The 121,896-nt window shown below is 39.7% G+C and overlaps 3 protein-coding genes and 1 pseudogene across 7 annotated transcripts; 1 reads left to right on the plus strand and 3 right to left on the minus strand.

Moving 5' to 3' along the window:
• Positions 1–4,251: 4,251 nt before the first annotated feature.
• Positions 4,252–7,152, minus strand: hoxa13b (homeobox A13b). The gene is made up of 2 exons (XM_052147253.1): positions 6,459–7,152; positions 4,252–6,138 (listed from the first exon to the last, which is right to left on the minus strand). Exons 1-2 carry the CDS (start codon positions 7,084–7,086, stop codon positions 5,897–5,899), a joined length of 870 nt encoding a protein of 289 aa, XP_052003213.1. The 5' UTR covers positions 7,087–7,152; the 3' UTR covers positions 4,252–5,896.
• A 6,827-nt stretch (positions 7,153–13,979) lies between these two features.
• LOC127657628 (3-hydroxyisobutyrate dehydrogenase, mitochondrial-like) lies at positions 13,980–26,171 on the minus strand (annotated as a pseudogene).
• Positions 26,172–40,704: 14,533 nt separating this feature from the next.
• Positions 40,705–93,375, plus strand: tax1bp1b (Tax1 (human T-cell leukemia virus type I) binding protein 1b). 5 transcript variants are annotated; one of them, XM_052146654.1, is made up of 20 exons: positions 40,705–40,817; positions 56,458–56,654; positions 76,995–77,097; positions 77,564–77,754; positions 77,887–78,045; positions 78,546–78,694; positions 80,053–80,143; positions 80,810–80,995; positions 81,332–81,541; positions 82,230–82,373; positions 82,629–82,880; positions 83,547–83,702; positions 83,830–83,899; positions 84,038–84,153; positions 84,230–84,355; positions 86,438–86,524; positions 87,208–87,391; positions 89,008–89,159; positions 91,816–91,895; positions 92,440–93,375. In XM_052146654.1, exons 2-20 carry the CDS (start codon positions 56,478–56,480, stop codon positions 92,639–92,641), a joined length of 2,835 nt encoding a protein of 944 aa, XP_052002614.1. In that variant the 5' UTR covers positions 40,705–40,817; positions 56,458–56,477; the 3' UTR covers positions 92,642–93,375. The 5 variants fall into 5 exon arrangements, with proteins under 5 accessions (XP_052002614.1, XP_052002612.1, XP_052002613.1 ...); XM_052146652.1 differs by having other exon boundaries at positions 82,227–82,373; positions 92,440–93,374; XM_052146653.1 differs by having other exon boundaries at positions 82,227–82,373; positions 92,443–93,374.
• A 1,211-nt stretch (positions 93,376–94,586) lies between these two features.
• On the minus strand, positions 94,587–121,669 carry LOC127657962 (juxtaposed with another zinc finger protein 1-like). Its single transcript, XM_052147002.1, has 5 exons — positions 121,462–121,669; positions 104,029–104,101; positions 102,066–102,262; positions 100,228–100,397; positions 94,587–96,763 (listed from the first exon to the last, which is right to left on the minus strand). Exons 1-5 carry the CDS (start codon positions 121,574–121,576, stop codon positions 96,587–96,589), a joined length of 732 nt encoding a protein of 243 aa, XP_052002962.1. The 5' UTR covers positions 121,577–121,669; the 3' UTR covers positions 94,587–96,586.
• Between the last annotated feature and the right edge of the window lie 227 nt (positions 121,670–121,896).

Consider the following 121,896-nt stretch of genomic DNA (forward strand, 5'->3'; position numbering starts at 1 on the left):
TTTAACTTGGACTATGGCCCCCTTCGAATGACTTGGTCCTGAACAATGGCCGACAATGTACAAAGGCATAAGTTGACTGTGAAGGGAAAAAAAGAACATGATAAGAGAATATTTGAAAGGTTTGAATGTTCAATGACGAACACGCTCCTTCGGATTGGGGATTGTTTAGATTTTCCTTTATCCATATTTCTCTGAAAGGTCGACGGTATTTATTCATTATTTATTTTTCAAATAGTCAAACTTGTTTCCTGGTGTTAGGGCTTCTTAACGAGAAATCTTGTACTGGGTGGCAACAAAAACAAAAAAACATGGACAGACGTGGTTTTATAGAGCTCCTGGTTTCTTGCACCAGCCATTGTCAGCTCAGACAAGCCATGGCCGTCGGAGAGTGATCATGAGACGCCACCTACTTGGAATTCGTGAACTTCAATGAGACCTAAAGTCACGGGTAACAGTAGATTAAAGAGAGACAACGACCCCATGCGTGTATCGGGTGAGAGACACGTTTTTAGCACACTTCTTACAGATTTGCAAACATACATGGAAGGTCCATTATGCATGTTTTAGTAACTAATATGTGATTGCAATTTGTCTATAAAACAGATTCCGTTTTGTTAACCTTACTAAACAGGCCCACGTTACTCTACATACAAACAATGTACATTTCAAAATGTTGTTTTGGCCTATTTAAGAGTGTCTGAGCAATACCTCAAGTTCGGGAGAGGGTTATGCACACATAGCCCAAATAACACCCCTGATGAGGTTTAAGGGTTTGCATAAGTAATTATAATTATTTCAAGAAACGTTTGGACTTATCTTCACAATTGTTTTTGACTCAAAACAAATGACCGATAACTTTTCGCGCTGGCTCAAGTTAACACTTCTTTCTTGAGAAGCACAGTAATTGGTACAGTCCAGGACAATTTGTCATCACTTCATACATACTACAGCAGATTAGATTTGTTCTGTGTTGAATGCTTATTTCTTCAATCCAAAGCAGGACGTGTCTTTTGATTTTATTTGTCCCAAACTTAACGCCCGAAGTCTCTTTAAAAATGTGTAATCGTTCAATTGTCGTGTAAAAGCTGGCGTATGAATTCCTCAACACTATTAATGTTACCTGATTTTTTAAAATAAATTTGATAAATCAAATGTGGGGAAAAAAATCTTTCAATCGTAATAATTCTATATAATATATACTTATTGCATATATATATAATTATAAATAATATGTACTTATTGCATATATATAATTATATATAATATATACTTATTGCATATATATATATATATATATATATATATATATATATATATATATATATATATATATATATATATATATATATATAATTATAAATAATATGTACTTATTGCATATATATATATATATATATATATATATATATATATATATATATATATATATATATATATATATATATATATATATATAATTATAAATAATATGTACTTATTGCATATATATAATTATATATAATATGTACTTATTGCATATATATATAATTATATATAATATAGAATTGCATATATATAATTATATATAACATATAATTATTGCATATATATATATATATATATATATATTGTATATATAATTATATATAATTTATACTTATTGCACATATATAAATACGTATAATATGTACTTATTGCATATATATATATATATATATATATATATATATATATATATATATATATATATATATATATATATATATATAATATATATAATATACTTATTGTATATATAATTATATATATAATATATACTTATTGCACATATATAATTACGTATAATATGTACTTATTGCATATATATAATTATATATAATATATACTTATTGCACATATATAATTACGTATAATATGTACTTATTGCATATATATAATTATATATTATATATGCTTAATGCAATGGAAATTATAGTGCCATCTAAAAAAATATTTAAAACCGACAATATATTTCACCGACAACACTTTCATTAAACTCAGCAGCCTGCAATAAGTTTGCTTTGAAAGGTGTTTTTTAAAGACGACATTTGTTTGTAATTAGGTTAACAAGAGAAACGAGACCTTGAAAATGTGACATTAAAATCAGGGATTGGGCTATTGTCTTTATTTTGTCGCAATGATGCGGTTGAAGTCCCACTTTTAGTTTTTTCTGTATTATGTTGTAGCTTACGATGCTGCTCAAGGGTCTTTGAAAATGTAGGTTTGGACATGGTCTGTGCCTTTTATATACATTATCGGTCTATAGCAGTCTTCTTGCCGAAACAATGGTAAATTATTAGAGGCACAAAAACAGAACACCTTTCTGTAAATGTCAAATAATCTGGGACAAAAAGAAAAGATTTCACTGCTTTTGCTTTCCGATCCCGTCGCTTTGGCTGTAGAGAAAGAGCGAGGGTGGTATGCGAACAAGTGAGCCCAAACCCAACCTTTGCCTTGCACTTGCTCTCTTAGGTTTGGTGGTGGATATTGAGGATATTGAGGCATGTAAGGGAAACAAACGGATGGATTACAATTCTATCAACTGTAATTAATCTGTAAAAGGCTATACAAATTGCAAAAAAGAATATGTAAACATCGCTAAATTTTGATAAGAAACAAAAGCGAGTTGTTCTAATGTTGTAGTGCTATATATGCTAGGCCTATATATAAAAGAAACATTTAGCTGACCGAACACATTTTGTTGAAATATTTTAGAAAATAAATTTAGACATGCTATAATGCATCTGTAAACGAAAGGGGAAAAATATGAAACTTTCAGCGCAATAAAACGAATGTAATAACTGTCTATTAAATTGTTTCCATATAAATCACAGTTTGCCTATATAGGAGAATTTATTTTAAAATAAAGTACTTAAGCAATTAATCCATTGTGCAGTGACTGCAATAGTAATTGGAAAGCACCTTTGTATTCGCTGAAATATCAATGCTTTGCGTATATGTTTGGCTTGCAAATGATGTCATTGTAGCTTGTTTTTATCCCTGTAAAGTATAGAAGCAATGACAGCATAATGTTAGTGTTTGTAATACTTCTTATTAGCCCCATAATGTGCATTCAGGCATTTGCTAACGCCATATTCCGATGAAGGCCGTATTCGCTTATCATCACAGTCTATCATCGCTTATCACCTTTGGCCGATAAGTTCATATAATATGGAGCACAAGTTTAACTTCCGTAGATCATCCTTAATTTGAGAACTGTGCCAACCTCATTAAAATGCAATTTCTCTTTGTGCCTGAAGGTGGCAGCACTGCCCATGTCGAAATGCCTTTCCACACCGCAGGAAGAAATGAGGATCCCATCCGTGTCCTTCTCTCCATACTTTCCGTCTGCTCAGATATTTCCTGAGACTGCAGCTCATTGGCTGCCTTCAGATTCCACTGAGGCTTTCTATGGATATTTAGTTGTGACGCAATTCGAAAGATTGCATAAAAGTTACAAATGTTATTATTCTTACCATGACAAGACCAGTTTTCTCTGAATCAAGTGGTATTTTAGAAATGAGAAAAGTCAGTGGGTTAAGTGCTCTTCATTGACATTGTGTACCTCTCTGTCTAAATTAAATAGACTACAAATAATCTTTATGTATTATGCAATTATGTCAATTTACTAACGATTAAAGTACATTTTATAAGCTTATGCCGATTTCATTGACGCAATCAGCTCTGTAAGCACAACCAGCTTTAATTAAATGTTTCAAATGTGGGCTTCATTAACAAAATGCAAGTTAGTTTTTTTATTTTATTTTAATCCTCTTCAAAATAACACAAAGAACAATAGCAACAAGAATTAATCTACAAGTGAGATGAAATTGTTTTCACATTGTAATCTTGTTATTACACGTTGTGACCTAATTGCAGAATTAGAAACTACTTCATAAGCCAAAAATAAATTGGATACTGCATTTATTTTAATGTAAGTAATGCTGTAATTCTTCCAGACAAAAAGGTTTCTTTGTCTGGCTTTTAATGTTTATTTTAAATTGAAGTTTTACCGAGACTATGTATTTGAGAATGCTTTTATTGCATAAGTAATCTTCTTCTTCGTATTATTATTATTCTGATTATTATTATTATATCATTATCATGCATGTATAATAGTGTACATCACATTTAAAAGTATACGAATAATATAACTTCATGTTTCTAAAGAATATAGACAATCATCAATTCATATGTAACAACACATGTTATTAGTAAAACATATATTTGTTTAATTGTATTGTATTTTTAATTGTTTTTTATTATTATTATTTTTACTTTTTGATTTGTTACATGTGGGTAAGACTAACCCAAGGCTTCTGTTGTATATACGTGACCTGTTGTTTTGTGTATGTTATAGCCTATTTAATTTCCAAGTTTCATTGTCACTTTATTCTCTTTAAATGTTCGCAGAATCAATACGTTAAAACACAGAAGATTATTTAACTGCAAACGTTTATTTATTGTTTATTTGTCTTATATCTATTATACGTTTTATATTTACAATAATATTTCTTATTTGTTTGTTTGTGTTAATGTTATAGACTTTATTTCAAGTCATTTTACATTTAAACTGTTAAAACCTTATTTCATTGTGTTGATCTGTTGAATAAATGCAAGATACATGAAACAAAGACCTGAGTGAGAGCAGTAGCTTCTCCAAAAGCTAAATGAACACCATTATTTTTGCTGCATTTAGGCCGTATAATATCGTGAGAAAATAAGTTACGGATAAATAATAATAATAATTAACAAAAAACGTTTATAAAGCTTGTGTGAGAGAAAGAAACAAGTGTATTTAATGTTGTGTAAAAGATCAAGATATACCGACACAAGTCACTCCTTCTAAAGTTATCTTCGTTTCAGATGATTTTAAACTGATTTGGTTTTCCTTAATTTGATACTGGTATTAATACAAACATCTCATGATGTTAGATATTAATGCAATCTCGCATTAGGATATAATTTTTTCTTTCTTTCTTTTGTATTACCTCTGAATGAACTGGGGTTGGAAGTTACTGCAAAGACTTACTTGTGCCACTAGATGGCAGCACCATAAAGCTCATGGAAAATGATTGTTGAAGGACATTTTATTCTGGATTTTAGGGATTTAATTTAGGTCTACTGTCTATGATTTTGTCAATTAGAATAAGACAAAATCCCCGGTTTAACACATGATATTATATTTTCTGTTGTACCTTATTTGCTCTTGGCTGGCAATAGAGTTTGAATTGGAGTGATTCTTATTATTTAGCCTAAACGAATAATTTGTTAGGAATATTTCGTTTAGGACAACGGGAACATTTTGAGTAATGGAAAAGAAATAAATCTGAATACACATATGGGGAGTTTTATTTGCATATTGTCTGCAGTAACACATGGACATTTTTATATTTCGCAAGGTGCCTGAAAGTGGCTTTTTATTTACAAATATGCGTAAAATCTATCATGGCGTGGTTCAGATGTAGTTTCTCGCCTCCTCGATCAACATGCAAATCCACAGTCTCAAAGGTACAGTTGTGTTTTCTACATGTGGAAACGTGGTCAATACAAAAATAAAATAAAATAAAATGAAACAAAAAAAATGTAATTGCCATGGTTTTTTCTGCTTACTTCAGTGACTTTCTTTCAATGTGGCGAAAATAGTTTAGTCTATATTCCTCTCACGTTTTTCTCTTAAAGAAGTAAAATGGGGGGACAAAATGAAGTGGTGAATATGTTGTTCTGAGCAGTTTCTTTCAGCGTTCCATCAATATATTTCACTGTCTCTTGAGGTGAAACAGATGACGGCATGTATTTCAGAATAAATAATGTTGAAGGTCCTTCCATTTGTACCCTTTGTTATATCAGTTAAAAAAAAAAATCTTTCAGATTCTTTTTAACTGATGCCCTTGTACTTGTTGACCACTTTCTTCTCTTTCACCCGCCTGTTTTGAAACCAGATGGTCACTTGTCGTTCGGTCAGGTTTGTGTGAGCAGATATCCTTCTTCGTTTGTCCTTTGTGATGAACTTATTTGTGGCATATTCTCGTTCTAATTCCTTTAATTGAACCTTGGTGTAGGGAACCCGCTTCTTCCTCCCTCTACGACCTGAGGCTCCATCGGTACCCGACACACTGTCTGGGATCAGATCAAATCCAAAGTACAGTCAGTTGAAATAGAAATAAGGTACAGATTTTAATATCGCATATCAGTAAAGTCTAAACCAGCAGATAAACCCTTAATGTCGCAATGAGGACAATGCATGCAAGGTTACACGTTAAAATAGTTACACAAAGTGATTTATATGTTGAAATAAAAAATCTTGCTATTCATAGGCCGCAAACTTTACGCAAACAGAAAATATCTCTCCGAAATGATTGAATCCCTTATCTGGTGCATGGGTTAATTTTCCTCATGATGGCGAAAAATGAAACGGGAATGAAATATGGCACTTTTACCTTGAATGGACGATTTCCACAGGGTGTTGGACTGTGTTTGGTCTTTTGAGCAGTACACTGGACTGCTCCATCCGTTCGTGATCGCCCAGGGTTGGTAAGTCTCAACAGGCAGAAGAGTCTCGTGTCTGGGTTCCGCAGGGGCGCTCAGCGCAGGTACGACCGGTACATCAAGATAACTCGGTACAGGCTGGTAGGGGCCAGATGAGTAACCCTGGTAGAAAGCAAATTCCTTAGCCCGAGAAGGGAACTCCTCTCCAGAAACAGACGCGTCCATGTATTTTTCCCCATAGGAGGAGGGCTGCGTGCAGGACTTGGGCATCCTACACTGGTAGTAGCTGCCTCCAAAATATCCATAGGGCAATGAGGCACCGGGAGAATTCTGCACGGCTGAACATGGACTACATTGTTTGACAGGTTCTCCCATGCCCGACCCTGGTACCTCACTCGATGTGTAGGTTGTGCTCGGGGCCAAAGAAGACGGGTGGGCAATAAGATTCCTGCACTGATTCGCTGCAAAATTGCCTCCCACAAACCCTTCCATATCTTTGTTCATATCATCCAAGCCGTTGTCATAGAGAAACATCACCGGGTCAATCCAGCGGGAATGGAGGAGTAAAGACGATGTCATAGCACGCCCTACATGGAGCCTGTCAGCTCTTTTAGAAGTCCCCAAGACTGAGAGAGAAGCGCTGGATCTGTGGAGTAACAGATACCCATGCGCCCTGTGCGCGTTTAGATCCAACTATTATTGGACGAGCTGAGGCACGTGACTTCCAAAGAGGCCGATAAACGTCTAAACTGGAGATAATGCCGATCAAGCAAGGCAAATATACCGCACTGGACTAAAACAAAGTGGAGGGATTTGATCAAAAATAGCTATAAAGATTCCGGTGATAAGATTTATCCAAGAGGGGAAACCAAGTGGCATACCATTGCGCACAGGCTGCAACCTCTCACTATATCTTCTATAACTAAACAGTAAGATTATTTGCACATTCTTAAATAATTGTATTTTGTTGAATAACTCAAGGTTAATTATTATCATCATGACTATGATATAATAACAATACAGAAACGGACAGCAACTGTAAAAGGCAAATGGTGGCGTTTCAAACCCATGATCGATATCCTAAAACATTCGTTGTTTTTTTGTTTTTTGTTTTTGTTTTTTTACAAAAATAAATATTTTATTTAGTCTTTAGCCTCAAATTTATTTAACATATATTTTTCTAAAACATATAAAAAAAATATATATTTTTAAAAAAGTACGGACATTTTTGAATGGTTCGCCGCAGTGAATCATCGACCATATACGAGCCCATGAAATGGTCAAACGGTCAAAATCACACGTTATGAAATTACCACCATTTTATTATGCTGTACAAATAGAGATCCTGCCCACAATTTGGCAAGGCTCTTTTGCATATGAGTTCCACACGGCTGGAGGCCAAGGTCAAGTTGAAATTTGCAGTCTAGTCAGGGCCCTTGTTGTCATTGAAGGCTAGACCGTCTGGCAGGAAACGACCACACATCTCCGGCTGCATTGTAAACGGGAGCACACATACTCTTCAGGTATTACACTGCTTTGATGCCTCAGATTCAGCATGATATTCTCTTGATCTTGTTTCATTACAGCTGTCCTTATATGGTGCGTTGGCAAGGAGCCGGAGGACGGCTGTAATTATGGAGAGAAGCTCAGACGAATCAAAGGCAACTGTCGGGCTTGTGTATATTTACCGACATTATTATTATTATTTGTATTATTATTTTAAAGGCCCTATCTTTGATATGAAATCCTTTCCAAATTACCAAATTTATTTCAAACTTGAAATCTGTATTAACCCTCTTAATTAAGCACACATAAAGCGTTAAAGATGATCAGCTTGAGAAATGTAGGCCTACATCCCTCACATGTAGTCTAAAATTTTTATTTTTTAATACAATAGATTCAAACAAAAAAAATTGTAAAAAGGTTTCTTGTTGCAATTATATGTAGTGATCCCTTCGTAAAATTAGTTTAATTTCAGAAGTCCAAAACAATATAGCTCACAATGTGTAACCATCAGTCTAAATAATATCAGCCTATATAATCACCTTTAATAATGTTTGTCCACTGGGTTTGAATTAAGTCACAGAGATATCATTTTTATCATTCAAGGGGTAATACTAGGTTAATACCCCTAACCTAAATAAATAAACTAGGTCTAATTATCACACAATTATTCTATAACCACAAGATAACATATAGAATTATGATATAATACAGTTATTTTTGATATTTCTAAAACACATGATTTAACACATACAGCACAGGGATCTCTGAGAATAATCAAGTCAAATCAATCTCAACAGAAGGCGTGATCCCTAACACTTTTGGGAGCAATGTGGCCTACTACATAAGATAGCTTCCATACAAGATGAAAAGCTGTTTACTGGAAGGACACACAATAGGAAAGGACAAACGACAGATTAAGGAATCAGTGAAGTTGTGGTTACCGAGGGGCACACACAGGAAATAATGTCGCTGGTTGCAGAAACACAGGCACGTTAGACGCCAAGTCCACATTTGATCTTTTTAAAGGTTTCTCGAGCTATTAAAGTTAAACGTGGAGATAGACGGATGTGAGAATTGCATGCATGATGCACAAGACGTAGAAGAGTCCATGTGCTTACCTCGAGGTCCGATTATAGAAGGGTCGACGATTTATCCATGCTCTTCTATCATCCTTCATCATCAGTTTGATTTTTGTAATTTTCAAGAAGTTGGGTACTAGGTGTAATTGTAATATGCTAGGAGTAATAACAGCTTTGTAAGCTATTGACATGCGTTTTATTTTAAATGAAGTCTATTCAGTTACAGAGCACATTGATGCCATTCAGCGATTGTCCTGAAAGAAAGAGGCTCTACTGTTACGACTGTTAGACGTCTAAAGGCGAGCATCCGAAATAGACTGTAACATTGATTCTCAATGTTAAAATTAGTCTGCACAATTCGGATGCTCCAAATGCAAATACTAGTTTTTTATAACATTTTGAAAAAGATATACCGAAGCTTAAAATTTCCTCCAAAGAAACAGAGCAAAGAACTGGAGCTGATAGATTTAGCCCATTTAAAAGAGTGCAAATTCACCCCTTTAGAATATCAAGTTCAGATTTTAAAAGAGATCTTTTCGCCCCTCTATTTACACCAATAAAGGCAAAGTCTGTGCTGCTGTGCCAAGTTATACACGAATTGAAGGTTTATTTGAAAGACACGTAGCCCATTAATTTCTATTCTGAACACTGTTTTTAAAGTAACAAGCACACATTACTCTTCACCTCTCATCTGTCCAGCTAAATATGTACAGCAGCCTAACTGAGATTTGTCAAAATATCCTACACTTACGGAATTATTCATAATAATGTTCGGATTGTGTGTGTGTGTGTGTGTGTGTGTGTGTGTGTGTGTGTGTGTGTGTGTGTGTGTGTGTGTGTGTGTGTGTGTGTGTGTGTGTGTGTGTGTAAATGTAATTGGAAATTGAAGTTACTATGGTCAAAATAAATTACTATATGTCTGAAAGAATGTTTTCAGTATAGAATATTTTTGACATTTTTCAGGTAATAGCAACATATAAAGTTGCCTTTTTACAGTTGTGACGTGTTAATGCAGTGAGATTCTTTTGAAATGCGTTTGAGGTTGTCAAAGAGGTTTTTGAAAAGCCTAATTTATACCTTAAAACAACGGCAGTTTTTTGGAATGCAGTTTTGAGAATTATTTTTGGCCAGGTCCATATAATGATACAAACACATTATTATTATTATTATTATTATTATTATTATTATTATTATTATTATTATAAAACCGTAACAAAATGAGAATAATTATTAACCCCACACCATGTGCTCCAATATAACTAAATCTTATATACGTAACTGACATAGTCATTATTCTCAATCTACTAGATTTGACGCTATAAAGGATTCGAGGGCAAAGAAAATCTTTAAACATAGTTGACGTTGTTTCGTGCAAGTTGCTTTGTTATAAAATCGTCTGCTATGAACTTACAAATAAGAATATTTGTAGCATACTTTAAGGGCAGAAATGTACAATTTATTGGAAGCGTTAATGAGGACTTATCACTCCCTATATACAGTACTTTCAATACGTCAAGCACATTTAATAGCATTACGAAGAATGTTAAAAAAGAAATAACAAATCTGATTTATTGTATTTTTTTAAGCAAGGATCACATAATCTTTCAATCAAATTTCAGATTGTTTATTATTATTATTATTGACAGATCATGATGCAAAGTCCAAACAATCGCCTCCCAAGCAGTTTGATTTTGTGAAATGCTAGTTTTCATTTCACACGATAAAAATTAAAATATATCTATGATATCGTCGTCATTAAATATATCTATGATATCGTCGTCATTATATATCGATATATAATATCGTGTGAAATGAAAACTAGCATTTCACAAAACCAAACTGCTTGGAATATATAGATATATTTACATTTTTAATTTTCATTATATATATAAAGGAGAAAAACAAATATATATATATATATATAGCAGCGAGAAACGCTATTTTTCTGCTCTAAAATTCATTATATCGACAAACTGTCAGTAGGCTATATTCAAATGTTTCTATCTAAAAGTCCATTAGATACTTAGGGCTTTTGCACAATTAAAGTTCAAATAAATTATTGAACAATAAAGCTCAATCAAAGGGGTTTTAATGGATTAAGTGTTTGTGTAAATTGGTTAGTGGTATAGCTTGCCTTTGGGTATATTTTCTCCAAAGAAATCTCTGCTGCCAAACATACTTCTGAGCTAAATGCCTCTTGCGATTCTATTTCCTCATTTATCAAACCTGTCTGCTCAGCTCTTGAGGTCTTAGTTGGCATGCTGTATCTCTTTAGGTATTTAAATCTAACAAGAGGATGAAAATATGTAATACACGAATATTTGGAGCTGGTGTCAAGATCCACACAATTAAATGTCTGCTATGATGGACTTACTGACATTAACCTAACCATTTCTACCACGTAAAAAATACAATTTAATCAAAAGATTCGTTAAACAGGGTTTGAGAGTTGCTTAACTCGTCGGCCATTCATCATGGAGCATGCAACAGAATACATCATTTGTAAATTATTCGATGATAATTTTGTCTGAAACTTCCTGCTGAAAACGAAAGCTTGAATGTAAAAAGACAGTATAGCCTATAGATATTTAAATGTTAAATAAGGCGCAGACTTAAACTATATTAAATTATTCAGGGATAACACATGGCCTCGTCTCTGTTGACATTTTCTTCCTTTTGTATACAGACATGTATATAGAGACATTTGTATTTAAGCCCCTGATAATTGCAAATGTAAGAGATTAATATTTAGACCTGCCAGCAAACGTTGCGTTTTATGTTTGAGCAGTAATATGTATCAAAATCAATCTTAAATGGCATGTTACTCCCAGACCACAACATAATGACAAATGGGAAAAAAACAAGAATGTCTCTCTGAGAAAAAGTTGATACAGAAATAATAATACAAAAAAATGCAGGTTCCCAAAGGGAACCAGAGAATCTCACGCACTAAATGGTCAAACCGGAAAGTGATACCGGGATTTGGGTCGTCTGTTGTCTAGCTCACCCCCACGGTCCTCTGTTTGGAAGACCTGCCAACTACATAACAACACAGCACTTAGGACTCCATGCTTAATGGACTTTTTATGGGTTTGTCCTGCGATCATGTGACCTAGCATTATGGCCTCATTTTGGCTCTTTGGTGGGTGGATCCAACCCAGATTGATGAGAACGGGTTGGTGGATCAGAAACATACCAGTTTACCCATACATTTACCCTCATTTAAGAAACCGAGAGAGCAAGAGGAGAAAGAACATGCAGAGTAGAAAGAAAGCGAGAGAGCCAAAAGAGAAGACAATTGTTTAAGTCACAAAGTGTATCGTCTTGATTATATGATGCACAGGGAACTGTGACAGAAGCAAGATGGGTCACACAAACAGATCTAATTATAATTTATGGATTTATATATAAACATTTTAATTTTCAATAGGTTCCCAACCTTCAAAAGAAATGCAAAAGTTCAACAGTGTGAATGTGGGACTACAATATTCCAGTTCCCTCTGTGAGGAAAAGATCCAATGAGTCATCTAACTATTGAATCTAAGGTGAGGCTTCATAAAGAAGTATTAAAGACATTCCACAGTGTGACACTGATGAGACTAAAGATTCAGGCTGTGTTGCATCACTCTCAACTGAGAGCCACATTCATCAGGCTGGCCTAGAACAATTACTGGTAGACTTGTGGGGTTTTAGAGCCATTAAAAATGTATGGACAACATAAACTATTGCATTAGTGTTACATGAATGTGTATGCACAAGGATGCAGACATTAACAAATCAAGGTTCTTTGAGTTAGATATTTTCTGCTTTAATTTTCAGGTGTTTAAATTTACACAAATATGGCATAGACAGTGTAACAAGATTTAAGTGAGGTACTTACAATAGAAGTGAATGGGGCCAATATTTTGAGATTTGAGGTTTTTTTGGTAGTTTTAAAGTTGTAAAATTGGCTATAACTTTACACAGAAAAGGTAGCAATTTTATCCCACTAAAATCATGTAGGCATGAATGTCATTTACGTCTTGAGGCTATACTTTTGAAACTGTGAGCATTTGAATGTTTATGGATTCACATTCAATTCCATTTTAAATTTCTTACTGTAACCCAGATTTTTACTTTAATAAAATAAAAAAAAGAACTGACAAATCAAAATAATTTTTTGTAAATGCTCTCAATTGTGCTTAACTTGTACTGAACCAAGAATATTCATAAAAAAAACCTTTGCAAATCTTTTAATAAAAAGAAAGCTTTAAGGAGTGTCATGGCTGAGCTGGTCAATGTTTATGGCTATTATGGTTGAAATGAGAAAGTGTATCTGTATGCCTTTCCTTAAAAACTATGACAAATGCTGCAGTATCATGATATCAATCTTTTGATAGCCAACAGTCACACACACACACACACACACACACACACACACACACACACACACACACACACACACACACACACACACACACACACACACACACGTTGTGTTTCCATGTTTTATGGGGACTTTCCATAGACGTAATGGTTTTTATACTGTACAAACTTTATATTCTATCCCCTAAACCTAACCCTACCCCTAAACCTAACCCTCACAGAAAACTTTCTGCATTTTTACATTTTCCAAAAACATAATTTAGTATGATTTATAAGCTGTTTTCCTCATGGGGACCGACAAAATGTCCCCACAAGGTCAAAAATTTCGGGTTTTACTATCCTTATGGGGACATTTGGTCCCCACAAAGTGATAAATACACGCTCACACACACACACACACACACACACACACACACACACACACAATCATCAAATAAACACATAAATCACTCAGTCACTGATTCATTTATCAGACATACCAGCTCCCAAGCACATACATGTCAATGTATCAGGCAGTTGGGTCTATGTTATGCAGGCCAGGTTGTGTACAAGGCAAGCAATGCTTGGTAAGGCTGTGGAAGGGGCAAAGAGTGTTTCTGTCAATTGGACCTCCTCCTTTCTGAGGAACTGGAAGACCGAGGAGAAGTCTTTGCTGGCATAGCCGTGTGCACACATCATACGGTAATTCTGATGGGCCAGAAAGCCCAAAGGCACTGAAGTCTTTGTGTTGGTCGCTGTATTCTGTGCAAATCCTAGATCCTGACAATAAATTAGAATTACATATAATGATGATTGTTTAATCTATATCACATGCTGTAAACTGGGGATATTCTACAAAGCTGCCAAAAAAACCCCAGTATGAAACCAAGTAAGAAACACAACATTATCGATGGCAAAGCAAATCTTGGACATTAATGTAATTCCGAAGCCACCCTGGTAGTTGTTTGCTGAGGGCACTCCCTCCATCAGTACCGGCACAGGGTTATATGTATCATTTGACCAGCAGCGACCAGAGCTCATGTTCAGTGCTCTGTCAGTGCACAAAAATATATAGTTTTTAAAAAAAAGTCTTGAGTATGCAAGGTAAACAGTAGAAAATAACTCATGAGACCTATAAGGTCAAGCCTTTCAAAAAGAGCAAAAAGACTAGTGTTGAAGAAAAACCTGTGATGTTAATTTTGTTATTCAAGCAACAGAATTTTATAGGCATTAAATAATTTACCACACATTGTGGCCCCAATAAGTACTTGGACACAAGAATATGCCTCATTGTTTCGCCCGCCATTATGTCTTGTTAGGCCAAAGGTTTTAACCTTTCAAAATTTACTCCATTGACCGTAAGCCCAATATGAATGTGTTTGAAGCATGCACACCTTGAATTCTTTGTTATACACTTTAGTGAATCAATTAAAAGAAAATGCACATCACATTCACTGGTCTGTGAAGTAAAAAAATTGGTTGTAAAATAGTCTGCATAGACCTTGACTGTGCACCATGAAGAAAATTGAAAAATGAAGCTTACTTTTGGCTATAAACCACACTTACAAATTATTGAATTTCACTGCAATAGATAGGTCATGTTAAGTGGATGCATGAAGTCTGTTCCCCTTAAATTCACACTCAATAGTTCGACACAAACTACGTACACGTTCCACAGATTTTCAAAATGAGAAAGTGTCCATCTAAAAACTTTTTTCCTCCCCAATTTGGAATTCCCAATGCGCTCCAAGTCCTCGTGGTGGTGTAGTGACTCGTCACAACCCGTGTGGCTGAGGATAAAGCTCAGTTGCCTCCATGTCAGACCGTCAATCCGTGTATCTTATCACGTGGGTTGAGCGCATTACCGCAGAGACATAGCGCGCGTAGAGGCTTCACACTATTCTCTGTGGCATCCACGCACAACTCACCACACGCTCCACGAGAGCGAGAACCACACATTATAGCGACCACGAGGAGGTTACCCCATGTGGCTCTACCCTCCCTAGCAACCGGGTCAATTTGGTTGCTTAGGAGATCTGGCTGGAGTCACTCAGCATGCCCTGGATTCAAACTCATGACTCCAGGGGTGGTAGTCAGTGTCTTTATTCACTGAGATTTTTAGAGGAATGTCACAGCTCTGTAGGTCCATACAATGCAAGTGAATGGGTGCCAACATTTTTAAGCTACAAAAAGTCAGCATAAAAATAATCCAGAAGACTCCAGAGGTTAAATCCAAATCTGTGATGATACTGTATGTGTGGGTGAGAAACAGATAAATATTTAAGCCATAAATTCTCCTTCCTGCCCAGTAGGTAGCGATATGCATGAAGAATTCAAATCGGCAAAAACAAAAGAAGAATGTGAAAGTGGAGAATGATAGTAAAAAAGGACTATTTATCTGTTTCTCACCCACACTTAACATATCGCTTCAGAAGACATGGATTTAACCCCTAGAGTCTTATGGATTACTTTAATTATGTGTTTATGTACATTTTGGAAGTTCAAAATTTTGGCACCCATTCACCTGCATTGTAAGAACCTACAGAGCTGAAATATTTGAAAAATCTTCATTAGTGTTCAGCAGAAGAAAGAAAGTCATACATATCTGGGATGGCATGAGGGTAAGTCAATTATGAGAATTTTCTTTTTTGGGTGAATTAATCTTTTAAGATGGTTATTTGATATCTTCTGCTTTAGTGTGTCAATAAAAAAAAAATAATTTAGATTTCTAAACATTTTTTTTACAAATAGAATAAAATAGAAGCAGAACAAGAAGTGCATCCATCCATCCATCCATCCATCCATCCATCCATCCATCCATCCATCCATCTATCTATCTATCTATCTATCTATCTATCTATCTATCTATCTATCTATCTATCTATCTATCTATCTATCTATCTACCTACCACAACATTAAAACCACCTGCCTAATATTGAGTAGGTTCTCTTCATGCCGCCAAAACAGCGCCAACCCGCATCTCAGAATACCATTCTGAGATTCTATTCTTCTCTCCACAATTGAACTCTCTTATCTGAGTTACCATAGACTTTGTCAGTTCGAACTGATCTGGTCTGGCCATTCCCTGTTGACCTCCCTCATCAAAAATGTGTTTCCATCCACAGAACTGCCACTCACTGGATTTTTTTTGTTGTTGCACCATTTGGAGTAAATTCTAGAGACTGTTGTGCGTGGAAACCCCAGGAGATCAGCATTTACAGAAATATTCAAACAGACCGTCTGGCACCAACAATCATCCGTGTGATAATCCAAACAGCCACTCATGTGGCAGCAGTGCATAAAATCATGCATATACAGGGAGCTTCAGGTAATGTTCACCTAGACACCATCAGAATAGGGAAAAATGTCAGTGATTTGGACCGTGGCATGATTGTTGGTGCCAGATGGGCTGGTCTGAGCATTTCTGTAACTGCTGAGCTGGGATTTTCACACACAACAGTAGAATTTATTCAGAATAGTGGCACAAACAAAAAACATCCAGTGAGTTGCAGTTCTATGGACAGCAACGGCTTGTTGATGAGAGAGGTCAATAGAGAATGGCCAGACTGGTTCGAACTGACAAAGTCTACGTGTGGAGTTGGGGGCGTGGTCGAGGGCCCATTTGTGAATGGAGACCGAGACTGGGAGATAAGAGCAGTAAGGAGTTACACCTGTGGGCAATTTACTAACAGCTGTTCTGTGTTGCAGTTAGAGTTGACAGAGAGCTAAAACAGAGCTGAGAGTCACAGAGTGGAGAAGTGACACTTATTGGATGTGTGTTTTTGGTGTATTACTGAAAAGTGCTTTAAAAATAAAAGACCAGAAAAGGTGGAAATTCATTGGCTCCCTCTTCCTCATTTCTGGAGAGTCGAGAACGTGTTACAGTGGTGCTGAAACCCAGAATTAGAACTGAGGAAGAAACACTGTCATGGAGTCCTTAGCTGAAATTATCCAGACTCTTGCCACCATCCACAAATCGCAGCATCAAGCCCTCCTGGACCTACATGCAGAGCAGGAGTAGCATTTCCAGGTCCTGCTCCAAGCCCTGGCGGAGGACAGACAGTTAATATGGAGCCTGATGGCCCAGGAGAGTACTATATATATATACACACACACACCTGAAGTCAGAAGTTTACATACACTTAGGTTGTAGTCATTAAACAAATTTTTTTAACCACTCCACAGATTTCATATTAGCAAACTATAGTTTTGGCAAGTCGTTCAGGACATCTACTTTGTGCATGACATGAGTAATTTTTCCAACAATTGTTTACAGACAGATTGTTTCACTTTTAATGGACTATAACACAATTACAGTGCATCAGAAGTTTACATACACCAAGTTAACTGTGCCATTAAGAAAACATTCCAGAAAAATATGTCAAGCCATTAGGCAATTAGCCAATTAGCTTCTGATAGGCTAATTGGAGTCAATTGGAAGTGTACCTGTGGATGTATTTTACATAAGACCTACCTTCTAACTCAGTGCCTATTTGCTTGACATCATGGGAAAAAAAATTAAATAAAATCAGCCAAGACCTCAGAAAAATAAAATAAAAAAAGTCTGGTTCATCCTTAGGAGAAATTGTCAAATGCCTGAAGGTACCATGTTCATCTGTACAAACAAAAGTACACAAGTATGAACTTCACAGGACCACGCAGCCATTAAATGCTCAGGAAGTAGACACATTCTGTCTCCTAGAGATGAACATAATTTGGTGCGAAAAGTGCAAATCAATTCCAGAACAACAGCAAAGGACCTTGTGAAGATGCTGGCGGAAACTGGTAGACAAGCATCTATATCTACAGTAAAACGAGTCCTATATCAACATAACCTGTAATGCTGCTCAGCAAGGAAGAAGCCACTGCTCCAAAGCTATCACAAAAAAGCCAGTGTACAGTTTTTGTCCCCAAAGATCTTAATTTTTAAAGAAACGTCCTCTTGTCTGATGAAACAAAAATTGTTTGGCCATATTTACCATCGTTATGTTTGGAGGAAAAAGGGTGAGGCTTGCAAGCCGAAGAACATCATCCCAACCGTGAAGCATGGTGTGGCAGCATCATGTTGTGGGGATGCTTTGCTGCAGGAGGGATTGGTGCACATTACAAAATAGATGACATCATGAGGAAAGAAAATTATGTAGATATATTGAAGCAACATCTCAAAACATCAACCAGGAAGTTAAAGACTGGTCGCAAATGGGTCTTCCAAATGAACAATGACCACAAGCATACCTCCAAATTTGTGGCAAAATGGCTTAAGGACAACAAAGTCAATGTATTGGAGTGGCCATCACAAAGCCCTGATCTCAATCTAATAGAACATCTTTGGGCAGAACTGAAAAAGCATGTGCGATATATATATATATATATATATATATATATATATATATATATATATATATATATATATATATATAATGTGATTTATATGAGTTTGAAACCGTAACTTTTTGAAAAAAGTATGTTTTTACTCTATTTCTTCCAAATAAATGCCATTTGCTGCAAAATAAATCATATTTATACACATTTAAGTGTGGCACAAGTGCCCAAATACATTTTAGTGCCAAAGTATATAAATCTATTATTCAAATATTATTCCTAAATTCATGGTCTCTGCTTTTCCAATCATTCCAAATGCTAGCAGCATATTGTTGCAGATGTTTGCTGCCTACAAACAAAGCAGACAGATGTGATATCCAGTGAAAAATTTGCATATTTTTAAAGAATGGCATTGCATTCTTAAATGTTCATTTAATTCATACCTGTCCGGTGCCAACCTTGCCGGAATACACTACATTAGCCCCCATACAGCTCAGAAGTTCCTTGGCTGCATTGAACTTCTCCTCTGGCCACACACCATAAAGGTGAGCTTAACTGAAGTGGCAGCACCAACACCTGAAAAAGGAGAAAAATAAATGCAGATCATTCTATTGTATCAGGAACGTAATGTACATAAAAGGTACTAGTTCAAATTTTGCAAAAGACCACAATAACAATAACAATGGAAGTTGAGTTTCGCAAATGGCAAAATAATGTGTCAGTAAATAAGTGTCCAAATAAGAATGAACAACTACATGCATGTCATAGTGACTGAATGACTTGATTACCTAAATCCTAAAATCATCACACTAGTAACTCATTCCAAGCCTAAGTAAAAACCTCCAAACAGTTCCTTTGCATGCCATGAACAAAAAATTGAGAGGATAAGAGCATGTGTCTTCAAAATGTAGCATCTGGGATGTACCACAATTACACTTGTAGGGGAAATTTCAAAAAATTACACAAGCACTTCACCATCTGCTGTGAACACGGATGAGCTGACGTCAGAGCAAGTTGTTGTGGCTCATGTTTCATTAAGCCTCCATCACAGGCGCTAACATGGAGCTGAGAATAATGTCTGGAAGGTGTAAGTAAAGAGAATGAGCAGGTCTGTGGGTTTCACAAACCAAGAGCGGGTCCAACGGTATGTTAGCCAAACCCCACTGACGCATATGCATTGGGAGAGGCAACAATTTAAGGACAGCAAACTAGTAGCACATTGCTTTTTTTATGTGCCCAAAGACCAGAGGGAACAACTTCCTGATTAAAAAGGAGTGCTAACTGGCTGCTGACTGAGTTAAATATTTCTAGTTACACTACAACAGTTTTCACTCAGCCAAGCCTCAAAGGCACACACATTAGAACTCTTTAAGAAAAGTATGTGTGTATATGTGTATAGTCAAAGTGTGAGAATAGGTATGTGAATGTTCTCATCCATCCAAATTAGAACCTTCAATTTTGAGAAACTGGTGGAGGTCCAGGCTTTGTTAAATTGATGGAAAGACAACCGTTTTTATACCATTGTGATCACCAGTAAAAGCCATATAGTCAAAATATCTCCATACATTTCATTGAATGAAACCAACTATTGCAATAACATCTATTTTTAGGAAATTAGTTTTAAACCCCCAATTTTGCAAATTGTAGCTGAACGATTTCAAACACACAAAAATCATTGGTACGACTCTCTCTAAATACCCTTGAGCTCTACACTGCCCTACCAATTCAATATCAAGAGCTGAGTAGATTTAATCCAGTGTAGTGGGAAGCAGGAATGGTACTAGTGTTGAGCTTACCGGGCTTAAGACCGGGATGTTTCAGGAAAAGCCACGGATGTTTTCAGAACATTGTACTAATCATTGATCTGCAGCAGTGCACATGTTAAACCTTCTCAGTGCAGTATGTTTGTTTGTAAATCTAACATCTTGGAATGTCTGGTATTCTTACTTCGTTGTCATTTTTTTTTTTTTTTTTTTGATCAATGTGAAATAATTTGTGGATGTTCTGTAGGCAGGATCCTAATAGGAATACAGCTTGGTGTCATGGTTCTGGATTTGTAGGTTTTAAACATATTTGTTCAATTAGTTTGATTACAAATTATAATAGCTCTGACCATTGCAGATGTTTGTCTATAGTGGTGGAATAAAGCAGTTGGTAGACCTGAAAATGTTCAATCCAATTCATTTTATGCTCAGGCGTAAATTGTGTTTTGAATTCTTTAACCAAAAATATTGAAAGAGTTACTTCATTTAAAAATAGACTTTTTTTCAATGCAACTTTTAAACACATATTTTAAAAGTGTATCCTGTGTATAATGATGCATACATGGATGTCTATGGGCTAAGCCCTGGATGTCCACTGACCCTAGAACCGCCCCTGGTGCAAAGGGAAGGCATAAATCTCTGTTAATCTACTGGACTAGGTCATAAAATTTCTCAAAAGCTAAAAGAAATAGGTCTTATTAGGTTGAAAGGGTGACAGCAAACAGAGAGAGTTAGGTAAGGGTGTGAGATTTTATGCATATTGTTTGTGACTGTGTTTAAGCCACAGGCCAAACTGTGAGTGGTTAATTGAAATTATAATATGAAATATTCTCACTTCTGTTCCTTTCCCTCACACCTAAAAGCAAACCCCACTACTGTACAGATAAGTCATGGCTTCTTCTCTTGAGGAGTCTCTGTCTACATGCTCAATAATGGCATAGGACGAAAGAAAGGCATTTCTCAATGTAAAGAACTCGGAAAATGGCCTTGCATTCTAATGAAGACTAGTCTTACCAAGCTACATTGGAAGAAAGAACTTGGAACGACAGAAGGACGTAGAAGGCATCTATTGCGCAATTGACCGTCCCAGCACAGCTGTAGGCAGTGAGAGAACTACTGGCTTCATAACAGACCAGTGAGAGAATTATTATCCATCACACCAGTGATGTTTTGCAGGACTAATGACATTTTGAAAGAATAAAGTCTATAAACACTGGTTTCTTCCAGGAGATTATCACTTTATTACAATGATGCCCAAAAAACAACAATGTTGATTAAGTATAAGAACTCACACAGGCCCTCAGATTTTCACGAGCTTACAGTCCAAAACTCCTGAGGGAAAATAAATGTCCTTCATCTGTCATAATAGTACTGGGTTCCTGCCCACAAGTCACCATCCGATGCATCCTCAATATTTGGACTGACACATACGGTTATTTTATGCCTTCTTACTACTTGTGTTCTTGAGTATTGGAATTGAACTTCGGCAGTGGATGGTGATGGCGAACGAGTCCACTAGAATTTACGAATGTAAAAGAACACATTGAGAGACAGCCAAATATGTGCACAAGAAAAGTAATGGAAGTGTGTCTGCAAATTTGAGATGATTGTAGAGAATGTAGCTCTCAAATTTCTCAAAGCTAGAACAGATATATATAGATTCTTTATCTTATATAGAGTTGTGGAGCGGAGGGGGGCGGGGCCGGGCTAGAATGTCGCACGCCCGGTCCCCAATCGGCCTGATGGGGCGTGCGAGGGATAAAGGCGGCCAGTGTCAACGGTTTGAGAGAGAGAGAATTACGGCATGTCCATCATGTGTGTTTATGTTTGTGCTTTTATTTTGAGATTAATTAAATTATTATTTATATTGACAAGCTGGTTCTCACCTCCTCCTTGCCCATCTTAACCCCCTTACAGAGTTTTCTAAAATAGTCAGATACATTACAGCCACTGAGTTTGAGCACTTGTCTCAATCTCCGCCCTAGTTGGCCAACAGATCAATTCCCAGATGCTGGCTTTTGATTTCATATATAACTCAGTGTCCATACCAATGGTTGGATAAAGAAAATGGAAAAGATGAGGCAGGTCATGAAACTCAACAACCTATTCCTATCAACAAACCTGCAAATCACCCACCGCCGACTGAAAGAGAGGAATAAGGGAGTATCTCGTAGTTATAACTGGTGTATACTGATCTTCAGCTTCGTCGACCAAGAGATACTTTTTGGCATACATTTTGCTTGTCCATGTAACCGGCAGAAACAGTGATTGCTGACAATTCATGGGTTTCTTTGACTATTGAAACTCTAAAATCTTTATCATGCCAAACTATAGTACTGCAATGCAAGTTGCATTTAGCACAGCAAGGACAAATAAAACCTAGAGGATGGTTACAATCATGCATGGATGTTAAAGTGAAACCTAAATTCCACTATTAACATCAAACACAGACCTGTGATTGCGAAAATCACATTGCTTGACCTGGGGCCAAGATTACTTTAAGAATTTTCGTAGCTACTTATTTCATAATCGAGACTATGGACATGATTTATGGGCATGATTTATGAAAATATGCACTATTAAACTGTCATATTGTCTATAATTACATATGTGGTTTGTGTACATCTAGTGCATTCAAAACAGTTTGATGTTTCTAACTTTTCAGGGTTCAAGTTCACACTTTCAGCACACTACGTCAATTATTTGCCAGCCCTTTCACACAGAGTTGTTTAAGCAGTGAGAAACCTTCACCTCACCTCCAGACACTCCATGAAATCAGCCCCCAGTGTCTCTGCAGCATCTGCCATCTCCTTTGAAACAGCTGGATCAATAGTGCAGGAATCAGAGCCCTTTTTTCACTTTCCTGCAAAGATATCAGTTTAAAAGACCTGTCCGGTACAGAGTATATGTGAGATACCTTTACATGTTGTCTTTTAAAGTTTAAAATAATTTTAAAACAATTTTCAACATACTGAAATCAGCTATTATTGTCATTATCTATCTGAATGTTTAAAAAATTTCTACATTTTCTAAACTGAAAGGGATAGTTAACAAAAATAATAATTCTGTAATCATTACCCTCATGTTTTTACAAACCCATAGGCCCATGTCACACTTTCCTTCATGAAACACAATAGATGTTAGGCTTAATGATGACCTAATTTTTATTTTTGGGTGAACTATCTCATCATTTACTCACCCAAATGCCATACCAGATGTGTATGACTTTCTTCTGCAGAACAGAAACTGAAACAGATTTTTAGAAGCTCTGAAGGTCCATACAATTCAAGTGAATAATGGCCAGAATTTGAAGGTCCAAAAAGCACATAAAGGCAGCATTAAATGAATCCATATGACCCCAGGGGTTCAATCCCTGTCTTCAGAAGCTATATAATAGGTGTGGCTAAGAAACAGATGAATATTTATGTCTTATTTTCCTAAAAAAATAAAACCACTTAAGTCATTTGGATAACATTTATGCTGCCTTTGTGTCCTTTTTGGAGCTTCAAATTACTGGCCACCATTCATTTGCATTGAATGGATCAATAAAGCTCAAATATTATTTTAAAAATATTTGTGTTCTGCAGAAGAAAGAAAGTCATATATATCTGGGATGGAATGAGTGAGTAAATTTGCGAATTTTCATTTTGGGGTGAACTGTCCCTTTAAGTGTGGCTGAATGTGCGCTATTCTTGACAATGAACTGGGAAATTAAGATAGTCTGGGATTAAGCTGATGTTGGAAGGTTTGGTTTAATCAAGACTATAAAGTGTAGAGGAAAGAGTTGCTTAATTTAAAATTCCATTTGGCCCTGTATACACATCTATAACATTGAGGCTAGAGGGGAGCATTGTGATGATGCGATCTGCACATCCGCAGGGTTGTCCAGGATCTGAGACCACAGACAACAAGAGACAAAGCATATGCAAACAAATATGTGCTTCTCATTCAAATAAGGCTTCTCTATCATGTCAATCTAAAAACAAGACTAAATCGATCATACAAAGCATGTACATTGTGATGTTCATTGCAGGTGAAAATGAAAAAATGAAAATTCTCTCATTTACTGACTCTCATGCCATCCCAGATGTCTATGACTTAATTTCTTCTGCAGAAAACAAAGATTTTTAGAAAAATATCCAGCTCTGTTGGTTCATACAATGCAAGTGAATGGTAACCAAAACTTTGAAGCTTCATAAACCACATAAATCAGCATAAAATAAACCCATTAGACTCCAGCAGTTTAATCCATGTCTTCAGAAGTGATCCAATTCTGATGCGATTTTGGGTGAGAACAGACCAAATTGTAACTCCTTTTTGATCATGACTTCAAGCTTGATTACAGTTCCTAGTGCTTGACACATACAAAGAGTGCTAGATGGCACTAGGAAGTTTAATAGAGCTTGAAAACATACTCGCCAAAGAGACTGATGAATGTTTGGTCAGTTCTCACCCAAAAATAATAGATCACTTCAGATGTCATGGATTAAACAACTGGGGTCTTATGGGTTAATTTAAAGCTGCATTTGTGCTTTTTGGAGCTTAAAAGTTTTGGTCACTATACAGTTGCATTGTACAAACCTTCAGAGCTGCGATATTCTTCTAAAAATCTTTGTGTTCTGCAGAAGAAAGTCATAGTCATCTGGGATGGCATGAGGGTGAGTAAACAATGGGACAATTTTCATTTTTGGGTGAACTATTACTTTAAGTTTTATGTCTGTTATCCTGACCTGAGCTCCAAGCTCCTGTAGCTCTTTGCAGGACTCTGGAAATACATCAGAGGCTATCACTGGATATACATGTTTTATGAGGTTCTTAGCCATTGGGTTTCCCATGTTCCCCAGACCTATGAAGCCCACCAGGGTTTTAGAGGCCATGGACCTGATGGAGACTAAAAAGAGAAAAATAATGAGCTAATCTATGTCAAATTTAGGATTTCACATCGGACATCTTAGCAAGACAACAAAATGATGTCCTTAAATAAGTATTAAATAATCTGAATATTTTGAACAAATGATGATGAAGTCTGTGCATGATGACCAAGAGATCGAGGTGTATCTCTGACATGTTTGGTTGTATCAATTTAAAAAAAATCCATGAAAGCAGATGTAGTGAAGCCCTACAACAATTTAGATTTAGCTGATTGAGGCGGCCAAATATGAACTAGATTCCGGTCAGAGAATCGAGAGTTGGAGAAGTGATTCTTAGTTCAGATGCATTTATTGAACAGTCTTGATTATTGATCCAGTGCTGTTATTATACACATATTTGATATGCTTCTGTGATATGGTAATTTTGCATAAACAAATTACACAGAGCAAAACAAACAGCTGCATAGACATAGATTGGACCTTCAAAGTCTGGCCATTATTCACTTGAATTGTATGGACCTTCAGAGCTTCTAAAAATCTGTTTCAGTTTCTGTTCAGCAGAAGAAAGTCATACACATCTGGTATGGCATTTGGGTGAGTAAATGATGAGAATAGTTCACCCAAAAATAAAAAATAGGTCATCATTAAGGAGTATGCTAACCGGTGTTCGTCTCAGCAATAGGGTAGCTTAGCGTTGAACACCATCCTCAATCACCCTGATGGTGGCATTTAGCAGCAGGGTGTAAGCCTCTTGATCCTGCTTGGACCTGGTGACCATTTTGTCATTGTAAGGGAGGGTATCAACTTGCCAGAGCCTTTCTACATGCTGGATAAGATCATCAAGGGGTGGAACTGTCATGATGTGAAGACACTGCTGATTACTCCGTGAGGGCTGCATTGAACTCATCGGGCCCTGGAGAGACCATTCCAAGCTGTGTGAAGACAGCAATGCCCCCACTGGGAATTTGCTTATAGGCTGAACTGCCGTTAACAGGTGAGGCATGTCTGACCCAATAAGGAGCAATGGCTTCACCCTGTCCACAGGAGGCAGTGGCAGATACTTTAGGTGTCGATAAGCTTTTTGGAGAGCAGCCACTGGGTAATTGTGCTCCGCAAGACATAGACCATTTTCAGTGAATGCATTGTGTATAACAAAGTTCTTCATAGGCTTGGGTACTGAAGACACTTCAAAAGAAACGGATGCCCCTTCAAGTTCAGGGTGACACAGCTGAAATGTCTGTAAGGGGGCAACTCCTTCTTTCACGTTGTCATTATGGGGTATTGTTTGTAGAATTTTTAGGAAAATAATGAATTTAATAAATTTTATAATAAGGCGGTAACATAACAAAATGTGGAAAAAGTGAAACGCTGTGAATACTTTCCGGATGCACTGTATCTGCTGCATGGGCCACATCTCCAGCAGCGCTTTCCCTCTTTAATCCAAGTGACAATCTGGTCCATGGTTTCTTTTTAAATTGGTCGCAAGAGTTAAGGTATGGTTCCTGTTGTCACAATGGGGACAATGCGGCTTTGGCTTGGAACTGGATTTAAGGGCTACGGATTCAAGGGCTAAGGATTCAAGGGGCTTTGCACTTTTGTCATTGGTCAAAAAAACTGGTGTTGACCGCTCCTTTGGATTGGTGAATGCCCTAGCCTTGTAATAAAACTTGGACGAGTCACTCTAAAACAAGGTAGCAGCTCGGCTGGCAATACATTTCGCTTGGGACTTGATCTCTAACCAGGCCGCCAGATCAGGAAGCATGTAGGTTTTGTCTGTACCTGTCTGGATAATACCCCTGCTTAGGCCGTATTCCTCAAAGCCATCACAATACTTGTACTGCTATCTCTGTGAGCAGTACAAGTATTGTACAATCTGTTGAGTAACCAAAGCTATCTCTGTGAGCAGTACAAGTATTGTACAATCTGTTGAGTAACCAAAGCTATCTCTGTGAGCAGTACAATACTTGTACTGCTCACAGAGATAGCTTTGGTTACTCAACAGATTGTACAGTGGCATTTTTAACAAACCAAAACTGGTAGCATGGGTTGTAGGGTGCCATAAGATGATGCAATCAGTATCTCACACCAGGGTGTGTTGGGTAGCCACCATAGGGCAGAAGCAAGTCTGAAAAGGGATGAGTTTAGCTAGGGACATTTGGTTTCATAGCTGATGCCTGATGGCTGGTGAACTGAGGCTGGACTGACCCGGGAGGTGCTACTGCATGGCCTAGTCGTGAAGTATCTGCATGTGAAGGTGGCACTGGATGATGGGAATGTAGTGTGCGGTAGACATGCATGTGTGGTCACAGGAGGAATCCCTATCTGCTGTACTGCATATGGATTTGCAGGTAAGTGGCTGTGCTGCCGTGGCACGCTGCTGTAGCAGATAACATACTTGTATTTATGGAGTGTGCAGCAATGGACACGACTGCAGTTCCTGAAGGTGTTTGAGGAGCCACAAGCCACAATCGATGTTGGTAACACAGAGGGAGCTGGTGCATTTATAGGGAGAGTTTGAGATATGTTAGAGTCTGGTGATGCGACTGCTTGTAGCGACATGTGGAGCACTGCTGTAGATGATGCAGTCACAGCATCAGTAATAGGTGAAGCAGTGGTCACTGATTCAATATTGGTTTGATGTTTTTTTTGTTAGGCCAGTGGTGGCTCAGTGGTTAAGGCTCTGTGTTACTGACCAAAAAGTTGGGGGTTCAAGCCCCAGCACTGCCGAGATACCACTGTTGGGCCCTTGAGCAAGGCCCTTGACCCTATCTGCTCCAGGGGTGCTGTTTCAGGGCTGACCCTGTGCTCTGACCCCAGCTTAGTTGGGATATGCTAAAATAACTGCATTTCATTGGCTCTGCACAATGACAATAAAATGTTAATCTTAATGTTGCTCTCAATCTGGCTCGAAGGACCATTTAATGTAGTTATGCCCCACAACAATTTTGATTCAGCTGATTGAGGTGGCCAAATATGGACAAGATTCCAGTCAGAGAATCGAGAGTTGGAGAAGAGATTCTTAGTTCAGATGCATTTATTGAATAGTCTCGCTTATTGGTCCAGTGCTGATATTATGCACATCTGTGATATGCTTCTGTGATATGGTAATTTTGCATAAACGCATTACACAGAGCAAAACAAACAGCTGCATAGACAAAGATCAGCACTCATCTCTCCCGTGTGCAACACTGGAAATGGAACGTCCAGGAAACAATGACTGAACTTTGGTTAGTAGGACATGCTTTCTGACAGCAGATCAAAAGCATAGTCAAATGTTTGGTTTACTATTTTCTCATAAATTTTTATTTTTTTCCAATTCGCAATCTGTTTAGATTAGCTTGATTTAATCATTTCACTCTGGCATCTATAAGGAAATACTTGTTAGCATTTGAAACACTGCCCAACTGCCCACCACGTAACTTGATGGCAGCTAGTGACAGTTAAGTGTCTATTTGTGTTTCAGAAACTGACCAGTGACACATGCCTGCTCAAGCTGCGTTCACACTGCCAGCTACTTTGTCGCTGCATGTCACCAGTGGCTGGCAGTTAGGTCGCTAGTGGTGTGTATGGAGAGTCTAAACAGCACTATTTCTTTACAATTAATATTATTATTAAAATATTAGGATCACGTGAGCTCTACCAACTTCTTTTGTATTTGATGTCGCTACTGAAAGTCGCTCTTCATTTGCATAAAGTAAAATATTTCTCAACTTTGTTGCGTCGCTGGCCATGCCCACATCCAGTTGCCAACGGTCGCTCCTGTTGCCGGAAGTCACCAGCTCTCATTGAATATGAATGAGATGAGGTTGTTCCCTGTCAAAAAGCTACACTTTGATGCTGCGCTGATTTAGCGCTTTGGGAACAACTTTAGGTGTGACCAGCTGTGAATATGTGTGCAACACATCAATGAAATTGACCAGAATTTATAGCCTCTGCTGGTGACATCATTGGATGCACCTCTAGCAGGGCTATAAAAAGATGCGTCACAGGTGCATCGTCAGATCTTTTGTCTTCAGATCATTCTGTGTGTGTTGTGCTTCTTGACTGTCAGACCTTTCAAATTTCCTCTGTTAGGAGTTAGAATTGTTAGGCAGTGTGCAGAAACCTTTCTCTTTCTCTTTTCTTTAAAAAAAAAGAAGAAAAAGAATGACTGATAAACAAAGCAAGCAGTGTGTGTTCCCATGTTTACGCTCTATGGCTCTATTGCAATCTGTTTACAGTCAAAATGCTTTGCACTCATCTCGCTTACTTCCAAGAGCCAGTGCCCACACTTTCATCGTGGGGCTCTCACATAGATCTGGCTGAGGAGTGAGAGACGGGTCCGTCCCTATCGCTCGCTCTCTCCCCAGATCCAGCTGATACTTCTCGTAAGCCTGAAGCGTGCTTCGGCGCCTCCTCGGTTCACGAGGGGGCCGCTGAACCTCTGAACATTCCACGCACAATAATAAAGATGCTGAGGAATTACTCGAGGTGGTTACTCGGGCTGTGGCCAGACTACAGTTAGACTGGCAACGCAAACAAGTGACCCCCAAATGCTCCAAACTAGAAGACAGATTTCTGTCTGGTGGCCAAGAAATAAATAAAAAGGAAGGGAACCCTATATCATATACCTTCCTTTCTTTGATGACCTCCATGACGAGGTCTCTCGTTCATGGAGGAAACCTAATACTTCCCGTATCTCCGTGCCCTCGACGTTGACATATTCGACTATCGTGGGTGCCGAGGCACGGGGGTATTCAGTGATGCCGCCGGTTGAAGAGACACTTGCAGGTTATCTCTTGCCTGGCTCGGTATCATCACTAAAGAGACCCACTCTCCCCACAAAGCCATGCAGGAGCACCTCCACGCTTGTGTGGAAGGCTTATCAGGCAGCAGGTCAGGCTGGTGCAGCCCTGAACACTATGGCAGTTTTACAGGCGTACCAGGCTGATCTGTTGAAGGACCTGACTGCGGGCACCACGGTCAAAAAAGAGGCTTTCTCTGAGCTTCGTCGAGCCACAGATCTGTCCCTCCGCACGACCAAGCAGACGGCTCACGCCATTGGCCGGTCTATGTCTGCTTTAGTCAGTGCGGAGCGACACTTATGGCTCAACCTGTCGGGCATCAGAGACAAGGACAAAGTTTTCATTCTCGATGACCCGGTTTCGCCTCTGGCTTATTTGGTGAAGCTATGAATGTAGTTATCACCAGGTTCCAGGAGGCAAAGAGTCACGAGGAAGCCTTCGGGCAATTCCTTCCTCGCCACACTCAGGGGGATGGGCCGTCAGGTGTTTCTATATGGGTTCTAAGAACAGTAGAAAAAGGCTACAGAATTAAATTAGATCGCCTCCGCATTTCAATGGAGTGGTCTCCACTACCGTGAAACCGGAACAAGCATGTCTACTGTGGAAAGAACTGCAAAATCTCTTGGTCAAAGGGAAAGAGTCAGGTTACTACAGCAGATACTTCCTGGTTCCCAAGAAGGGTGTGGGTTGCATCCGATCTTAGATCTTCAAGGCTTGAATTGCTCAGTCAGGGCATTCAAGTTCAAGATGCTAACTATCAAGACGGTCGTGTCCCAAATCCAACATGGACGCATACTTTCATATAGAAATTCTGCCACAACACAGGAAGTTCCTGAGGTTCGCTTTCGGGGGCGAAGCCTTCCAATATCGGGTTCTTCCTTTCTGCCTAGCCCTATCACCCCGCACATTCACGAAATGCATGGATGCATCACTGGCTCCTTTGCGACTCCGGGGCATCCACATTCTGAATTACATAGACAACTGGCTGATACTAGCACAGTCCCAAGAACTGGCAGTTCAGCACAGGGATATTGTCTTAGCTTATCTGGTTTCTCTGGGTCTGAGACTCAACGTCAAAAAGAGCGTTCTCTCTCCCACTCAGGAAATTACCTATTTGAGAGTTGCATGGAATTCAATCACGATGTGGGCACAATTGTCTCCCGCTCGAATCGTGTCCATTCAGAACACCCTGAGCAAAGTCAGTCTAGGCCAAGGTTGCACTGTTCATCAGTATCAATGAATACTAGGTCTCATGGCATGTGTCCTCTGTGATCCCTTGGGACCATTTCAGTTGTGGCTCAAAGCCAGGGATTTCATCCAAGGGCCAGTCCCCTAAGGCTAATAAGGGTTACGCGCTGCGCGCTTCGTACCCTTTCTATGTGGTTCAGACCCCGGTTCCTTACTTTGGGTCCCACTCTAGGTGCGTCTTGTCGTAACAAGTTGCTAATGACAGACGCCTCCCTGACGGGCTGGGGAGCAGTCTTAAGTTATCGTCCAGCTCAAGGGGAATGGGAGGGTCATCAGTTCGATTGGCACATCAACTGCCTTGAGTTGATGGCTGTATTTCTGGCCCTGAAATACTTCCTCCAGCATTTGAGAGGCTGCTATGTCCTGGTGCGGGTGGACAACACAGCAGCAGTCTCTTACATAAATCATCAAGGAGGTCTACGTTCACGCCAGCTGAACACTCTGGCATGTCAAGTCAAGTCAAGTGGTTTTTATTGTCGTTTCAACCATATACAGTTAGTACAGTACACAGCAAAACGAGACAACGTTCCTCCAGGACCATGGTGCTACATAAAAACAACAAAGGACCAACACAGGACCACATGAGACAACACAACGAAATAAAATACCTATATAAAAAACCTATATATACCTATATAAAGTGCACGTGCAAACATGTGCAAAAAGTACGGGACAGTACAACAAATTTCTGACAATGAACAGGACAATAGCCAGTGCAGCGCCGACCAGTACTCAGTAGTGCAAAAAGATGACAGTTTCTAAAAATGTAAACATAACATACTATGAGATAGTGTTCTATGCACATAGCAGTTATTGAGGTAGCAGACAGTTATAAAGTGACAGTAATTAAAGTGCAACTCAGGACACGTGTGTGTCAAACCAGTCTCTGGGTATTGAGGAGTCTGATGACTTGGGGGAAGAAGCTGTTACACAGTCTGGCCGTGAGGGCCCGAATGCTTCGGTACCTCTTGCCAGACGGGAGGAGGGTAAAGAGTTTGTGTGAGGGGTGTGTGGTGTCGTCCACAATGCTGGTTGCTTTGCGGATACAGTGTTTTTTTGTAAATGTCTTTGATGGAGGGAAGAGAGACCCCAATGATCTTCTCAGCTGTCCTCACTATCCTCTGCAGGGCTTTGCAGTCCGAAACGGTGCAAGTCCCAAACCAGGCAGTGATGCAGCTGCTCAGGATGCTCTCAATAGTCCCTCTATAGAATGTTGTGAGGATGGGGGTTGGGAGATGTGCTTTCCTCAGCCTTCGAAGAAAGTAGAGACGCTGCTGGGCTTTCTTGGTGATAGAGCTGGTGTTGAGGGACCAGGTGAGGTTCTCCGCCAAGTGAACACCAAGGAATCTGGTGCTTTTGACGATCTCCACAGAGGAGCCGTCGATGTTCAGCGGAGTGTGTTCACCTTGTGCTCTCCTAAAGTCAACAACCATCTGTTTTGTTTTGTCGACATTCAGGGACAGGTTGTTGGCTCTACACCAGTTCGTCAGCCGCTGCACCTCCTCTCTGTATGCTGACTCGTCATTCTTGCTGATGAGACCCACCACGGTCGTGTCATCGCCGAACTTGATGATGTGATTCGAGCTGTGCATTGCTGCACAGTCGTGAGTCAGCAGAGTGAACAGCAGTGGACTGAGCACACAGCCCTGGGGGGCCCCAGTGCTCAGTGTGGTGGTGGTGGAGATGCTGTTCCCGATCCGGACTGACTGAGGTCTCCCAGTCAGGAAGTCCAGGATCCAGTTGCAGAGGGAGGTGTCCAGGCCCAGCAGGTTCAGCTTTCCAATCAGGTGCTGGGGAATGATTGTGTTGAATGCTGAGCTGAAATCTATGAACAGCATTCGAACGTATGAGTCCTTATTGTCTAGGTGGGTGAGGGCCAGATGGAGGGTTGTGGTGATGGCATCGTCCATTGAGCGGTTTGAACGATCACGCAAACTGCAGTGGGTCTAGTGAGGGGGCAGCTGGGTCTTAATCTGCCTCATGACGAGCCTCTCGAAGCACTTCATGATGATGGGTGTAAGTGCGACGGGACGGTAGTCATTGAGGCAGGACACTGAAGACTTCTTTGGCATGGGGATGATGGTGGTGGCCTTGAAGCACGTTGGAACGACGGCGCTGCTCAGAGAGATGTTGAAGATGTCGGTAAGAACATCTGCTAGCTGGTCTACACATCCTCTGAGCACTCTGCCAGGAATGTTGTCTGGTCCAGCAGCCTTCCGTGGGTTGACTCTACGTAGAGTTTTCCTCACATCTGCCGTGGTAAGACAGAGCACCTGGTCGTTGGGAGGAGGGGTGGACTTCCTCGCCATCACGTCGTTCTGCACTTCAAACCGAGCGTAGAATTTGTTCAGCGCATCTGGAAGGGAGGCATCTTTGTCACAGGCAACTGATGTTTTCCTGTAGTTGGTGATGGCCTGGATGCGCTGCCACATGTGCCGCGTGTCACCGCTGTCCTGGAAGTGACTGTGGATTCTCTGGCCATGTGCGCGCTTTGCCTCTCATGTCAGATTCTCCTTTGGGCCCAGGGCAAGCTCCTGTCAGTCAGGGCAGTTTATATCCCTGGATGCCTGAATGTGGGAGCAGATTTACTGTCCAGACAGAAAATACAGACAGGGAATGGAAACTCCACCCGGAGGTAGTGGAACAAATCTGGGTGACATATTACAGGGCAGAAGTGGAAATCTTTGCCTCTCAACAGACAGCGCAATGTCCCCTCTACTTCTCTCTGAGTCACCCAGCACCCCTGGGCACATACATGGCCCAGAATGCGCCTGTATGCGTTTCTCTGCTCCCGGGAGTCTTGGCCAGAGTTTGCCAGAAAGGGTCCTGCCTCTTCCTGAGAGCGCCACGCTGGTCGAACAGGGTATGGTTCTCGGAGATAATGTCTCTCCTCGACGGCTCACCTTGGGCGATTACGGACAGGAGGGACCTTCTGTCTCAGGCGCAGGGGACATTATTTCATCCCCGGCAAGAGTTTGTGGAAACTTCATGTTTTGCCCCTGAAGGGTACCAACTGAGGGACACTGGGCTTTCACCTGAAATTGTTGAGACCATTCTAAGTGCTAGGGCTCCCTCTACTAGAAGAAGTTACGCCAGTAAATGGGGTGTCTTTGAAAGATGGTGCAGTGCACATAATGCAGATCCAGTTAACTGACAGATTTCTTCAGTTCTGGACTTTCTTCAAGAAAAATTATCAGCAGGCACATGCCCTGCCACTCTCAGGGTTTACATGGCCGCTCTTGATTGATGGGATGCTGTTGGGGAGACATCCTCTCATTCGTGGAGCCATGCAACTGAGACCTCCTGCTAGGACCAGGATACCTTCATGGGATTTAGCAATAGTCCTTGAGGGTCTGGTTGAGACTGGATGTATGTATGTGCCCTTCGAACCTCTAGAGTCAGCGTCTGATAAACTTCAGACTCTCAAGATGGTTTTTCTTATGACAATTACTTCTCTAAACATAATTGGGGATCTACAGGCTCTGTCTGTCTTGCCAGCCTGCTTAGATTTTGCCCCAGGAATGGCTAAAGCAATTTTACACCCTCATCCTGACTACCTGCCTAAGGTTCCTTCCTCGACTGTACATCCGGTCACTCTTGAAGCCTTGTGCCCCCCGCCGTTTACAATGCCGGAGCAGGAAGACTTCAAGGACTTTGTCCAGTCAGTGCCCTTCAGACTTATGTCCACCGCACTAGACAGTGGCGTAAGTCAGGGCAACTATTCATTTGCCAACAACATTGGGTGAGGGAAGCTATCGCCCTGGCCTACGAGGCGTGCGGTCAAGCTTTGCCAGTAGGTATCAGGGCTCACTTTACCAGAGGGGTCGCCTCCTCTAAAGCCTTGGCTAGAGGTGTCCCTCTGAAGCATGTTTGTGATGCGGCAGGCTGGTCCTCTCTGCACACATTCATTCGATTTTATAGTTTGGATGTTCATGCCACTCCGGGCTCTTATGTCCTTGAGTCAACATCTCAAGCTCATGTCTGAGACCTCTCGCGCTCTTGTGAGTACAACAACACAACCGTAAGGGATCTCGTTCCCAAAGTGCTAAATCAGCGCAGCATTTTTGACAGGGACAGCTTTTTGACAGGGAACATCTCGGGGTTATTTAACTGTAACCCCTGTTCCCTGATAAAAGTGTAACGAGATGCTGCACTTCATTGCCACACTGGGATGCCCCAGGACTGCTCTTCAGACAAAATACCTGACGATGCACCTGTGACACATCTATTCATAGCCCTGCTACAGGGGCATCCAATGATGTCACCAGCAGAGGCTATAAATTCTGGTCAATTTCATTGATGTGTTGCACACATATTCACAGCTGGTCACACCTAAAGTTGTTCCCAAAGCGCTAAATCAGAGCAGCATCTCGTTACACTTTTATCAGGGAACAGGGGTTACAGTTAAGTAACCCGAGACGTTTTGTTGCTGCGTGTCGCTGGCAGTGTGAACACAGCTTCACCGAGTGCTTATAATTCTACCAAAGACTTGCAGCATGGAAAATATGCACGTACAGTAACAAAGAGAAGCATCATATGTTAAGATAACGGTGGAAGCACATTACCCTGCCCGACGCTGACATGGTTATGCCACTTTCTGACTAACCACCGCAACCCCTTAACAAAATGGCCATGCTGTTTTTTATTTAATCCTTTATTTTAACATTCAGTTCACAGTGTGGTACAACAAAATGATGTATTAAGAATAACAGCAATATAAAGAATAGTAAAAGAAAATACTTAACCAACACCATAACTCGAAACAGAAACAAAAATTAAAAAGTAACTATAATAATAAACAAGAAAGAAAAAAAGAGAAAGAAAGAAGGCATTACTTAAATTAAAAGAAAATTACACATTAAAGTAAAAAGTTTGTAGCCCTTGCAAATTGTACATGTTCTGAGTGCTTTTTTGTTAAGAGAAGATGACATTGTGATCAAATACTGTTTTATCTCTTGTAAGAATACCAAAAAAATAGGTTTACAATTCAAAAACTTACATTTACGAATATAAAATCTACTTAGGAGAATAATAACATTTATTATAAAGCAGGCATTTGATCTGCTTCAACAAATCCAAAAATAACAGTTTTAGGATTAATTGAAAAACTCAATTAATGCAAGATATTGTTGGAGATAAACAAACTATCATCTTTCCAAAATTCCAAAGAATAACTGCACAACCAAAACAAATGAAGAGAGGTTTCAGTGTCATTCTGACAAAAAGAGCAATTAGTGTCTAAATCAGATCTAAATTTTTTCTTTAAAAACATTTTGACTGGATAAATTTTATAAATACACTTAAAAGATATTTCTTTTAATTTTTTTGTGAGGAAAAAGCTTTTTTTGCATGGACCATATATTTTTCCATTATTTAAATTATCTGTAGCAAACTCTTTAGGAGTTACAAGTATATTATATTCTGAAAGAAATTCAGTATACCTAAAAAGCAAACCTTCGTTATTAAAGAGCTGTCTAACAAGAAATATTCCATTACTGAACCAGTAATTATAGAACAAAGATTAATTCTTAACCCTGGAGAACCAAATTTGGCCGCTGTTAATTGCTGCTACCCAAAATGAACAAAAAAATAAAAATTGTCAAATTTAACTTCAAAAGCCCACAGTGCCACTTCCAGCCCCTGCATAGAGACACCTAGTGGATGAATATTGAACTCACAAGTGCCAGAGTGGTAGTAACAATATGGCTGACCACATGCTGTTTTGTTGAGCTGGAAACCTATCCGAACAAAATCGTCTTCTCAGCAAACCAGCGGTTGGTAAAATTGTGTATTTTTTGTTAATCTATTTAGTACTAGCTTGCAGAATGCCTAGAAGTACGTTTTATATTATTTTTGGATAAATTAGCGACTCTGAGCTAGTTCAAAAAATGATGGGCCAAAAATGACCCTCTGGGTGTATGGGTTAAACAAATGTCGGGTCAAAAATGACCCTTTGGTTCTTTGAGTGACTTTGATGGAGAATGGTGACAGTCCTGTATTTGGCTAAAGCCTTGAAATAATTTCATTTGTATAATATATTTTACTAAGTTACCTCAGTAGTACAGGGCCAGAGACTAATAAAGCAGTATATATTTTCAGGGAGTATGGCCGCTCCCTTTTCAGGACAGGGAAAGCAACAGAGAAAGATCACTGTCATACAAGTATTGGAGCAACTTGAAGCTGATGATAGTGACTTTGGCCCAGAATTGGACAGCCATAGCGATTCTGATGAATTGTTTCAACCGCATGAAAGTGATGGTAGTGAATCTTCTGCCCAAGACAGTGACTCGTCCAATGACTCGTCCAGTGATGAAGATGTGCCATTTGCCGAGACTGCTAGCCCACAGATGGAGCCAAATCGTGCGCAAAAAGCGTACAGTTGGCTGAAAGAAAGGCTTTGAGTTGCCTGATGTGAACTTTCAAGGTGAACAGGTTGAGTCGTACCAGGATGCCACGACAGACACGCCACTGGTTTACTTTCGACGCTTTGTTTCCCTTGATATGTTGGAAAATATTGTTGAGCATACCAATCAATACAGTGTTCAAAAGCATGGGAAATGTGTAGACACTTCAGTAAAGGAGATAGAACAAGTTCTAGGAATGTATTTTAGGATGGGATTAGTTCAAATGTCTGGAGTACGTCAGTACTGGGAAAGTGAAGTTCGTTATGGGCCTGTGGCAGACGTAATGAGTCGCAACCGATTCAACCTGCTACTCTCTTGTCATCCACTTTGTAGACAACGAAATGTCCAGTGAAGAAGTAAAAAAGGATCGACTTTGGAAACTGAGACCATTTTTGGATTCTTTTCGGAGACAATGTCTGACTATAACTCCTCGCCAAAAACAGTCCATCGATGAGATGATGGTGCCGTACAAAGGGAAATTTGGTTGCATAAGGCAGTACATCAAAGGGAAGCCACATCCGTGGGGATTCAAAGTGTGGGCGCGCTGCTGTGTCACTGGCCTCCTGCACGACTTGCCTCTCTTTTTTTTTTTTCACGACTTGGAAAAGGTGGTGGCAATGAACAAAAAGGGAAGAGTCAGTTGGGAGTTGATGGAGACATTGTGGTGAAGCTATGCGAATCGCTTGCAGAGAAAGTACATTTCCTGATTTTCGCTGACAATTTCTTCACTTCGATGCCCCTCATTGAGAAATTATTGGCAAAGGGAATCTACTACACAGGAACTGTGCGAAAAAACCGTATGTCGATGTGCAACCTGATAACGGACAAAGACCTGTCCAAGAAAGGCCGTGGATCCTATGGTTATCGAATCGAGTCCAACACCAACACTGTTTGTTTGAAATGGCAAGACACGAAAGCAGTCAGTTTGATGTCAACATATGCTGGACCAGAGCCTTTTGGAAAAGCTTGGCGCTGGGACAAGTCCAAAAAAGAGTACACCAACATTGATCAGCCGAATATCATCAAGGAGTACAACGCTTCCATGGGAGGAGTAGACATGCTGGATGCGCATCTTGCACGCTGTAAATTTCGCATCAGGACCCGCCGCTGGTATATGATACTTTTCTGGCATTTCTTGTCTGTTGCGGTGATCAACGCATGGCTTCTTTACCAGCATGACTGTGAGGCACAGGGAATCACTGGATCCAAAGTACTCAAACTTCGCAAGTTTCAGGGTTTGGTTGCTCAAGGCTTGGTTGAAGTTGGAACAGCAAGAAGGCGGGGTAGGCCACCAACTCCTGGCCGCTCCTCCCCGCCACCACCAAGATTTGTTCAAGTTTATCAGAGTGCAGATGTTCGTTTCGACCAAATCGCCCATTGGCCTGTCAAGGAGGAAAATCGCAGTCGATGTGCTGTGTGCAAGGACCTCAAAACTGAAATGCACTGTGAAAAATGTGCAGTTCCTCTCTGCATCAACAAAATAAGAAATTGTTTCAAAGACTACCACAATGTCTAGTGTGAGTTCCTCTCTCTAGCAGATAAGCAAAGACCCATGGTGTTAGTTCTTTTCAGGTAGTGATTTTGGCCTTGTGTTCTTGTTTCCATTGGCCAAAGTGTTTGTACATTTGAAATCCAGTTCTAACATGCAACAAATAAAGTAAAAAAAAAACAAAAAAACATTGTTAAATGTAGCTGTGTGGTTGACTGATTATTTTCCTAAATTTAAAATAGTTTGCATTGACAGTGTTTGTTATTATGATTCTTTGAAATGATATGCCTAAAGCCCAATGAGTCAAATTTGGCCCTAATCCTAAATTAGGGAATAAAGGGTTAAAATTAAAAAAGTGGATATTTTGGTGTTCAGTGAACTTACAGCAGTAATTTAATGCATAGTTCATAATTTTCCAAAGAAGAAAAAGGTTCTTGGGTTCTCCAGGGTTAAATAAAATGTTCCTATTGTTCCATATAACACCAGTGAGGAGAAAGGTTATGCTGGTAGGCCTAAATGAAAATCCATACCAAAAGAACTTGTTGGTGAAAGTTAGATAGCTTGTCAGGGAGTTTTTGAATTTCATTGTTACATAAAAGAACAAACTTTGCGCCAAGAAGTTGTGAGAAGTCAAGCTGAGGGAAAATATTCCAAATAGAGGTGGTATTTTTAAGGAATCGGTTGCGGCCATGCTGTTTCGGTGTTGACCGACGACTGACTGTGACGTCATTGAGTGATCGATGATTGACTCATTTTTCATCCATACGGCTTATTCATTCCGGAACTCTTTATCCAATGGAAGGCGGGTAATCCTTAAAGTCTCTTCTGAAAACATCTGATTAGATTAAAACAGTTTCTATATGTGAGTCCTTTATTTACATGATGTTTAGCCTTCCCCATGGCTGTATTGTTTTTCTCTTTATATATGTATTAATTTAAGTTTTGACTGTACATTGACTTTTGTTTGAATCTTAATACAAAAAATAAATTGAGAGTCCATAGCATTTCTTGTTGCCTTTATTTAATCTGCCTTTTATTCACCTTAATGGTGTTTTAGGTGGACTACACAAAACGTTTTTGTTGTTGTTGTTGCTTTTAACCATTATTATTCGAGATTGCTAAATGCAAGTAGATGCCACATTTTAAAAGCCAACCGTAGGTCATTTATTTCATATGGCTTTTAATTTATACAACAATTGGTGCACGCGCAACAAAAATGTGATATGTTCCCTTACACGGCATAAACACAAAGCGTTTGAAAATACCGTAAATATGTTACAAGGGACAATATACTACCGTCCAAAACACGAGAAATACATGAGTGTAAAATACATCCTCGTTGAGGGCACGAGTGAGTGTCGTGGCGGATGTGATGTGTGTTGTTGTTGTTACCGGAAACCACTCACACACGGACAGACAGGGGATGTACTTGTGCTGATACTGGAAAGTGCGTCAGTAACTGCGCTGGGGTTTTTGTGATACTTCAACATGAAAATGAGGTATTGTGCCGTCGTTTGTCTGTGTATATATGTGTAGACGTATGTCATATTGACTAAGATTTTATTTTCCTGAGCTCTGTTTTGTTGAAATACAGCTGGTTAGGGAGCATGATTAGACTTATTCCTCTTATCTCGCGGCCTCACAGTTTGACATGACTTAAGACATTATCGATGTGTTTTTCTGGAGAAATAAAGGCCAGATAAGTTGTCGACTTGGGACCACTGCACATCGATTAAATGGCCATAAGTCAAGAAGCTACATTTTGTCGTGTCAAAATGGTTTGTTATTGTTTAGCCAGATTGCTAAAATACGCTAAACCTGCTAGCAAGCCACATAAGTTACCACTAGCTTAGCTAAGATAGAAAACTTGATTTATATAGATAATGTACAGTGTAAATGTGTAACATATATATATATATATATATATATATATATATATATATTAGTATATAGTTTAAGACATACTTTACAAAACTATACTTACATTTTCTCGTTATATTGTGACATTGTTATGTTGTCAGAAGTGTCTACTAACTTAAGCCTGTTGGAAAACATTTGTTTATATAGGCTATATAGAGAAAAATCGAGTGTTAGTATTTTGACAATCATATGAACGTATAGCTTTTTAATCTGTTGCTAAATTATTAAATGCCATATATTGATTAATTTAGTAGTGAAGTGGATCATTTTATTTTTTGGAGTGGTGACCTTTGAATTGTCAGGCAAATTAGTCTGGCGGAAGTTTGAAATAAATATCTTAGATAATTTTTTTGTTTGTTAATAGGTTAACTATTTGCGTAAATATGAAACAGTTGTCTACATCAAATGTGACGTTAATAATAATACATAAAGTCAGAAGTTTACATACACTTGGGTTTAAGAAATTAAAACTCATTTTTTAACCACTCCACAGATTTCATATTAGCAAACAATTGTTTTGGCAAGTCGTTTAGGACATCTACTTTGGGCATGACATGAGTCATTTTTCCAAAAATGTTTACACACAGTTTGTTTCACTTTTAATTGATTATATCAATTCCAGTGGGTCAGAAGTTTACATATACAAAGTTAACTGTGCCTTTAAGCAGCTCCAGAAAATACTACCAAGACTTTAGGCAATTAGTTCTGAAAGGCTAATTGGAGTGAATTGGAGGTGTACCTGTGGATGTATTTTAAGACTTACCTTCAAACTCAGTGCCTCTGCTTGACATCATGGGAAAATCAAAAGAAATCAGCCAAGACCTCAGAAAAACAATTGTGGACCAAGTGTGGTTAATTCCAGGGAGCAATTTCCAAATGCCTTAAGGTACCACGTTCATCTGTACAAACAATAGTACGCACGAATAAAATAGGGTTGTAAATCAGACATTTCATAACAATACGATTTTATATCGATTCTCTCGGCCTACAATCCAATATTAGACTGTTGTGATACGATTTTGATATGATGTAATTCAGGGCCCTGCGATCGATATTCCGATATATGTGCCTTTTTTTTACACAATAAATTATTTTATTTGCCATCAAATGCAACCAAAATATAATTTGGATATTTTATTGAGCTCTTTGGAAAGTACAAATTAGACATCCACTACAAAATAAGGTACTTCAGAAAAATTATACAGATAATAAAAAAAAAAATAACATCACACACAAGTGATCATCAATTGTTTGAATACGTCTTATTTTTCAGTTTAATCCAATTCAAAGTATTTACATACCCATGACTTGTTTCCAACTATCCGTGCTATCCACGGTTTTCTTGGCCACAACCTCCACAGCTGTAAATGAAAAATTCTGTTACAGTTAACTGGGATTCATGTTTGTAAGGTGTTGATGCGTAGATGTTTAAAGCCTTATAACTGATGCTGGTGCTGAGCAGGTGATTTCTCTTTCCCTCATTAGTAGAGGTCGACCGATATTGTTTTTTTCAGGCCGATGCCGATCTTTTGAAATCCGGGTCGGCCGATGGCCGATTAATGCTGCCGATTTATTTTGGCCGATATTTGGCCGATATGTGCTTGTTTTTAACCTCTTATTTGAACCTTTTATTTGAAAGATATAATGTAACACAAATAATTACTTAAGATAGACAACATTTCTCAACAAATACATTTATTGAACACTTGACCAATCTGCACTTGTACACTTAAATTAAAAATGTATAATGTAAAAACATATTGTTTAAATAATGTATAACAAATATATTAAATAAACGAAGCAGGTGTTACGAGACACGAAGGTTGAGATCCAAATGCAGCTTTAATTAAGGGGCAATCCAGACACGTAATCCAATATTCAGAGCATCCAAGAGAAGCACAGGCATAACTAGGGATGGGTATCGTTAAGTTTTAATGGTACTACTATCTTATCGATCCTGCTTATCGATCCGGTACTTTAACGGTATTCTTAACGGTTCTTTTTTGTTTTATATATATATATATATATATATATATATATATATATATACAAATATAAACGTTATATAGGCACAGTGATTTAATTTCAGGAAGGTCTACTAACATTACTGTTCAGGTGTGGTCTAAAAAGAAATCTAATAAAGTAATCAATTGTAAAATAACACTGCACAGTTTATCATAGATAGATTAATGCTTATTAATGCAGAAGTTATTAATTCAAGTGATTTTCTCTTTGCCTTTTGTTGTTTGATTCGAAGTAATGGCTCAATCATCACATGTTCATTAGACTGCTTCCCCTTTAAGACCGAGTTCAGATCTAATAGACTCCTGATGCAGCATATTTTCTCCCCAACTATTTCCATAACTACGTCCATTTAAGACATAAACTGTGTTTAAGTGAATCTCCAAGCCGGTCGTTTAGACATATTTTTGTGTATAGTTGATCGTTTAGACGCGCACATGAAACCCAAAATAGCCTATACTTTGCTTGTCTCGCTGTGGTGTGTTTCGAGCACGCACGCCTTGGGAACGGTATCTCTTGCGCTCTTTTTATTATTAAACGCGTCCCGCAATTTAGCAACAGTAGCTAGACTGCATTTTACAACAATCACCGATCGTGCTGATTCTGACGTTAAGTTTGAGTTTTAGGGAGGAATGTCAGTGCACCGCTGTGAAGGGAAGGGAGTTGTGCTAGACAGAATGCGGCTTATGTATAAATATTATTTATATAATCTTTGGAAGGCGAAATCTAAAATAAAATCAGACTAATAATCACAGATCTAAACCAGGCTACGTTTGAATGTTTAGTTCTGTCACTCATTTAGCTGGGCTGTGTTGTGCTCGCTGTGGCCCTGCGTGAGCGAGATCTCTCTCTCTCTCTGACTGCGAATAGCTAAATTGCATCACAGACAAATGGTTTCATATTATTATACATAGAAATGGCTGGCGAGATAAAATAACTTTCTCTTTATAGCAATAATACATGTATTTTCTTAATTTCTCCAGTACCAACAGCAGAAGCGATAACGTCCGAGCTTACCAAAGCCAGTCCTTCAATAGCATATAGCGCGTTGGTATCTTTTTTATTACTTATTTCTCTGCATTGAGTGACAACCCTCTCAAATATAAGACACACAAACAGAACAAATAATAGTCTCAGATTCACTGTCTGTGATTGCAAATTTCTTGCTTAGGCCTACTTGTCATTGTGACATGATAGCAACCCTTCTGCTGTGATAATGCAACTTCAACTATGCTATCAATATCCAAAGTAGCCGAACGTCATGTCGCGTTTTTTCTCGAAGTTGGCAGTAACATATCAAAAGTTTTTAATTAAATATAAAGAAGTTATACAAATTTAATCCTTACTGTTTTCTCAAAGGAACTTAGCTCCTTCCTTAGGCAGTGGATGAGGTCTGCTCACTCTGCTGGAAAATGACTCTAGGGGCAGCGTGCGTCGAACACGTGTTCCACAACAACACTAGGCTGCCCACAGATGCGCCTGCCTAATAATCGGCTTGATATACTTGGATATTGGCCGATGCCGATTATGTTAAAAAATGCAAAAAATCGGCCGATTAATCGGTCGACCTCTACTCATTAGTGCTGTTCAGAATGTCGGCATTGTCAAGATGTTTCGCATGATGGTTGAACTGCTCCACGGTACTTTAAAATAGCAAAATCTGATGTAAAAATCGAAAGGGTAGCATGTGCAATGTTATCGATGAATTCCCAAACGAATCAGGCATGTGAGCCACTCTGCGTTTGTCACGAGAGCTCGCATTTTAAGGAATGCCTGGTTGACGTCCTCCCACTGATCCTGTCACTGGAGCTTGCGTTTCACGGGAAGCCCGGTTGACGTGTGCATGCCGCATGGATAACAGGGCACAATTTAGCTTCAAAGACCGTGTCTCACGTGAGAAGCATATTTAGCGCTCAAAGTGAAATGAATGTACTAAGGTTACTTCATCACCTGATGGAAATGCGTACAGATGTGGCTGACATTTGAGTATTAAAATAAAGGTACATCTTAAAAAATTCTATATCGATATTTACACATTGTATCGATAATATTGGATTGTTGGTCATTGGATCGATGAATTGTTACACCCTTAGTATAAACAACATGGGACCATGCAGCCATCATACCGCTCAGGAAGGAGATGCATTTTGTCTCCTAGAGATGAACGTAGTTTGGTGCAAAAAGTTCAAATCAATCCTAGAACAACAGTAAAGGACCTTGTGAAGATGCTGGAGGAAACAGGTATACAAGTATCTATAGCCACAGTAAAATTAGTTTTATATCGACATAACATAAAAAAGCCAGACTACAGTTTGCAAGTGCACATGGGGACAATGTGTATGTAAACTTCTGACCCACTGGTAACGTGATGAAAGAAATAAGGCTGAATTAAATAATTCTCTACTATTATCCTGACATTTCACATTCTTAAAATAAAGTAGTGATCCTAACTGACCTAAGACAGGAATATTTTCTATGATTACATGTCAGGAATTGTGATAAACTGAGTTGAAATGTATTTGGCTAAGGTGTATGTAAACTTCTGACTTCAACTGTGTGTTTGTGTGTGTGTGTGTATGTGTATGTATATGTATATATATATATATATATACAGTGAGGAAAATAAGTATTTGAACACCCTGCTATTTTGCAAGTTCTCCCACTTAGAAATCATGGAGGGGTCTGAAATTGTCATCGTAGGTGCATGTCCACTGTGAGAGACATAATCTAAAAAAAAAATCCAGAAATCACAATGTATGATTTTTTAACTATTTATTTGTATGATACAGCTGCAAATAAGTATTTGAACACCTGAGAAAATCAATGTTAATATTTGGTACAGTAGCCTTTGTTTGCAATTACAGAGGTCAAACGTTTCCTGTAATTTTTCACCAGGTTTGCACACACTGCAGGAAGGATTTTGGCCCACTCCTCCACACAGATCTTCTCTAGATCAGTCAGGTTTCTGGGCTGTCGCTGAGAAACACGGAGTTTGAGCTCCCTCCAAAGATTCTCTATTGGGTTTAGGTCTGGAGACTGGCTAGGCCATGCCAGAACCTTGATATGCTTCTTACAGAGCCACTCCTTGGTTATCCTGGCTGTGTGCTTCGGGTCATTGTCATGTTGGAAGACCCAGCCTCGACCCATCTTCAATGCTCTAACTGAGGGAAGGAGGTTGTTCCCCAAAATCTCGCAATACATGGCCCCGGTCATCCTCTCCTTAATACAGTGCAGTCAGCCCTGTCCCATGTGCAGAAAAACACCCCCAAAGCATGATGCTACCACCCTCATGCTTCACAGTAGGGATGGTGTTCTTGGGATGGTACTCATCATTCTTCTTCCTCCAAACACGGTTAGTGGAATTATGACCAAAAAGTTATATTTTGGTCTCATCTGACCACATGACTTTCTCCCATGACTCCTCTGGATCATCCAAATGGTCATTGGCAAACTTAAGACGGGCCTTGACATGTGCTGGTTTAAGCAGGGGAACCTTCCGTGCCATGCATGATTTCAAACCATGACGTCTTAGTGTATTACCAACAGTAACCTTGGAAACGGTGGTCCCAGCTCTTTTCAGGTCATTGACCAGCTCCTCCCCTGTAGTTCTGGGCTGATTTCTCACCTTTCTTAGGATCATTGAGACCACACGAGGTGAGATCTTGCATGGAGCCCCAGTCCGAGGGAGATTGACAGTCATGTTTAGCTTCTTCCATTTTCTAATGATTGCTCCAACAGTGGACCTTTTTTCACCAAGCTGCTTGGCGATTTCCCGTAGCCCTTTCCAGCCTTGTGGAGGTGTACAATTTTGTCTCTAGTGTCTTTGGACAGCTCTTTGGTCTTGGTCATGTTAGTAGTTGGATTCTTACTGATTGTATGGGGTGGACAGGTGTCTTTATGCACCTAATCGACCTCAAATAGGTGCATCTAATTTAGGATAATAAATGGAGTGGAGGTGGACATTTTAAAGGCAGACTAACAGGTCTTTGAGGGTCAGAATTCTAGCTGATAGACAGGTGTTCAAATACTTATTTGCAGCTGTATCATACAAATAAATAGTTAAAAAATCATACATTGTGATTTCTGGATTTTTTTTTTTAGATTATGTCTCTCACAGTGGACATGCACCTACGATGACAATTTTAGACCCCTCCATGTTTTCTAAGTGGGAGAACTTGCAAAATAGCAGGGTGTTCAAATACTTATTTTCCTCACTGTATATATATATATTTATTACACACATTATTGACATCAACTATATATATATTCGATGAGTGACAGAGAAATGTGTTCTGCTATATGGGCAGTTATTGGAAGTCTGTTGAAATGTGTTGTGTTAAAGAAAGACAGTTTTGTTTTTGAAGGACTCAGCTTGCTTTGAAATGTGCCGTGAGTCTCTTCGTGGTCAGGAATTTCCTGCTCTGCTTGCAGTACTCACACTTTTGTCTTATCACAGATCAAAGGGCTGAAGAGTGTGTTTGTTTAGATTAAAAGAAGAGAAAAGTCTGCAATGTGACAGAATATACGTGACAGTTTAGTAAAGGATTTTTTTTGAACATCTTCTGTTCCTCTAATAATTTGCAGTGCACTAGCCTATTTCCCCCTGGAATGATAGTCCTCTGCCAAACCAAACAAACAAAATATATCAATACCTTTTAGCCAAAGGAGGCCATTGCATTCAACTTTATGACCTTTACAGAAGAAAGTCATTTGTGCACTACCACTATTACAAAACAACCTACTCTGCCTAATCATTGTAGTTAGTGTTGTTAACTGTTCACAAGCACAGAGAAAATTCCTCAAATGCTTACTGTCTGAGATGTCACCATGTGAGTGTGAGACAGAGAACGTGTTAGTCAAACATGAAAAACATTTTGTACATTGCTTTTATTTTAAGCCTAATTCTTGTGGTAACATTGTGGATTGTGAATACATTGCTGCAGTTAGACTACAGCTGTAAATGGAGTAAACTGATACGTGCATGTACAGTATATTTATCCATTGGTATTGCTATTAAGTCTTGAGTCTTTTTTTTAAAAACATTGAGGGAACTATGATTTCGAGATGGTATTGCATGCCATTCTGAGATCAGATTTGACATGTGTTCTGTCCTTATGGGTTTAGTCTTCATTCATATAAATGCTTCAAAACATTAAAGGGATAGTTCACCCAAAAATGAAAATTCTCTCATTATTTACTCGCCCTCATGACATCTCAGGTGTGTATGACTTACTTTCTTCATCAGAACACATTTGAAGAAAAATATAAAAATATATTTGCTCAGTAGGTCCTTTAAATGCAAATGAATGGAGATTTCTCTTTTGAAGCTCCAAAAATCATAGACAGTCAGCATAAACGTCATCCATATGACTCCAGCTGATAATTTAATGTCTTCTAAAGCGATACGATCACTTTTCGTACGAAAAATCTTTTTACTATAATCCAATACTTCACAAGAGGGTGGAGTTCAAGCAGTCTCTCGTGTGACGTATTTGCACTGCCATGATACAGATGTAATCTTATGTTGTCCACCTGGGTAAGACATCCAGGATAAGCTCACAAACACACCATTTTGAGTAAAGAAATGGATAAATAAATACAAATCTATACCAAAACCAACCAAGCTACTGTTCAGTGTTCCTACTCCTCACTTGTAAACAGCAGTGCTCATCCGGCTTGACACACATGCTAAGATTCAGGCTCCAGACATCTGACTAAAATGGTCGCAAAAATAAATGATTGCGACAATAATTTAAAATCTATTATCTATTGGCGACAGTCGGGTTGTGTGTGTTTATATGCGTGTCAGATAACATATTGTGAGATATTGAATACATCTTTAGAACACACACAACCAGTGTGTCTCACGCTGCTTTTTCACATGTATGGAGCCAGAATGATCTAAATGCATTAAAATAGAAAATTATATGTTGCCAATTTTTACTGTCACACAATATTGCTGTTATCTCCACTTAACCTGCTAGTCATAATCAATTGTGTTAAACTGTAATTCATCGTAATTTTTGATGCTTTGTATGTACAGCCGTGGCCAAAAGTATTGGCAGTGACATAGTTTGTGTTTTACAAAGTTTTCTGCTTCAGTTGTTGTGGTATTGATACACATTGTTTCTAGATTATTGTGCAGAGTGATCAGATGCATTTTAAATAATTGTAAAAAGCTTCATTGGTTAACATTTTTTGCTTTATCACAAAAACCCAAATTTCCAACAGTTTTTTGGCCCTGGCACAAAATGACCAGCTAACATTATTTCACTAATCCTATCAGCAGTACCTGGGAAAGTGTGAATGAGTACTAGTCATATGAAATCACTCTATCATTCTGGGTGGATTATAAGAGCAGACTGATTGATATAAAAGGAGGGAAGAAGTGCTTCCAATCATTGTGTTCTTGTTCGCAAAGGTTTCCTAAAGAAATATGTGCAGCCATCATCGCTTTGCATCAAAATGGCCTCACAAGCAAGGAAATTGCTGCCAAGAATATTGCGCCTGAAAGAACCATTCACCGTATCATCAAGAACTTCAATGAGAGAGGTTCAACTGCAGTGAAGAAGACTTCAGGATGTCCCAGAGTGTCCAGGAAGCACCAGGACAGTGTCCTCCTGAGGAGTCAGGTATGGTATCGTGTCACCACCAGTGATCAGAGTTTGATCAATATTGGCAGCATGTTGGTGTGAGTGCATCTGCACACACATTGAGGTGAAGACTTTTGGACAATGGCCTGGTGTCAAGAAGAGCAGCAAAGAAGCCACTTCTCTCCAAGAAAAACATCAAGGACAGACTGAAATTCTGCAGTAAGTACAAGGATTGGACAGCAGAAGACTGATGCAAAGTTATTTTCGCTGATGAAGCCCCCTTCCGACTGTTTGGAACATCTGGAAAATTGATAGTCCAGAGAAGAAAAGGTAAACTCTACCATGAGTCCTGTGTCGTGCCAACAGTGAAGCATTCTGAAACCATCCATGTATGGGGTTGCTTTTCATTCAAGGGAGTGGGCGCTCTCACAGTTCTGCCCAAAAACACTGCCATGAATAAAGAATGGTATCAAAACATTCTGCAAGATCCATCCTGAAAAAAATTATCTACAAATACTGAAGCCAAACTTGGCAAAACCCAAAATGTATGTCACTGCCAATACTTTTGGCCATGGCTGTAGACTGAGAGGTGATCATGGAGGTGAACATTTTGAAGTAGTACAGCTAATGTTTTCAGTTTGTAGAATGTCTGGGCTTTCCTTGGATAAGGAGATATCCTTATTTCCATATTAAAGCTCTGACATTCTACACTCATCTTAGGTTAGCTGCCCGCATGACAATGAAAGGACAAACAAAAACACAACTTAAGTTGCCAGCACACCAACATATAATTTAAATCACCTTTGATTATTAACAGTTTTACTAGCAATGAAGCTGTTGCTGTCAATTCTATGAACTGAAAACATTAACTGTGCTACTTCTACATTTTCACCTCTCAGTCTACAAACAATGACAAAATATGATGCATTATATTTTGATTACGCAGTGACAGTCTTTAGTCCATTTTGTAACAGATTTTAATAAAAGCCTATAAAAATTAATAGACGATGCACTGGAACAACAAGATGCAATTCAGCAGCCAAAGACATTTGTCAGACATGTTGTTATTATATATACAGTAATTTACATGTCATTGCTCCTCAAGTACTTGATGAGTACTCATGTATTTAGTCAGAGAGTAGACAAAATGCCCATCCTTAGTGTATCCAAGATGGCGGCGCGGTAGCACGCAGCAGCCACTCCGGATCCACAATGGTGCTATTTTTGTTAAAAAAGCCCGACTTTTGCAACACATGGACATCGGAGCAACCGGTGTTCGTGTCTACCATCGCCAGACACTACTGAAATATAAGACTCATGCAAAAACCAAGCTGCATGATGTACTGCAGGAGGCGCTACGCGTACTCTGCTTGCTGCGGAGACCTGGCCTCCAGCCCTTGGCATCGCCTGATGCCGGTGGCCGGGGGAGAGGACGTCGTAAGCGGTGTGCGAGAAAGCGGAAGCGCGGAAAGAGGGTGGGGGTCCATGCTAGGCTAAAAACAAACCCTAGCCGGCCGGCTCTCCCGTCTATCCTGCTCTCAAATGTTTGCTCCCTGGACAATAAACTGGACTATATCCGACTCCAGCAGGCTACGCAGCGTGAGTTTAGAGACTGCTGCGTCTTTGTTTTCACGGAGACGTGGCTCAGCGACAGAGTTCCGGATGCCGCCATTCAGCTAGACGGGCTCGCCTCGTTTCGTGCCGACAGAAATACAGCTCTCTGCGGTAAGACTCGTGGTGGTGGCTTGTGTGTTTACATCAACACGGAATGGTGCAATAACTCTATGCTAGTCTCTAGTTACTGTTCATCGCTGTTGGAGCTTGTGACTGTTAGATGCAGACCTTTTATCTACCACGGAATTCACCACTGTTTGCATAACCGAGTTTACATTCCCCCAGCGCTAACGCTAAGGATGCGCTCTGTGAACTGTATGGGACTATGAGCTGAACTGCAGAACGCTCACCCCGACGGACTGTTTATTGTCGCCGGAGATTTCAACCATGCAAATCTCAAGACAGTGCTCCCTAAATTTCAGCAGTATGTGGACTTTGCAACGAGAGGGCTGAACGCGCTTGATCTTGTTTACACAAACATCCCAGGCGCTGCATCGGGCGGAGCCCCGCCCACACCTCGCTACTCAGACCACATCTCTGTTATGTTAATTCCAGCATACAGACCGCTCGTCAGATGCACAAAACCGCTTCAGAAGCAGGTGAAAACCTGGCCAGCAGGAGCCATCTCTGCTCTTCAGGACTGTTTTGAGTGTACTGACTGGCACATGTTCAGGGAGGCTGCAACATATGGCGATTCTACCAACTTGGAGGAATACACAGCATCAGTGACCAGCTACATCAGCAAGTGCATTGATGATGTCACTTTCTCCAAGACCATCACCACACGCTCCAACCAGAAGCCGTGGATGACTGCGGAGGTGTGCACGTTGCTGAGGTCCCGAGACTCCGCCTTCAGAGCAGGCGATAAGGCAGCCCTAAGAACAGCTAGGGCCAAACTGTCACGGCCAATCAGAGAGGCAAAGCGCGCACATGCCCAGAGAATCCACAGTCACTTCCAGGACAGCGGTGACACGCGGCACATGTGGCAGGGCATCCAGGCCATCACCAACTACAGGACAACATCAGTTGCCTGTGACAAAGATGCCTCCCTTCCAGATGCGCTGAACGACTTCTACGCTCGGTTTGAAGTGCAGAACGACGTGATGGCGAGGAAGTCCACCCCTCCTCCCAACGACCAGGTGCTCTGTCTTACCACGGCAGATGTGAGGAAAACTCTACGTAGAGTCAACCCACGGAAGGCTGCTGGACCAGACAACATTCCTGGCAGAATGCTCAGAGGATGTGCAGACCAGCTAGCAGATGTTCTTACCGACATCTTCAACATCTCTCTGAGCAGCGCCGTCGTTCCAACGTGCTTCAAGGCCACCACCATCATCCCCATGCCAAAGAAGTCTTCAGTGTCCTGCCTCAACGGCTACCGTCCCGTCGCACTTACACCCATCATCATGAAGTGCTTCGAGAGGCTCGTCATGAGGCAGATTAAGACCCAGCTGCCCCCTCACTAGACCCACTGCAGTTTGCGTGATCGTTCAAACCGTTCAACGGACGATGCCATCACCACAACCCTCCATCTGGCCCTCAACCACCTAGACAATAAGGACTCATACGTTCGAATGCTGTTCATAGATTTCAGCTCAGCATTCAACACAATCATTCCCCAGCACCTGATTGGAAAGCTGAACCTGCTGGGCCTGGACACCTCCCTCTGCAGCTGGATCCTGGACTTCCTGACTGGGAGACCTCAGTCATTCCGGATCGGGAACAGCATCACCACCACCACCACACTGAGCACTGGGGCCCCCCAGGGCTGTGTGCTCAGTCCACTGCTGTTCACTCTGCTGACTCACGACTGTGCAGCAATGCACAGCTCGAATCACATCATCAAGTTCGCCGATGACCCGACTGTGGTGGGCAGCAAGAACGACGAGTCAGCATACAGAGAGGAGGTGCAGCGGCTGACGAACTGGTGTAGAGCCAACAACCTGTCCCTGAATGTCGACAAAACAAAAGAGATGGTTGTTGACTTTAGGAGAGCACAAGGTGAACACACTCCGCTGAACATCGACGGCTCCTCTGTGGAGATCGTCAAAAGCACCAAATTCCTTGGTGTTCACTTGGCGGAGAACCTCACCTGGTCCCTCAACACCAGCTCCAAGAAAGCCCAGCAGCGTCTCTACTTTCTTCGAAGGCTGAGGAAAGCACATCTCCCAACCCCCATCCTCACTACATTCTATAGAGGGACTATTGAGAGCATCCTGAGCAGCTGCATCACTGCCTGGTTTGGGACTTGCACCGTTTCGGACCGCAAAGCCCTGCAGAGGATAGTGAGGACAGCTGAGAAGATCATTGGGGTCTCTCTTCCCTCCATCAAAGACATTTACAAAAAACACTGTATCCACAAAGCAACCAGCATTGTGGACGACCCCACACACCCCTCACACAAACTCTTTACCCTCCTCCCGTCTGGCAAGAGGTACCGAAGCATTCGGGCCCTCACGGCCAGACTGTGTAACAGCTTCTTCCCCCAAGCCAGCAGACTCCTCAATACCCAGAGACTGGTTTGACACACACGTGTCCTGAGTTGCACTTTAATTACTGTCACTTTATAACTGTCTGCTACTTCAATAACTGCTATGTGCATAGAACACTATCTCATAGTATGTTATGTTTACATTTTTAGAAACTGTCATCTTTTTGCACTACTGAGTACTGGTCGGCGCTGCACTGTCTATTGTCCTGTTCATTGTCAAAAATTTGTTGTACTGTCCCGTACTTTTTGCACATGTTTGCACGTGCACTTTATATAGGTATTTATAGGTTTTTTATATAGGTATTTTATTTCGTTGTGTTGTCTCATGTGGTCCTGTGTTGGTCCTTTGTTGTTTTTATGTAGCACCATGGTCCTGGAGGAACATTGTCTCGTTTTGCTGTGTACTGTACTAACTGTATATGGTTGAAACGACAATAAAAACCACTTGACTTGACTTGAAAAAAAAAAAATAGTATGGAGTTCTTCACCTCTGTCTCCAGCTCATCATCAGTACGGCACTATACAATGCTCTTACTGACATATTGTTGTCAGCCAACCTCCTAAACAATGTTTCTCAAGAAACTCCCAGTAGTTTGCAACACGTGTTTTTTTTTTAAAATGTATTTTAAATCTTTGATCCCCTCTCCACACACACACACACACACACACACACACACACACACACACACACACACAGCTAATTGCAGGTATTTCAGTGTCCAGAGACTGTCTCTTAAGACATGTACCATACGGTGGTGGAGAATGTAACCAGAGTAGCTGGAGGACGCAACACTTTAGTGATTCCTTTGGAATTAAGAAAAAAAAAGGCATCCAGACCTTATTGACCATATCAGAGCTTTAAACAAATAACTGTGCTGATGTTGTTGTAGGGGTTGTAAAAACCTTCAATTCAATTTTTGATACTGAATAAAGACAAATATAGAAATCAAGTAGTTATTGAATTTACATACTCTCAGATCACTGAATAATTATGACAATTGTGTAAAGCTAAAATTGTACCATTTTCCATTCAATTACTAGTAATTCTAAATGTGGTATCTGGTTTTCTGGCTAAAATAATGTAAATTCAATCCATGTAGTTTGATAGCAAAACAATTTGTTTTTATAATTAAAACAAAGGTTGTTTTAATGAAACCAATGAAATTGTTACATTTATTAAACCATGGCGAGGAGGAATTATTCACAATTTTCCCCACTCTTGTGGTACTTGTGACCTTCCTACAAACACTAGAGTTAAAATATGTTTCTCTTAGTTTTAAAGCTAGCTGGCTTTAAAACTAAGTCATTAGCATTAGGTTTGCAGATCTGCAAATGCCACACTTCATTATCAAAACCAAACCTCATAATATATAATGAGATATAAAATTCCACAAGACATAGAGTAGAAAGTCTGCTTTACTTACTCGTGGAGTGTGGCCATGAATAAATGTATCAACAGTCACACATTTTTTATGCAAATTAATTCAAGAACTTGATAGATAAATATTTGTGTCGCACGCAACGACAAACCCAGCGGAAGAGATTTGTGACCAAATGACTCTTTTGAACCGGGTCTTTTTCATGAATCAACCACAATAAACTGATGGTTTGAACTCTGGTTAGCAGTTTGAATTAGATTCACTTAGCCTTCATTGAGCTCACAACGGATATTGTAAACATTTCAAAATAAGAGTCCAATGTGTATTTCGGGCTTCTTTATAATTAGAAGTCCTGTATTTGTGTACCACTTTTGTCTTCTTGTAATTATTGATTGGGGCTGGAGTAGCACAATAAACTGCATCTGGGATTTCATTCAATTTGCACAATTTGTAGTTTCTGTGTCTGGGCCATCCGTTAACAGTAAAAAAAAATATATATCAAGCTTTTGACACTTAGGACAATTGAGGAACTTGCACATCTGTTAAACAAACTGCAAAGATTAATTGATGCTCAAGACGACAACACACTACTATATACACATTATATTTTATGTAAATATCTGTAAAAAAAAGTATATTTGTATAAATGATGAAAAGGGTGTGAACATTTATGAGACAAAATGGAATGCACACTTATCTTATTTATTAAACTTTCTATATTGTTTCTGAGTAGAGCAAGTATGTGATTTGGTGACTAAAAACAGCCATTTGGCTCCTTAATATTTCAGTTTAAGAGCCAATGGCTCCCAAGTAATGTTTTAGTCTGGAGCCCTGAGGTTATGGGTATGCTCTTTATTAGGGAGGATTACACTGAATGGAAATGATCCACACAGAATTATGTTTGGGTTTTGAATCATAATTGCATGTTATCCAGCAACCATCAGGAGATGCATTGCAACATGCAATAAGGATTAAAATTACACTTGCAAGATGTTTAAGTGTTTACGGTATTAGAATAAGAACGAATGTTAAACCTGTAGAATCTGTTAAAGTCCACAAAGAATAAAATATTTTCAGGTGTCTCTGTTTCACTTCTGTTATTGGCCTTGTTTTCCCACAGAGGCAGCTGTTGATAGACAGATGGCTTTATTCCTTGAGGGGACAGTAACAAGCAGTGCCATGGAAACGTCAAACTTTGCCCATGTCATCTTCCAGAATGTGGGGAAGAGTTACCTCCCTCACGCAACATTAGAGTGCCATTACACCCTCACACAGTTCATTAAACCACATCCCAAGGACTGGGTCGGCATATTCAAGGTGATACTGACTTTCATTTCGCCTCCATTTTCCTATTTCTACCATGTCCAGTTGAATTTGTTTTATTGCATAGATATGGTCTTCCAAAAAAGATACATAGATTAGAAAACAACAATATTTTGCCTGTAATGATGATCTGGGTTGGTAAGGTTGCAGGTTCAAATAACTCAAAAGAGATATTTAGCAGGAGGTCCAAGCTCCTCTTTTCTTAGACAAAACATTTCCACCAAAGTAGGCTGTACAACTTGCGTACTATACTCCTATAAGTTTTCTAAAGCAGTATAAAAGCTTTGTGTGAGGAACAGACCATTAGTCAATGAAAATCTTACTGTTAAGGGATCAGGTTGGCCTCACCACCTGCATAATGATGTGGGCAAAAAAACACGTTTCTGCATTGGAAGCTATTGAAAAGTAGCCGTTTTTGGCAAGCAACATATAAATTGCAAAAATTAAATTCTATAATACTAGATGTTTCCCCAGTACCCAATATTTTTCTTCTGTTTTGGGAGGTCTCTGAACAGTCTGTATCAGACATACATTTTTTCCCTGTCAGTCCTAATAGGCCACATATACACTGCAGCTTAATTGGTTTGTCAGTTTACCTTTTAGTGTTTAATTCTGTTCTCTACACACAGTTCGGTAAAATAGGGGAATGACAACCGCATTCAACAACAGAATTAACTCCAGATAAAAATTCAGGTTGTGGCAACTGCATGTTTACAAATTCCACGCAGTGTGTACAGAACTGAACTGAACAATTAGTTGTTAATGACATCTTCAGTAGCATGTGTGAGATGTGTCCTTATTCTCCTGGTTTAAATCACACAAACAGAAGTATGTGTCTTCATTCATTTATATATTCCAGTCGGTCTCTCCACTGTAGTTCTCTCATCAGCCCTGCAGTCTCGAGATAACCCTCACATTACAGTCAGAGTGTGCGCTGTTTAACCCTATTACGCCGTATGTATCAAATAAGATACACAATGTTTGACGGCTCCTGTCTCACTCTCTGTTCAAGCTGTAAAGCCAAAAAAATATGGTATGCAAGTTTCACTTGTTTATGGCACCATCTAGGGTTATTTGTAAAAAAAAAAAAATTTTTTTTATATTGATCCATTTAAAATGGCAGACTTGTGTAAAGAGTGACTCTTATTTTGGGATACATGACGGCTTATTGTAATAAACTAAATGAAAAAGTAATGATTATATTGTTACTGATATTTTAAAATGTGTATTTGCTGAATATAAGCAGCTTGTGCTTGATTACATTTCTGTATTATTTTATTGAAAAAAGCCTGTTGAAATTACATGTATCAAATATGATACAACAGGCTTTTGAGGTATATCGCTCAATCACCATTCCATTCCATTAATGCCACCACAAAAAATAAATCACAGAGCTTTGAAAATTCTGACATTTATTTTTACAAGATATATTTAAAGTATGAACTAATATTTATGTGTATGTTGATATATCATATATGTAGCATGCTCTTTCATTATAAAGATCTCATTATTTAACATTACTAGCTATGATGATGCCATCTTACCATAAGTTCCTGAGACAGAGTGAAAAAAGTTTCCCTTTTTAAATGTCAATATACACTGTAAAAAAATTATGTAATTTTAATGGTAAAAGACTGTAAAAATACTACAGAAATTTTTTTTTAATTTTAATCAATTAACATTTTAACAGTAAAATATACAGTAAAACTTTGTAATGTATTTTAAAACAAAATGTTGTAAAAAGGACATTTTTTAGATGTAAAAATGTACATTTTTAACAAGGGAGTACATGTACTTTTTACAGTAAATTATTGTTAAAATTACAGTAAAAAGCAATAATCAGGCGTTTCCACAATTCCCTGCATGACCCATCATATTTCATTATTTTATGGGAATAGTTATGTTTCTTCTTATTTTTAATATCAGTTACGTACATTGGGGTGTTATGTTTTATATTTAATGTTGTTTAGTTAATGTTTACTGCATTATTTAAATTTCACATGTTACACTGATGGTGTTTAGTGTTTGTGTGAGTGACACTGAACACTTTCTCTACATGTTTATTGGTCATTGCTGCTGGAAGAGCCAATATTGGTGAACTTCTGTACTTCTGTTTTTTTTTACAGTGCATGTAAATTACAACAGTTGTAAACTGTATAGTGCACAGGTTGTTCTGCAAAGTTTTTTTTTTTTTACATTTTTACTGTATTTTTTACATAATTATTTTGGTAACCACAGCTACCAGTTGGTTTTTTTTTGTTGTTGGTAAAAACAACGGGATGTTTTTTACAGTGTAGTGTTTGGTGCATAAAATACATATGATAAAAATTGTTTATTGAAAATATGAATATATATTTCATATTGTATGTATGTGCTGATCTGGGATACATTTCAATCCATATTTATAGACCAAGGAGAGGAAGTTGTCATGGCCAAACTCTCAAACATTTGGTATCCCTAAAAAGCCTGAGGGAGTAATTCCCCAAGATTTACCACTGTAGCATGTATGGACTAAGACAAATTTAAATAACAAAAATGTCAATTTTGAATATACAAAAAGTTATTGCTGAGCCTCAGGAGGATAATGACCTTTAAAGACTAATGTATCAAATATGATACCTAAAAAAAAATTGTTTGTCTAGTGATACTAAAAACAGTCTAATATCAAAATATTTGTCTTTTCTGACAATTCTTTGACAAGTCAGGCTTTACGGGGTTAACAACAGTACTTTGAAGTGTGTACGTGCCATATACAACTTTCCCAGCATCGTGACAAGTGTCTTAATGTTCACAAACAATATGTTGTTGCTCAGCCATTTCAAACTTCTTTTGACCTCTGCACAAAGGGCTGGGGGCTTAACAGTGGCTAAAATTAAATAGGAAATCAAGCAGAAATATATGTTGCAGTAAGGCATAAGGCAACAGTGTTATAAGCTCTCGAGTTTTGCAACACCTTTTACTTTCCAACTGACATCCAGCAGGAACTGTTATGTTATGCTGTAAAATGGAAACTGTTTTGAAAACAGACTGTTTTCAAAACAGTGTTATATGTTATGGCATATCATGGCTCAACGAAAGTGAAGGTGACACCGCTATCCACGACAACTCAGGACCAACTGCAGCCAAATGAGGTAAATTTCCTTTGAGTTCACGCTCATGAGATAGCATGCAGTGAAACAATCTCTGTGCAAAGTTCTTCTTCACTACTATAATGAGTAGAGAGTGAAATCTGTATAATTACTAGCCAGTGGCTATTAAAGGATATTTTTTTTGTCACATAGCACGAAATTTGTTCTCATGCTGATGATGATGATGGTCAATAGATGATGACAGAATTGGTGAAAAATTGCATCAGATGGATCCTTGCATCTCTAGATGCAGACTAGATGCTTTTAAGGATCCTAGCCCACACTCCCTCCTACAATACCAGGTTTAAATCCTTCTCCCATAATCTCTTGAGAGAAGATGAAGCTCCTTCCCCCAGACTCTGAATTAACAGGGAGTAATGCACAGATGCTTCATGACCTTTCCCAAATCAGTAATCACCATTTCCAGAATATCTGCCACTTTAGCAGGGTGTACACTACTCCCAAAAATAGTACAGAGCAGTTCGCACAGCTGTTAATACCTAAAGAACTGGGATCTAGGAATCTTTTCCCAAATTATCAAAAGATCTCAATACACCACACTCATATAGTTCACAGAGAATGACAGTCTTGCCCTGAATAACCAAAACTCTACTTTCTGCGACAAAATAGTATTGTATATGCATTTTTATCGGGTCAATTCTCTGAGACAACATTCGGTGCTTCAGCTCTGCTTCTGCACTTTTTTAATATTCCCTTTCAAAGCCACGAGTTCTCGTGCTTTGTATTTTTTGGTAAATGAGGCATACTTCTGACACCTAACAACCCCATTAAGTGGCTCCCAAGCCACACCCACAGAAGATACTGAGGACCAGTTGGTCTCCTTATAAACGTTGATTTCAGTCAATAACATTTGTTGGAAATCAGGATTTTGCAAAAGGGATACATTAAAGCACCAACAATATGATTTCTTTATCGCTGTATGTGGCAACATCAAAACCCAACAGGACATGATTTGAGACTAATATGTTTCCAATTGAGCAATCCACAACAGATGAAAGGAGGGACTTATTGATCCTGAAGTTTTGATTCTAGCTGATTAGATGAGTGTTCGATGGGAAGAAAACTCTTTTGAATTGTGAATTACATATTTTTAAATGAGATATCTGCAAATTTGATTATCTGCAGATTTATAATAGAAGTTTTATTGATATTTGCCTTTTATCATTAGAAAAGTTACAGGGAACCGTTGTGTAGAGACTGTTAGAATACATGCTTCAGAGCAGTGGTTCTCAAACTTTTTCGGTCATTCCCCACTTTGGACAAGGGGGAATTTTCAAGCCCCATCTGCCCCCATCGCCCCAACACAATGCTAATGAAATATGCAACAAGCTTAAAATGTTCCAATTTATTGAACAGTAGTAACAAGTAACAAGTAGTATCAGTAACAAGTTGTATCTAAATCCAAACTAACTATTTACATGAAATAGTAGCAAGTTCAAAAATAAAGAAAATAAAAGTGCAGCTGTCATAACTTGCATGAAATTCAAAAATAGAGAAAATAAAAGTGCAGCTGTGTCAACATTTGTGTCAAGATAAAAAAAATTAGAAAAGAAATATATATATTTTTTAAATAGACATAACATACTGTGTTTGAAATTGGATTAAAATTATGGGCAGTGTAGCTATAAGATAAACTAATGATTCATTATTCTAATATTCCTTTGTTCCGATCAGAGCATGTGAGCGGAGCGCGCATTTCTGAATATTCCGCTCTGCTCGCTCATTCCGCTCAGGGTTGCGCGCTCAACCCAGAATGGCCTGCTGGTTCAAAAATATGTGAAATAAGGGCTGCCTCCGACTAAAGTTTTTTTCTAGTCGACTAGTAGTTGTTCATTTAAGCCATTAGTGGACAAATCGCCCCTTTATATTGATTTAATAACTTAAGTAGGCTATACAGGATACTGAGCGTTCTCTTACGAGAGGTTATCTCGTATTGCGTAAGCTAGCTTACGCTACGGGAAAGATTCATCTTTTCTGAGATATTGAAGCCAAAAAATTATCCTTAATTTTTGTATCCATTGTCAATGCAGTGCGGCAACTGCAGACCTTGAGCGGGCTAGCTAGCGAGCTCATAGGTTGCTCTGCGGCAACTGCTGCAGCCTATAGACGAGCTTGGGCTGAACTCGCGATCCAATGAGAGGCGTCCAGCGCTCACTGCATCAAAGCCCGCCAAAATGGGCGTGACTTGAGTGCATATAAGCGTAGTTCAGTAGGCTGGAACCCTGATTTTCATCTCTTCAGCGAAGCTCTTCGCGATCGCTGACCTGGAAGCCGCGTCGCCGTTCGAGGGGCATCAAGCAAGCGTGGAAAGCGCTAGAAGAAGCCGGCCGTCTCAGCCACCTTCAGCCATCCTGCGAAGCTGCGCCATCCGACGACGTATCCTTTTATTCAGCAAGCTAGTTCTCACGAACTATTCACAAAAGAGTACGAGCGTCTTTTTCAAGATGCCTCGCTCCACTTGCGCCTCATGTCGCCCTTCTCAGCACAGGAGACCGCCACATCATCTGCGCTCTCTGCCTGGGACTGGGGCACGCAGAGCTCGCCCTCACTGAGGGCGGATGCGATTCTGCGAGGAGCTACCGATGTCGACCCTCGCGGGCTCGACTCGAGCGCTCAAAGCAGAAACCGCCAGCCGCCTTACCTTCAGCCGCGCAGGAAGAAGCGCCGCTCACAAAGGCTGCCGGAAACTGTGGTTGAAGCGACTGCCTCGCCGGAGCCTCTCCCTTGAGCATCGCTTTCACCCTCCCCGCCCCCCCCGGGACGCGCAGTTGCCGCCGAGCGGCCGCACTGCTGCCATCTCGGATGACGAGGCCGTTCCCACGTCTCCACCTCTCTCACGTCGGTGGACGGCGCCACTGAGAGAGGCTACTCCTCCATCCCCCCGGTCGAGGACTCGGTAGCAGCACACCTTTGTCTGCCCTCCGCGAGATGGCGTTCCAAGCCTGTGCGCTCCCGTCTAAGGCCTGCAGAGCGACTTCCGCCTATGTTGGCCGCGCCTATTCCGCCTCCGGCCAAGCCGCATCTGCTCTGCACTCAATGGCCGTTTTACAGATCCTACAAGCAGACCTTCTTCGGGAGTGGGATGAGAAAGGCAGGCACCCAGAGGCTGTTACTGATCTACTGGCGCGACAGACCTCGCCCTTCAGGCTACCAAAGCTGCAGCCCAAGCTCTAGGGAAGTGCATGGCCTCGCTGACTGTGACCGAGAGACACTTGTGGCTAACACTAGCCGACATGGGAGAAGCAGAGCGCTCCACGTTCCTCAACGCACCGCTCTCTCCGACTGGTCTCTTCGGCTCCGCGGTGAGTGGCATTGTTGACCGCTTCTCAGAAGTCCAGAAAGCCACCCAAGCCATGAACCTCTTCCTGCCACGTCGCGCTAGCTCCTCTGCAGGCCGCTCACGTGATCAGCATCCTGCACAAGCCTCTTCACAGCGCCCAGTTCAACAATCTCAGACTTCTCAGCGTCGACAGGGCGGCCGCCCTCGATCGCGCTCAGACAGCCGCCACAGACCGCCGCCCCGCGGGCCTCGATCTAAGGTAACGCTGAAACCCGAACAGCCGAAGTCTTCCTAACTGTGTTGAACAAACGACGGCTCAGTCCCGCCGCGGCCGGACCACCGTCAAAGCTTCGCCCCTGTCAGTCCCTTCTCTCAGGCTACTGCAGTGGTGAATTTAGCAGCCAACAAGCCGGTGACACTACCCGCTTGCCTGCACTCAAACGCCGTTTTCATGGCGACCCAAATAAATCTTGTAAAGAGCAAACATGTCTTATATGTAGAAAATGTGCCCACAACCCAGTGTTCACCCCTACACACAAGCATAACACATCCCGTGCCCCTATCAGAGCACGCTCTCATAAAGCGATTCACGAACCGCTCGAGCGTCAGAGTCAATGAAGGCGCCCACAAATGCGTGCGCGTGCCCATTTTCTGGCCGCTCAGTCACACGACCAGCCCTATGTGTAGAAAATGTGCCCACAATCCAGTGTTCACCTCTACACACAAGCACTGCATGTCTCGTGTCCCCACCAGAGCACGCTCACATAAAGCGGTTACGAACCGCTCGAGCGCTAGAGTCAATAAATGCGCTCACGAATACGTGCGCGCGCCCATTCTCTGCCTGCTCTGTTACACGGCCAGCAAACATTCCTCTGTGTGTAAGTCCCGTGCCCATGACTATGCTTGCGCATCACGTAACAGATGTGACTCTTTCCCCATTCATTCCAATCGGGAAGTCACTCACAAAACAGCCTGTTCATGCTGTCTGCGAGCAATCATGCATAAACACATTAACGCGCTCACACATTTTGTTCAGCGCTCTGTGTGCGGCAATCAGAGCGAATTGGCCATTCACCCTCTAGCGTTACGCTTCAAAGCGTGGGAAGCTATTCCAGGGATATCCAAGTGGGTGTTAAGCACAATACAACAGGGCTATTTCCTACAGTTCGATCGCCGCCCTCCTCGCTTCAGAGCTGGCTCGAAACCACTGTGAACACGGAAGCAGCGTGCATGCTTCGTTCAGAAATAGCAAGCCTTCTGTGCAAAAGGGCCATAGAGAAAGTGCCACCCTCTCTGAGCGAAGTCGGGGCTTTACAGCCGTTATTTTCTTGTTCCCAAGAAAGACGGCGGCCTCAGACCCATATTAGATCTCAGGGTTTTGAACAAGGTGCTTGTAAAAAGACCGTTCAAAATGCTTACAATCAGGAAACTCCTCGCGCATGTGCGCCAGGGGACTGGTTTATTTCTCTCGATCTGAAAGATGCCTACTTTCAGATTCAGATAAATCCCGTCACAGGCCATTCTTGAGATTCGCCCGACGGCCAGGTTTATCAATACACTGTCCTTCTGTTCGGCCTGTCCTTAGCACCCGTACTTTCACGAAGTGCATGGATGCGGAGCTTCGCACCCCTGCGGAGTCAGGGTTTGCGAATTCTGAACTATTTGGACGACTGGCTGATTATGGCACAGTCACATATGGAGCTTCTGTCTCACAGAGCAGTCCTCCTCAGCCATCTGAACAGTTTGGGTCTTGCAGTCAATTGGACCAAGAGCTCACTACAGCCCAGTCAGACAATTTCCTTCCTTGGAATAGAACTAGACTCCGTGGCAATGACGGTTCAGCTTATCTACACAGCGCACGCCGTGTTCAGCGACTAGCCGCATCTTTTCAGATGAACAGCCTCACGCCTCTGAAGAAATTCCAGAGAGTGCTAGGTTACATGGCCTCAGCCACAGCAGTACTTCAGCTGGGTTTACTGCATATCGCCCGCTTCAGCATTGGCTAAACACCGGCGTCTCGCCGGGCTTGGGCCACAGGCCGCCAGCCCATCAAGGTGACTCAGACCTGTATTTCAGCTCTGCAGCCCTGGACAGTGGCCGAATGGTATCAGCGGGGAGTGACAATGGGAGCTGTATCTCGCTGAAAAGTCATCTCGACAGACGCGTCCAACACGGGTTGGGGCGCGGTCTCGCGAGGGCTCTCCGGTTTCGGCCTATGGTCAGTTCAGGAAAAGCTCCTTCACATAAATTGTCTGGAAATGATAGCGGTCGAGTACGCCGCGTGCGCTTTCTCCCGGTCATTCAGGGTCACCACGTCCTGGTCCGTTCGGACAACAGATCTGTGGTATCCTACCTAAACCGTCAGGGTGGTGTCAGATCCAGGAACCTATTCCATCTGACTAAACGCATACTGAGTTGGTCCCAGTGCCACCTGCGCCGCTGAGGGCGACGCACGTGCCAGGCCACCTGAACGACGGCCCGGACAGACTGTCCAGAGACAATATTCCCCAGGGGAATGGTCCCTGCACGCTCAAACAGTCCAGACGTTATGGCACCTATTCGGCAGAGCAGAGATAGACCTCTTTGCGTCCAAAGAGAACTCTCACTGCCCAATATTTTTCTCGAAGCGAGGACGCCGCTGGCCCAGGACTGGCCCAGACGCCCGCTTTACCCCTTCCCTCCCGCCTCGCTATTGCCACAGGTAATGCAGAGGATCAGGGAAACGCGTCACTCGGTGCTCCTCATAGCCCCGCGTTGGGAGAATCAGACATGGTTCCCGGAGCTTACGCAGCTGTCACTGACAGCGCCGTGGCCCATCCCAGTGAGAGCAGATCTCCTCTCTCAAGCTCGCCGCACAATCTGGCATCCCCACCCAGAGCGCTGGGCTGCATGCGTGGGTGATCAACGACTACCCGTCGCTCTGCCAGAAGGAGTAATAAACACCATCATACACGCTAGAGCCCCTTCCACGAGCAGACTCTATGCGTCAAAATGGTCTGTGTTCTCAAAATGGTGCACCGACAGAGACCTGGACCCGCGGACATGTGGGGTGTCGTCGCTGCTCAGTATTTCTACAAGAGCTGCTGGATAAGGGCAGATCCCCATCCACGCTCAAAGTGTATGTGGCGGCCGCTGCGGCGTTCGCTGAACCCCTGCACGGCCAGTCATGGGGTAAAAACGAGCTGGTCATCCGCTTCCTCAGGGGAGCTAGAAGGATGAACCCCCGCGCCTCCATCGGTTCCTATCTGGGATCTTTCTATAGTTCTCGAAACTATGAAAGCCCCCTTTCGAACCACTTCAATCTGTGGATTTGAAATACCTTTCACTCAAAACCGCTTTTCTGACTGCCCTGTCATCAGTCAAACGTGTGGGAGACCTTCACGCGCTGTCTGTCAGCGCTGCGTGTCTTGAGTTTGGACCAAGTGACTCCAAGGTCATTTTAAAGCCTAGACACGGCTATGTTCCCAAGGTGATCGGTACTCCTTTCAGAGCACAGGTCATTTCCCTATCGGCGCTGCCAGCACCGATAGCTTAACGCGACGCCAATCTCTTTTTTGCCCGGTCAGAGCACTGAGATTGTAGTACTGCGCGCTCGCCGCTTTCAGACGCTCTGAGCAGCTTTTCGTTTCGTTCAGAGGGCGCACCAAAGGTCTCGCTGCTCGAAACAGACACTATCTAGATGGATAGTGGACGCTATTGCTGCTGCATACGCGTCAAAAGATCTGCCATGCCCGTTGGGCATTAGGGCTCACTCCACTAGAGGCATGGCATCCTCGTGGGCATGGTCCAGCGGGATTTCCATTCACGACATATGTGTGGCAGCGGATGGACTTCCCTCCACCTTTGTCAGATTTTACAATATGGAAGTGCCCGCTCTGCAGGCAAAACTACTAGCGGTTTAATACGCTACAGCTCCCCTGGTGAGCTGCACTGATGGGACACATTCCACACAGACCGGCACCGCGCTCTGTCGCTCCCTTCCCACTATGTGCTTATGTATTACACAATCAATGACCCGCATTCTTGCCGGCCAAATATTATTTCCCCACTCATAAGGGCTCCCCCGGGTCCCCCCTTAATTCCGTGGGGCTCATACAGTGGATGCTTGGCGCGCACGCCGTTGACAATGGGTTCCCGTAGCGGAAGCTAGCTTACGCAATACGAGAGAACCTCTCGTAAGAGAACGTATCGGTTACCTAACGTAACCTCGGTTCTCTAGATGAGGGAACGAGTATTGCGTAGCCGGCAATACTCGGCGAGTATTTCGCTTCAGTCAATGAAAACCAGGGTTCCAGCCTACGAACTACGCTTATATTCCATTTTGGCGGGCTTTGATGCAGTGAGCGCGCGGACGCCTCTCATTGGATGCGAGTTCGCCCAAGCTCGTCTATAGGCTGCAGCAGTTGCCGCAGAGCAAGCAATGAGCTCGCTAGCTAGCCCGCTCAAGGTCTGCAGTTACCGCACTGCGCTGACAATGGATACAAAAATTAAGGATAATTTTTGGCTTCAATATCTCAGAAAAGATGAATCTTTCCCGTAGCGTAAGCTAGCTCACGCAATACTCGTTCCCTCATCTAGAGAGAACCGAGGTTACGTTAGGTAACCGATACGTTATATAGCCGCACTCAAGCGCACGACCGCACGCATAAAGCTTGCCACAAAGAACCGGCAAAAGTAATGATTATGAATGTGAAACAAAAATAGCAAGGAGACATTTAATTGTTTATTAATAAACTGGTGTTTTATGTGTCACTGCAAAGATGAAGTTGACGATGCGGACTCGCCATGAACGAATAAAGACAGAAATACATAAAAAGGAAAATTTCCCCCCGTTTGGCGCGCCCCACCTGTCACGTCTCTATTCCCCACCAGTGGGGCACACCCCACACTTTGAGAACCGCTGCTTCAGAGGAAGATTTGAAACAGGTGAGCACTTTAACATTATTAGCTCAAACGTGTCTGCTGCTGCTCTGATATGCAGAATGTTTAAATGAAACTGTGTCGCACACCGGTCTATATTACTATAACATGATGGCATGTAACAACAAAACTAACCGTGACTGGTCGTTTACATGTCTCGTTTACTGGTCTTTTTACATGCAAGCAGGCGAATCTCAGCAACCTCAAAAAACAAATCGGCCAAAGGGGAAAATTTTTCGGGCGATGCGATAATTAAAAAAATCAGATTATCAGCCGATTTATCGGCCTCTGCAATATATTGGTCGACCACTAGACAGAATTTTCATTTTTGAGTGAACTATGCCTGTAACTACATTTGCTATGGAAAACTGTCTTTTAAGATGGTGATTGCAAGTTGCTTACACATTCACATCCATCCACATTCCTGGAGCAAATAAAGACTGGGCTCTGGGTTTTTTCTTTTTGCTTTGCATGAATCTCTGTGTAGTTGTTTCCTTGAATTTATTTTATATTTTTTATAACTTCCTCGCTCATTCCAGGACAATGCTCTTGTCAGCCAAGTTGGTTTGACAAGCCATTAAAGAGTTGTTTTGGTTTAGACAGATAATGATAGAGATCTGCTAAAAATAATTTAAAATGTGAAGGCATTGCTACCATGTGCAGTTTTATTGCTAGACAATCATTTTCATGTCTTGATTCCGCAATGTGTAAATTAAAAGGCCCTATCATCATGTTGGGCAGCATCATATTTGGGGAGTTGCCAGGTTCTTAACATAATGTTGGATTTACTGCTGGTCACTTAAATGTTTCCTGCTGTAAAAGCTTTTCAGAACCAGATTTCACTCTGGTCTGACCCAAAGAGGCTGCTTTTTGTAGGCATCATATTAGAACATATAACTGTGTTGTATTCACCTTATTCACCCTTTTCCACACTCCCCTCTTCTGAATTTTGTCATCTAACTTCCTGGTTGTATTGAAGCTGCAAAGAATAGTCTATCAAAATGGATTACGTGTGGGAGCACAGAAAGTATTTTTCAGCAAGAGTTGATGATGTGGGTCTACAGCACTCGTTTACTATGTGAAAAGTCTAGTGAGGTGTTTTTTCTGTCACTCTAAATGTTCGTTTTTACCGACACGCGCAGAGGTAAATTGGACCCGGCTGATCATATTCAGAGAGCTTTGACACACTTTTTCATGGTGCAAGCATTTAAATGTAATACATGTAATTCTTCTTAATGTTTAGGTTTCAACTTGTTAATAATTGTGTTAAAATTAGGGTTGTCAATCGATAATGTTTTTTTATCAAATTAATTACATGGTGTCCCGATTAATTTATCGCGATTAATCGCATATACAAATATTTGCTGAGAAAGCCTCTCATATAACAATAATTCAATATATCATGATGAAATAATTATACATAGTTATCTTTAAATATTTAAAAATTATATTAATAAAAAATATTCAGATAATTAAAATGCATTACATTCATGTGGCAGAAGATTTATTCATTGATAAGGCCATACAAAAAGTGGCTTTAGAATACAATGTATTGTTTACTACCATATTATTGAACATAAGCCAATCATTGGCATAAAGTTCACAGCAATTCATTTCACAAGTGAATTTGTCAATCAGTTGGAGATTTATGTTTAAGGACCCGTAAATGTACACCTGCATCAGACATGCTTGTGTAGCGTCTTGGGTGCGTTGCGTCATAAACATACAATTTTTAGGTCACTGTGTCAAGTTAACTATAGTTCACATCTTGAGATCACTCAGTTCGAATTTGTGCTCCAAGTGTTTTGAACACAAGAACATAACACATGTTTGTGTTGTCTGCTGAAGAGTGGTTGTGTTCACTGTATAAACTGTGTGTTGCCATACCGCTGAAGTTTCACTTACTGCCCTCTGGCGTAAACAGGTGGTACTACAAGCTTCCATTTCTCAGGAATCTTCCTTATTAAAGTCCGGGGGCATTGCGATAAATTGCTTTAATTTTTTTAACGCATTATTTTTTATCACATTAATCGCAATGAATTAACGTGTTAAATCGACAGCCCTAGTTAAAATATGTAGGTGATATGAAATTTCCAACAGTGACAGCTCGTATTATTTTACATGCAACTTCAACATTAAAGAAAATTACAATTGTACTTTTAAAAGTAATTTATCACCCTACATTTTTACAGGCTTAAATGAGATTTAAAATGGTATTAAATGGAATATAATGTAAAACATACACTTTTAGGTGTGTGTGTTTAAATATACTGTAGTTGCTTGCACCCCGTCCCTGTTTCACGCTCAAACAAATCTGCTTAGTTACCCTAACTATAACATGATGGGTGAATGACAGACATGAGAAGATGGTCAGAGGTGTTGTATGAGATATTTTTAATGACTTTGTGTTATCTCTTGGAGTATAATGACCACAGAGGCACGTCAGTACGTTCACAGCTTGAAGGTAGGATTTTGTGTATTTGTGAATGAATTACTCTTGTTTTAAAATCTCCCCACTCTGCTTTTAATAGTTATGACATCCCCATGAACACTTTAAAATACTCATGATACCTTTTGATAACTCTATATCCTGTAAATCCACTTCGCTAGCTAAATGCACTTTGACATCAACTCCATAGATTATCTATATAGAACCGCTAGAACGGAAGTTCCAAGACAACAATTTAAGATGGCTGCGCGCTAGTTTTTCTTGCGCATAAGGTGAACAGAGTAACTGAAATGTCTGCACTTGATACATATTAGATGTAAGTTCCAAATTAGGCTGGAGCCCAGTCAGTTGTCTTTTTCTGCAAACCATTAAGATGATCACATTCTGTGTTTTTTGGGGCAGTTGTTTTTATGGAGAGCTCATTAGGAAATGTATTTTAAAACCTGACTTTAAGTGTCGTGACTACTTAAACCGATAAGGTAAGCATGTCTTGAATGTTTGAATGTTGTCCAGGAAAATTGGTGAATCAAATCCAGGAAAATCACAGTCACTACCTAACAATTTGAGTTTTTGTCTATTGAGCAAGAACATGTATTACTGAATTGTATTGCAGAATCTTACTTGAGTATTTGTGAAAGATCTTGGCAGTTTGTGCAGTAGAGAAAAACTCCTAACTATAAAATATTAAAACCCTCTGGTACTTTCAAAATTCCACTATTTTGGCACTAAGCGATGCGTCAAGCTTGAGTGTAGCTGATCGTCACCGCAGTCATGATGGTGTGCGTGGGAATGAAAAACGTGTGTTGGCAATTTAAGAGGGGTTTTTGATCCTGTTTTCTGTCTGTGGAGATCCCCAGCTACTGCTGGATGAGAGAATATAAAACAAACTGCATTTAAATGGTATGGATGTAGACTTATACCGTAAGAAGAAATAAAAGAGGACATACGACAGGGTAAAAGAGATCTGTTGTAGGTTGGTGTTGGAGGTGCTGAGTTCAGTCACCACCACTGTTAGGGTTCAATGTCTGGGTTCTGATACAACCAGGTGTGTGCGTGTGTGTGAGAGATGCAGTTTTACGGCTGGCTGTCAGGAAGGCTTCTGCTTCTCAGCAGCTCTATCATATTGTGGCCAATGTTCTTGGTTAAAGGATTACGAGGAACAAGAGCCTATAAGAAACAAGTAAAACTTTTAAATATGTGGATATTGGGCTAAAATAGTCCCTAGTCTACAGACCGACTAATGCATATCGCACAAAAATGGCAAGAGTTGGCTGAAATATCTGTGTGAATTGACTTCGAGATTGTGAGGTTCGTGGCATGGAATCTTTAAAAGTTTTTGTAAGGTAAAGGAATGTTTCGGGTTCAATACAAGTTAACCTCAATCAACAACAGTTGTTGCATAATGTTTATTACCTCAAAAGAGTAATCAAAAAGTAAGTTAACAAACATCGTGTTTACAGTAAGACACTTACAAACGTAGTGAAAGTGTACAGTCCATAAACGTTAAAATACACACCGTTTCAAAAATATAGTCACAAGACGTAAACATAAATGTGAATATGATTTGATTGTGATAAAAATGGTTACTAACCTTGTCAGTGTACAGTAGTGTATTTGAATGTTTATAGACTGGGCCTATTCACTTTCACTGCAAGTGCTTACTGTAACTGTGATTTTTGCTTTTTTAAATAAAGGAGGGATGATTCTGGTCACACCACAAGGGATACTGGAACAAGCTGGAACTGATAAAAAATGTCTGATAGGAGATGCCACTTGCCAGTGAGTCAGCATAATGTGGCCGATCCTAGTGCACTGGAACTCTACACACTCTCACAGCGAAATCATAAGAATTCATACGACTTTTATAAATTTGGCTAATTTGTATGATATCGTACGACTTTCACTACAGCCAATGACGTTGCTGGACATAGTTTCCATCTAATACGTGACAATTACTTGCTTCTGTCTCACACAACAGTTTCCTATCATGTTTACACACTCTACTGGTCGGTTTGGTTAAGATAAGGAGTTTGGGTAAGGGCAAAATATTAATAAACGTCCTTATCGCCTCATGCGCCAAACTCACGCATACGCATTAGACATCTGGGTATTTGCACATGATAAATTCGTACAAATTTATACAAACGAACTTGTACAAAATCATACAAAATAGCCAACTCATAAAATTTGTACGAGGAACTCTCGGAAACAACATGCCGACTTCCTGTGTTCATGTTGCTCAAATTCCCTAAACATCACTTTGAAACAAATTGTGCTTGTTTATTTTACATGTGGGTTAGACAGCACCTTCCTATCAAAATGGGTTGTTCTTAGCTGGAATAAGCTGCAATGTGTCTGGCTATGTAAGGCTAGTGTGTAAAAAGAAACGAGAATGTTGATGCAATTCCCTTATTACCAATAGTATTGCAAGTTTGCCCAAAAGAACAACAGAGTGGTTATTTAATATACAATAAAGTAATTTACATTTACCTCTTAAATACTTTTTCTTACTGCCTTCTTCTGACCCAATTGGGATCTTTGTTTACGTTCTAAATTATAATGGAATTTACTTCAATGTCATATAGTAAACTGCTTTTTGTTGGCAGTGCCTTCATATACCCCTAAGGTAAGGCATGTTCCTCCAAAAAGATGGACTGACGCACATTTGTCTTCACCCAGAGACACAAAATAGCCTCTGGCAATGAAGGGCACAAGATCATAAATCTTAACATGGCTCAATCTGTGTTGACAGACAAAAGGCAGCCATGCCAAACACCAGAAAATTGCAAGACCGTTCCATGAGTCACTTGCCTAGAGCTCAGCTGTAGTGGCAGGTAGGCACAAGGCTATTATTGCCACCTAGTGTTGATATTAACTTATCCTACCTGAACCGCAATGGTCTGGAAATGTAATGAAAGCAAAGATGGCATTACTTGTTTTAATTGATAACAATTGAGCAAATATGTAGAAATCAGGAAATCGTAGTTATTTTGGAACAAACAACAGAAAACTCCTATAATGCTCGGGTATGTCCCCTTCTTACTCGCCTATATATTAAATCCATAGCATTTTTTGTGGTGACATCAGATTACCAGGCAACTGAAGCTTTCTTCTCCATAGGGGCATTTTAAAGACTTTGAAGGAGATGTGGCTCTTTAAATGAGGGCTATTGTTTCTTGTTTGAGCAGGCACACTGCCTGTGGCTCTTTGAAGTTGGAATGGTTACAGATAGTCTAGTTGAAAAAGCTGTGAACGTCATGTTTTGATTGTCTGGACACGCTATCAGACTCACTGTGGAGAAGTGAACACTGCTTTATAATTATCCTGTCATAGCAGGAGTTGTTCTCTGTACTGCACCCTGATATATAGACCCGCTGTATGCTGCATGGAGCCAGCACAGACCAAATCATGGGCCAAATCAGTGCGTCATTAGAATCAGGGACTTATGTACTTTCACACAAACACTGGAATATTCTGTTGTGGAGTTTTATTTTCTTATTATATGCAGTGGCCCCAAAAAGTGTGTAGATTATGCCACATTTAAAAATGTTTGAATGTCATTGCATTAGATTAAAAAAAACAAATGCCAGTATACAGTATCAAACCAAGTGTCATCTGCAAACAATTTATGCTAGACCTTTTTCTCTTAAAATACTTCACTTTCATAGCCATTTGTATTATACCAATTGTATTACATTTCTAATTATATTTAACTAACTGGTCCCAAGGATGTTTTTAGTGGATGTAAGAAGTTATCATCCCTCAAATTCACACAGATGTCTTACAGATTAACAACAGGTGTAGTTCATCACAGTAACTAATAGGGTCTGGGTAAAAATATCTATTTTCAGATTAATCACAATGTTTATCGTGATCAAATATCGATTATTATCATCCCAAGATCGATCTTGACTCTATAAGCCAGGGGTGGGGAACGTCAGTCCTCGTGCCAGTGTTTAAAAATATTTTTTTATTATAACAACACCAGTGGCGAATTCTCAGGGCCAGCAAAGCCTTCTCTGCTGGCCAAACATGCCAAATAAATTAATATTTTTCATCCTTTAATCCTCAATCACCTTTTTGCCTATGTATATTTAATTGCTTTCCACTCTTAATTAATCAGAATTTATTCCTTGATGCTTACAAGCAAAGTGTGACAACTGTTTCACAAATCACATGCCCGAAACAGTGCGTGAGTTTGAGGTCCACCCTGTTAGGCCTTCAGAATTTCCACAGAATCCCTCAACAGTGCAAATGAATGAGCAACTAAAGTCAGATTATCAGATTCATCAGCCAATCAGATTGATTTGTTTGTTCTTTTTGGATGTGATCTTTAGGATGTCCAAGTTAAGGCCTTCTTGCTGGCCTTGAGTGAGGCAATCACGCTTTAAGTGACGTAATTTGAAAGCGCGCGAGATCTTGCTGATGAATCGAATGTAATCACTGCCGCTATAGCCATTGAGAAAGAGACCCTTATGGATTTAAAAACACAAGATGTACTGCATGAACATGTGATTGCTTAATTTATTAAACAAGAAAGGAGGACTGATTTTCACTTCAAGTAAACTGGTAAGTGCTTTTTGCATTGTTATAGCAACATCATCGGGACTTTTCTGCTGAGAAATTACTTTCATTAGCAAAATCAACATTATAACTGAAATATACCCAAATTAATTGGAATCTGAATGGAGAGCTTGTGAATCATAATCAAATTAGGAAACTGGTATTGATAACCAGACCTATTAACTGTGGACATAGAAAAAGTGTCCAAATACTTTTTACTTAATCCAGAGCAGTATATCTTTATTTATATATATCTTTATATCTTTGTTTTATAATTTAACTTATTTTTGTGAAATGTTTTGGTTGAAATGTGTGCTTCTGTTACCTTTCTTCAAAATAAACAGTAATTTTTGCTGAATTAGGTCCTTGCTGATATTTATAGATATTTTTGTATTTTTATTTAATTTAAATAGTAATGATAAATAAAGCAAAGAATGATTTTTATATGCTATTCTATTTCTTTACCAAAATTGTCATAAGTAATTAATCAATATTACTCATGTTCCTCTATTTTAACCTGTGCACACTATTCTATCCATTATTCTCACCAAAAGTAGCTTGTTCTGAAATAATCTTGTGTAGTTTCTCATGTCTGGCGATCATCCATCTTTTCTCCTGCTTGCCGTTCCCTCCACAGACCTAAATGAGAGACATACAAGGGCGTAATTTTCGTCCTCCTTCACCCCAAACGTCTCTAATGAGTGGAGTTTGGTCCAGGCTGTAATGACACTCTGTATGGGCCATACCTTTAATGGCTTCCTGTTCTTTACAACTCCAGCACCTCGAGCAACTTTCTTGTACAATCAGGGGATTTTGGAAACACTAATGTTATTGTGGACATGGAGGACAGCTGTATGGTTCAAGCAAACAAGCTTTAATTATTTGACCATGCTGCATGAGTTATCATTTTTCACCGACTAATGTCACTTCCAGGATGCTATAGATTTCCCTTGTAGATGCTAATAGTAAGTAGTACGGTAGTACGCTTGTTTAGCATGTGTGCTTGTGTATGTTGAAAGCAGCCAGTCTGGTGTGAGTCTGATTTTGTTTGACAGTTTTATGACAGAGGGCTGAAATTATGGATGTATTTTCTGTACTCCCCCTCATCAGCCATCAGTTAACAACACATAAAATTCCTATAATTACATCTCGGTTTCCATTCTAAAGTATGTATAAAATTTTCACCTATTTTCTTCTTCCTGTTAAGGCTGAGTTGTAGCCGCGCTCGCTCAACCGAACATATTCATGAGGCTTTGGCAAGAAACACGTGGCAGCCCCCGTAAAAGCAGCAGAGTCTGTGTTTTTACTCACTCATCTCCGATGCTTTCTACTGGGCCTTATGGAGATTGGGAAAATACATAATTCACCCAAGAATTTGGGAACATGAAAATCAGGCAATGGTCAAGACCACATCAGCTTGAAGATGCATTTTATAGACTTTCCATTAGTCTGTGTATGTGGGACAGTCTACATAAACACTTAACAAATTTATAGCTTCAGACTTAATAAAGACTGCTTTATTTTTTCTTAAATTAACTTAAGAAAAATAAGTACAAAATTGTTTAGTCACACAATGCTAATTATATCAGTCTGTAGCACCTGTACCATTTTTGTTGGTTCTAGTGCATCATAATAGTTTGATGTCTGATTTAACTTGAAGAGTTATAGATTTTAAAATTCTTGATCCGAGCTTTAGTCAGGGTTCCCACGGTCATGGAAAACCTGGAAATATTACAATTGTGTTTTCCTGGCCTGGAGAGGTCATGGAAATGAACAAAAAGAAAGTTCATTGTTTTCAAAAAACATGGTTAACACAGTTATAATTAATACAGTCATGGTTACTACAATATTACTACAGTAAATCCAAGGTTCATTTTGAAGTTATATTTAATGCTTTTGAGATCTGTAGAGAATAAATTTTTACTTAGTTTGATCACACTTGAGTCAAAAATGAGTCTCTCTCTTTGTCACAGGTTGGTTGGAGTACTGCTCGTGACTACTACACGTTCCTGTGGTCACCTCTTCCAGACAACTACACTGAGGGAATCGCGGTCAACAGATCTGTGGTCTTCCAAGGTAAAATAACATTGTCTAAAATGGGTTTCAGACAATCTTTTTTTCAGTGAATACACTGCCAAAGATAAGGATCCTCAAGATGTGTGTTTCATTTTTTATATGTAATGACGGATGCAGCCTCCTATTAGAAGGCTGGAGTGCTGTTTGGCCAGTTTTACTGGAGTGGTTCAGGTCAAATACTTGAATCTTTGTGAGGGATTAGAGTCTTTTTGTGGCATGAGCCAGGATTCATTATAGGCAATTAAAAAAATATACCATTGAATTAAAAGAGAATGGATATGAGCCTATCATAAGGCTGCAGCGGAATTGTAAAATTGACTATGTAAATGATGGACTTTAGGGTTTGTTTACTAGTCCTACAAAATATGTTGTTCAACATTTAAAGTTTTGCTTGGGAAAATAGTAGCGGCTTAATTTCCTGCAAAGATAGGGGTGTTATCTAGTCTGATTTTTGGGAACTGTGCAGGTTACTATGTCCCGAATGACGATGGCGAGTTCTACCAGTTCTGCTATGTGACGCATAACGGAGAGATCCGTGGAGCCAGCACTCCATTCCAGTTCCGTGCCAGCAGCCCCACAGAGGAGGAGCTGCTGACAATGGAGGATGAAGGTGGATCAGACATCCTGGTTGTCACCACCAAGGCCAGTTACCTGGAGGTGAGGAGATTTGTTGTTTAATTTATAAACACTGAAGATGATGTTGGAGCACACACATGCAGAAATTACACATCTTGTATCAATTTTCCAATGCCAGGTTTGTCAAATTTATTTATTTATTTTCTCTCCCAGAAAAAAATGGAGCAAATTCAACGGGAAAAGAAGGAGCTCTTGGAGACCCTGGACATGCTACAGAAACAGAGGGATGAATTGAATGAGGAGAAGAATAGACTACAGGAAGAATATGAGCAGGAGCAAGAGAGCAGCACTCAGCTCAGGAAAGATGTGCAGGTGAGAGAGAGAAATAAAATGGTATGAGTCAAATGGGCAAGAAACATTTTCTTTCTGTCTTTTTGCTCTGATTTGACTTGATATTTTTGAAATAAGGCTGTGTGTGTGTGGGGGGGGGGGTGTTCATAAAGTATCAGCTCAGAGTCAAAGCTGGCTTAAACATGAAAACAAGCACACAAGTTCCTGCCTGTTAATTTTATGACTGCGTTTTTATATGTTGTTTTATGTGCTGCTAAAATAATTCTAAAAATTCTGCACATGACGTGGTACTGCAGAAGAGACTGGAGTTGGATTTAGAGACATACTTTTCCCATAAATAATGTTTGCAGATTCTCAGAGACCACACACAACTGTAACTCAAGAGCCAACAATCTATTCTGCATTTACTCCCATGCTTTCTGTAGCTGAACATCAGCTGTGAATACAACATGCTTATGACCACTTTATATGGCTCATATATTTCCTCTCTTATCTATTTGTGTGTGTGTGTGGGTACCCAGGAGTTACAGCTCTCTGCTCAGAGCTTGCAGTTTGAGAGAGAAGATGTGAAAAGGAAAATGGAGGAGAGTACTACTCGACTGCTGCAGTTAGAAGAAGATCTGATCAGAGTCACCCAGAAAGGCCTGCAGAAGGAGACCGAATTGGACTGGTGTGATTTCTTTACATATTGACATATCAGCCACAAACAATCGATCGGACTCGGCTTCTTCGATTATAATAACAAACCATGGAACTGTTTTACATTTCGTTAGATCGGAAGATTAGATGATATCATATATTTAGATTGAAATAGAAGGCCCATTAGAAGATCCATTTCTTAATTTGAGAACTTAGACTGGCGTTTCTTTTATGTTTTGTTAATGTTCATTTCTTGCTGCCATTAGTGTGGCAGAATGACTCATGCAGTGCATTTATAAAGTATTCAGACCCCATTTTTTCACATTTTGTTTTGTTGCAGTCTAAAATGCTTTAAATATTTTTTTCCCCACATCAATCTACACTCCATACCCCATAATGACAAAGCAAAAAACATATTTTTGATTACTTTGCAAATTTATTAAAAAGTAAAAACTGCGGGGGCCTGGGTAGCTCAGTGAATATTGACGCTGACTACCACCCCTGAGCGAGTATTGACGCTGACTACCTCCCATGGAGTCGTGAGTTTGAATCCAGGACGTGCTAAGTGACTCCAGCCAGGTCTCCTAAGCATCCAAATTGGCCCGGTTTATAGGGAGGGTAGAGTTGCATGGGGTAACCTCCTCGTGGTCGCGATTAGGGTTTCTCACTCTCGATGCGCATGGTAAATTGTGCGTCCAATGATAACTTTGGTTCAGCTCCAGAGATCACATGTGGAGATGGGAGAAACTTGCAGAAAGACAACCATCACTGCAACACTCTATCGATCTGGGCTTTATGGCAGAGCGGCCATAAAGTCACAAAAAAGCACTTAAAGGACTCTCAGACTGTGAGAAACAAGATTCTCCAGTCTGATGAAACGAAGATTGAAATGTTTGGCCTATATTCCAAGAGCCTTGTCTATAGAAAACCAGGCACCGCTCATCACCTGCGCAATACCATGCCAACTGTGAAGCATGGTGGTGGGAACATCATGCTGTGGGGGTGTTTTTCCGCTGCAGGGATTGGGGGACTGGTCAGGGTTGAAAGAAAGCTAAAAGCAGCAAAATACAGAGATATCCTAGATGAAAACCTGGTCCAGTGCGCTCAGGACTTCAAACTGGGCCACTGCCAAAGGTGCTTCAACCGAGTTAAGGGTCTGAATACTTAAGTCAATGTGATATATATATAAAAAAAATGTTTTATTAATTTGCAAAGTTAGCAAAAATCGTTTTTTTGCTTTATCATTATGTGGTGTGGAGTGTAGATTGATGTGAAAAAAATTATAATTGAAAGCTTTTTAGCATAAGGCTGCAACATAACAAACTGTGGGGAAAAGATTAAGTGGTCTGAATATTTTATGAATGCACTGTATCTGTTCTGATTTGACAGCCTGAAGGATCGAGTGAAGAAGTTAACCTTGGAGAAAGAGGCTCTTGAATGTCAACTGAAGAATGAGAAAGATGAGAAGGAGCTTTATAAGGTAATGCCACTTGCTCGCTACCTCATATAGTACGCATATCACTGTTGGTTTCTTGAGAGAATTGAAACCCTCATAGTTGAAGATATGCTTTCCTTGTCTCTGCATATCTCTCTTCTTTTCCTTAATGTAATTAATTTACATAAAAGTATCTAACAAATGCCAGCTTTGAAGTTTTTTATTGAAAAAGCAAATACATTTATCAGTGGAGAAGGGGAACCTTCCTTAAATCTACACAACAGTTGCTCTTTTCCTAATTAGTCTAACTCACACTTTGTAATTCTCACTCTCCATCACTCACTCTCCTATCCCTTCATTCTTGTGGCGGGCACAGGAACTGGGCGTTAACATTGAGCTGTAGCCTCGGAAACACAGCCGTCCCACACTTCATAGCAGCTGCCTGGGGCAGAGAAAGAGAAGGGTGGGGGTGGAGCAGAGTCGCGTCTCCCTTACTGCTGCGTTATAATTAGGTTAAGTTTGCATACTTCCTCACCAGGCAGAAATACACCTCTTAGTAGAGATGTATGTGAATAATTGGGGGCTTGCGGCTTTGCTCGTTTTCTGGATCTGCACTGCTAGTTTTTTGTGCCATGTGCCCAGGTTATTACACAGCAAAGCTACAAAGAGAGAGATGAACAGTCTACTTGAATCATCTTTGTGTGTGTTCAGATTCACCTGAAGAACCGGGAGCTGGAGAACACAAAGCTGAGTACCGAACTGCAGATGCTGAAGTCTGTGGATGTGAATAAGGAGAACACCATTGCTCAGCTTAAAGAGGAGCTGATCAGAGTCAAAGCCTGTCTGGTAGAGAAAGATAAACAGCACCACCAGCTACTGGCCAACAGTTCACCCTCGGTACTTCACTTAATTTACTTGTTGGATATTTTTGTAATATATCTCAGTTCAAAACACATTATTATGGTCTGAACCGTGGTGTAGTGGTTAACGCACATGCTCCAACACCTTGAACCATGTTGCTCATGTGGACTATGAAAGTTCAAGTCTGGCTTGCATAATTTCCTCCATCTATAGACCCCCAATGACTTTTTCTCCTTTTTTAATCTGTCCCCATCAATAAAAGTGGCTTAAAAGTCAACATAAATAAAAAAACTTCAGTATGGATTGGAAAACAGTTGAATCTTGAATTGTTATTTTGTAAAGTTTGTAATTTTGTGTGCATGCATTTGTCAGAGGGAAAGTGCTGCTCTTAGGGAGCAGCTCAGGCGGAAAGAAGAACGGTTGCGCGACTTCTCCAGCGCCCATGACAGAAACATGACCGAGCTTTACCGTGTCAGTCTGGAGGTCGAGTCATTCAAAAAGGGACAGGCAGAGGCACGAGCTGAGTGCAGCCATCTGGAAAAGCAGCTGGAAGAGATGAAAAACTCAGCCCAGCAGGAGGCGGTAAAGAGATACCCACCTCTGACATTTTGATTATGTTTATGGGAAAATGACAAGGCTAGGATTACACCTCTTACATAAACACCTAAGTCCAGTTTACCTTAAAGGTGCTTTTAGCGATTTTAGCACTCTGAAGCTTCCACATGACCGAGCAGTTGAATCAGCCATGCCTCCTCATTCCAAAATAATTTTGAGACCAAAACGGAGCAAAAGAGCAGCATTGTTTTTCGCTGTGGCGGTCAAATTCAACAGTGGCACAATAGTGCCCTCAGCTGACAAACATCAGTGATGACAATCATATCCTCAATGATCCGCTTCAAATACAACACTATTAGAATGAGCAAATTGATTAACACGTGACAAGCCTATGCGGTCTGCGGACACATTTTTGTTTGCCGTTTACAAAGACTACAGCTGTCACAGAGACCGGTGCGATATCTCATGATACTTATTTCATAAATATCTTTAAGGGAGTAGGAACATGTTTTGCATACTTTTCCATGATAAAATCATTTACAGCACCTTTAAGTCCAGTATGCCTTATTCAAGAAAGCCCATAATGTTCAGGGAGTAAGTCTATACCACAGACTACACATACTGTATTCCCAAGTAATTAACTAAGGAATGTTACAAACTGTGAGATGTATTTCTTTAACAATTATTTCTGAATGATCACTGTTTCTCTCAGCAGTGTAAGGAACAAGGAGAACACCATTGCTCAGAAAACATGGAGAACACCATTGGTCAGCTGAAAGAGGAGCTTATAAGAGTCAAAGCCTGTCTGGCAGAGAAAGACAAACAGCATCGTCAGCTACTGGCCAGCAGTACACCCTCGGTACACACACATCTCATATGTTTTAATGATATATCTCAGTTCAAAACATATCATTATAGTCAGAACCATGGTCTAGTGGTTCAGTGGTACAAGTTTAAAGCTTCAAAAACCCTGATCCCTTCTCCCCACATGGATTGGTAAACGGTTTAGTCGGTTTGCCATTAGCTTTGTTAGCAATAGATACACTGGTATTTGTGTACAGTATATGTTTGTAGTCACATACAGTAAGTGCATCTTTTTGTATGTGTATGTTAGGGGGAATTTAAAGCTCTTCGGGAGCAGCTCAGGCAGAAAGAGGAACAGTTGCAAGCTACGCAGCAACAAGTGAACATGCTGTCAGCTGAGCTGCGCGACTCCTCTAATGCTCGTGACAGAAGCATGACCGAGCTGTACCGTATCCGTCTGGAGGCTGAGTCTTTAAAGAAGGGACGGGCTGAGGCCCACGAAGAGTGCAGCCACCTGAAGAAGCAGCTGGAGGAGATGAAAAACTCAGCCCAGCAGGAGGCGGTAAAGAGATGCCCACCTGTATTACTTGTCATGTTTATGGAAAAATGACCTGGCCAGGATTACACCTCTTACATAAACAAGTCCAGTATGCCTCAGTCAATTAAGCCAACAGTGTTCAGGGATTCTATACCAGCACTATTATAGTTTTGTTTTTTTATTTCCGTTTTGTTTTTGATGTCCTTTCAGTGTAGTTTCGCTTTCACTTTTTACTATGTTTTCTAGTTTTGGTTTAGTTCTGTATTTATTTGTTGTGAATTTTTTTTTTTTCAGGGCTGCCAAAGTTAATGTGTTCACTTGTATAATTTAAATACTGTATTTTTTACACCATTCATTTTCTCAGGGCTGTTTAGTGTTATTGCGATCTAGTAGCATTTTCATGTGTAATGAAGGCAGGTTGTAAAGGGTTAATTTTATTTTTTAATTGGTCAGGTTTTTTTTACTTTAGTACTAGAGTCATTCAAACACATTTTAGTTCAGTTTTTCCAAGTTTATAATTAAAAAAAAAAAAATGTATTTAATGTAATGAAAATGAATGAATTGAATTTTAGTTTTTATTTATTATAACAACACTGCTTGTGTTCATAACATGTTTCTAAGGAATGTTATGGAATTTTCTCTCTGTTGCTTTAAGAATTATTACTGAATAATCAATCTTTTTCTCAACAGTGTAAAGAATTCGAAGTGTCTGCTGTAACAGAACTGCAAAGAGAGGTTGAAGATCTACGGCTCAGACTGCAGATGGCTGCTGAACACTATAAAGACAAATATAAGGAATGCCAGAAGCTACAGAAACAAGTGACCAAGCTCACTGAGTTGCAAGGAGTGAGTGAACACCTCTCACATTCACATTTGTTCTCACCACGCTTATAGCTGTTCCACCCTTGCATTATTAGTTGTTTTTAGTTGTTTGCTAGTTTTTGACTCAGCCAACTCTTTGGTTTTGTCTCAGGTGAAGAGAGGTCCAGGGTTTGAACCAACAACTGGTCCTTTGTCTGCCAGTCCAGAGGCATCTGCCCCAGGTTAGTTTATACTAAATGTGTACCTGTTTAGGTGTAGTCTGTTGAAATATTAGTTGGAGGGCATTTTGGAGCTTTAATTTTAACGCAGTCTCAGAACTTTGAATGGACATGCTGTTGTGTTTCCTGAACTGCTAACAGGAAGCCCAGGTACATCAGACGCAGTGCTAGATGCCATCATCCAGGGCAAGCTGAGAACTGCAAGCAAGGAACCAGACAAAAATGATAAATTCAGAAAATGCAAACAGATGCTCAGTGTAAGTAGATTTCTCTTTCTTTCTCTGACATAATGGATTTGCCTAGTATATCAAAGCTTAGCATACTTCGCTGTAGGTGGAGCGAGAGCGTTGCAGCACGATTACTGATGAGCTCACAAAGATGGAGGTGAAACTAAAGGAGCAGATGAAGACCAGTGAGAGTCTGCGAATACAGTTGGCTGCTGAGGAGGATCGTTATAAGGTCAGCATCACCTACTGGTGCAGAGTATTACACTCCACAAGTTAAACAATCGGTTTCCTTTAATGCAGTGGGCCAGATTGCATGAGACGAGTTTAGAGCACATTTGTGATTTACGTGCTGTAATGATTTACAATACCACACGGAAACATTTATGTTAGCATCTTGAATTACATTGTTGGTTGAGTGACACAATAAAAGTCAGATGGCTACGAAAACCCAAGTACTGTACAAGCAGAACGAGTTTAGGTGGTCATTTCCATCAGGTCTAAGGGGCTGTTCAGATCGAACGCATTCTTGCACTAAGAAAAGCTAGAAGGAGCACAATGAATAAAACACTACACAAGTGTCCCAAGATGTGTTTTTAAAAGTTCTTGTTAACTTAAGACCTGGCATTTAAAACATTCCAGTGCAAGATGGTGAAAAAATTGTGATGTGGTGCAACGGTCAAAGACGTCTGCCAATTTAAAAATAGTGCAGCCAGATGCAAAAGTGCATCAGTGTGAATGGCCCCTAAGACTGCATTGTTGGTTGGATTATAGCCTGCTTTAAAGTCAAATTGAAATACAAATGTAGCCCATTTACTTAGATCACATTCCTGGTGTTATTGTGCAGGATTCATATTTTCAGGGTAATGCAAAGAAAAAAAAAGTTTCTCTTTGTAATCTTTCATCAAATGTAATAACTTGCTCTGGAAAGAGGAAACGTGATCACTGATAAGCAGTCTTTTAGATGTTCTAATAACTGATTCAGGACAATCTTAGTACCGTTTTCTCTCCACAACGTTTACGGCTACTCTGACTCAAATCCGGTATCATTGCCTTGGCACAAATGCACTTGACAGTGTTTGTTTATGAGCGTGTCAATGAGGAGACTGACTTTTACTGCTGTTTACATGAGACATGGAGACAGTGGAGGAAGGACAGTTGGAAGTACTGGGATCAAGACAGGATAATGCATCTGCTGGCTGCCTCCCTGCGCAGCAGGAGACAGAGCAGGGAACTATGTTCTGTTTAAGTAGTAGGTTCATGTTTAGATCAGTGGTAGCTTTCGGGCTAAAGTTCACTGTTTCATTGCGTGACTCAAGTGGAGTCATACCAAGCTAAATGTAAATGATAGAGAAGACATCTTGTTGCTTAAGAGGAAGATTTCTGCAAGCAAGCAAATAATTAACTGAAATCACTTGGTGTAAAGATTAATCCCTCTGCATCATTTGCAACAAGTTTGACGGCTTCTTTGATTATTTTTTTATTCATGTTTTTAGCCAATAAATGTCATTATTGCTCACTCTTTGAAATACTGGTAACACTTTACAATAAGATTCCATTCGTTAATGTTAGTTAATGCATCAGGTATCATGTACAAACAATGAAAAATAGATTTTACAGCATTTATTAATATTTGTTAATGTTAGTTAATAAAATAAAATTGTTCATTGTTAGTTCATATTAGTTCATAGTGCATTTATTAATGTTAACAAATACACATTTTGATTTAAAAAATTTATTAATATGTGTTGAAATTAACATTAACCAAGATTAAGAAATGCTGTAGAAGTATTGCAGTATTGTTCATTGTTAGTTCATGTTAACTAATGTTAAAAGGATAGTTCACCCAAATATGAAAATTCTCTCATCATCAGACAAACACATCTGGTATGGAGTAAATGATGGGAGAATTTACATTTTGGGGTGAATTATCCCTTTAAAAAATGAAACCTCATTGTAAAGTGTTACCGGAATAATTCTAATGGGTCAATTGCTGCATTCGGCCATCAGAAATTTTTGTATGACCACTATACCTTATCGTCCATAGCTGTGCTTTTTCATGTCTCTCGGATCTTCAACTACAATATTTCATGTCTTATTTATTTATTTTGCAATTTGCTGTGTAACAGTTGAGATAATGTACCGCCAACTAGTCATTATTGCAAAATATACCCCTTTGGGGTTTATTTTGCTATAAAAACTGGCTTACTAGACATTGTCTCTTACACATAACTGATAGTGGCAAGCTTTTGCAAGACAATTTCTTAGATGTGTTCAGCAAATAAATATCAATATTAACAGATTTTTTGCTTTCCAGAGCCAGGTGTCGGAGAAAGGCCGGGAACTGAAGGAACTGAAAGACAGTCTTGTTGCACTGACCAAAGAAAAAGAGAAACTGGAGGGGGTGCATGCTTTTATTTTCATCTTTCACAGTCTCTTCCTGGCATCTAAAAGTGCTGTTGTTTTCGTTGCTAGTTTTGTATTATCAGGATCTGGTTTTGGTTTAACATATCTCTCTAATTGGTGAGCAGTGCAAGTGAGTGCTTATTTTCCATTCAATTACCCTGGACCACAGAGAGGGATGAATAGTAGAGGTATTACACAAAACTCAATGCTCGAGATGCAAAATGACCCAATTTGAGGTTGAGACTAAATGAAATTGGCGCCTGCAGAAAACTTCAATAAAAGGCAGAGATCTGCCTCCCTTTGAACAGGCAGAGGAGTTTTAATGAAGAGCCTAATTAAACTGCTTGTGCGACAGTGGCGACGATTTCTATGATGCTGCCACTGCTCACTGTGGTGAGTGATGTATTGTCTGGACTCAGAGATGATGGAAAGGAGGAATAGAGGGATGGAAAAATGGGACCTGATTATTGTCAATACATCACTCCTGGTCTTAAATTAGGGATTTCTCTCAGTTTTGTCTCCTCTGTGCCAATTTCACCCTGTTTAGTTTTGCTTTAATTTACATTTAATTTGCAGTTGAAATGTGTGGATAAGGTTGTTAAATGTTGGTTTCGACAACTGTTCTAAAGCAGGCTTCGACCAAGCCAGACACTAAACAGTGTTTTCTATGTGTTGTACTAGGAGTTACAGAGGAGTGTCAGCAGGGAGGAAGAAAATGGAAAGAATGATGACAACCTGGATTTGGAGTCAATTTTCTTGCAGTACCCCATACCATACCCTCAGGATGACCCATCTCCCCTGCTGGTACCACAGCGCCCCTCTGAACTGATGTTTGGGAACCCATACTCTTCAACTGACTCCCGGGGTATCTATATACCTATGTCTATTGATTTGATTCATCTCTTTGATCTGAATGAAGAAAAACATGTAGAAGAAATTAGAGATTGGGTCTTTGGCCATTGCGTTATGTCCCGCATTGTTTTTTTAAACATCTTGACACGAGCTTTGCATTTTTAAGATTAAAAGTAAAGTCTCTAGACCCTTACATTTTGTTCCATTCCATTGCACTGCATCTAGCTTTCTTTGAACGCAAGAACGCATCATATGTAAATGCCCCTTGAAACCTGTTGATGCTAAACATCACTTTGCTTAAACTAATTCACATTTACTATATAGTCTAGTAAAAAAAAAAGTGAATAATGTTGAAAAATTGTACAGTTGTTTAATTTGTCAACATTATTAACAATTTTAACTCATTTAAGCAGTGACATCATGCTGGTGGGTGGGACGCATGAGCTTCAACTTCGTAGCTGTTCATACATGTAAAAAGATGTATATTTTTGGCATGTTAACATGTGAATATAAACGTTTCTTTTTTTTAAATGAAATTTGATTTGAATATAACTTATTACATTTATATGAACAGCTAATGTGAGAATTGCTAGTAATTTGAATACATTTCCTATTACTTATAACTGCTCAATACAACTTGGTGGTCAAAATTTATGAAACCAACGTATTCTTTCTCAACTAAACAAAATCACAACAACTGTATAACTCAAGTAAATAACAATACACCTTTACTATGTAACTAAATCTATTCTGTGTACTAGCATTTCTTGACAATGTCACAAAGTTTGGTTTCCTTACTAAAAACTATGGCGTTTAGAAATGAATATTTACCTCTCCTCGGTCAAAACTGACCCGAATACAATAGGAGAGTTGAACAATGGCCATACTGAACTTAAAATAGTGGGGAACGCAGTAGGGGTTCACTCCAGGATGTTTTCTTTGGCATTTACATTTTGGATGTGCACAACTACATATTTTTAAAATTGACTAGTTGGGGGGTTGCCTGAACTTCAAGTAGACTGATATATTTTCTCTGGTTATTAATAGGATTTCGTTTGCACAATAAACTGCTTTTGGGATTTTATTCATTTTTCAGCCTCAAAGTCTGTGCCCTTCATCATAAGGAAAGAATAAGATATTTATTTTTATTATTATAAGATCGATTTAAAGAAAACCCTATCGCCGATAAATCGGTTATCTGCCTTTTCCACCACCTTAGTTACCGGTATCGACAAAATCCACTATCGGTCAACCTCTTGCCTGAACAAAAAGACAACTAATGTGTCTTGAGGAAGCCCTGTACAATTAGACTGGTTTCAGGTTCACGTCACCCCAAATGGGTGTGTTTCTTAATAATGATATGCAATATAGTTTTAGATGAAAATCATCAGGTTATAAATTATTTATAAGCTTAAATTCCACTGGGTCAAAATTGACCTGCTATTGCATAAGGTGTATGCAGATTCTGAATGCAATAGGAAGTTTAATGAGATTGTCACCTAGAAATGTGTTCTCAGTGATGTATGCCATCATGCACTCCTGGTTTGTCACATTTGAGTTTCAGGGTTTTTCTTAATTAATGGTATCAATCGAGATGTTAAGGCATTAAATGGTTTCCTTTCCTGATAGATGGAGCTGATGGAGAGTTCTCTGATGACCAAATGCCCCGAATGCCCCCAGTAGGGCCTCCATCCTGGGACAGCAATGTGGTCTGCATACAGCCCTCCCGTAACTTCAGTCGCCCTGATGGACTGGAGGAACAAGAAGAGCTACAAACCACTGTGAGTTCTTTACAGCTACCTCCCCATTAGAGCTGATATAGAGGCAGAGGTGGATGGAGTAGCCAAAAACTGAATACTCAAGTACAATATAAAGTAATGATGTTAATAATTACTTGAGTAAGAGTAAAAAAAGTATCCAATTACAAGAATACTCAAGTAGCAAGTAACTAGTTACTTTCATATGTTTCATAATAGACTTTTAATCTCTAATATTCTATAATATAATACACATTTAATATTATTACAGAATAATAATAATTATAACAATTTAATAATAATAATAATAATAATTATTAAATTGGAATTTCTTTCATCATTCACCATCATATTGTTCCAAATATGTATGGCTTGCTTTCTTCAATGCAATACAATTAAGGAGATGTCAGACAGAATGTTAGTCTTATAGCCACTATTTACATTCGCTGCATGTTTTTTCCTTCATATTTTAAAAGGAAATGGTGACTGAGACTGTCAGTCTCTAACATTCTGTGTAACATCTTTTGGGTTCCACCAAATACAGAAAATCACATGGGTTTGGAACAACATGAGGGCTGGAAATTATAACAGAATATTAATTTATGGTTGGACTATCACTTTAAGAACGCTTGTCAGATTTGGACAAATCTATAAATTACAAGAGAAGTTTAGAAACCAGTTTCTACTAATTATTATGGTGAAAAACATGAACAATAGCCTATTCCAGAGGGCCAATGCTGAATAAAAAGTAGCAAGACCATGCTTTATTAATGGCTACCTCAAGTCATGTATGGATTCTTAATTCAGTGTAGTTACAGTATTTTAAGTATAGAAAGAATTTAGAAAATTAGTTCTGTACAGTTAAGGGTAAACTGCCCCTTATCTCTATATTTGGAAGTGTGTTAGGCTTTTAGAAGTTCAGAGTAGTGGGAATTGTGCATTCCATAAATTAGGAAGAAAATGGGATTAAAAAACAATAATGTAATGCAAGGAATGTTGTAACTAAGTTTAAAAATGTACTTGAGTAAAAAGTACCCACTATTAAACCTACTCTTAAAAGTGCATTTTCTCCTAAATTTACTCACGTAAATGTAACTGAGTAAATGTAGCACATTACTATCCACCTCTGTATAGAGGGTTTTAATTGCTTCAGCACTGCAGATGGACCTAAACTGTTCCCCAACTCTTATCTTTTATCTCTTGGTCTGCTCTCTCTGTTCTCTGTTGTTTTGGCCTCCGGCAGGGCTTAGCTTAACTGGCATTACTAAAGCCCTGGTAACCCAGAGCAGAGTCATTAAGGAAGTGCTCACAGTCTTACCCCACTGCACATTGCAGCTAATTGGGCTGGTTAGCCTTGCATGACTAATAGTAGATTTACTGAACTAAAACATGTAAGCTTTAGTCAGTTGCCATAAAACAGTCGATTTTCATCTAAAGTGACTTACGGCCTGTTTACAGCAAGTAAAATTAAATATCCACAGGCTCATTGATAGGGTTATAGAGCAGGATTGTGATTTCAGAGACTCTCAGAATCTTTATTTGAGACTGGATCTTGAGCTGCACGTATCATTAAACAATAAGCTATGATTTCCTCAACCCAATTACATGGTGTTGTGATCAGTTGTGTTGGGAAGTAGTAACTAAAAGAAGCGAAGCTACTAACTTAAGTACATTTTTCAGTTGCGTGACAGTGGCTGAGCTATTTTCAGAATAGTGTTAACTTCTCCAGTAACAAGCTACATTTTCCAGTGAGTAGCAATGTAGCGTCACAACACGCTATATTTGTCATATAAGATTACGAACACAGCAATCGAGCTGAGCGAATAATCAAACAACGCTCCCCTAAACTGACCTCTCTTTATTGTAAATGAACCAGTTGAAATAAATGATTCCCTTATACTTGCTGTCTGGAAATTTGATTGTTTAGTGAGTTGGTTCTAGTTCAAGTAAAGCCACTGTTTTCTTTTTTTGTAGCAAAATATTTAGTTAATTCCTGATGTTTAGAAGTGCTGCACTATATTTCGATTCATTTCGATAAATGACATGTATTCTAATTTTATTAGTGTTTATTAAATAATATGTTGAATTTGATGTTGTCTTGTTGATTTATGCAATCATAACATCAATCGATTGTTATATATCTAATAATATTTTCTTCTTTAATTAGCTTCAGTGTTGTTTGCTACTTTTTATTAGTAGCTTGTAGTGTAGCTATCTTCTGTTTTAAAAAAAAAGTAGCTTGTTTGTAGGATAACTCCAGTTTGAGTAGCTTGGATTTTGGCAAGCTTCATTTCCAAAGAAGCTTCCCCAACAATGATTGTGATTTATAATGTTATACTGTATGTTGCCGCACTAATGACTCCCGTAAATATTTATATGTTGCGGCTGTGACTCAGTTGTCAGAGCGTGTCGGACACTAATTGGAGGGTTGGTGAATCCCGGCCCACACGACTCCACATGCCGAAGTGTCCTTGGGCAAGACACTGGACCCCAAGTTGCTCCCAATGGCAGGCTAGCACCTTACATAGCAGCTCTGCCGCCATTGGTGTATGAATGTGTGTGTGAATGGGTGAATGAGTCACAGTGTAAAGCACTTTAATAAAAAGAGGTAATTTATGAAGTTTGAAATTCTACTACTGTATCAGAAAAGTAATGGTTATCGTTTCTCTCATCTCCCCAGCAAACCAATGATCAGCCTACATCCAGTGACCCCACAGAATTCCTCAATGATGGACAGATGCCATTCTGCTTTGAGCCCGGGTAACAATGCACACGCATACACATCTCTCACACAGGAAAGGAGGAATCATAGGAAAAGCTGTTATCTATCATGTGGTTGAGCTTTAGTTGTGGTGTAAATAAGCTTATTAGCTCAACAGCCCACCCACTTTGCCATACATACAGATGCTGTTTTATTGCCATTTACTCTCCTGTTGGTCCAGAACCATCAGAACTCTGCTTATTAACACACACTTTTCTACTCTCACACCCCATCTTATCCCCATTCATTCTGTCATTCATTCTTTATTCTTACAGTCATGGAAAACCTGGAAATATCAGGGAACTGTAATTGAAATTGTAATTTCAAGGCTCTGAAAAGACACGAAAAAGACATTGAATATCTTTAACAATATTCTTTTCTATTAAAAGGGTTAGAAATTGCTCTCTTTTCTTGTGCAATCTCTCTATATATAAAACAAATCCTCATCTATTAATAACAGACAACTGGAAAAATCATGGTTAGGGAAACATGTAACCTGTTTTCTCCCACTTTAAAACTTCTCTCTTTCTCTCTCTGTTCAAGCAGTGGGGAGCAGCAGAAGCGCTGTCCGCTGTGTGAAGTGATCTTCCCTCCCCACTATGACCAGTCTAAGTTTGAGGAGCACGTGGAGAGCCACTGGAAGATCTGCCCCATGTGCAGCGAACAGTTCCCTCTTGACTGCGACCAGCAGCTCTACGAGAAACACGTCCTCACCCACTTTGAAAGTAACATGCTCGAATTTTAGTCAGACCGCTGGCAGAGAAAGAATATTCACCTCCACTCATCATTCTTCTCATTTACGTTACTGTTTAACAGCCACTGTAAACTGCATGATTAGCTTGGAGCATTCACCTGTAGATATCAGATTCTTCGAGACACAAGCAAGGTGAAGACTGGATACTGTTGAATACCAAGTGATTTGATTGATAGCAATGCGTGTCATTTTAGGGTCTTCATTTATGTCCTTTATAACGGGGAATTATTTCTGTGTACAGGACTGAAATATTCATTCTGATTCACTTCAAATGTCTCATATAAAAGCTAGTTGGTCAGGTGGTTATGATTACTTTTAAGAATACTCAGTAAATGTCATATTTTGAGAACTGTCCCAAGGCTCCATTGATTAAGTCAGGTATTGCCTATTATACTCTGTGCAGGCAGAGCATGGCTTCTTCTGTCAGGGCATGTATGCAATGAGAGCTAATAGGGTGATTCAACATTATAAAATGATCTATTTTGGAATAAGCTTTTAAAGACAAATCTTGATAATCAAAGTGTTTTTCCTTTATCTACTTAAATCACTTATTTTTAATTTGCATGCTCATGTTTACTGTGCACTGAATCGTAAACATTTTTGTTCAATTTCCTTAGTTAAAAAATGTAAGGTTTTAACTTGTGTGTGTGTGCCTTATATTCCTGATCTAAACCAATAAAGATTTCATTTGAAGCAATATTTAGATGGCCATACTTGTCATGTAGAGTTGACTTGGTACATTTAAAAAAGTTTAAAAGAGAATCTGGGTGATTCTCTTTATACCTGTAAAGGAAATGTCCTTGTCCTATTTTACTCCCATTTTGATGCCTATTTTTAGGGTCATTTAGATTTTGATTTCTTCTACATTATATTAATTTCATTGCAGTTACACCCATTTTATCCAATTCTTATTATAGCCATGTGGAAAATAAGATAGGCTAACATATTTAAATTGTAAAGTACAATTTAATGCTACTACCTGTAAAGTACTCTCTCAGCTTTCTGTTCTTGGCTGACAGAAGTGGAACCCAACATGGTCTTCTGTTGTTGTAGCCCATCCGCCTCAAGGTTCGACATGTTGTGGATTCTGAGAAGCTATTCTGCTCACTACAATTGTACAGAGGGGTTATCCGAGTTACCATAGCCTTTCTGTCAGGTCGAACTAGTCTGGCCATTCTCCGTTGACCTCTCTCATCAACAAGGTGTATTCGTTCGCAGAACTGCCACTCACTGGATGTTTTTTGCACCATTCTCTATTCACTAGAGACTGTTATGTGTGAAAATCCCAGGGGTTCAGCAGTTACAGAAATACTCAAACCAGCTCGTCTGGCACCAACAATCATGCCACGGTCTGAATTACTGAAATATTTTCCCCATTCTGATGGTTGATATGAACATTAACTGAAGCTCATGATTTTATGCATTGCATTGCTGGCACAAGATTGGCTGATTAGAAAACTGCATGTATAAGTAGGTGTACAGATGTACCTAATAAAGTGGTCACTGAGTGTATGTATTGTATGACCAGGACATTTTCTTTGGAAGGTTGGTGAAAATCAGTCTTCACTGACTACATTTCAAGAAAACAGCTAAAACGTAACTATATACAGTATGTTAGATTTGTGAGCCGACCATCCCAACAACATCCGTGAAGCAGATTCCTTCTGTCTTCAAAAAACAGCTAAAAAACAAAGAGTGCTTCCATAAGCACTCTTGTTTAACCCTATACTAAAAAAAACGAATCTTGTTGCACTCTAATCTCTGTCTTGGCTAGTACTTTTCTTATACAATTGAAACTTTGTATTGAGCACTTTTTGTGTAACTGACTTAAGATTAATTGCTTATTGTGTATTCTTCCTCATTTTATAATTAGCTTTGGATAAGCATCTGCTAAATGAATAAATAAAATGTTACATAAAACATATAAAAAGCAATTAAAACATATCAGAGGTCATTTTAATGTTTCAAATATTACCAGGTTTACATTTACTAAGCAGCATGTTTTTTTTTTTTTTTACTGAAAATGTCACCAGTTCAAAACCTCTGGTGCTTGACTTTATTACATGTAGGAACATTATTGTACAGAAACGTAAGAAAATATAATTTAAAGCACTCACATAGAGACGTTAATACATTACGTAAACAATATATCAAATACTTCCCTTCGTACTGGCAGTGTAATACTGTCACAATGTAAAATCTAAACTGAAAGAACAACATTAACGTCCATGCAGTGACGTCATAATGAGTGATTGGCAGCCCCTGATCTGGCTGTGACCTCTGGAGGTTCTAGTGACTCTGATTTTTACCACCCCTTCATTTTCATTTATAACAAGTCCAAAGCAAATGAAAGCGTGTAACTTTCTGGTGCAATGTTAGGTGTCCAAACGTGGATATCATATATTGTATTGATCAGCTTATGGTATCTATAGTGAACAGGGCAGATTTTCCTGATTTCTGTTCTCAGATTGAAGTTCAAGAAATATATTAAGGTCACATGGACAACCCCAGAGAAAAGTCAGAATCAGGGTGAACACACAATCTGAATCAGGCATTTGAATGGACGCCTGGCTACACATAAAGCTACAAGTATACTATACTGGAATGCTGTGGTCTACCACAACTCAACCAGTTTCAATAATCTCACAACTACGAAGCATACTGGAGGTATAGCAAAAAAATTATGAATTTCCTATGCTGGAAAATAAGAAAGGAGTAAATGTGTTGAAATGATAACCTCCAAAGTGGCACATACTCTTAATTTCTTTGAATTTCCTAGTTGACTTGCAGAAAGAATTCTGCAACATCAGACTTGTTGGCAATACAAAATGCCCTAACACAGGATGGCAACTGGTCACTACAAAGTGCTTTAAGGTACCACACCAGATCACATGAAGATCGCTGTGGAGTTCTAGAACATTCTAGCCACATCAAAGCTGGGAAGTGTGTAACGGCCTACTCTAAAATACTAACAGATAAATTGGGCAGAATTATGGTTCTGAAATGCTGGCGATTTGTCACCTGAGAGTCATTTGCTGCTCTAACTCAAAAAATATATTACAAAAAAAATAACCAAAAAGGCCAAAGCACTACTGAAAATCTGCACATCTGCAATCAATCAATAATCATCATCTCTAAAGTTAAGATGGAAATATACAAAATTAAACTTGGGAGTAAAGTATAGGTTTTAGATCTGACTATGAAAGTTTATAAAATATATTTATATACGCAATCTACAGCTAGGAAGGTTGCATATTTATGGGTAGATATTACAAACATTCAGACTTTTTAAGCCTTTCCTGTCTTTCGGTTTCTCGCAAAGTCACTTCTTTGAGCAGGCTTATCTTAGGTTCTGTATGAGGCTGGTTTCATTGGCAAACTCTCGTCAAGTGCTCAGAGAAAACACAATCCTTCTAAGCATACCATCATTCTTTTACAATAAGCACCTTACATAAAGAAAATAATACAAGGAAAAAATAATGATCGTTGAATGTGCAAAAATACAAAACTGAACTGTAACAGGATACAAATAAGCCAAAACTAAAAGAATTAAAGCATACAATTCGGAGTGTAGTGTTTTGAGCATGGAGTATGGAAGGAGGGCTGAACCAAATCTTCCTAATGGAGGGTACAGAATGTCTTCCTGGAAGAAGAGGAACAGAGAAGCTTTCCTCCTCATGAGGAGTGAAATGAAAAGGGAGGTAAAAGAGTGCTCCTCTTGAAAAGATGTCCTTCTGACAAATATTTTTGGATGTCCTCCAAAAACAGGGGACACAAGGATAAGACAGTTCAGAGTTAATGGACAGCCACAGCTGCTGGTGAAGTTGGATATGGAGGTGATCTGTTTGTCCTGTTTATACATGTATCTGTATTTTATATACGCGTGTCTGTGCACGTGCATGTAAGTGTAATTGTGGAGGACGACATTGGCACACTCTACTGCTGCATCTTGCGGATGATGTCAGCAGAGAAGGGTGGGTGGAAGTTGATAGTGTGGTGTCGAAGCCCCTGAGAGCTTTTGTAGCATTTACCACACCGGCACTTGAAGGGCTTGCGAACACGAATCTGGGTGCGATGACCGTTCTTGGCATGGTACTTAATACCATTCACATTCTGGAAGAAGATACAGAAAGAAGAAATTCAGAAACAGAAAATCATCACTTATCTAAACCAAATTGACCCTTCGCTAAGGCCTGCCTTAAAAACATCAATCCTTTCTTTTGCATATTTCTTTGCTCTATTTCACATTTTAAAGTAGTCTTCAGTGGCATACTGGAAACCTTTTGGACAACAATACATAATTACAAGATACTGTACGTATCGCACCATTAATCCAGATGTTATTTAGCATTTCCTTAAGTATAATACACCTTAATTCTCTAATCGTTTACTCACCCATGCCATCACAGAAGTGTATGACCTACTTTCTTCTGCATCTACACAAATGAAGATTTTTAGAAGAATATCTCAGTTCTGTAGGTACATACAACGCAAGTGAATGCTGACCAGAAATTTGAAGCTCCAAAAAGCACATAAAGGCAGCATAAAATTAATCCATGCTAAATCCATGTCTTCTGAAGCGATATTATAGGTATGGGTAAGAAACAAATCAATATTTAAGTCCTTTTTTTACTATAAATCTTCACCTTTGACCGTAAGTAAGTATACATAAGTATTCAAAGCCTTTGCGCAATACTTTTTTTAAGTACCTTTGGCACCAATTACAGCCTCAAGTCTTTTTGAGTATGATGCTACAAGCTTGGCACACCTATTTTTGGCCAGTTTCTCCCATTCTTCTTTGCAGGACCTCTCAAGCTCCATCAGGTTGGATGGGGAGCGTCAGAGCACAGCCATTTTCAGATCTATCCAGAGATGTTCAATCGGGTTCAAGTCTGGGCTCTGGCTGGACCACTCAAGGACATTCACAGAGTTGTCCCGTAGCCACTCCTTTGTTGTCTTGGCTGTGTGCTTAGGGTCTTTGTCCTTTTGGAAGATGAACCTTCGCCCAGTCTGAGGTCCAGAGCGCTCTGAAGCAGGTTTTCATCAAGGATGTCTCTGTACATTGCTGCATTCATCTTTCCCTCGATCCTGACTAGTCTCCCAATTCCTGCCGCTGAAAAACATCCTCACAGCATGTTGCTGCCACCACCATGCTTCACTGTAGGGATGATATTGGCCAGCTGATGAGCAGTGCCTGGTTTCTTCCAGACATGACGCTTGCTATTCAGGCCAAAGAGATCAATCTTTGTTTCATCAGACCAGAGAATTTTATTTCTCATTGTATGAGAGCCCTTCAGGTGCCTTTTGGCAAACTCCAGGTGGGCTGTCATGTGCCTTTTACTGAGGAGTGGCTTCCGTCTGGCCACTCTACCATACAGGCCTGATTGGTGGAGTGCTGCAGAGATGGTTGTTCTTCTGGAAGGTTCTCCTCTCTCCACAGAGAAACGCTGGAGCTCTGTCAGAGTGACCATCGGGTTCTTGGTCACCTCCTGACTAAGGCCCTTCTCCCCCGATCGCTCAGTTTGGCCGGGCGACCAGCTCTAGGAAGAGTCCTGGTGGTTCCAAACTTCTTCCATTTATGGATGATGGAGGCCACTGTGCTCATTGGGACCTTCAATGATGCAGAAAAGTTTCTGTACCCTTCCCCAGATCTGTGCCTCGATACAATCCTGTTTCGAAGGTCTACAGACACGTTCTTGGACTTCATGGCTTGGTTTATGTTCTGACATGCACTGTTAACTGTGGGATCTTATATAGACAGGTGTGTGCCTTTTCAAATCATGTCCAATCAACTGAATTTACCACAGGTGGACTCCAATCAAGTTGTAGAAGCATCTCAAGGATGATCAGTGGAAACAGGATGCACCTGAGCTCAATTTTGAGTGTCATGGCAAAGGCTGTGAATACTTATGCAAATTTATTAAAAATAAAAAACGAATTTAGTCCATTTTGGAATAAGGCTGTACATTTCAACAGGTTTGCCCTTATATAACAATCATTGTTTTACAACAGTAACCATAGTTTAACCATGGCATTTGTAGTAAAATCATAGTAACCACAATATAAACATGGTTACTGTCATGGTTACTATATAGAATCTACAGTATTACTGTTATAAAACCATGGTTATTGTTTCATATCTGTCAGATTTAGCACTGAGTGCCTGCTTAAAATTGGAAGGGAGTGTGTGCAGTTTCGGCTCACGTGCGGCTCTTTCCCTGGATGATGTCGGCGTAAATGATTCATCATGTATCAATGTATTACTATAATGACATCTTAATGTTATTAATCAAAGCGCACTATTAAAGCTTGTGATAGATTACAGCTGCACAAGGAAACAGGAAGAACTTGCTTGCGCATTTTATATAAACACTCATGCGCATTATTGACATATATTACCGGTATGCAGCACTCGTGTCGAGCGATTGTGCCTGTTTTATAAATGTATTTTGACCATCGCTGTTGTAATTGACAGCAAAAAGAAAATGTTCCCAGAAAGGAGAAATGCAGGGGGCTTCTCTAACAGCATTCTGTTTAATTTACTCCACTTGCCATTTTCAACAACACACAATGCTTGCAGAACAGTGATGTCATCAATTTGACCCACGTGAAACACAGGTATCCATCTACTGAGCCATTCAGGTGCATTAGCGGAGGTTGTAACTGTGCCTCTCTTTTTGACGCTTTGGTTTCTTGACCAAAACCTGTGCTCCAGATGCGTCATTAAACGTGAGGTGAACCGACTGTGGTGCCAATGCTTCCCGAACCGTACGGTTAATTTTTTTACTGAGAACCATTACACCCCTAATGTGAAGCAAATTTTTATTTTTCATTTGTTTATTTGAATATCACTAGAAATCGACACTCTCCTTAAGCCACTTTAAGTATCTTAGGAACCACAAATTACACAAATGTGTTATATTGTATTGACATTCTAATGTTGTAGCATTAATCTTATGGTAATACTATATGAACCTAATTTGGAAATGTCCCAATTTGTGACATAAAACTTGCTAACTGACAGCAGTGAAGGCCAGACATTGACTGAACCCAAATCTTACCCACATCTAACAGTACATCTGAACATGCAAAGACACCTTCATGGCTGTCATCATCTATATCCTCTCTTTATTTAATCCAGCTCTCACAGGCTGCATATCTCAAAACACAGAGTCAGTGGAAAATCCCATAAAACACAGAGGGCTTGTCGTGGACCGCATGTATGCATTTACAATGTACATTTTTAGCCTCTGATGCTCTAAAGCTTCCAGCCTTCTCTATTATAGCTCTCTTAGAATGAATAAACTCTCTGACAGCTAAACTGAATGTCCAGCATTCACTGTTTGATCATATTTGTGTAACTAGTGGTTACTATTGGATGGATACACAGATGTGCTGTAGCTATTTAGTCAATAGCAACCTAAATAAATACCTTAAATAATGGCACTTATACATCTGGGTCTGTGAGGAAGATTTTGTGCTATGTTTATCTAACTACTAGGGTTACTCAGGTCTACATTCTCTAGGTATTGTAAATGTATTGGTCCACAAATTTAGATAAAGAAAAGTGTATGTACCTTGTATCTCTTTTTGCATCCAGGCACGGGACAGGCGAAGGGTTTCTCATCACCTCCGTTCATACACATGGAACTGAGGATAGATTCAGAACTAATGGCATTTTCGGAGGTCCACGACTCGTCACTGTCGGACTCTTCATATTCCGCTTCCTCCTCATCATACTCGCTACCTGAGAGTAAGTACTCATTTAGTAAGGGATCATTTAATAGATGCTTTCAATACACTTATTACAGGGCAGTCTCCCTGTAGTTGTCTGTAAAATGGAATAGTCTGTCAAGCTCCAGTCATAACTTTGTGTGAGGAACAGAATTAAATTTAAGTCAGTATTCACTGATAACCTTCAAATTCACAAATGCTTGCATCTAGCCTGTGTTCGTGTTCAAGTGTGCAAACCAATGCCATTTTGGGTGGCAAAGAAACGTTGCCACATCTTTTGGAATTCTGTGCAGAAAAGCATGCTAACTGCAAGCTTTGGCCAAAGAGATGATTACATATTAAGATAAAATCATAACGGTTTGTGACGCCATGAGGGTGAATAAATAATGAAAGAATATTCATTTTTGGATGTGCTTTCTCTAAGGGCTATTTGATGTGGTACTTGATGGGGTGCATGATGGCAATGACTTATAGATTAAACCTACAACCTATCGGCTAACATCCAAGGTCTTTAAAGGGACAGTTCACCCAAAAATGACTTACTTTCTTCTGCAGAACAGAACAGAATTTTTTTTAAGAATATTTCAGCTCTGTAGGTCCATACAATGCAAGTGAATGGTGATCAGATCTTTGTAGCACCAAAAATCACATAAAGGAAACATATAAGTAATCCAAAGTCTCCAGTGTTTAAATCTCTTCAGAAGATATATAATAGGTGTGGGTGAGAAACAGTTCCAAAGTCCTTTTTACTCTAAATCTCCACTTTTACTTTTACATCTAAAAGTCACATGTGGTGCCTGTTTAGTTTCACTTTCACGTCTGTAAGTGAAAGTTAAAGTGGAGATTTAGAGTAAAAACTGACTTGAACATTGTTCTGTTTCTCACACACACCTATTATATTGTTTCTGAAGATATGTATATAAACACTGGAGTCTTATGGATTAATAAAGGTCTGATCACCATTCACTTGCATTGTATGGACCTACAAAGCTGAGATAATTATCTAAAAATCTTTGTTCTCGACGGTAGAAAATAAGTCATACACAACTGGGATGGCATGAGGGTGAGTAAATGATGAGTTTTCATTTTTGGGTGAACTATCATTTTAACTCCTATGCAACACCTATGAGAGCATGAAACAACCAAAGAACAGTGACTGTAGAAAAACTGGTACAGTTGTGTTTTTCACAGTCCTCATTTACCATCAGAATACTGCCTGTGCCCAGTCTGCAAACCGTTTGCTTTGTATAATGAGAAAAAATCTGGAAAGCATAAGAAGGTCTAAGGGTTAATGCACAGTAATAGTATGATAGCAGTAATTTGGAGACTATTTAGTTTGTGTTCCAAACCCACACAAATAAAATCTAAACTTTTAATTGTGGGAGAAAGAGAGCACATGCTGCTCTAGACAAGGCCATGGGAAAGAGCAGCAATGGTTCCAGAGGACAAAAAAAATTGAGTGACTCATAATTTGATTGTTTGATTATCTATTGCAAGAGAACATCAAACAAGCACTGCAGCTATAATGGGTTTATTGCCCAGAATGAATCTGATTTGAAAATATAATAAGCATAAAACAAACAGCCATTAAAAGGAAGGTGATGTCTGTGTGTGTAGGTGATGTACCTGTACAGGCACATGCCCTGAATAAAAAGGAGGTGTGTGTTCTTAGAGGGTATACCTGTGGGGGTGCTGCTCCTGAATGAAGATGAGGGCGTGATGGGCGGGGTGACAGGCGGGGTCAGGTTGCCGCTGTTGTGGCGAGGGGGTGTAGCTATACTGTTGCGTGAAAGGCTGCCCATGAATGAGAGTGACAGCTTCGGCTGGACCTTCTTTTTCAGAGACTCATGCTCTCGTCGTGCTGTGTCTGTCATAAACCTAGAGAGAGACGAAAGTGAAATAGGATAAGACTCTTAACCCGAACAGATTAAACCACAGCAAACACAAGTGTGGTCAATCCCACGTCAAAACACATTGTTCGGTCCAAGTTATTTTGTTGCGCAATAAAAAAGTAAATGTATGTAATAAAACATAAATGTTAGCACAGACATTTTTACTGTAAATCTTGTGTGGGATTAAATGATCACCAGTAGAAGCCACATAACGCAGAAAGAGTGAGACAAAAGTGTCTCCTCATCGTTACACAATCATTTCCATCACCATTTAGCCTATTAAAGTCATTTAAAACACTGGAACTTCCTACTGTCTCTTGTGTTCCTACACAAACCACACTGAACAAAGTCAAGGAAGGAATAGGAAAAATTCACCCAGAAATTAAAATTATCATATCAGTTTCTCACAATCCCAGATGTGTATGACTTTCTTTCTTCTATAGAACACAAATTAAGATTTTTTTAATAGAATATTTCAGCTCTGTTGTTCCATACAATGCAAGTGAATGGCAGCCAGAACTTTGAAGCTCCAAAAAGCACATAAAGGCAGCATATAAAAAAAAATCCACATGACTCAAGTGGTTTAATCCATGTCTTCTGAAGTTATCCAACTGATTTTGGATTAGAACAGACCAAAATATATGGTGATCATTTCAAGCGTAATTAAATTTCCTAGCGCCATCTAGTGCTCTGCGAATGTGTCAAGCACTAGGGAATGTAATCAAGCTTGAAATCATGATCTTTTCTAGATACTGCAATGGCAGAATGTACAGTGAAAAAGGAGTTACTTACTTTTTGGTCAGCTCTTACCAAAACCAATTAGATTGTATCTAAAGACATGGATTAAAACACTGGAGTCTTATAGGTGACTTTTATACTGCCTTTATGTGCTTTTTGGAAATTCAAAGTTGTGGTCACATTCACTTGGATTGTATGGACCTACAGAGATGAGACATTCTTCTAACAATCTTTGTTTGTATTCAGCAGAAGAAATTTACTCATATCTGGATTGGCCTGAAGGTGAGTAAATGATGAGAGAATTTAACTGGACTACTAGTATTCATGCCGGGCATAAACTTTGTTATTTACTTGGAACAAATAGGATGCAAAAACTATGTAAGGTAAGCATACACAAAACTATGGTGAATATTTTTTTATTTAAATTATTAGTCAATAGCCAACATATGATCATATTTAAGCTCAAGTCTGACTTTTTACCATGTTAAATTACTTTCTTCTATCCCATCTTAATAAGCAGAAACAATTATAAGTAGCTGACAATAATTCGCAGGCTGATATTTTCCCCCAAATATTCCAAAGGTAAGCACTTCGCTGTCAAAACATAGATTTTTGAAATTGTTTAAGCATCAGCCCGACACAGCAACATGGCTCAATGAAGGGTATAAGTTTGGGCCGTGACTATCTGTTTCATTAATGGAAGATGGGACGAGTGTTCAGGAAACCAGTTTGAATTATTTGTATTTTTTAATTTGTTTTAGCTATTTTGTTTGGAAATTACACACTTTATCTTTAAGTATTAAAGTTATAAATTTTTATATATACAGTGAATAAACTTAATACAAAGACATCTATTCTTTGTTCAGATTTAAATAATGTCATGGTTATTGTAAGGTTACGGGCCTTGAATGTAATCTTTAAAGAGGAAGAGTGTGTTTGAATATAGCACTGTAATGAGGTAGATGATAAAGGCCATAAATGTGAAACAGACTAAGAATCTAGAGGCTCATATACCTGTTAATGTAGCTAAGGGCGACGTATGTGGGCTGCTGAAGTTCCTGTTTCTCCAACACGCGAGGATCTGTATCTAAACAAAGCGGAGAGACAGATAATTCATCGGACTGACGAAGACAACAACAATCACACCACAAAAGAACAACCAAGTGTGCTTTGTGGCTTTAAGGTTTTTCTGTATTAAAATTATACATTCTAAACAACACAAAAAAGCATATAAAAAGGACAATAAATCTCTTCATGTGAAAGAAATGTTGTTTACCTGTTTGAATGTGCATTTTGTGGCATCCAAGTTTATGGAAATGAGTTTGTGGAAGATTCCGTGTCATTGCCAGAGTGAAACTATTACTCTTATTGTTAAAGTCATTGACTTTCAAACTCAATACTAGTTTCTGCCACACAACATGTCCACAATCACTTGCAGATGGCAATTAACTCCATTAATCAAGTTTTTTTCATTAAACTCTACTTAACGGCATAATAAATCAGGCTTTGTGTGTTTGGGAGAGGGTCTGGACTGGAATAGGGAGAGCATGTATCTAATAGCTGTTTGGTAAAACTTAAAGAGATTGTTCACCCAAAAATGAAAATTTGCTGATAATTTACTCACCCTAAGGCCATCCAAGATGCATATGAACGTTTTTCTTCATCAGAACAGGATTTAAGATTTTTAGGAAAGTATCCCAGGTTTTTAGCTTCACCCAATGCAAGTGAATAGACATCAATTTTCAAAATGTTTTGATTCACTTCAGAAGACATTACTTGATCGGCTGGAGTCGTGTGGATTACTTTGATGCTGACAAAATATGCTTTTTGGACCATAAAATATTGGTGTCCATTCACTTGCGTTGGATGAACCTGGAATTCTTTCCAAAAATCTTAAATCCTGTTCTGGTGAAGAAAGAAGGTCATATACATCTTGGATGGCCTGAGGGTGAGTAAATTATCAGCAAATTTAATTTTTTGGGTGAACTATCCCTTTAAGACAGCCATTTGGTTTGTGTCACTCCACACCACGTTCAACAAGCTCTGTGCCATTTATCCCAGATGTCTGGAGCCCCTCTGCTGAGCAGGGCTCATTTTCTGCACTCCAGGGCCACCCAGATCCCACTTCAACCAGCTCCAAATGACCCACACACCATAGAAGGATGGATTTATAGGTCTTTAGTTTTTCATATTGAAGAGTTGACTTCAAAAGTTAAGATATCTGCAGTATTACTGGGATGTTCTGTCAAAACCTCTCCAATTCTCTGTGGTCAATACTGTCAAGAGGCATCCCTGAGGACAAATGTGGACTACGGTGCCACCTTGTGGCAAAATTAGCAAAGAAAGCAGCACAGTGTTCTTCCAAAAATGCACTTACAAATGGATTACTTATAGTTGTCTATGCATATAAACTGGGACAGGAGAAATGCAAAATAAATACATATTTCATCTTTAAATCTGTGCTTCCATTATAGTTCAGGTTAGCCTCCTCACTTCCATGCTATCTGTTATTAAACACAAACTGACCAAAAACACCATTACCGGTGAGCACGAAACTCTCCTCAACGTCCCAGCAACTATAACGTCCCCTCAGTGGCCGTCTGTGCCCGCATAACAGTGGCTTTGCAAGGGTAATAGTTTTCAGATGCCTGTCTCTCAGGGCATTCTCCAACACCATTAACACAAGCGTTGCCAAAACACTGTTTCATCTAATGAGCCTCCCCCCCGTGATGCATCTGAATGCCTCTTTCTATTCCTCTGCTGTGAGTAAACACATTTCTTTCTGCCCTGTTTAACCCGAACCATATTTGTCTCCACTCTTTAAAACCACGCGACACTCCTGAGCATGTGTGTGTGTGTGTGTGTGTGTGCGTGTAAGAAATGAGATTCCAGCCAGCATGGCATCACACACTCTGTGGCTCTGCCAGCTCATAATTACACAGGCTTGCAGCTGCTGCCGCCTGGTTGTCACCATGGCAACGCACATATGCCTCACAGTACAGTATATGTACAGTATGAGGCACAGGACCAGAATGGGGTTTGCATTTCTGTTGCCATCTGCATGCTGGTCTACTTTTGGAGGCAGGTAGGATGTTTAAACCTTTCAGCTCGGGCTGTGACTCAGCTAATGTGGTTCATTAGCATTGATTTAACTACTGTGAGAAAGACCCCACACCTTTCCGCCAAACACACACACAAACACACACACACAAGATGCATTAGGCATTGCACTGTTCCTGTGCCATTAAAAAGGGAGTTTTGTATGAGTGCATCTGACCTGTGGATGGGAAAAGCCCCAAAAGAGGAAGGGATGAAGAGCCGCACACAGTCTCACACACACATATGGATCAATCCTCGCACACACACGCACTCTGTAAATCACACGCAAGCATCATGAGGCCCTGCCCAGGTACCTTAGGGCATTGGTTTCCAAACTTTTTACAGTGGCGTACCCCTCCAAACAATCAACATCCATTTGCATACCCGCTCTCTAACGCATAGATAACATTCACACAAGGTATTTAGAAAATATGTATATTTAACACAATTATATTTGTAAAACTACTCCCTTATATTAATGTTATATTTGTACATGTTATATTAATCTTACTATTTGAGATGGGTATGCTAGATATATATGGATAAATTGAAAACTCCCCCTCATCGCAACACGGTACATAAGTATAGCGTTCGATTCTGTGCCTGGAATTGCGCATTGGCCGACCTCGAGCATTTCGGGTAAGTATCTGTGGAATTGCGTGATCAGCTCAAGGTGCTTTTTTTTGTCAAATTTGACACTGTTCGCAAGGTTGAGCTCATTTGCTGGCAAAACATAATGCCTCAATGTAAAAACAGGTCTGTAGCATGCAAGCAAATGCGAGTTAAAATTACTGTGTGTGAATGTGTAAAATTATTTGGCCGCACCGGATGTCTGTCACCTGTCATCAAAGCTTATGCAATTATACCATGAGAATCAAAACTCGCTATGCATCTAACCTTAAATACAAATTACGTTTTAAACTGTGAAAACAAAAAATGAACAGACAAACTAAAAACGTGGACAACTGACATGTCACGAGTTTTTACTTCAGTTTTACTTGCTATCACTAAGCTACGCAAATTAGCAGTGTGCTGGGCTGGCGAAAAATTATACTTGTGTGATACATGATGCATGAGTAGATGCTGTTTTTTTTACAGAAAAAGATAGGATTATTTCTTTGAGTATTTATCTGACCTTCATGACACAACCATTTTGGTGTTTCTACACTAGAGGGCACACTAAATTATTTTTGCCAGTGAGAAATACATGAACTGAGTTTGAATGTGATTATAGACAGTGATGAAATCAAAAGAATGGTAAATCTCAGAATTTAATTTGCGTACCCCTATTGTCACCTCACATACCCCAGTTTGGGAAACACTGCCCTAGGGCCTAAATCCACTTGGGGCCACAGACCTGCAGCCTACCAGGACCCCATTACAGAGGAAAGGTGGTCCACCATGGTGGTCTCTCTCAATCTTATACACACACATACTCTATTCCACTTTCCCTTAAGGGCAGGACTCGGAATAAGACCACACTCTTTCAAGAGATCAAAGAAAAAGGTAGAAAGGTAGAGTAAGGGATATATCTTTCCAGGCAGTGAAATAAATTTCAAAGTGAATGATTAATTTGCCAATGGACACTTTCACAGACTATGATGTGAAAATGTATTTCAACTTGTCCCCCCTTTAAAAAAAAAAAAAGCAAAAATCTGGGTTTCAGTGAAGCACTTACAATGGAAGTGAATGGAACAATAAGTAAATGTTTAAAATACTCACTGTTTCAAAAGTATAGCCACAAGACATAAATAATATGTGTTGACATGATTTTAGTGTGATCAGATCACTTATTAACCTTTTCAGTGTAAACTTATAGCCATTTTTCAACTTCATTGCCATAACAACATAAAGCCATAAACCCCAAATCCCTAAAATGACTGTAAAAGCATATTTTTAAATAAATTAACAGCTCAAATACACAAGGTTAATTAATCTGAGTGCTTTTGTAAAATTATAAACTTCTCATTACTGTCTTTAAACCCCCCCAAATTTGGCCCCATTCACTTCCATTGCAGAAGGGAGGGATGAATCAACATTATATTTTGTGGTAATCTTGTATTGGACACGGAATATTACTTTAAACAAAAGGAGAAAAGTTTTGATAGTGCCTTTTCAGGGAAATCAACTGGATGGATTACTTATAGTTGTCTCTTGCTTATTAAAATGGGACAAGAATGTCTCTTAATACAATTTTATGTTTAAATAAGTGTTTGTTTGAGTTCAGCAATTTTGTGTTAGTCTAAATTTTCATCATTAACTTGTATTATTTTTTTTTACATTTGTATTATATAGTTATGCAGACTATTGGCCACCCTGCTCTCAAGATATCAGCATTGGGCAGAAAAAAAAAAACTGTATCTGTCGACCACTAAAAAATAACATCTAAATTAACAGTAAAATGAGTTGAGACAGCCAGTGCGATCTAGTGCATTGATCTGAAAAAGCCTTTCAGGTCCCTACACTATGCACCATTGAGCTCCATGAACCAGCCCTGTGTAATAAAACATTTTGTGTGTGATTATCTAATTGTGCAGTGAAGTCTTCCATTGACTGCATTCCTCAGGCCAGCTGGAGATCTAGTCATTACTGTATTCCCCACACATACACTCCTTTTCCCCACCCACAATGCTCATTTTAATCCATTTAATACAGTTAGATCAAATAAAAACTGCACCTCCTTTTTCTTCACGCATTATGGGATTATGTTGCCAATATTGTGATATATTTATGACATGCAGAGCTGTGGCATGTGACCAAGAGAGGACTGAATTCTCCAGCACACTAAATCCAACACTTGATAATTCCCTTCCAAGAACTGTAAGTCATCATACTGTAAATGACATCAACAAACATATTATGTTTGATGTACAGTTATGAAGAAAGGGATTTTGGACCAATTACATTTTCCAGTGGGTGGGGCTAGCCAGCACAGTATAGTAGAAATAGAAATCAAGTGATTAACAAAGGAAAAGATCATTTAGGCATTTATCAATTGTCGCTTTTCTGCGTGGCACCGTACTTGTAAACAGTTTAAGTTTAAGCATTTTGTCATTCAGAAAATGCAATATTTCAAGATGTTTACTTGCTCATTTACACATGAAATCTTCATGGGTGGTCACATACACTTGAAGATCACAGCACACACATAGTATATACATCCAAACCATACAGACACACGTTCTAAATCAGCGTCAACCCCCTGCCATGGTTAATCCAGGTAATTTCAGCTCTTCCTGTCATTAGCTGGGCTGTGTCAGGGTTTGGTTGATGCACAGTGGGGCAGGGGGGTGATAGGGGTGTTGGTTTGAGGTAATTAGGTCCACCAGGTGCAGCTCTGGCGGCACCAGTCACTGCTGCTCAAATTTATTATTTCCGTTGAGAATTTTTTTCCAAGCCATTTCAGGAGCCCTCAGTGCAGTGAAGCTGAGAAAGGTTCATTGTTCAGAGGCATGGAGATCACCCCTGTGGAGCTGACATCTTGAAAGCAGAAGACCTCTGTCCAACACACGAGCTAAAGCCTTTAAAAGCCAGATGTTTCAGAAAGATGGCACTTTTTATTATATCACTGTGCTGATCCTTTTGAACCAAAGATCAGTGTGTCAATTCACAGTGTTATGGGCATATAGGGTGTAAACTTTTCCGTATGTCTCTGATCACCAGGAGGATTTAAGCTTGCTAAACACTTAAGTCGCTATCAAAATAATTCTAAGCACTGTTGCACATTCGACTCCCTAAATAATTTCAACATCATATTAACACTTTTAATAAGAAACCCTTGGAGGCTACAGTCTGCCAGTTTTAAATGCACAATTTTATGTGATGGGAATTGAAAAAGAATCACATAAATTGTCACATCCAGTGAAAGTCTCGGATGGATCTTTTAAGATCGACTGCTGCTTACACTGTTTTCATATGACCATGAAGAACCCTTGAAAGTTTATACACACCCCTACTTCTTTTCCCCATATTTACACTGTTGCCTTCGTAGCATGTAACAATCAAATCCCAGAGAACCACAAACTAGAATTTACTTAAACATGGAGTAAAATTCAAAGGTAATAAAATATTACAACCTTAAAACTTCACAAGCCAATTTGCTGTATGCAATGAGCTTTATTGGCCACATTTCAGCGCCAACTTCTTAAATCCTCAAGCAGCTTTTCTGATAGTGTGCCATCGCCCCCTATTGGTAACAAGCCACAACAGTACCTGTCAATGAACCCACCTCACCTGCTAGAATCAGAGCCTTGTTTAGCCTGGCGTTAATTAAAGCAGAAAATATTTTTAGCAGCAGGTCCCCAGATGAGGAGGAAGAGAGGCCAAAATTCACCATCCCACTTTGTAATTAGGCTTCCTCCAGGCCTACATGAGGCTAGGCCAAATTTCACACCTCGCCAAGAGCAGGGCTATAGGTGAGGGAGGGATTCCATGGGACACTAATTGCCTCATTACTGCCCAATAAGTCACATTAGCCACGCTCTCCTTCAGCTAACACCCCGAACACATCCGAGACATGCGATCAGAAAGCAAAGGAGGTATTCAAACAAGCTCAGCTCAGGTCAGCTGCCTGGAGTTGATCAATCTCTCATTCATCTCATCCATTTGAGATAAAATGTGTTGACACATTTTGTTTGTATGTAAACATGATGGTCCTGAGGGCATTTTTACTCAGCACATAAATCCTGTGGTGGAAATAAACTGAACTAAGACTGTCGAATGGAACACTACTCAATGTTTTTCTAGGTCATTATATTTTTTTAGAGCAGTGCTCTTCTGGCAACCAGATCTGAAATTCATGTGTCAGACTTTAACAAGCCTGTCCTCATAATCAGCTATGAGTACATGCAAGTCTTTACAAACATATATACTGAGCAGAAATGTGCAGTTGTGGTATTGTATCAATACCACAACCACAGCAAACATGCAAATCAAATCAGTGACAACAAGTCTGTGCCTCAGTGACATTTGACATGCTGCTGACATATTTTTAAATGCAGGCCTGCTAATTTAATGTCTCTTTTTAACCTACAACACGTTTGTTTTGCTGAAGAAGAAGGCATTGTGGAAAGAGTGTGTGTATTGTATCCTTATCTGTTAGCTAGTTAGAGGCAATGCACAAAAAACAAAAACAAAAAAAAAAACAACACAACACAACAGGAGACAGTGACCATGTTTACATGTACACCAGAAAGTGGTTTATTGAAAGAGAGTGGCGTTCCTGTTTGCATGCACCGTGTTAGTGGCTTTCTCTTTACTCCCATATAAATTCGGCAAAAAAAGAAACATCCTCTCACTTTCAACTGCTTTTATTTTCAGCAAACGTAACGTGTAAATATTTGTATGAACATAAAAAATATTAAACATCTAAGACATAAACAGACATGTGACTAACAGAAAAGGAATAATGTGTCCCTGGATCAAGGGGGGGGGGGGGTCAAAATCAAAAGTAACAGTCTGTATCTGGTGTGTCCACCAGCTGCTTAATGGACTGCAGTGCATCTCCTCTTCATGGACTGCAACAGATTTACCAGTTCTTGCTGTGAGATGTTACCCCACTCTTCCAAAAAGGCACTTGCAAGTTCCTGGACATTTCTGGGGGGAATGGCCCTAGCCCTCACCATCCAACAGGTCCCAGACGTGCTCAATGGGATTGAGATCCGGGCACTTCGCTGGCTATGGCAGAACACTGACATTCCTGTCTTGCAGGAAATCACACACAGAACGAACAGTATGGCTGGTGGCATTGTCATGCTGGGGGATCATGTCAGGATGAGCCTGCAGGAAGGGTACCACATGAGGGAGGAGGATGTCTTCCCTGTAACACGCAGCATTGAGATTGCCTGCAATGACAACAAGCTCAGTCCGATGATGCTGTGACACATCGCCCCAGACCATGATGGACCCTCCACCTCCAAATCGATCCCGATCCAGAGTACAGGCCTCAGTGTAAAGCTCATTCCTTTGACAATAAACGCAAGTCCGACCATCACCCCTGGTGAGACAAAACCGCGACTTGTCAGTGAAGAGCACTTTTTGTCAGTCCTGTCTGGTCCAGTGTAGGTTGGTTTGTGCCCATAGGCGATGTTGTTGCAGGTGATATCTGGGAAGGATCTGCCTTACAACAGGCCTCCAAGCCCTGAATCCAGCCTCTCTCAGCCTATTGCAGACAGTCTGAGCACTGATGGAGGGATCGTGTAACTCCAGCAGTTGTTGTTGCCATCCTGTTCCTGTCACGTAGGTGTGATATTCGGATGTACCGATGCTGTGCAGGTGTTCTTATTTGTGGTCTGCCACTACTAGGACGATCAGCTGTCCTTTTTAATCTCCCTGTAGTGCTGTCTTAGGTGTCTTACAGTACAGACATTGCAATATGGGCAGTGGTGGCTCAGCGGTTAAGGCTCTGGGTTACTCACCAGAAGGTTACTCACCACCAAGACACTACTGTTGGGCACTTGAGCAAGGCCCTTGAACCTATCTGCTCCAAGGGTGCTGTATCATGGCTGACCCTGCACTCTGACCCCAGCTTTTTATTTATATATTGCACTGGCTACATCAGCAGTCCTCATGCCTCCATGTAGCATGCCCAGCAGGGACCCTGGGCATCTTTCTTTTGGTGTTGTATGGGTGTATGTGGTTTTCTCACAAAAATGTAGAATTTTTTCTGATGTGCTGACTTGTTATTGGGCTCCAACCTCTGACGTTTGCTATCCGGTCTGTTTACGCAAATGCACACTCCTCATAAACGGGTTAGAATGCTGCTTATGCGTTTACATGACCACATAAGCTGCGTTACCCAACAGAAACCCAGGTGTGTTAAACCGCTTTCTCTTACTCCCTAAACAACATAAGGAAATCAGCGTTCTTATTTACATGACATTTTAGAATGCCACTTTAAAAACCCTGGAATAAACCATTTTCTTAAAGTGCATGTAAATGTGGTCAGTGACATTATCAGTAAAATAAACATCCAGTCACTATGTGATTTCTTTGTTTTAATCACATGGTTGAGGTGTATCAGATGATATAAAAAAAATATTAAATAAGCCTATGCAGAGTACGCAAAGTATTCCGTCTGCAGTACAATCTTTATGACCTGAAAAATGTGTAAGTAAAATTGAAACAAGCCTTTAGGCTCTACATCTGGCACTCAGAGCAATAAAACCACAGGGAAAGCCCAGATCAGGCCAAAGCCAAATGATCAAAAGCAAAGAGATAATACACAAGATAATCTATGAGTAAGAACATAAATACTTTTAAAGGTTAAGTGTATAATTTCTGCACCACTAGCGTCACCAAACGGAATAACAAATTTTTTTTCGTTTTTAAACAGGTTCCCCAACACTTACATTTTTTGCCATTGATCGGACAAGCCAAGCCAATAGTCTCACCACAAACTTACACCATTGGCTGGGTGATATGGGCAAAACTATTACCACATTATTTATTTTTTCTTTTCATTTTGTTCAATATAAATGATTAATCACAATATACATTTCATACCATTAATGTGGGATGAAATGCATTCCACACATTTGTTAGACCTCAAGAATGAATGTAAATATAATGTGTTTGTTTAAATGTACAGTTGAAGTAAGAAGTTTACATACACCTTAGCTAGTTTTTCAGAATTCCTGACATTTAATCATAGAAAACATTCCCTTTCTTAGTTCAGTTAGGATCATTACTTTATTTTAAGAATGTGAAATGTCAGAATAATAGTATAGAGTATAATTTAATTTTGGGTATCCTTCCACAAGCTTCTCACAAAACGTTGCTGGATTTTTGGCCCATTCCTCCAGACAGAACTGGTGTAACTAAGTCAGGTTTGTAGGCCTCCTTGCTTGCACACACTTTTTCAGTTCTGCCCACAAATTTTCTTTTAGATTGAGGTCAGGGCTTTATGTTGACCACTCCAATACCTTGACTTTGGTGTCCTTAAGCCATTTTGCAAAACTTTTGGAGGTATGCTTGGGGGGTCATTGTCCATTTGGAAGACCCATTTGCGACCAAGCTTTAACTTCATGGCTGATTGTATTTACATTTATTTGCATTTATGCATTTGGCAGACGCTTTTATCCAATGCGATTAAGCATGTGCGATTACCTGCGATTAGTGTAGTGTTAGTCAGCTTGCTAATAATGGGAATTCTGGTCAAATACATATTTTCTCTGTGTAAATATAGCCGTCTGAGCGGGGATCCCCCAGAGTGTCGTGTGGCCGGTTCAAGAGCCATTCACTATAGAAACTGTTCTCTCCTCTGCCATGTTGAATATTTATATCTCCTCTAGAGGTAGACCGATATATCGGTTTTACCAATTAATCGGTGCCAGTAGTTGTTTTTTGGAACTATCATTATCAGCAATAATCTATGGCGTTAGTAGTAGATAGTTTGGTCATTGTTTCGGTTTCGAGCTTGTTTATACTTCAAGGTCAAGAATTATGCACCAAATCGTATTTTTTCTGGTTTTGACTGAACAATAAACTGCATGTGAAATTTTGTTTATTTAAGACTCTTTGTCTGTGCCTGTCATAGCAAGGACATTTTTCTGATATTCTGTAAATCAATTTTAAAAATATTGGCCAATTAATCGTTATCGGCCTATCCCACCACATTAGTTATCGTATTGTTTAGTACTGTTGTTCTCTCAGCTGTGATATGCCTTAATGATAATGCTGAAAGTTTAACTGTATTTCCCAGCTGTAATGTAATAGCAGTAATCTTGGGCTGCGTACAAAAACCAGGAAATGCTGCCTTATCGAGGCTGTCAACGGAGGTAGGAAGGAACCATGGCACACCCGAAACTAATGTTCACGTCACAACCTGTCTACTAAGATACCTGTCACGATTCCTTGTTGTCTGCCCCGTGTTTTCCATTTCACCCTTCACTGATCACATTTCATGTCACGTTTTCCTTGTTGTCCGCCCCCAGTCTCACTGTCCTTGTAGAAAACTACAATTCCCACAATTCCCGGCCTCCCTCACTGCCTGCACACATCATTGTTCTCACCTGTGTCTCGTTTAATCTCCATTCCCTTGTCGGTCGTTGTTGAATGTTGACGTTTCCTGTTCATACCGATGTTCTCTCATTGTTCTCTCTCCGTTCCCCTTGTTCGTTCGAGGATACCCCTGCCCTTCGTGGATGTTCGCTGTCTGTCCCACCAGCTGTGTGTTATTTTGTGTTTGAGTTTGATTTTCTTCCCATTGTGGACTTTTCATTTGTTCCTGTGTTTTTATTCATTTATCGCTGTAAATAAAGCCGCACTTAGATCCAACCTCCCGTCTGCCTTCCCCTGATTTCCCCACACCCGTTACAATACCATCATCAGATGTATCCTTTGCTGCCTATGAAATCCCACAATCCTATGCGTGGCGTTCCACAGCGGTTGAGCAGAAGGAAAATAAAAGCGGCAGAAGAGGTGGTTGATAGCCAATTTGTGTGTAAATGTACATTTTCCAACGTTTGATTCCATTTCTAGCGAGCAATTAGTATTGTATTCAAGAAATACACTTGGCTACCCAGTGTTTTCCCTATTTATTTTTGCAGCAGCGGTGCTGTTGTGCGTGCATCCACAAGCCTGTAAAGACCGAACCCGTATTTGCGCATGTTGGTGGAGGAATAGCATAAAAACGACCTTAGAATAATTAAAGGACATTATGGCAGATAACATTAACAAAGACTTTAACAAGTATTTAAAGGGCAGTTCACCCAAAAAGGACATTTTAGTCATTACTCACCCCCAAGACTGTATGAATTTCTCTCTTCTGTGGAACACAAAAGGAGATGTTAGGCAGAATGTTAGTTTCTGTCACCATGCACTGTCACTAACATCACCTTTTGAGTTCCACAGTAGAAAGAAAAACATAAATGTTTGCAAGTGATGACAGCATTACTAACAATTTAAGAGTACACGTCAATACTCAAAAGTAACATTTAAATGGCTGTTTAATGTTGCCAAAATGCAATGAAAATGTTAACAGATGAAATCCTGAGAGAGAACCTTGCTTGAATTATATGTATATTAAAAATAAAAAATGATGCATTTTCATATAATGTATATTATTAATACTATAGTATTCATATTACTCTATTATTTTTATTTATGCATATTTTTTACATACTAATTAAAATTTACTGATTCACAGGGCAGATAAAATACCTGTACTGGTCAGATATATTTTCAGAGATAGAGATGACAGATGTAAAAGCTGTTTCATTGTTTCTCTTCTCCCTGCAGTAGGTTATCTTCACCAAGAGTAGTTCTTGTTGCATTTTACACAAAGCATTTTTGCGGTTTCTGCCTTTCTTGTCGAAGGTTCTGTAATGTGATATGAAGGAGTGATAGGAAAAGCTCATTTGCTATGTTGACAGCTTTGCTTTGTTGTTAAACAGGAGCGAAAGTTGAATCGCATCGCTCTAGGGCTGGGATAAACGATTATTTTTTAAACAATTAATCTAGCGATTAATCATTTTTCGATGCATCGATTAATCTAACGATTCGTTTTTCCCAGTCCGATTCGATTTCGATTCGATTAATCGACTTGTGACAACACCGGTAATACCGGTTTCATCGGGGGTGGGGGTGTATAAAATGTAAAAAAAAAAAAAAACATTTGCCGGGAGTTTGATTGACTGGCGATCTGATCAATCAATCATAATACTCCATTTTTGTCTGACAAAGTAGTCAGGAGAGAGAAGATTAACGTTGGTGGATTTGAATTTGAATAATGGATTGCATAGGCTACTGTACTGACATCTTTCCGTGGTTAAAACAACAGTCCTTCTGATGTAGGCTACATTCATGTTTAGCCTGTTTGATGCTATAAATTAACCAAGGAAAAGATGATCGGTTCACAAGCAGCTTTAACTGAGGCAATCTGTCACAACACATTAAAGAGCCACAAAATAGTAGGCCAAAATAGTATGGTTTAATTTTCTTTGAATGACCAAATTTGAAAGTTGAGACTTTATTAAATGTTACCTGCTTGGTCCTGCCTGTCAGCGCGTTGTCAGTGTCCTCTTATGTATTTTTCACGACATTCATAGCTACAAGCGCATTATTAATAGCTATAAGCGAAAACTTTAGGTGTCGACAACGTATTATAGCCTACTCCAACATCGAGTGCAAAGTGGGGAGTTGAAAAAAACTTACGGTGCTCTGTCATCTGCAGCTGCAACCGGGTGGTGCCTCTTCAGGTGCTGGTGCATTGCCGTGGTGCTAGAATGGAAGGCCATCTCCATTTTGCAAAGACGACATATCACGGAATTGTTTCCTTTTAAATTAAAGAATTCCCATACTTTAGAGGAACGAGTGCATGCCGCCTTGCACTTCTGATAGTCTGAGGAGCCACTCGTGTTGCTACTACTTGCCGGCGCCGCCATCTTTGTTTTGGGTCCGACGAATCGACACGCATGTCATCGCTCGCTTACAGAAACGCGGTACAACGGCATTCGCACGTTGAATCTGAAGTTCAGTAAATATGCAAAAAACATACTTGTGACATTCTTTCTGCGTGTGCTTACACTGGAATTACATAACATTCATTCTAATACCTGCAATCCTGCACTGATTTTCAGACCCTGCAGATATCCTGCTTCTCTGATGCAGGACACACTCACGTTGGACTGCTATATGGTTACATCACTGTGATTATGTACATGAAATTGTGTGTGTGTACATGCATGCATATGTGTGTGTGTGTGTGTGTGTACGGTGGGGTCCATTTCATTTCATACCAGCCCCATTCAACAGTGTGCAGTGTAAAAAGCATGCAGCTGACTGGGCCTAGCAAGCGTTACGTTGCGTAAAAAATATTAATGAACCATCTGAAATATAAGCAGCTGCACACATAATTGTGTGCTGCTGCTAAATGCATATAGAGGAAGTACTGTTACTGCCAAAACTCTCTTGATTTTGTTTTAGATTATAAAACCATTGAGGTTGGATTGTATAAAACAGATGCATTAACAAATGGCGACAATCAGTTGCTGGTATCCTAGCAACGATGTGACATTATGCTGCCTCAGTAGCCTGACCAAAACCAGTTTCTGGAGGTACCTTTGTATGCAGATGTTGTCTGTTGAGTCATTGGCTGATAGTTTCGGATGGTTTCGGATGCAGCCATGGAGTGAGAGATAATGCAGATGACTTCAAATAAACTGCTTTCTGACTGACTTGCGCTGACTCAATGCATGTCAAAATTAACTGACTAATAACACATAAAAATGGTCTTTTGTCACCAGCTGCTGGTTAAAACATTTAATGTCACAGGGATAATGAAAAGACACATATCTAGCAAGTCTTATCTGAGCTGCTCTCTTACACTTTAGTTTGGCACAAACACAAGTGACGTGATACAAACAGTAAAGCATCAGAATGCTGATGGTGTGAGACATCAGTACTCATGGAACGTCTCTCGTCCAATCAGATAAATATGTTTCTATGTCATTTAAATGCCATTTATTATAAAAAAGAACAGAAAAAAAACTATAAAGAAGACCAAACTGACAAAATGCAAAACTCTTGTCTCCCTCTGCTTACAGCATACAAATGACATCATTCACTGTTACAGTCCCACATCTGCCTGGGACCTGTAACAGTAACTTCGAGAAAAACACATTCTTCAGCTGTAAAGCTTACATACATAGCAAATCTTTGTTCAGCTGCTGAGACATCGAGCTGCAGAGCGAGTTTTGACTGTGTAGTGTACGGATGGCAAAAAGCGCCTCAGGCTAGAATAGTCTACTGGACTGATGATTTCAACCAGCTCTCAAGACAGCTACTCACTGATCTCCCTTCCAAAGGCCAGCTGAGCTAACCAGGAATGTCAGACAGCGGGGAAAAGAGGGTGGTGCTTTGTCACTAGAAGTCAGGTTTCTCCTTACAAATCCTCTCCATGCACGCTCTTGCCAGTCTTTTGGACAGGTAGCCATGGTGTTTAATTACAGCAACAGAGATTCCAGATCCAGTCCCCTTGACTGAGATATCCATCAGCACTATAGAGACTAAAGGCCACCATAATGATATAGATATCATGACTTCCTACAGAGAGCATTTCGTTCATGACAAAAAGATATGTAATACCCCTTTGATGTGCTCGTTTTCAGCAGCCATTTTTGTCTCAGAGCACACCAGCATTCCATCACATCCAATGCGTACATATTTTGGACTTCATTAAAAGGCCCTCAGTCATTTCATGTTTACTATTTCTCTATTTCTGCATATCTAAGAGTGCTGAAAACCAGCAAGCACTGTAGATTTTGTACATTTCTATCAACATGTTGTTCCAAACCCGCATTACTTACTTTCTTCTGTGAGACAGAAAAACAGATGATAGGTGTTTTTATAGATGGTAGGATAGACATGATTCATTTAAGATAACCCTAACACTATAGTGATACAGCAAGGCAAAACAGGGCCTTGACCCTATCTATGGATCTTTTCTACTGGATAAGAGTTCTGCAGACTGGGACTGAAATTGCCCTTTTCTGCTGAAATGGTGATGGTTCTCGTGCCGAGCCTGTGCTCTGCTGGTTCAAGGCCGGGGCATTCGTAAAACAGCTGCGCTTTTCCACTGACCTGAGAACCGAACGTTGATGTAATGGGATATGTGGTAGTTTCACTTGACTACCTCATCAGCCCACAAACAAACATGTTGCATCACAGTGTGTTTGTATGGTGCTTTCACTCTTGTTTTTGTGGACACAGTTAAACATAAGGATTAATGCAATCCATCATTATAACATTGCTCAACAAGAATGCCAGAGATGAATGACATCTACGCTAAAGCAGACAGGTAATGTAACTACATTATTTTGTATGAACTATGGCTTCATTTGCTAAGTTCTGTAAACTGTATCAGTGGAATCGTTATTAACATTGGTGTAGCAGATGGTTTTCTAGATTTAGATGTTTGCCAAAGCATAATATTATATTTAGTCTTGACGTATGTCTTGATAGAGAATCCCAGCAGATGCTGCGATCTTCCGAACTTAGTATGTAGCTGGTCAAAAATCCTCTTACAGAACAAAACAATGCACAAATTATGTTGACTACAGTGTAAGGAAAGCTAACAAAGTTTAAAAACTTACTGAGATCAGCTGCAGAGGACTCCAGTGATTCACTGTTTATCACGAGCGTATAGATGGTTGGTGTCTGAGTCCAAAACATTGTTAGTCCGTCCACTGTCACTTTTGCTTAGGTCCATCTTATCGTCCCTGTACTCCATTAAGTGTTTTTCAGTTTGTTTATGATTTTTATGCAAGTAGAATGCTTGTTTAGTCTGTGTTACCTGAATGCTTTGATGTCTGATAATTTTGTAGTTTTTATTTTTATTGTTGTTATAGAGCGAAGAATAACTATTTGCTGTTGATGGTAGCTACCATTGTTGTTTGGGAAAACTTTACCTGGTGACAAACATTATCCCGCCCTCTGCCCCCTGATGTAATCGGTTCCTGCGTGGGGACCAGCTAGCTTTTGATGCTAGTGCAGAACCAGGTTTTCGTCCCCGGATTTTCTGCGGTGGAAATGCACGCAATAGTTAGAGAATTTTCACCAGCCAAGGAACCTGCCGAATCAAGTCAGTGGAAAAGGGCTCAAAGTAATTCCTGACCCCAGCGTGACCCCTGCTTTAGAATGAAAACAAATCAGGTCCTGAATAAATATTAAACAATTACAAAAAGCGGGGAAGCGTGCATAAATGTAACCACCTGTGCTGTAATTTCATTAGAAAGTAAACATCTTTACTTTCACCTGATTGTGATATGCAACTGCTCTGAATCTTGTGCATGCATCCGTTTAACCTATTAGTGCATGTGTATGTAATATCATGATCATAACACAACGTTATTATGTTATTATAACGCATAGTGTTCACGGTCAGTGACGTCTCCATGAACCCGTTACATGTATCCAACTTAGGAATGCTCTAATGCTGCATTAGCTACTGTAACAAGTCATAAGTCAACTTCTCGGGGACTTTAATCGCAGACATGTCCGATCTAACCATGCATTTAGTGTTCATGAGCTGCTCTGAGCGGATGAGCTGAACACACAGATCCATGAGCGCAGCAGCAGCTCCGTGTCTGTGCGGGCCGTGCGCAGAAAATAACACTCCAACACTACCGCTTTTGTTTACACGTTCAGTTCAAGCACTACTTTTAAAGGACATAGCGAACCCCAAATGAGTTATGAATCGTCATGAAAATCTAGCACAACGCAGAGCTTCGTCTCATCGTTTCGCCACACCTAGCAACATCGCCGCTGCGACGCAGGAAGTGCGCGCGAGCCCGGCCATAGCTGCGCGAGCTACAGCGGCACAGATTGTTTTTCCACGAGCGCACTTACCGATGTGGTTGTCCTCGATGTGCACGATGAGCTCTGCCAGCGACTCGAAGTGCAGTCCGCAGCCCCCGAACTGGCAAATGTTGGAGAAGAAGGAGGCGGCGGCGATTCCTGTCATGGTCTTTGCCACATTGAATAACAGCAGCGCAGGGTGAGCGGAAAAGAGGTTGCACGCACGCGCTCACTCGCACACGCACGCACGCACGGCAGACAGCGGCAGCAGCAGCTGGAGCAGCAAAGGGAAAGAGCAGCAGGTGACAGAGAGGAGGAAACTCCAGCACACATCGTCACGTCTGTTGACATGAAATATTAGTTCTCTAGTTCTGCATCTGCCGATTTGTGTGTGATGTAATGACACATTAACATTTCTAACGTTTTGGAATAAAAGTTGGATAAGCCTTGGAGAAAGAAAAGAAAGAAAGAAAGAAAGAAAGAAAG

The sequence above is a fragment of the Xyrauchen texanus genome, chromosome 17 (genome assembly GCF_025860055.1).
Source record: "Xyrauchen texanus isolate HMW12.3.18 chromosome 17, RBS_HiC_50CHRs, whole genome shotgun sequence".
In the NCBI taxonomy this organism is placed as follows: domain Eukaryota; kingdom Metazoa; phylum Chordata; class Actinopteri; order Cypriniformes; family Catostomidae; genus Xyrauchen; species Xyrauchen texanus.

What these genes read in the sequence shown, in the direction of transcription:
- hoxa13b (XM_052147253.1), bottom strand. Translation starts at nt 7,086, where the DNA reads ATGACATCGTCTTTACTCCTCCATTCCCGCTGGATTGACCCGGTGATG. An exon ending in GTGGAAATCGTCCATTCAAG is followed by an intron (nt 6,139 to 6,458) that starts GTAAAAGTGCCA and finishes ATCTGATCCCAG; the next exon opens with ACAGTGTGTCGGGTACCGAT.
- LOC127657962 (XM_052147002.1), bottom strand. Translation starts at nt 121,576, where the DNA reads ATGACAGGAATCGCCGCCGCCTCCTTCTTCTCCAACATTTGCCAGTTC. An exon ending in GCCCTTAGCTACATTAACAG is followed by an intron (nt 102,263 to 104,028) that starts GTATATGAGCCT and finishes GTCTCTCTCTAG; the next exon opens with GTTTATGACAGACACAGCAC. An exon ending in GATGCAAAAAGAGATACAAG is followed by an intron (nt 96,764 to 100,227) that starts GTACATACACTT and finishes ATCTTCTTCCAG; the next exon opens with AATGTGAATGGTATTAAGTA.
- tax1bp1b (XM_052146652.1), top strand. Translation starts at nt 56,478, where the DNA reads ATGGCTTTATTCCTTGAGGGGACAGTAACAAGCAGTGCCATGGAAACG. An exon ending in ACTGGGTCGGCATATTCAAG is followed by an intron (nt 56,655 to 76,994) that starts GTGATACTGACT and finishes TCTTTGTCACAG; the next exon opens with GTTGGTTGGAGTACTGCTCG. An exon ending in CCATTCTGCTTTGAGCCCGG is followed by an intron (nt 91,896 to 92,439) that starts GTAACAATGCAC and finishes TCTCTGTTCAAG; the next exon opens with CAGTGGGGAGCAGCAGAAGC.